The sequence below is a fragment of the Marmota flaviventris genome, chromosome 3 (assembly GCF_047511675.1).
Source record: "Marmota flaviventris isolate mMarFla1 chromosome 3, mMarFla1.hap1, whole genome shotgun sequence".
NCBI classification, from domain to species: domain Eukaryota; kingdom Metazoa; phylum Chordata; class Mammalia; order Rodentia; family Sciuridae; genus Marmota; species Marmota flaviventris.
In genome coordinates this window covers 15,256,034-15,379,592 of record NC_092500.1, presented here as the reverse complement: position 1 = coordinate 15,379,592, position 123,559 = coordinate 15,256,034, and the positions used below count along the sequence as shown (strand labels likewise).

General features: G+C 36.8%; 1 protein-coding gene and 1 long non-coding RNA gene across 7 annotated transcripts; one reads left to right on the top strand and one right to left on the bottom strand.

The window, feature by feature from the left end:
- Positions 1-4,330: 4,330 nt before the first annotated feature.
- LOC139705171 (uncharacterized) lies at positions 4,331-11,243 on the bottom strand. The gene is made up of 2 exons (XR_011707039.1): positions 10,951-11,243; positions 4,331-5,302 (listed from the first exon to the last, which is right to left on the bottom strand). It is a non-coding gene; the product is annotated as an uncharacterized lncRNA (long non-coding RNA).
- Positions 11,219-122,914, top strand: Ric8b (RIC8 guanine nucleotide exchange factor B). 6 transcript variants are annotated; one of them, XR_011707037.1, is made up of 13 exons: positions 11,219-11,524; positions 20,188-20,235; positions 54,581-55,189; positions 64,881-64,975; positions 76,750-76,978; positions 77,717-77,812; positions 87,903-88,047; positions 95,354-95,498; positions 106,911-107,030; positions 110,354-110,437; positions 114,530-114,668; positions 115,310-115,486; positions 121,507-121,593. XR_011707037.1 is itself a non-coding variant. In XM_071609566.1 (11 exons), exons 1-10 carry the CDS (start codon positions 11,441-11,443, stop codon positions 110,391-110,393), a joined length of 1,611 nt encoding a protein of 536 aa, XP_071465667.1. In that variant the 5' UTR covers positions 11,219-11,440; the 3' UTR covers positions 110,394-110,437; positions 114,530-114,673. The 6 variants fall into 6 exon arrangements, 4 of the variants coding, with proteins under 4 accessions (XP_071465667.1, XP_071465669.1, XP_027797809.1 ...); XR_011707038.1 differs by lacking the exon at positions 110,354-110,437 and having other exon boundaries at positions 11,311-11,524; XM_071609566.1 differs by lacking the exons at positions 115,310-115,486; positions 121,507-121,593 and having other exon boundaries at positions 114,530-114,673.
- Positions 122,915-123,559: the final 645 nt, after the last annotated feature.

The following is a 123,559-nucleotide window of genomic DNA, read 5'->3' as shown; positions in this document are numbered from 1 at the left end:
AGCTAAACTGGAAAGTTTTATCTGTACATTTGTGCAAGATATGAATGGTTTCACACTCAAATAAAAAGTATTGAAATGACCTGCTTCCTTTTCATTTTGCATTTGAAATGGCTTTGGTGTGTATATATTAATAGCATTCTTTTATTTTTTCTTTTTAAAATGCATTAGGGTGTAAGTAAGCACAACAAAACTAAGTGTCATGTGTGATTGGCTTAACCAGTTCCCTATCATCCTGTCATGCAGTAATCATTAAAGCCCGGGTAGGCCACGCATCCTGTCCTTGACTAAGTATAGTAAATATAGTACCTACAGCTTAATTGACCTGTTCTTCATACAGGAATTTGTCCTAACTTTGCATAATGGCTAATGTGAGCAAAAGGCTGCCTTTCAGCTCTTACAGAGAATATTCTTCTTCACTACCAGCATATTGAGAGTTCCCCTGGTACTTAGTTCATTATACTTTAATGATCACTGGGTGTAAAAGATATTCCAAGTGCAGTGCTTTAAATGCTAATAAATTTCGAGAACAGAACAGTAACATTACTGAATACTTGATAAGAATTAAATTCTTCTCCAGCACTGTAGTTTGATTCTGTGGCTTAGGGAAGTAGAATATAGAAATTTTAAAAGACTGCATTTTACCCAAATGTTAAGAATTTAGGAGCTCAGAGAAATTCTGAGCCACAGATTCCCAGAAATGGCAGTAGTAGAGGTCTTAGTTAAAGACTTGAGAATTTGACAATTTAATTTGCATTTTGAAAGATGTATTTAAAGCCAAGCTCTTACTTGCTATTATATAACATATTTATACCTGAAAATGATTTTAAGATGAAAATTATTTATATATTATACATAGCATCCTCTTAAATATATTTAGCTACATTGTTCTATGAAAAAAAAGTAATGTTGGGTTTCATTCTCTGATGGTAAATTAGTTTGATCTTTCATCTACAATCCATAGCAAGGGAGAGGAAAAATAGATTCTCAGATTTAATAACTAAAATAACATGAGGATGACCAGCCCTATTGCTCTCTTGCAATTCAAAGCTAGTGCTCTATAAATGTACAAGGTGTAGTCAAGTATAACTTTTTACTTACTAAGTACAAAAAAAATTAAGTAATTACCAAATTCTCTAGCCAGGTATCAGGAGCACATAACAAACAACACCCACTTACAAGCAACAGCCACAAGGTAATTAACTGTACAACAAAAATAATCATGATTAACAAGAGTCTGAGGCCCAAGGGTAGAGAGGTCACTCCAGGAACTTTCAAGAGAGAGAATGTGTGCCTCCTTGTACAGCACAACCAAGAGCTCAGAGCTGCCAGCACCGAGGAAAAGAAGGCAGCTTGAGATGAGGGCAAACAGTCACTGGGCGTCTTCTCCAAGAGTACAAGGTGCCCATCTCCTGGGAACTGAGAGCACTACCCAGGTTCCCAATTGTTCTAAAATCTTCAACTTCAGAACTGGGAAGGATCTGATCAGGGAAAGTGAACAGCTGCGTGAGCACATGACTCAAAGCACCTTCTCTCCCTCTGATGGTTCTTAGCCAGTCACCAGAATGGGAATGGGCAAGGTTGGCAACTGGGAGAGGGGCCAGTCACTTGTCAGAGGAATAACAGGAGTTTTGGCAATAAAGGAGCGCTCCCCTCTTAGGACTTTTTCTGAAAAGAATTCTGCCAGCTTGAAGCTGGCTGAAGTCACGAACAGCAGCCAGGATGGCTCACCCACGTTGCAGGCCTGTGGTGTCCTCGCATCCATCCTGCTGTGCCTTTGTCAGACCCTGGTATACTCCTGGTCTGGACAAAAAGGGAGTTTGTGGCTCCTTGGAGACTGCAATCCAGGCACAGTCCAATACAAAAATTTTTGCTGTTGATTTAGCCTAATCTAATGGGGTAAGAGGGATGAAATCTTGTGACATACCATGGCTTCCCCTTCGTGTGATGCTGGAAGGGCTGCCTCCCTGCTCTGGACCTCAACAAGCATGTTATATGTCTCTGACATTCCAAATTACAGTCTGTACGCTGATGGACTGGGGCTGGCAGGGCTGGGTAAGGAGGGCGGAGAGCTAGAGAAAGGAATGGGTTGGACTGGCAGCTGGACAGCGATTCGGGGAAGCAGCCACAGGAGTAGGTGCCTGCTCCAGGAACTGATGCCAAGATGGACTAAGGTTCATGCCCATGAGTGCAGCCCATACACCTGCACCATCACCAAGAAAGCCCCACCCTGCCTCGTGTCTGACCCCACCCTCTCTCCTGCCACTCTGGAGAGTGTTCTTTGGAAAGTTTCCTTTTAGCATTGCCATTAATTTTTGCCTTGAAGTCCTTCAAAATGGTAGGGGTAAATCTGTTGAAGGAAAGAGTTTTAGCTCTCTATGGGACAATATTTGTCCCAATTTCTTGCACCTCTTAAAGGTAGATTTTTGAAATAGGAAACCCTAGGGAGGGAGGTAGTATAAATACACTCCTTATTACAGGGTCAGGGGATATGGGAAAAGGAGTTACTATAAGTCTTCTGGAGCCTAGGAGGAAAACAGTCTGAAATTTTGACAAAAGTGAAGGCTTTGAATTCATACCTAGGGAAGAACCTTAAGAAACCGTCCCCACGGAAAGCTTTAAAATATATATTGGATATACTTACTGTCTTTAAAGGGAGGTCAAATCCTGGTTCTACCAAACATAGGTTGTTTGAAGGGTCATTTCTACTCTAAGAAGGATAATTGACCCAGAATGTGACCTGGGCATCAGTATTTAAGCTCCCCAGGTGATTCCAAGATGTGGTCAAGGTTGAAAACCACAAACCCTTCCATCTTGAAGCTCTAACATTGAGCACCACTATTGCCTGAATCTGTTCGCCAGTTTGTTTTTTTTACAGGGCTCCAGTCTGTCGCGAGTGGTGAACGGTGCCCTGTGCAGGTAGGGGCGCTCACAGCAGCCTGCACTGTGCAGTTTTCCCTTAGCTGCAAACCTGGCCCTACCACACAGTTTTGCCGGCCCTCCAGTCACACCAGCTCCCTGCCACTTTGCCGCCTGCCCTTCTAACCTGCAACTTCTCTGTTTCCTTGGCAGCCTCCTGAGCTCAGCCAGTGTGGATGCAGGCCTTGGGGCAGAACCTTTTGTGCCTTATCTGTCTCCTCCCTGATGCTCTTCCCCCCTTCTTTCTTCTGCACCTCAGCCCCCCTCCCAACCCTCTCACCCCCATGTTTTGCTGCTGCTGGTGTAGGTGGGGAGGAAGACGTGGGCCAGAGTTGAAGAAAAAGCTGTTGCTAGGAAAGGAGTGTGGGTGACAAGAGCTAGTGGGTGGGAGAAATAGGACTCCCCAACTTTACGCCTCCCTTTCTCATCATAAATGCCTCAAGAGCTAAAACCAGTCGTTTAGGATCTATTATGAAAAAGAATGAGGTCTGACCGTGACAGCAGGGGAGAGAGAATCAGCCTCAGAAACAGCTGCAGCGCTGCTATTTGGTATTTATAATAGTCTCCAAATAGAAAAGAAGAGCCTGAGAAAAGTTTAAAAAAGTGAACTCTCAAGGAACTGTCAAACTGTGCCCCTAGGAGGGAGGGATGATATCCAAAAATGTCCTGGCCTGGGCTACACCCCTCAGAAACAATAAACTGCAAAATGTCTTTTCCAGGATTGAAATGTAGTCAAGGCAGAAGGACAACTGTCAAAAGAGGAGTCTGCGACCCTCTTTTCTCACCTCATACCAAGAGGTTTGTAGCACACTGCTGAAACCAATCTGCCCTAATCCACGCAGTCCTCATTTCTTGGGATCTACAGTGCATCAGTCGCAATCAATACACCATCTCCACTTCTCACAACCTGTCTGCCGTGTCAGTGGTAAAATCACTCATGTTCAATTGAGTGCTTTGTCCAAGGTCACCCAGTTTAAGGGGCAGAACTGTGATTTGAAAACTACTCCCCAGTCCCTCTGTGCCCTCTCTACTATGGCACATTGTCTTTTTCCTCCTCACTACTTTTGTTCCCACAGCACCGCCTCCCCTCCCCCATATTCCCCTGTCCTAAGCAGCTTTGCAGTTTTTAAATCAACCTTGACCGTGGTAAAAGAATCCAATGGGATCCCAGAGAGTTTCAGAAGTTCTGGGAAATTTTTATGCTCACTAAATGAAGGCAGTTTCTAAGCTGGGCATCAGATCATCTTCTGCACCCAAGGTGGCATTCCACCCACTATACATGAACAACAGACTAGCTTCCTCTCTATCGTTTCCCAAGGTACATACAATCTAATACATTATCAAGGTCCAAGACTTGGTCATTCTATAGAAAAAAGAACAAAGAAAATAATAATGTAAAAAAAAAAATACCAGGTCACAGGAGGATTTTTTATTACCAGGTTGAAAAAAGCTCTGCAGGGGAGGAGCAATGAGCCAAGCACTGGCTGGAATGAAGTCATTGGGGTGGGGTGGGGTGCGGTGGGGGAGAAAGAGGAGGCCTGACTACCTCTTGCTGTTAAGGTCACTACCCTTTGACAGAGGTGGCCTCTGACCTCAACAACCCTACAATTCTGTTTTGACTGACCCTGAAACCCATGAAATTCAGATGTAGGCCCTGCCCAAAAGTTGAGATAAAGCTGACTAATATGGGAAAAGCTCCCGGTATGTGCCCCCAGCTGAAAGGAGTTGGCAGTTCTTTGGCCGTAGATGCAATTTATTCTGTCCTCCTCCTTTCAGGAAAATGCTAATCCTTCATAGGCAACTGGAGGGGAAGTCTAAAATGTGTTGATGATGAATGACAATAATTCTTTGTCCACTGCCACCTCCTCTAGGGTTGAACCTTAAGAGTTTAATCAAATGTTGGTAAGTAAATTAATGCTTTACTGCAAAAGGTGGTGGGAAGAAGAGTTGTGAGAATGTATTTCCTCTGACGTATGAATCAATAAAGTTAACTGCAAAGGCATTGATATGGGGAGGGGGCTGAAGGAGCATTTTAGACTCCTTATCTCAGCCCCCCCCCCCAAAACCAGTCATTATCTCAAAATTTTATACCATATCAGTGTTAAAGATGTTATTTCAAAGGCTTAAATACCAAAGCAGTTGGAATTACTTTTTGTTGTTTTTTTTTGTTGTTAAAAACAACCACAGCCACAGCACCAACAACTGAAAATTCATGCATTTGGGCTCCCATAGGAATAACAGCCTTGAGTCCTGAATCTTCACAGCATTCCTTGTGAGGAATGTTCAGTTTTTCAATCCAGTTCAGTTAACACTTGAGTGGTCACTCCTTGCCAGGTCTCCTGTGCCAGCTACTTCGACAGCCATCTCTTTTAACTCTTTCAACATCCTGTGGAGGAGATGAAATTATGCTCATTACAGTTGAGAAATTCATGCTCAAAGAGGGCAAATGCCTTAACTCCAAACACAGAGACAAAGTTAAAATTCAAACAAGAGTCTCTCTGCTTTCATATTTTTACATACCAAAAAAAAAAAAAAATTGCCAGAAGGGTTTCAAGCCTATTTGACAACCATAGGCTTCTGAGACTCCTCTAGTAGTGAGGTGGGAGTAAATACCAGGTTTTCCAATTCCCAGTCCAGGTTCTTTCAACACATTATTACACTGCCACCCAAAGCGCTGGGTTTTACCAAGAGGTGTTTGGATGAGATTCCAAGTGAGTGAGATGCAAATAGGTCTGACCCACATTCCAACTCTTGGATTAAAAAAAACCAAAAAACTACCAAAGGGCAGGGCCCATTTCATGTGAGAGCCCCACTGTAAACAGTCACTATTGAACAACTATAGGTAAATCTGCCAAGGACTAATGGAACAGGCTCAACGAGAATACTGAAAACATTACTAAGGAATCTCATAAAGGTACTGAAAGGCTGGGATCAAGTGATCATAAATGTTTAAGTGTTAAAAAAATTTTGAAGTCATCTACATCCTATTTAATTTTCTAAATGGGATCCAGAGACAAAATGTGCATAAAGATCTGAAGCCAGCCAGCAACAGACCCTCCCTCCTTTCCTGTCTCCCCATTTTACTTAATTTTATGTCATTTGGCATTGTAGGGTTGTTTTCAGGAATGTAACACATTATAAACTGAAGCTGGACTGGCTGGTAATAAAGCCATCAATGATTATGAAATATCTCTCAGGTTTATCCCACTGACCAAACTGATCTCTAAGAAATCCGTGGCTGGCTTTCAAGTTTAACCAAGTCAGTATCATCTGTCAATAAACATCTTAATTTTGGCCTCCTGACCTGTTCACACAGCATTTTCCCAGTCTGGGAGCTCTCTTAAACTCTCTTCATCATTCTCTATAGCTCAACTCCTCCAAGAAGGCTTCTCTGATTCTCCCCTTCCAATTAAGTTTATCTTGCTTTGATCTGTATAGTAACTATGTACAATTTCCTTATCAGTAAAATCAATTTATTGTATCTTACATCCACAAAAGAGGATCAATTATTTCTACTTTTTAATTTTCATGATGTCTAAGACAATGCTGTGCTCCAAAGAGCACTAAGTATTTCTTTTAAAAAAATTATATTGATCAGCTTTGCTGAAAGGTTGACTTCATTCTTTTTTCTTTTTTATGGTGCTGGGGATTAAACACTCAGGGCCTTGCACATGCTAGGCAAGCGTTTTACCACTACATGCCAAGCCTGAGTCTTCATTCTTGGTAGAAAAAGAAAAGAGTAACTTACATTTTGCCAGGTTATTCTAATTTCTCAAAGACTAAGTTATAAGCACATGAGTTTAAAATCTAGTCCAGTGGTTGATCCTTTACCAAAATATTGGTTAAGTGGTTTTCAATCCTACTGGCTTATTTCAACTGAAGTAGAATCTTTGTGGGTATGCTCAAGCAATAATTTGCATATATCATAGTATTGGTAGTTGATGTATGCAAACCCTCTTATTAATACATTTTTCTTAAGATTGAACATATCTAATCAATGTTTTTTGTTTTAAAATCACAAAATTTTAGAACTAAGAGAAAAATAATACTTGGATCAATTCTTTTGTTTTATAGCTGAGGATACTGAATGAGTGGCCTCACATAGGTGGTGTCTTTGTCACCATTAGGGTGATTGAGGAGGCGAAGAAACCTCTACTTGGGGGGGAGGGACACACACTTGTAATCCCAGTGGCTCCAGAGGCTGAGGCAGGATAATTGTGAGTTCAAAGCCAGCCTCAGCAACTTACTGAGGCTCTAAGCAACTCAGTGAAACCCTGTCTCTAAATAAAATACAAAAAAGGGCTGGGGATGTGGCTTAGTGGATAAGCGCCTCTGGGTTCAATCTCTGGTATTAAAAAAAAAAAAGTGAAAGGTGATTATTCATATTTTTAGGGAAGAATGCCAGTTATCTTGAGAGTGAGAAGAGTGCTTTGGAATCTCAGACTTCTAAAGAAAGCTTTATGAAGGATGGGCATGGAATGGTATGTGGGTATGACATCAGCCTGGTGATCACAATACAGTTTATGGTGGTCTGGCCATTCTCAGGGTCTTTAGGTTGACATTGTCTCTTCTATCTGATCAGCAGATAACCTTGGCAATGTACCCTATATTACAGATTCCTTAAAATATGATATCTCCCTTTGTTTGATCTAATCTAAAAATACATGTGTTAGTACATTGCGTAGGCAAATTCACAGTGCACCAGGCAATTTTCGTAAGTGAGTGAATGTTCAGTAACTTTAACATTGTGAGTGAATTTACAGTAACTTTAACATTTACAGATTTCTCAAGAATTTGGGAGTGACAGGACTAGGAGAGAAAACTGGTCTGGGGAGAAAAGGAATGAGGAATTTTAGCCCAAGGTTTTCAGATTAAAGCTACAATTTCCTTTTTCATCCTTTGTCTCCTTTCTACCTATCATTTGTTTTGGGTTTTTTCTTTGTTTGTTTGTTTTTGTTTTTTATACTACCTCACCTTAAATGAATATAATGCTCTGAACTCCAATTCTGGAGTTGCAATCACTAGACTGATTTGTTTAATTTCTAAATTTCTGCTTTATTCTAAAGAAAACATACAGAAGTATTGCAAGTGGAAGTGTGGATTTTAAAAGCTGTTAGCACCAGGTACTCCTTAAAGACCTTGAATTTGGCACATTCCAACTAGTCCATTGTCATGGCAAGAGGAAATGCCACAGCAGGATATATCAAAGTCCAAAATAAATGACTAGTATCTATTTGCAGGCTTTTTCATTGGCACTAACTTGAAAGTCCATAACATTTTGTTATCAGAGCCCAAAGCACTTACCCCTTAATGATACCACTTATTAGCAGACTTATTTGCTCATGAGTAAGCTAATAGACACCCTGAACTTCCCCTTTCTCTGTAAGAAAGAAGATAGTGCCTGTCCTATTGACCTTACATTTTCAGTTATTATAAGGGTTAAATCAGATATTCATGTGAATATATTTTGACCATAGTGAGGCACTATTCATCTATGTTATTACATTCTCTCAGAGCACTGACTTGAGAATAAGTGACTTATTGCTTTGATCACGAAGGCTCTAAATCCTAATTCCTTGGTACCATGCCACCTAAAAATCCATACGTACTGGAGTGAGTGCTGGACAAAAGTCTCTGGTCACTGAAAGTCTCACATAACTAATACTTACGGAGGTACAGTGATGAAGTGGCTAGTCTAGGCTTTGTCCCAGTGTCTGCTTTTCACTATTGACTTTGGACAAACCATTTAATTTTTCAGGGACCAGAGTCTCATCAGTGGTTAAAGGATGACTTGAATTACAATCAAAGATCCTTTCATTATGAAATCAGAATATTAACAATTAAAATTACTAAAATACAATTTCCCAAGCCATTAATTCATGTGATTTCACATTTTTTCCATCTCTTTTTAGAAGTATAGGATTGAAAGCATAAAAACATAGCTTATTTCTAGCAGACAGACACTTCCAAGACATGTGTAAGACCCTTTTTAAAGGAAACATCTTTACTGGGATAATTGTTTGTTAATATCCTCTTCAGGAGAACCTTATTCCAAAAATAAATATAAGGTTACCCAAAAAGCACTTAGTACATCACTGGACACAGAGTAGGTATCCAAATATTTGTCAACAGCTAAAAGTTTCAGTCCCATTGATGTTAATTAATTCACATGACCCTGTTTTCTTATCTATGAAGTGAGGACAATACCTTCTTCAATGATCCATTGAGATACTGTATATTAAAATGTTTTATAAACTGTTAATAATTGCAAGATATTATTATCATCTTAGGATTGTGGCTTACGGTTTCATGACCTAAGAGTGCTTTTTCAAGAGATGGATTAAATCTTTCCTACAATTCATTACAGATGCAGCACTTATCCTGCTCATAATTTAGATCTGAAATGTCCCTCAAAGTACCATGTGGTAACGCTTGGTCTCCAGCCCATGGCACTACTGATAGTTAATGAGACCTAGTTGAAGGAAGTTAAGTCATTGGGGAATGGTGTACAGAGGACATTGGGACTCCTGCCCCTTAATCTACTTCTTTGCTTCCTAGTTGCTATGAGTGAGCAGTTTCTTCCACCTCAACTTCCCACCACAGGCCCAAAGGCAGTGGGGGCCAATCAACCATTCATTAAAATTATGAGCCAAAATAAATCTTTTCCCTTATTAGGTTATTTCAGGTATTCTGTAATAGTAATGGAAAGCTGACTAACACACCATGATGCCTGGGGCTCAACAATATGCTCAATAAATGTTTGCTCCATGAAAAGTATAATCCTCAGAAAAACCAAAAGTCCCACAGGCTTAGTGTTTTTTTTTTTTTTTTTTTTACCTCCAAATTCCCAAAGTCTAGCAGAATACTTAGCACAATATAGAAAAAAAAATTATTAGATGAATAAACTGTACTCCATTTCCTTTTCAACACAGCTCAAGAAGGACAGGCTGGAGGGGGTGGCATCAAAGACAATTGCTTAGAGTGCAGAACTTGGACTCCGCTTGGAGAATTTATCCACTCTCACCAAAAAGCCTGGGAGAGCAGAAAAAGCACGGGCTCTAAATTCACAGTTTCCAAAATCTGCAATTTTGATAAGTTAATTAACCTAAGGCTGTTTCCTCATGATTGTAACAGTTGTTCAAAGAGTTAGTTGCTCACTAGCACCGAAGCTCCGCGAAGACGGGGACTTTCTTTGGGGCCCACTGTACCCACGCTGCACTGAACAGTGCCTGCCACAGCACAGGTTCTCAATATTTGTGAATGAATTTGTGAGAAACTGAGCGAACACAGGAAGTATGTGACAGTGCGTGGTTGGCAGCTGGTCAACATTTCGCCAATGCGAGCCTCTTCCATCGCTACCTCCTCTCCTACTGCCTCGGTACTTTGACATCTACCTTCAGGGAAAGACCCGCACTCAAATCTCGACTTCTCTTAGGCCGAATTGCTGAACCTCTTCGGGTTCCTTTTAGTTCCACAAAAAAATCTGTGCTGTGAAATCAGAGGCTCCATGGAAGCCACCTAACACGGTGTGGGACTCCGTGGGCACGAGACGCGCGGCGGCATTTACCATAAAGGCAAAAAACTCGCCGAGTTCCCTTTCATCCCGAGATAACTGCCTTTCATTCCCCGCGTAACTGACTGCAGGACACGACCGCAAGCAAGGGAGGAAGGAAGGCAGGAATCTCAGAGACCGAAACCGCTAAACCAGAACAGAGGGAAGTAACCGGCGCTTGACAGCTCCCCGCAAGGAGTGGCAGTTTCCGCGACCGCCAGTCAGTCCAACCAGCCAAGTCTGGAGCAGGACGGTCAGCGGCGTAGAGAACAAAAACCCAGGCTCGGCAGAAACTTAGACCCTCCCCCTAACGGTCTCGCCGCAGCTGGCCTCAGGCGGTCTTCGGACTCCAGTTTCCGGCCCTCGCAGGACCACAGTTCCCAGCATGCCCTTAGGGGGGGGAAGGTCTGTCCTTCTGGATGACTACCAATCCCGGCATGCCATTCGGTACCCCAGTAAATCAGAAGGCAGAGTGGGATGACCTCATTGCATATAGGGAATTGTAGTGCACTTAGCCGCAGGCCCGCAGATGGGCGGGGAAAAGCCGGGTCGTTCTCGTCCGCTGAGAATGATTCATAGAGGAGCGTCTGGAGAGAACAGTTCTGTCCGTGAAAGCCCGCTCAAAAGACTGGGCTCTTCTCTAAGGCTGAGAGACCGAGTAGAGCAAGCAGGGTCTCGGGCCTGACCCCGCCTCAGGCCGCTCTCCGGGCCTCGACCGAGTGCTGGGCCTTGTCGGGGACGGCGGCGAGGCGCCGGTTGCTTGGGGAGCGGTGACGTCGCGGGGTGAAAGTTGAGGGGCGGTGACGTCGGGCCTGCCCGGGCGGAGGCTGGCGGGTTGGAGACTGGAGGGAGGGAGGGAAGGAGGGAAGGAAGGAAGCTGAGAAGGAGCGAGCGAGCGGGGGCGCGAGGCGTTTACCTGGAGGCAGCGGCTTGGGAGCGCAGAGCGGCCGCGGCTCCCCCGCACCTGCGGCCATGGATGAGGAGCGCGCCCTCTACATCGTCCGGGCCGGCGAAGCGGGGGCTATCGAGCGGGTCCTAAGGGATTACAGCGACAAGGTAAAGAGCTCTGGCCCCGGGCGTGCGCTCACGCACCCCCGGGCCGCCCTCGGGGCTTGCACATAGCATCCCTCCCCACCCCCCTCATTCCGGGGATTCGCGTTGCTTTCCCCCCCGAAAAGGTTTCCGGCTTGGGCATGCGTGTTTGTGCCCCCAGCCTTTCCCATCCGTGCATCCTCATCCCCCCCTACCCCAACTCCGGTGCCCACCCCTCTGATTCCTGGTTCGTCAGCCCGTCGTAGGGACCTCTTCTTAAGCGTGCCAGTCACACCCCCAGAATCCATACCTGTTCGTTTTTTTGCCCGGTGCGGCACTCTTGGATGCATAAATGTATGCGAGGCTTCCTCACCTGTATAGCATAAAAATACGCGCTTCTCTGTATAAACCCAGCCTTTGACATGCATAAAACATGTCAGCAACCATAGCTGTTCTTTATATACCTACACCACTGTGCAGTTTTCAAGGTGTTGATATCTCATATATGATCTCATTTGATTCCTCAAAGTGTTTATAGGGTAGATGTTATCATCCTTCCCATTTTATAGATGAGGAAACCGAGGTGCAAAGAACTGAAATCGCCCCCAAGGTCATGGACATATTATGTTGTAAGTGGGTGGAGAATCTAACTCCTAATAACACCTATTATTTGTATGGCATTAACAGCTTTGCTATTCATTATATCCTTTAATCTTGACAGCGATCCTGTGAGGTATTATCAGTGTTTTGCAGTTAAGACTCAAGATGGATTAAGTAACTTGCCCAAGGTCATACTTGGGAGCCAAAATTTCAGCCTAGGTCTTCAAACTGTCCATTTATTGTTCTTTCCACTTTACAACTTTGCAGTGAAATAGTATCTTGTTCTAAATCCCAGTCTCTTCTTTGAATCTGGGACCCGTTAGCTCTCCATTACTTTTCCTTCCAGGAATTTTACATGTTCATTTCAAAAGGTAGCATACCACACCTTTACTAGGTTAGAAGACTATTGTATAGGAATGACTGATTACTCCCTTCTGTGAAAGTACACCCAACACCAAGTCACACCCTAGATGTAACATCTTTCTTCCTTCTCTTAGCCTCAGTGCATGGTTTCCCCCTTTGTGTTTGCTCTTTGCCTACTATTGCACTTGCATATGGTCTGTATTACTGAGCTGCCAGTATGCCATTTCTGCCCTGTGTGAAAAAGATCCAAAAATAAGGCATGGTCCTTTTTATGAAAAACTTTCATTTTTATGTTTCTGATAACCCTGTGAGTAGAGTGATGGTATTCCTACTTTCAAAAATGGTAAAATTGAGGATGACAATGTAATCCTAGGTCCACACAGCTAATAAAATATGGAGCAGAGATTTGAGTGGAGGTTGTCCAGGTCCATATTCAGTGCTCTCTCTACAATGCCACTTTCTTTGGAAGGATGCATTGGTTATGTTTTATTCATATCTTAGCCCCTTCACTTTCTTTTTCATTAATGAAGATTGAACCCAGGGTCCTCTACCGCTGAGCTACATCCTCAACTCTTTTTAATTCTTATTTTGTGACAGGATCTCAGGTAAGTTCCCAGGCTGACCTTGAACTTGGGATCCTCCTGCCTCAGCCTCCCAAATAGCTGGGATTACAGACATCAGCCATTGTGCCCAGCAGTCCCTTCACTTTCTGATGTTTTAGTATCTGATTTAGGAGAAATTCACTTGATGTGTAGGAGTTCATGCTTTGTAGATTATATTCTTTTATCTTGATTTGTTACTGCTTTCCAGAAAAGATAGGAGGCAGCTATAGATTGATTTTCAAAAGATAGAAATAGAATAGAGAACTTGGCCATTGTGTTGAAACGACTAATGTTTATTTAGCATTTACTGTCTACCAGATACCCAGCAATAAATCAGAACTTTCTTCCATAGAGGAGGGAGGAAGAACAACCTCCAACTGGATCTTATCACGTCATTCAATATTTCTCTTTCCCTTCATGACTAAACTAATTAGACCTCAGATTTGCTTCCTCCAATTTATCTCTTCCTCTCCTTGATCTCTCTCCAGGTTGGTCTCCATTTACCATTCCTGGCCAAGCATTGTCAAAGCTTACGTCCTGGACATCTCCAGCTCCCCCTTTTCACATTGGCAATGTTTTTAAAGTTGTTATTCCCATTGTGTATTATTTAATATGATATTCTGAAGTGCTTCAGAGGATTCCCAGATACTTGTGCTTTTTGGCCAAGCCAACCCTGAGAATGTTCTGACTTGATGTAAAGGGGGTCGGTTAGCTCTTTCAGAAGAAAACTGTCATGTTTAATGCTGATTCTAGTAGGATCAGTATAGTAGGGCTGATTATAGTACGAAGAAAATAGCTGAGCTTCATATTGCAGTGAGGCTTTGCTCTCCTCTAAGGAAGAGACTTTGGGAGCAGATGAAATGGAAGGGGAAATATGATAACAGTGGTCAGGCAATAAGAATGGGGGGGGTGGAGTGAAACTGCCCAGCTTATGGTGTATGGAGACTGAAACTCTAAGATAGAAGCTGGATACCATGTGCTTCAGTTTCTTTGTCTGGAAAATGGATTTGAGAAATGTTTGGAATAAGAGATGATAATGGAACATTGAGGAATTTAAACAAAAGAGGAATGAATGATGGAAGAAAAGAATGATTAGTTCATTGATTGGAAGAGGAGAGGGGAAATTCTTTGTTACTTAATTTCTCTAATAAAACCAGACTTTTCAAGTGTAGTGGAAGAAAGGTGGGATATGGCATCAGATAAACCTTCTAATTCTGACTTTATCATTAATTAGCTTCATGACTATGAAGAAGTTATTTACTTTTTGGTACTGGAGATTGAACCCAGGATGCCTTATCACTGAGCTACATATCCCCAGCACTTTTAATTTTTTATTTTGACACACAGTCTGGCTAAGTTGCTGACATTGGCCATGGACTTACAATCCTCCTTCCAAATCATTGGGATCACAGGTGTGTACTACTGTACCTGGTGTGGATTAAGTTATTTTAGGTCTCCTGTGTCTCAGTTGCCTTATTTGTAAAATAGAGATAATAACATAATTTTCTTACTTTATTGTGAGGATTAAATTAAGTGAAATATAATACCCAAAGACTGAGCACACTACATCGAGGGGGTGTGCACTCAGGATTGTAAGCATAACAATCAAGGTACTCAAGAGATTATGGAGCCAGAGCATAGGCTCTTGAGCCAGACTGCCTGGATGCTGATCATCATTTTATAATAGGTGTAGTCTGGGACAGGTTATTTAGCTTAGCTATGCCTTAGTTTCCTCATCTTTCCAATGAGGATAATGATAGTATCTGTATCACAGGGTTGTTGATAGGCTTAAATGAGTTATATGTATAAAGCATTTTAGAACAGGGCCTGCCATTGAGGAAGTAACCCTTAATTGTTAGCTTTGAACAGCAAAGGCAAAAACCAAACTTGTGGCACCAAGTTAACAACAATAAGAAATTTAGGGATATATTCCATTTTTTCCCTTTTGCCATGACCCTTGCACTTTATAGTGGGTATCATTAGTATGGCGTATCTTGTACCATGTTTAGCACAGCAGTTACCTGTTTGACTTCAGGAATCTCTTATTTTCTACTGTGTTACAGAGACACTGATATCTAACTGCTCTTGTTTTATTCACTAGCCCTTGTTATCTTAGGGAAAGGGAAAAATCTCTCTCTCCCAGAAAGAACTTGCTTATTCATCAAGAGCATAATACACGTTGATTCAGAATAGGAAAATTGGTGGGTTTTTTGTTTGTTTTTTAAGTAGGAGCAATTTTTTTTATTACTCTTCTCAGTCCACCTGTTAACATCTATTGAGTACCTGCAATGTATTATGTGTCATTCTAAGAACTTTCACATATTGTATATTATCTCTTATACTAAAAGTTATAAGGGAGATGGCAGTATTCTGTCTCTTTCAATAGAAAACCGAGGTTCAGAGAGACAGCGCAGCTCTACAGGCTCAAGAGGACATAACTAGAAAGTGACAGACTTAGTCTACACATTCCATATCCAGGACTTTCTTTGTAGGGCCATGTTACCTCTTCCCTGTCCCGTGTTTGTTTGTTTGTTCAGGTACCAGGGATTGAACTCAGAGACAGTCAACCCCTGAGCCAATCCGCAGCCCTGTTTTCTATTTTATTTAGAGACAGGATGTCACTGAGTTGCTTAGCATCTTTCTGTTGCTGAGGCTGGCTTTGAACTCACAATCCTCCTGCCTCGCCTCCAAGCTGCTGGGATTACAGGCATGCACCACTGTGCCCAGCTGTGTTTTTGAACAAAGAAGAAAAAGCCTTTTTTTTTTTTTTTTTTCCAGGAGCAGTATACTGCTTCCTTTGGCTACCTTTGAGCCCTAATCACTTCTACTTTAATTATAGAAAGAGCTGTTCATTTGGATATGTATTGCTGTAGTCTAAACTATTCAAGCTTCAGTTCCTCCTGTAGGGCATATTCTGATAACAGGTTTAGCAGAGAGATTTGGTTGCTATCATTATCATCATTATCAACAAAAAACAGCAATCAAGGGCCCTGAGGTACACAGTAAATTAGGATTCCTTGAATCACAGGATTTTATTTATTTATTTATTTATTTATTTATTTATTTAGGTACTAGGGACTAAACCCAGGGTCTCACAAATGCCAAGAATGTGCTCTACCACTGAGATATACCCCAAGCTAGAATTATGATATTTTGATTAAAAGGAATCTCAAAGATAATTAGGTTCAAACTCCTCATTTAATACGTAAAGAAACTGACTTAGAGTCATCAACTATGATGGGAACTGGAAAGCCATCTGGGTATATAGACTATCCTGTAGCAAGCTTCCAGCAGAATTTGGACATAGGGTAAGTTTATGGCCAAATGAAGAGTAACAGTTAATGAAGGTACTATCAGTAGATGGGTCTCCAAGAGTAGTCCTTATAGAGACGAAAACTGCACTAATAGCTATGAAGTCTTCATTTATATGCTCAAATAATCTGAGTCCTAGAGACCTAATATTGGGACATTTCTAGAAATATAGCCTCTACATTTCATTCGGATATGTAAATGTTCTGGACCGTGTAGGGACTTTTTGGTGCTACTTCTAAGGGTGAGCTGATTCTTTGAGTTATTCTTGAGTCTTTGCAGAGGAGTATGTTTAATGGGCTGTTCTTTGTTATACCTTGTTCTTATTTCCAGATTTGGTTATGTAATCTATTACTTAGTTTTAGTTCAAGAAGTAGTCTCTATTCATGAAACACAGCACAACACACACCACCCCAGTTAGATTTATTCCCTTGTATTTGTGCTGTTTGAATATGCCTTCAGAACTTTTTGAAATAATTCCTAGTTCTCTAATAAGTCAATATTCGATTAGACACCGTATCAAGCCATGTAGTAAAAACAGTAGGGCCATTTGATAAACATCTGCCATGTGCAAGGTGCCATACATAAAAATAAGGAAAATCTGGTGGTGGTAAAGTGGAATAAATTGTCCAAGGTCACACTTAGTGGCAGGCCTGAACTCAAACTCAAGGCTGTCTGATGCCTGAGCTTTGTAGAGCCTACTCATACAGTATAAAACCTAACAGGAGTCCTCATAACAAGTGTTTTGTGTCACAGAGCTGTTCTAGCTTGCTTGATCTCTTGAATGAACAGTGATTTTACTCTTTCATTTATATTTGACTTATTGCTCCTGTTCCTCTGGAAATTAAGTGTTTAGAGAAGGTGAGGTGATTGACTATTGGATAACAGTTCTAGAAAGGTGCTTATAGGTAGGAATACTAGCTCCTTTTCCCCTCATTTTAGCTTTAGAAAGGGGAGAGAATAGGGTTAGAGGTACTGAATATGTTAGGTGTGATCCAAATTGGATAAAAGAAACTAGCCTTATAGAAGCCAACATCTGTTGGATCCAGATAATCTTAGAGGGTTGAGCTTCTGAATTGATTAGTACATTGAGTTCAATTTGTAATGCCTCACATACCAATATATTTTCTAATTAAATTAGCCCTCATGCTGGTTAGAGGAAGCTTTTTAAAGCTTTTTTTCCCTTTTTAAAAATGTTGAGGTTTTATGATAGGATTAGCCTTGCATTTGAAATGCAACGGAAAAATCAGCCCTTGAGTATTATTCTAAATTATCACCTAAAAAGATTAATTCTACATAGGAACTATTTAAAAGATACTTTTATAACTTAATGGGTATCTTTCCAAAAGTCAATTTCTTTTTTATTGTCCCCTCCATATAAATCCCAAAACAGTATATGAGAACCATAATATATTAACTAGGTACATTTATTTCAGATAATTTACAAAATTAATATTTTATGTAGAATGGCAAAAAAATAAGCCTTCTTGGTTTCTAAGTAGGATTATTTGTTTTGAACCTTTACTGAGCTTCTGTTTACAACTTAAGCCTGATGTCTGCTGCTTCCTTATCTTTAATATTAGTTTTTAACTAAACCTCAGGTCTATAAATTCCTAAGTATAGTCCTCAGATTTACAACATGTTCTTTCTCCCTTCCATTTTTTTCTTCCTTGTTTATTCATTCATTCTTCATCCTTCATTTATTTATTTACTTATTTATTTTGTGGTACTGGGAATTAATTGAATCTAGGGGTGCTTTACCACTAAGCCTCATCCCTGACCTTTTTTATTTTTATTTTGAGATAGGGTCTTGCTAAGTTACCCAAACTAGCCTCAGACTGCTTCAGTCCCCCAAGTAGCTGGGATTGCAGGAGTGCACCACCACGCCTGACATTTATCCTTTATTTAAAAAATTTCTCTTTTTTATTACAAAAAGAATTTTCCAACGATGAGTCTTTTTAAAATTTGCTATGTAATATTTTATTAGTTTGAAATGATATTTCAATAGAACATTGTTATACAACATTTTATTAGTCTCTTGTGGTTGTTCAGGTTGACTGTTTTCTTTCACAGTATTAAAAAACATTGCAGTGAATATGCCTACATACAAAATTTTTCTCTCCTGGATGATTTCATTACGATGAATTCTTGGGAGTAGGAGTTCTGGGTCAAAGGGAATAAATATTTTTATGGTTTCTAATATGTGTTGCCAAATCACTTGCCCTTTTAGGGTTTGTAAAGGGTTTGTGTCAGTTTATACTGCCATCGGCAATGCCTGGATGGTGTCCATTCTGATGCCCATTCTGATGCCCGTTCTCCACATGGCTTTATGTCCTCAGTCTTCAGTCTAGCCTGTGAGCTACTGCCTGAAATACTCTTCCAGAATTCTACTTCCCCTAATTCTCTGTTACCTATCTGCTGTTTCAGGTGATGAAATTTTTAAATCCGTGCCCTTACTAACTGACTTCATCTGTTTTAATTATTTTGCATCCATATTTGAGGCAGCCTCCTTGAGCTTTCTTCAAATGGTCCATATCTTTTTACCTCTTGGCTTCCCTCTAACCATTTCTTATATTCAGAACTGCTTCTCTGCCAACATTTCTCCATCTCATTTGATTTCAAAGTTGCTTCTTCTACAAAACTGTCAACACAGAAACACCTGTGGTGATTCTATCTTTATTACTTAATATGCTTATCTCTTGGTGGGTTGCCAGTATGTATATGTCAATGTGGCCAAGGAGAGAAATACAAAGGAAAAGTAGAGGGATGTTTAGAGTTGTTTTTTGTTTGTTTGTTTTATTTAAAGGAGGGCTTAGGATTCATAAGTGCACATATTTATTTATATATATAATGACTGAAACTTGAGAGGAAAATGAGGAATTCTGTACTCTATTTCTTTGATACCCACTTTTCTGTGGTTAAGTCAGTTTATTCTATCCTCCATTCTCTCCTACTTAGTTCCAAAGTGGAAAATAAGAGCGTTGCCAGTTATTTCAGGAGAATCTTAGCATTCTCTTCCCTTTCAGTTATTTTTACTCAATATCATTGGCATCATCATCATTATGACCCTAATATTTACTGGAAATTTACTGTATGCCAGGCACTGAGAAAGTATTTTATATGCCTTAGCTCTTTGAACTCTCACACTTAACCTGTGAACCTACCCTCTGTTTCCAGATGAGAAACCTAGTCAGTTTACTTGCTCAGGGTCACAACTTGTAAGTGGTGGAGCCATGATCCATGATTTAAACTCTTATTCTTACAGAATTACTTTTCTAAAATATTGTGTCCTTAAAATTTTCTGAAGATTTATTGCATATGAGAAAGGAAATACAATTTCCTCTGCAACACTGTCAATCTCTGTTCAACCTACTTTTTCATTCTCATCTTCTTCATCCCCTAACGTGTGTCCTGTGTTCTGGCCTCAGAGCTGCTTGTTTCATGAATATATCATAGTGTTTCACACATCTGAGTCTTTGTATTTGTCCCTAGGATGCTCTCCACTTGCCCCCTGGCAAATTCCCATTTATCCTTCCAGAAACAGTTCACATGCTCTATGCTTTGTCTGAGTATTTCAATTTTCCTGGGCAATTAGTAACTTGGTTCTCTGTACTCCTTTGTGTATATTTCTGCTACAGTCTTTCACACTGCTTTATAATTATTTGCTTACATGCCTGTCTCTTCCTTAATAAGATATTGAGATAGGGGAAAGCAACTTTTTAGAGGGATATTATTTCCTGTATTTTTAAACATAGCCTAAGTTTAAAATCTGTGTATTTAAAATAATTTTGTTTCCCTTTTTTCCCTCCTCAGCATAGGGCTACTTTCAAATTTGAATCAACAGATGAAGATAAGAGAAAGGTAAGCCTTGATGTTACTCTGTGTGTGTGAGTGAGTGTGTGTGTGTGTGTGTGTGTGTGTGTGTGTGTTATTCCTGGACATTTTAAGCAGTGGAATTATTTTCAGTTGATTATTAGTACTTAGTTTCTTTGGTTTGTTTTGTAGGAACCCTGCAGGTGAAGAAAGACGCCTAATTTAGTTAACACACAACTTCCTTCTGCTTCATCCCTACAGGACCATTAGACTTGCAAAAATCAGGGGCATGGGAATGTTATGGTAGGGAGCCTTTTGGGGGGATCCTTTCCCTAGATTTCCTCACTGCCAAAGGTTGCCTTTGTTTGGTGGCAGTACTTCAGGTTTCCCAAATTTCTTACTAATGTAAAGCTTGGCTGGGATGGGTTAGGTTTTAGTAACGCAGCACCAGAAGCTCAACCACATATCCTTCCCCTTACTGGCAGTTATGTATGTTGTTAGCAATTTTCTGGGTCACTGGCTTCATGGGCATAGAGGAAGATGAAGTCAAGAAACTCTAGGAGTTATTCCAAGAAAGGGTGCATCAGAGATATGACCATGCAGGATATGCCTACCTTTTGGGGTTGCCTGTTGTTGCTTTACTTTGTTGGTTAAAGCATGATGCTGATGAGGATAAACTCACTAGTTTTGCTGGGCTCCATACATCTGTCCTGGTTTCAAAAATACCAGAATCAGATAAAATAGATTAAATCTTTTTTTTTTTTTTTCCTGAGCCATATCCCTAGCCCTTTTTATTTTGAGACAGGGTCTCAATAAATTGCTTAGGGCTTGGCTAAGTTGCTGAGGCTGGCTTTGAACTTGTGATTCTCTTGCCTCAGCTTTCTGAGCCACTGGGATAACAGGTGTGCACCACTGTGCCTGGCCAAAAAAAAAAAAAGGCTTAAATTTAGTACTTCGCTGATAGACAAATTCAGGGGAATGGAGCAGGTGTCATAGTCTAGAAGTCTGGACAGGGGATTTGGATATGGGGAGGAAGGCCAGGTGCCAAACACTTCCCTATGAGCTGTAGGAACTGTGCTTAGTGCTTAGTGCTTCCCAGGCTTCTGCGCACATTTTCCATGAGCTCTTCTAGTCACTCTGATTTGCTTGCACCAGGACAGTGAATACCTGACAGCCTGAGTGTGAGAATAAAGGTCAACAAAGTGTCATGCTTAACACCCTGAACCTCACTGTGGAAGCAAATTTCTGATGCTATTAAGAGAAAACAAGAAGATGGAATTATTTTCTGATAGAGGACAGTCCTCTCTTTCCCTCACGCCTGACACATGAAGAGTTCTTTAACATGGAGGGCAATCTTGGGGTGTTTTCCTGAAAGACATTTTAGAAATAGAATGTGTCACTCCATGGGCCCGCTGTCTCATGTCAGTGGAAAATTCTGCTACCTGTAGATATGAGACTCTTATTAGAGGAACAAGGTATTACAGGCATTGTCTCCCGATAGAAAAATTATTACATCAATACATATTTATGTTATAAAAACAATCTAGTTCTTCCCTGGTACCAGATTGATACCACCTTGAAATTATCTTTTCATTCACCTCTATCCCCACATCTAACATGTGTATCTATCTAATTTTACCTCCTAAGATTTCTTCAGTCCATTTTCCCTTAATCCTTACCCTGATACTGTCATCTGGATTACTGCATCAGTTTTCTAACTGTTCTTTCATTTTCCAATTACTTGCTTTTCCAGCTGATTGTCAATAAGTCTAAAATAGCAATTTGACCATGTCATTCTCAGCCTTAAAACCCTTTAGTTAACTTTTGCCTATAGAATAAAATTCCATCTTCTTAATGTGACATAGTAGATGCTCAGTGATCTGATCTTTGTTTCTGCAGCCTGTATTTTCTCACTTTCTTGTATTTTATGTTTTAGCCATATAAGATATTTGCAGTGACATACACATACATATCTCATCCATTTTTTCCTTCCTACTTTTGCATGTGTTGTTTTCAACTTAGAGTGCCCTCTTCTTTGTGTTTACCTCTTTTCCTTTTGACTAACTAGTTAATTCCTCCTCATCTTAGAGGCACCTCCTTCAGCAGTCCTCCTCCAGCATTTCAGTTAGGATAAAGTTCCCCCCTTCAATGTTATAACAGTTTATGTACGTCTCTTATGCTTAATATTTATACCTTATCATTATATTTCTGTGCCTTTCGTTGTTAGATCATGAGGATACCTGATGATGGATACTGTTATTTACCATTATATCCTTGGCATCTGGAGTACCCAGCATATTATAAGCACTCAAAAAGTATTGAATGAGTGATCATGGAGTGTAAATTTTAGAGACTAAAGGAGACTTTCTTTTGGATTTGAACAACGTAAATAAGACAAAGAATACCTTTAAAAATGGGGATTTCTCAATTAGAAATGTGCTTTTGGGTAGTTTTTCAAGATAGTCCTACTCTGTCCAACCCTTTTATCTACTGAATCAGAATTTAGGGAGTGGTCTATGGTATGTGTATTTTTATAGTCACATATTAATATTTTATAGTATTTTATTTTATTTTATAGAAAATAAATACTCATACATTTGATGTGAGTGCAAAGTGGCATGGTGTCTGTGGAAGACGAACTGGCAGTATCTATCAAAATTACAGATGCCTTTTACCCTTTGACCATAGAGTGTCACTCAGTATTCTGTGTACAGATTGAACCCAAAGTTATTCATTGAAATAGTGTACATAAAAGCAAAAGATTGGAAACAACTAAGCATCCAGCAATTAGAGAATATTTGAAGAAACTGGCAAATTTACATAATGAAATACTGTAATATAGTAAAGAGGGGAAAATCCTGTTATGTGCTAATGGAAGAGTTAATGGGGGAAAAAAGAAGGTATTAGAATGTATTGTTTGGGCTGGGGATGTGGCTCAAGCGGTAGCGCGCTCGCCTGGCATGCGTGCAGCCCGGGTTCGATCCTCAGCACCACATACAAACAAGATGTTGTGTCCTCTGAAAACTAAAAAAATAAAATAAATATTAAAATTCTCCCTCTCTTTATCTCTCTCTCTCTTAAAAAAAAAAAAAGAATGTATTGTTCGACAAATTCATGATGGGAATTCAGCCTAGGAAGGAGGCTGTGACATGTTTACTTGGGAAAATCTATACTACCCATACAGATTCATAGTGCTATAGGAATCTGACTTTCGAATCTTCAGTATTACTTTCACTGGTCAAAATCAGCACATTCAGACAGAGTTTCCCTCACCTTATGTAAATTTTAGTTGAGGGAGAGAAATTTCCCACACAGTTGTTAATAAAGCATGTTGTTTATTTCCTGTAGGGTAGTAGAAAAACCTTACATTTTTCCAAGCACTCTTATTCCTCAGTATCTACGTGGGTTTGTTCCTGGCTACCAAAATCTCCAGGTGCTCAAGTCCTTTATATAAAAGGGTGTAGCATTTGCATATGATGTATGTACATCCTTCCTTAAGCTTTTACTAGTACAATGTAAATGCATGTAAATACTTGTTATATATTACTGTTTAGGGAACAATGAAAAAAAAAGTCTACATGTTCTGTACAGATGCAATTATTTTCCTAATGTATTTGATTTGGATGTTGGTTGAATCTGCAGGTATAGAGATCTTTATTAACTTTTAGATATCTGGAGAGAGTAATTTCTGTAGTAGTGCTAACTTTGGTTATAGTGTGTAGATTTCTGCTTCCTGGGAGATCTGTTATAAACAAGTGTCATTAGGGACTTCACTAGGTAATCTTCATTAATGGAAAAACATTGGCAAACAAATCTGTTTAAGTCTCTAAGGGTTAAAACCATTATTGACTCCTTCATGCCTAAAGCTCTTTTTAGATTTTTACATCAAAACTATTGGGCAGTTGGAAAAGATTACACCCAACAGCACTGTAAGTTATTAATGCAGAGACTCATAGAGTATTGCCATTTATCTACATTAAACCCAATTGAAAATAAAATTCGGATTACTGCGCAATTTATTTTGCTGTTTTGTTCTCCTTTTCTCTTTCCTAAATGTGTTTCTGGAGTCTTTTGCCAGAAACCACTTGGTAACAGCACCATCCCTCTCAAAAGTATGGTGCTGTCTCTGAAAAATATTTAAAAGAAAAAAAGAAGTAGTAGTGTAAGGGAACAGTGCTCTTCAGAAAAATAAAACCTGATTATATGAGCTTTTCAGGATATGGTTATAAATGAATGGTCCTTAGACTCAGTTCTGATTCTTAGTAGTGTTCTGCATTTTAAGAAAGTTTTGCTTCTCAGCACTAGTACCTGTAAGATGAGAATATTCCTATTTTATGGATAAGAAAACTGAGGTTCACATGATGACAACTTGCTAATTAATGCTCACACCACTAGGAAGTGGCAGAGCCTCAAACAGAAAACAGATTTTTCTCACTGTTCTGTGCTTTCTTTTCACAACTTACCACTGTATAGCTTCCTCTTATTATCATTTGAGATATATTTCAGAAGATTTAAAATTATGATCCATTACCTTGTTTTATCTTTTATTTCACAACTTGAGACACTACTTGGGCAACTAGATAGAATGGAAGTTAGCAAAGGAAATTAGAAACTGAGAGTACTCAAATTTTTCACAAGCAGTAAAGGCAGATACAACTTCTAATGTTTGAGCATATTATGCAAATAGTTTCCAGTGCATATGGATCGTTGTATATTTAGATATAAGCACCTAAGCACCTGTGTTTATTGAAGCATTTGCTTTACATTTTCTACCTAAATTGGTAGACTGTGATTACCTGCTAGCACATAAACAAATGTATCATGCAAATATGTAGGATGGAGGAGGAAAATAATGAATAATCTGAAAATGCACCTCTTGAGGAAATGAAAGCCCAAGACCTCAAAACCAATAAAAAGTACTAATTGCAAAAGTTGAAAAAGATGTCATAAAATAAGTAAAAGCTTGCAGCTCTTTAACCTGTAAGATAAGAATGAAGCCTTATCAAATGTGGAAATACTTGTTGTCTGAGATAAATCTTGGTGAATATAGTAAGTTTCCTCTGAAGAGTAAAGTTTAAAATTGCTAGGTTTTGTGCATATTTCATTACTTCACACTCACACAGGTAAGCCCATATTTCTGCTAAGACATGAGGTAATTGCCAAATTGATTGTGAGCTCATTGAGGACAAGAATTCTGGATTACTTATCTTTATATCTTCACCCCTACCACTACACGTGACATAGAATAGTCACATACAGTAGATGCCTACTAAATGATTGTAAGGAACTTGGAGATTGAAGGAGGCCAGAATTCTTGTGATTGTTACAAGTTGTTTGGTTTTGTGTTTTTGATTCTCTTTTAACTGTACAGCAGAATCTTAAAGCACACCTTTACAATGTTGCTTACTGAGAAAGTAGGATTCAAAAGTATGCATATATTATGATCATAACCGTGTAAAACTAATGAAAACTATACAAAGAAATGATATGGGGCTGTGGCTCAGTGGCAGAGTACCTGCCTCCTACAGGTGAGGCACTGGGTTCGATCCTCAGCATCACATAAAAATAAACAAACAAAATAAAGATATTAAAAAAAATAAATGACTACAAGGAAATTCACTAAGTGGTACTACTAGAATACTGTTACAGTGGGTTATTTTTTTTTTGTTCCCTTTTCTGTATTTTAAACTTTTTTGTTATAACAGACTATAACAATTTAAGAAGAATAATTTTATAAGAACCTAATATTGCTATATATTATTTTATAATAGTGTTATTTGAGATGTAAGACAAGAACAATATTTTCTTTTCTTAAAATTATATATTTTCCTCTAAAATTGAACCTTCTTGATTACTGTACATATTTCTTTTGGGGTATATAAAAATGCTGTTAGGTTTAGGATATTATTAGTTACAGAGCCAGTTTATGACATGAAATGAATGTATATGAATATAAATGTCCATTTTGCCATTTTTTTTCTTTTCATTCCCCACCCCCAGACTTGGATATATTTGGCATATTAGAGATTTCTGTAGTCCATAATTTTTAAAAAAATAATTCCTGTATGCCAGGTCCTGTGTTGGGCCTAGGTTCCTAAACTGGCTATTTGCATATAATGTTTGATTTGGCACTTTCTCTTACAGATACATGAGAATTGCCATTGTAGATGATAGAAAATGAATGGGCTGTATTAAATTCTTCTGAGAAAAATGTGCCAATATAGAACCATATATCCTTGACTGTGAATCTGTGCTTGGGAATAGCTTGAGGCATGGATGCTTTTTCTGAAGGTCCTTTATACTTATTTCTGTCATCTGAAATTGCCAAACTGTGATTTTTACTAAAACAAAATAAGCTTTCTCTCTTGCAGATATGGCTCAAATTTTATTTGATGTCTTTACCTAAGGGGGTGTTTTGATACATGATATATATATAGTTCTTACTTTGGAACCAACAGCTTCAAAGATAATTTATCTTGATTTCTTTAAAGAGTATACTATACCAAAAGAACATCTAAACTTTTTAATTTTTAAAAGTTTCTGTCTAGCTGGAATCTGTCACAAAACTTAACTTGGAAAGGCTGAGTTATATCTTAGGATAGGATGAATGCCTCACGGTAGTTCAAATAAAATAATTTTAAATTTCATTTCAAACTCCACTTCTCATTTTAGATGTTATGCCAAGGCATTGAAAGACACTAAATCTAGGGGGAAATGACAGAATAGCTCTTTTGATGTCGTAGGCCATAGGTGTGGCAGTCTGTACATGATTTGTAGATCACTTTTTGGGTTTTCTGTCTGGGGCAATAAGAATACTATCTTTAATGTGTACTTTAGAGCCCCAGATGCATTGTGTCATATAAAAATTTCATTAATAAGTTCATCTTCCAGCCATAACAATGTATGGAGTTCTGCATGCCTGCTTTCCAATAATGAAATTATTATTTCATTTTTTTAGTTGTCAGTGGATCTTTATTTTATTTATTTATATGCAGTGCTGAGAATTGAACCCAGTGCTTTACACATGCTAGGCAAGCACTCTATCACTGAGCTACATTTCCAGACCTGGCAAAAATTATTTTTAAAAACAATTATTTTAAGTCTTTGGAAATAATCCCAATGGTATATAGTCAGTTAAATAAACATTTATTCAAGAAAATCTAAAACTTAGTAAGAAAAGTGAAAGACTGGTATTTGAAATGCCACCTGCCCCCTCATTTTCCTCTTTCAGTTAAGATGGAAACTCTTCTCCAGACTGGAGCAGTGAAGAACATAGAGTTCCCTCTTCCCCCGTTGCTCAGCTGGAGAACTGTCTTCCTGGGAGGGACAATTCTCATTCTGTTTCCAGCTACCTGTTTCAGAGACCTCTTAGCTTCCATCTAATCACTGCCCATGGAGTAGAGGCTGTACCTTAAGTGTGACACTGCTGAGAAGAGTAAGGCCACAGTTGTGCTTATCCTGGCTGGTGGGACATGGTTCTACCCCAGGAAAGCAAACCAAGAGACCTGGGGCTACTGCACACCTACCTCAACTGAACTCTCAACTTTTAAAGTAGGTGTGTCACTCAGAAGCATGCCATTGTCTTTACCTCCAGCATCAAAGGCAGGGCTCAGAAATTTTGCTCAGTGGGAGAAGCAGGCTTTGCAACAGAGAGGCATGAATGCTGTCAGTTGCACTGACTTGTGTAGTGGAGTGTGGAGAAGTCATGCCTAAGGGTTGTGAAAGGCTGTTGGGGGTAGATTGACAGATTCATTAGAAATACAGGTTAATCTAAAGGCCAGCTAGTTTGTTAGAGAGAAAGGAGGGGAAGGACAGCTGGAAGGAACTTTTGTGGTGGAAACAAATTTCAAGTAACTTTAGGAATTGTCTATTCAAAAGAGCTCCAATGGGTTAGTTCAGTTTGTGGAGTAGTTTTTGTCCCAGGACAGTGTAGAAAACAATAGGTCAATCAACCAGCAATTAGAACAGCACCTGAGTGTGGTCAAGAAAAGAGAAAGTCGAAGGGATACTTGCCAAAGACACTGTCATACCAAAGTTCCTGGGCATATCCAAGGGTGTACCCCCTAAAGTGCACCATCAGGGCTTCACACTGAGAGGAGAGATGGGAGAGAATAAACTTCACTGAAATTATTCAGCCAGTCATTAAACAAATAAGCAAATAACTGTAGCAAGACCTAGACCAGGGGAAAAGGAGAGTTGACCAGAAATTGGAGTTGCCATAATATATAACGTGTCATCACCCCCAAATTATGAGATGGAAAGGAACAGAAAAGAATGACCCATAGATGGAAAAAAGCAGGTAAAAGAAACTGCCTGTGAGAGTGACCAGATGTAGGACTCAACAAAAACTTCAGCAATAGAAGATGTGATAACAATGCCAGATCAAGTGAAGAAAAACAATACAGAGAAAGGAGAGTTTTTTTTTTTTTTTAAAGTCAAATGGACATTCTGTAGTTGAAAAAGAAGAGTTAACTACAATAACAAATAAAAATTCACTAAAGGAACTGAACGGTAAATAGGAACTGGGAAAAGGAAAAATAAAGAGACTTGAAGTTAGCTCAGTAGAGAGTAGGCAAAATGAAAAACAGGAAAAAAGAATAAAGTGAAGAAAGCCTCAAGAGAAATGTGGGACAATATTTTTTCACAGCAGTATATGCACAATGTGAGTTCCAGGAGGAGAAAGAGAAATGAAAAGAAAACATTTGAAGAAATCATGGCTGAAAACTCCCTAAATTTATTGGAAATCTACTTCAGGAAGTTTGTTGAACTCATAGAGATTCACAGAAGGATACATCAGTTAAAATACTAGAAGACAAAGACAAGGAGAAAATCTTGAAAACAGCAAGAGAAAAATGACTCATCATTTACAAGGGAACCTCAGTAATACGTGGACCAGAAAAGTGCCCAAAGTAAAAACCTGATCCAAGAATCCTGCATCCAACAAAACTGTTTTAGCAATTCAGGGAGAATAAAGACATTTCTAGATTTCAAAAAGACAAAACAAAACAAAAATGGAGTTTGTTGCTAGCTGACCCATCTTACCAGAAGTACTAAAACAAGTTCTTGAGATTGAAAGCAAGTGACTCCAAAGGCAATTTGAATCCATAGGGAAAAAAAAAAAAAAGAGCATGAGTAAAGGTAATTAAACAAAGTGACTCCAGAAGGAAACTAGAATTCACAAGTACAAATCAATAGAACCAGAAATGATAAACACGAAGGCTAATACAACAAAAGCTCTTAAGTATATTCTTCTTCTCTTCCCTTAGATTCTTTCATAGAATTATATAAAGTAATAATTATAGTAATATACTATTGTGTTTGCAACGTATATGTACATACATATATGTATATATAAAATATGAGTAACAATAATACTACGAAAAGAGGAGAAAAGGAAGAGTGCTGTATAGAAACAACATTTCTATATCCCAAAGGAATTAACAGTATAAATCTGGAGCAAATTATGATAAGATGTATATACTAAGCCCTAAGGACATAATTTGGACTCAAACCTTGAAATCTATTAAACATTGTTGAAAGCAATTAAAATCTAAGTGAGAAAACATACCATGTGCATGGATTGGAAGACTTACTATTGCTAAATTGTTGGTATTCTTCACAGTGATCCACAGATTCAGTACAATCCCTTTTGGAATCCCAAGTAGCTTCTTTGTAGAAATCAATAAGCCAGTTCTAAATTCATGTGAAATTGCAACAGGCACAGAATATCCAAAACACAGTTGGAAAAAACAAAACTTAAATAACTCAAGTTTTCAGTTCCAAAACATAGAGCAATGTTAAGCAAGACAGAACTGGCATGAGGATGAATATATAGCTGTTAACAAATGTGATATGACACCTAAGTAGCCATATGTAGAAGAACACATATGAATCCTTACCTCATACCATATTAAAAAAAAAAAAAAAAGGTGGACCAAAGATCCAAATATAAGAGGTAAAGTCATAAAACTTTCAGGAGAAAACAGAAGTAATCTTCATATCCCCAGATTTTTTGACACGAATTTTTATAGATAATACCAAAAGCATGAACAAAAGGAAAAATAGATAAATTGGACTTTCCAAAGCTAAAAAAATCCGTGCCTCAAAGGATGATTTATATATATATATATATATATATATATATATATATATATATGCACATATCTCCCACAGAATGGGATGAAATATTTGCAAATCATGTATTTGATGAGATTTATATCTAGAGTATATAAAGAACTCAAAAAAAAAAAAAAAAAAACTGAACTTAAAAATGGGCAAAAAATCTGAATAAACATGTTTCCAAAGAAAATATTCAGATATCTTGACATTAGTTATCAGGGAAAGGCAAATCAAAAGATACTTGACATTAGTTATCAGGGAAAGGCAAATCAAAACCACCATTAAATAGGAGTTCACACACATGAGAATGGCTAAAATAAAAGAGTAAGATAGTAAGAAATGATGATAACAAGCGTTAACAAAGAGTATGGAAAAAGCAAAATCTTCATATACTGCTGGTGAGGGTAAAATTGTGTAGCCACCTTAGAAAATAATCTGGCAGTTAAAAGGTTAAACAGTTAACATAATTTAACAGTTGTACTCTGGGTATCAATTTGCTACAATAGATTTATTGTAAAAGAAAATGGGACTATATGTCTATACAAAAACTTGTACACAAATGTTCACCACAGCATTATTCATAATAGCCAAAAGGTAGAAACAACCAAAATGTTCATCAGCTGGTAAACAGATAAAATATGTTATATATTCATATAGTGAAATATTATTTGATTATAAAAGGAAATAAAATAACTTATAAGAGGCAGATGGGGGCTGGGGATGTGGCTCAAGTGGTAGCGCGCTCGCCTGGCATGCGTGCGGCCCGGGTTCGATCCTCAGCACCACATACAAACAAAGATGAAAAAGAAAAATAAATATTAAAAAAAAATTCTCTCTCTCTCTCTCTTAAAAAAAAAAAAGAGGCAGATGGACCTTGAAAACATTATTGTTAATGAAGGAAGCCAGTCATAAAAAGCCACGTATTTTATGATTCCATTAATGTGAAATGTCTAGAATAGCAGATCAGTGATAAAAAGTAGATTAGTGATTGCCAGGGGTTAGTGGAAGAGGGGAATCGGGACTTACTGCCGGTTGGTATTGGGTTTCTTTGGGGAGTGATGAGACTCATCTAAAATTAGATGCCAATGATATTTGCATACGTGTGAATATGTATACTAAATATAGATGGATATGTACTTCAGTAGGGTGAACTTTTTGGTATGTGAATTATATTTTGATGAAGCTCTTTTAGAAATAAATTCTAATAGATAACATACACTATATGCTCATCACTATTCCAAGCACTGCATAAATATGAACACATTTAGTTCTCACAGCAAAGCTATAAAGTAGATATTGTTGTTTTGCTTATTTTACTGGTGAGGAAACAGGCACACAGAGAAATAACTTGCCTAAACTAGTGAAGTAGGAGACCATGATTCAAGTCTTGGCAGTCTGGCTTCATAGCCCATGTGTTTCACCACATTGCCACTCATTAATAATTGGATTGACCCATTGGGTAGTTTATGAATTGATTCTATTCATTTTCTAATTTTAGTCCAAAATTTGAGATTTGATGAAGAGCATAGACAAAGCTTTGACAATGAACTAATTATCAGCATTGACAGGAAACAGAAACATGCTTTCCAGTGTAAGTGACTGAACAGGGTAACTAGTAAAGATGTCTATGTCAACTCTTCCCATAGACAGTATAGTATTTGACCTGTAGAACTTAGCTGTGTTACAGATGTTGTTTAGATGCCTCAGACTTATTTTTATTTTTTGCCAAGGTTTCTTTTTCTCTAGTTAGCTTTTTTCCTGCCTTAAAAATGTTGATCACACATGCTAAGAAAAATGGAAATTTCACACATTTTCAATTAGTGGAAAATTCAGAGTTATGATAGACTGACCAGCCATTACCAGTGTTTCCAACTTTTCCATTTATAGGTGAAAACTTGAGAGATTAACTTACCCAAGTTCCCAATGAGTTGGAGAGCTGGGACTCAAACCAGGTCTTAGGTCTCCTTTCTTTCTTTCTTTCAGTGATCATCTTTGCAGGGCTGATCCTCAGGGAGCTCACAGCTCAGCAAGGGAATCAGAATATCTCCAGTACAGCGATTCCTTCTCAGAAATGCTAGTGTTAAGGATCATCACACTCTGACTGAATACTTTGAGTAATGAGAAGCTCACAGCAGCCACTCTGCTTTGGATAGCTTCATTTAGAAAGCTGTACTTAACATGAACTTTAAATCTACTTTGATTAATTCTCCTGGTTTACCCATATTTTTCTCTACTTCTGTTCTTATTGTTCACCATTTGACTTACCTTTATATCTCCTTCCTGCCAATCAGTTTCTCAGTTTTTTCTGAGATTGTCTAATACATTCCTCAAGAAGCTTTTTTTTCTGGCTAAATTTCCTTGTAGTTTATTCCTCCAACCATTTAATACACAACTTAAATTGCTGTATATTGAAAAATACTTGGCATTCCTTATTCATTTACATGAGTCCACTCTACTATTATGAATTATTTGAGCCACATTCTTTTATAGCTCATTAACCCAAAATAGATGTCACTTAGTTAGAATATATTTCTCTTAAGTAATTTGTTTGCACTGAATTTTTAAATTGGGAACATTTTTAGTTGTATGCTTATATTAGGGCTCTGTACTTAGTATTGTATACTATAAAATCTAAATAGTATAGAATCTGTAGAATATTAAATGGCCTTGCCATTAAAAGAAAAATACATGTTAAAATCTTTCCAGCTGTTTTTTGGCAGTATAGAATATGCCTGGCAGTATTTCTTGATTTATTTCTTCATCTGACTGTCCTTATGATATAATGTGCCTTCTACTAGCCAGAAAAAAACTTCTAGACTAGAAGTTTTAAAATGTCATCTCATTTTATATTTATAAGATGTAGTTATTATCCCTAATTTTAGAGATAAGGAAATGACTCTCAAGTGACTTCCAGAAATTTGCCCAAGATCACATAACCACAAGGGGCAGAGCTAGAGTTTGAATGCAGGTGTTTCCTTTATTTCAATTGTACTGTTTCCCATTAAATAAATATAAGATGCCTATACCTTAATGTTCTCTCAGCAGCTGCTATATTAAATAATTTCATTAAGCCTGTGACATAGATTGACTTCTGTCTTACAGATGAGAAAATCCAGCTTCAGAACAATTAAGTAAATTGCTGTAGATCCAAGTTCAGAAAATAGTAGAAATATGAACTCGAAAGAACCCAAATATTCTTTCTGCTTTTTCTGCTATACAGTTGGCTTTCCATATCTGGATTTTACATCCAGCTTCAGAACAATTAAGTAAATTGCTGTAGATCTAAGTTCAGAAAATAGTAGAAATATGAACTCGAAAGAACCCAAATATTCTTTCTGCTTTTTCTGCTATACAATTGGCTTTCCATATCTGGATTTTACATCTACCACTTCAATCATCTACAGATAAATATATTAGAAGAAAAATTATACTAATTATTTGTGGATTCTTTTCCTTATTATTCTCTAAACCATATATTATAACAACTATGTAGCACATAATAAGGGCCCCACCCTTATTAGGTCCCCTATAACCCTAATCACCTCCCGAAAGCCCCATCTCCAGATATCATCACAATGGGGGTAGACCTTCAACAGGTAGGAGGTGAACAGGACACATTCAGTCCATAGATCAATTTACCATCAGAATCCCTATCATCTGTACATTCCACAGCATATATATCACATCAGGCGTTATAAGTAATCTAGAGATGGTTTAAAGTATGTAGAAAGATATACATAGGTTATACACAAATACTGTAGCATTTTAATGTAAGGAACTTGAGTATCCCTGGATTTGGGTATCTCTGAAGTAGTCTTGGTACCAATCCCCTGCAGATACCAAGGAATGACTGTACTACTAATGGGTTCCTATACCTTGGAGACCTCTAATATCACAACACTATCGCATTGAGACAACTTAGCTTCCCTTTTGTCCCTGTTCTTAGCTGCCTTGATCTTCTTCATAACAAAATATGTGTGGCTTAAACAACAGAAACTTATTTCTCACTGGCTGGGAATTCTTAGATCAAGGAGCCCCCAAGGGTAGGTATCATTCCAAGGTGGTTTCTCTTAACTTGTATGCATCTACCTTCTCCATGTGCTCACATGACCTCTTCTCTGAATTATATGCAGAGAAAGTAAGTTCTTGGGTGTCTCTTCCTTATAAGGGCACTCATCCCACCAGTTCTGGGCCCCACCCTTATTATGGTCCCCTATAACCCTAATCACCTCCCGAAAGCCCCATCTCCAGATATCATCACAATGGGGGTAGACCTTCAACAGGTAGGAGGTAAACAGGACACATTCAGTCCATAGATCAATTTACCATCAGAATCCCTATCATCTGTACATTCCTAGGCTACTAGAGCAGAGAAGCAGGGAATCAAAGAGACAGGAACTAGTTCAGAAGAAGTCGTTGATTATTGTGGGGTAGATGACAGTGGAGATAAAATAAGAGAACTCCAAAGAAATGTTTATAGGAAAGATCTTAGTACATTGAAAAAGACTACAAAGATCCATGGGAAGGCTGGGGTTGTGGCTCAGCGGTAGAGCGCTTGCCCAGAACGTGCAAGTCCCAGGGTTCAATCCTCAGCACCACATAAAAATAAATAAACAAAATGGAGATATTGTGCCCAACTACAACTAAAAAAATATTTAAAAAAAAAAAAAAGATCCATGGGATCAGGATCTATATAAGCCATCAACATGAGGTCAATGTTGTGATAGTGCTCTTTTCCAAACTTGTTAATATACTACATAGTCAAACTACTTACGCTAAGAACTTTCTAATGACTAAATGGGCTCATATGGTAAATTCTAATATCCAACAAATGAACATACTTCTGTATCTAATGTATTAACTTAAAAGACCAAAGTCTCATAAGCAATGTGGAGAAAAAGACTTTCTGGAAAACAAAGATGCTTAAGTAGTAGGAGAAGCAGAGGTATCTGGTACAGAGTTGAAGATAAATAAAAAGTTTTTACATACCCATTTCTGCCACTAGACAAGAAAGGAAGGCCAACTGATTGGTTTTGTAAGCTTTCATTTACACCTAAGTTGTCTCTCTCAACTGCTAATGAATTCTTGATGATGCAACATGTCTTTCTCAGGATTGCTAATGAGTAAAGAAAGTTGAGCCAAACTCATTTAATTATCGTTACTTGGAACTCTTGTGTTTTTGGCAGGATCACCACAATATAAAACATAGCCAGAAGGATTTTGTTACTGAAAAATGTACATGTATAAGAAAGAAAGTTAGAGAAGAAATATAAGAAGTGAGATAAAACCTCATCCACAGACCTTTTTATTCATTAAATAAAAGAGGGAATTTTCATTTCCTCCTCTACTATAAGTAGGAAAAATCCTCAAAGTATTTAGATATAATATTAAGCTAAATATATGTGAACCGAGTTGCATAAGTATTTATTTTTAAAAATCTCTCTTTAGCTTTTTACAAAGAAATTCCAAATTGGACCTCCAAAATCCTTTCTCTGACTTTTTTTTTTATTGGTTGTTCAAAACATTACAAAGCTCATGACATATCATCTTTCATACATTTGATTCAAGTGGGTTATGAACTCCCATTTTTACCCCAAATACAAGTTGCCGAATCACATCGGTTACATATCCACATTTTTACATAATGCTATATTAGTGACTGTTGTATTCTGCTACCTTTCCTATCCCCTGCTATCCCCCCTCCCCTTCCCTCTCATCTTCCCTCTCTACCCCATCTGCTGTTATTCAATTCTCTCCCTTGTTTTTTCCCCCCTTTCCCCTCACAAACTCTTATATGTAATTTTGTGTAACAATGAGGGTCTCCTTCCATTTCCATACAGTTTCCCTTCTCTCTCCCTTTCTCTCCCCCCACTCGTCTCTGTTTAATGTTAATCTTTTCCTCATGCTCTTCCTCCCTGTTCTGTTCTTAGTTGCTCTCTTTATATCAAAGAAGACATTTGGCATTTGTTTTTTAAGGATTGGCTAGCTTCACTTAGCATAATCTGCTCTAATGCCATCCATTTCCCTGCAAATTCCATGATTTTGTCATTTTTCAGTGCTGCGTAATACTCCATTGTGTATAAATGCCACATTTTTTTTATCCATTCATCTATTGAAGGGCATCTAGGTTGATTCCAGAGTCTAGCTATTGTGAATTGTGCTGCTATGATCATTGATGTGGCAGTATCCCTATAGTATGCTCTTTTAAGGTCCTCAGGGAATAGACCGAGAAGGGCGATAGCTGGGTCAAATGGTGGTTCCATTCCCAGCTTTCCCAGGAATCTCTATACTGCTTTCCATATTGGCTGCACCAATTTGCAGTCCCACCAGCAATGTACAAGTGTACCCTTTTCCCCACATCCTCGCCAGCACTTGTTGTTGTTTGACTTCATAATGTCTGCCAATCTTACTGGAGTGAGATGGTATATTAGGGTGGTTTTGATTTGCATTTCTCTGACTGCTAGAGATGGTGAGCATTTTTTCATGTACTTATTGATTGATTGCATGTCCTCCTCTGAGAAGTGTCTGTTCAGGTCCTTGGCCCATTTGTTGATAGGGTTATTTGTTATCTTATTGTTTAATTTTTTGAGTTCTTTGTATATTCTGGATATTAGGGCTCTATCTGAAGTGTGAGGAGTAAAAATTTGTTCCCAGGATGTAAGTTCCCTATTTACCTCTCTTATTGTTTCTTTTGCTGAGAAAAAACTTTTTAGTTTAAGTAAGTCCCATTTGTTTATTCTTGTATTTAACTCTTGGGCTATGGGTGTCCTATTAAGGAATTTGGAGCCCGACCCCACAATATGTAGATCGGAGCCAACTTTTTCTTCTATCAGGCGCAGAGTCTCTGATTTGATATCAAGCTCCTTGATCCATTTTGAATTAACTTTTGTGCATGGCGAGAGAAAGGGGTTCAGCTTCATTTTGTTGCATATGGATTTCCAGTTTTCCCAGCACCATTTGTTGAAGATGCTATCCTTTCTCCATTGCATGCTTTTAGCCCCTTTATCAAATATAAGAAAGTTGTAATTTTGTGGATTGGTCTCTGTGTCCTCTATTCTGTACCATTGGTCCACCTGCCTGTTTTGGTACCAGTACCATGCTGTTTTTGTTACTATTGCTCTGTAGTACAGTTTGAAATCTGGTATCGCTATACCTCCAGATTCACACTTCCTGCTTAGAATTGCTTTAGCTATTCTGGGTCTTTTGTTTTTCCATATGAATTTCATGATAGCTTTATCTATTTCTACAAGAAATGCCATTGGGATTTTGATTGGCATTGCATTGAACCTGTAGAGAACTTTGGGTAATATCGCCATTTTGATGATGTTGGTTCTGCCTGTCCATGAACAGGGTACATTTTTCCATCTTCTAAGATCTTCTTCTATCTCTCTATTTACGATTCTGTAGTTTTCATTGTATAAATCTTTCACCTCTTTTGTTAGGTTGATTCCCAGGTATTTTATTTTTTTTGAGGATATTGTGAATGGGGTGGTTTTCCTCATTTCCATTTCAGAAGTTTTGTTGCTGATATACAGGAATGCCTTTGATTTATGCGTGTTGATTTTATATCCTGCCACTTTGCTGAATTCATTTATTAGTTCTAGTAGTTTCTTTATAGACCCTTTTGGGTCTTCTAGGTATAAGATCATGTCATCCGCAAATAGTGATATTTTAAGTTCTTCTTTTCCTATTTTTATGCCTTTAATTTATTTTGTCTGTCTAATTGCTCTGGCTAGTATTTCAAGGACTAAATTAAATAGAAGTGGTGAGAGAGGGCATCCCTGTCTTGTTCCAGATTTTAGCGGGAATGCCTTCAGTTTTTCTCCATTTAGAATGATGCTAGCCTGAGGCTTAGCATATATAGCTTTTACAATGTTGAGGTAAGTTCCTGTTATGCCTAGTTTTTCTAGTGTTTTGAACATAAAGGGATGCTGTACTTTGTCGAATGCTTTTTCTGCATCTATCGAGACGATCATATGGTTCTTATCTTTAAGTCTATTGATGTGGTGAATAACATTTATTGATTTCCGTATATTGAACCAACCTTGCATCCCAGGGATGAATCCTACTTGATCATGGTGCACAATTTTTTTGATATGCTTTTGTATTCGATTTGCCAGGATTTTATTGAGGATTTTTGCATCTATGTTCATTAGAGATATTGGTCTGTAGCTTTCTTTCTTTGAAGTGTCTTTGTCTGGTTTTGGGATCAGGGTGATGTTGGCCTCATAGAATGAATTTGGAAGAGCTCCTTCTTTTTCTATTTCTTGAAATAGCTTGAAAAGTATTGGTATTAATTCTTCTTTGAAGGTTTTGTAAAACTCCGCTGTATACCCATCCGGTCCAGGGCTTTTCTTGGTTGGTAGTCTTTTGATGGCTTCTTCTATTTCTTCCTTTGTTATTGGTCTGTTTAAATTGTGTATGTCTTCCTGACTCAATCTGGGCAGATCATATGACTTAAGAAATTTATCGATATCTTCACTGTCTTCTATTTTATTAGAATATAGGGTTTCAAAATACTTTCTAATTATCTTCTGTATTTCTGTAGTGTCTGTTGTGATATTGCCTTTTTCATCCCGTATGTTAGTAATTTGAGTTTTCTCTCTTCTTCTTTTCGTTAGCATGGCTAAGGGTCTGTCGATCTTATTTATTTTTTCAAAGAACCAACTTTTAGTTTTATCAATTTTTCCAATGTTTTTTTTTTTTTGTTTCAATTTCGTCGATTTCCGCTCTGATTTTAATGATTTCTTGTCTTCTGCTATATTTGCTGTTGTTTTGCTCTTCCTTTTCTAGGGTTTTGAGATGTAGTGTGAGTTCATTTATTTGTTGGTTTTTTTCTTTTTTTGAGGAATGAACTCCAGGAAATGAATTTCCCTCTTAAAACTGCTTTCATTGTGTCCCATAGATTCCGGTATGTTGTGTCTGAATTGTCGTTTATCTCTAAGAATTTTTTGATTTCCTCCTTTATGTCTTCTGTAACCCATTGATCATTCAGTAACATATTGTTTATTTTCCATGTGATGCAGGATTTTTCCTTCCTTCTTTTATCATTGATTTCCAGTTTCATTCCATTATGATCAGATATGGTGCATGATATTATCTCCACACCTTTATATTTACTAAGAGTTGCCCTATGGCATAATATATGATCTGTCTTTGAGTAAGATACATGTGCTGCTGAGAAGAACGTGTATCCACTTGATGATGGTTGATATATTCTATATATGTCGGTTAAGTCTAGGTTATTGATTTTGTTATTGAGTTCTATAGTTTCTTTATTCAGCTTTTGTCTGGAGGATCTGTCTAATGGCGAGAGCAGTGTGTTGAAGTCACCCATAATTATTGTGTTGTGGTCTATTTGACTCTTGAACTTGAGGAGAGTTTGTTTTATGAACGTTGCCGCACCATTGTTTGGTGCATACAAATTGATAATTGTTATGTCTTGTTGGTGGATGGTTCCTTTTAACAGGATATAGTGTCCTTCTTTATCCCTTTTGATTAACTTAGGTTTGAAGTTGATTTTATTCCATATGAGTATGGCCACTCCTGCTTGCTTCCGAGGGCCATGTGAGTGGTATGATTTTTCCCAACCTTTCACCTTCAGCCTGTGTATGTCTTTTCCTATCATATGAGTCTCCTGAAGGCAGCATATTGTTGGATTTGTTTTTTTGATCCAGGTTACTAGCTTGTGTCTCTTGATTGGTGAGTTTAGTCCATTAACATTTAAGGTTACAATTGAAATATGATTTGTACTTCCAGTCATGTTTATTTATTTATTTATTTTAGTTTGGCTAGTTTTTACTTTTTGGTTATTTTCCTCCCCCTTTACTGAGATACCTCCCGCTGTTAGTTTTGGGCACTATTTTTCCATTCCTCTTCTTGTAGAATTTTGCCCAAAATGCTTTGCAGTGCTGGTTTTCTGGCTGCGAATTCTTTTAGCTTTTGTTTATCGTGAAAGATTTTAATTTCATTGTCAAATCTGAAGCTTAATTTTGCTGGATACAGTATTCTTGGTTGGAATCCATTATTTTTCAGCGTTTGAAATACATTGTTCCAGGATCTTCTCACTTTCAAAGTCTGTGATGAAAAATCAGTCGTTAACCTAATTGGTTTACCCCTGAATGTAATCTGCCTCTTTTCTCTTGTAGCTTTTAATATTCTCTCCTTGTTCTGTATGTTGGCTATCTTCATAATTATATGTCTTGGAGTTGGTCTATTACGGTTCTGGATGTTTGGGGTCCTGTAGGCTTCCAGGATTTGGCAATCCATTCCATCTTTCATCTCTGGGAAGTTTTCTAGGATTATTTCCTTTAATAAGTTGTCCATTCCTTTGGTTTGAACCTCTGTGCCTTCTTCTATCCCAATGACTCTCAAATTTGGTTTTTTGATGAGATCCCATATCTCTTGGATAGACTGCTCATGAGATTTAAGCATCTTTTCTGTGTTGACTATATTCTTTTCAAGTTGATAGACTTTGTCTTCATTATCTGATGTTCTGACTTCTACTTGATCTAGTCTATTTGTAATATTCTCGTTAGAGTTTTTAATCTGGTTTATGGTTTCTTGCATTTCTAGGATTACTGTTTGGGTTTTTTTTAAGATCTCTATCTCCTGGTAAAGCTCGTTCTTTGCATTTTGAATTTGTTTGTTTAGTTCGTTTTCAAAATATACTTTCAATGCTTGGACTTGCTGTCTCATGTCTTCTCTAATATTCCGTTCCATCTGAGTTAGGTATGCCTTGATTTCTTTCCCTGTCCATGTTTCTGATGCTTCTAGGTCCTCCTGTAGATTTAAGTTGTCCTGCATTATCTGTAATCCTTTTTTCCCTTGTTTTTTCATGTTGTTCACGTTACTTTCCAGCTCTGTTTGACTGCTTTGTAACTGCTTTCTCCTATACATTTGTTTTGGCTTTGTATATCTCTGTTGTCTCTCCTTTGTGGTGGGAGATTATGCCTAGAGATGTTGGGCTTTATTGTACTTTAGAGCGGATTCATTCAATTTATAAAGGGCTTCCGGATTCTGTATGCATATAGTGATTTGTTGTTTGTTCTTAGGACTTTAGGTTAGGTGCTATGAAGGTATAAGGGTTAGTATCTCTTGGCTACTTTAGAAGGTTGCTCTACTGAAGGGGGATACTAACCCTTTCTCTGACTTTTATAAAAAGCATATTTTAACATTTTGGCAATAAGTCACTGTTAGTATTTTTGTTAAATACAGTTTTTGCATAGGTCTGTCTTATGGAACTGACAATATCATTGCAAGGATTAATTATAGTAAGCTTATTTCTATTAATTATAGTAAGATCCTTCCCCTCTTCCTTTCTTATTTCCTCTTCCCACCCTTTGCTTACTCACTCACTCTATACCAAGGGCAAAAGTTTAGAACTATCAGATTTAGGTGGCTGACCTTCAGTTCCAGTTAAGAACTAAAATTAGATCCCTGTGGAATATATATCCACTGACATCCATCAGAGGAAAGAGTTTAGGCATAACCTTGAGAGGCCAGGAAGACATCTTCCAAGGGAGTCTGCGTTAACTACTAAAATTTCTTTGACATTTCACTTTTTATTCTTAAAAATTTATGTGGCTTTTATATTGTGATTTGCTTAACGTGTTTGTTTATTCTCAGTTAGAAATTCATTCCCTCTAATAAATCTCTTAGTAAAATAGTGGTTCTAGAAGATATACTGGGATTATCCTGTGACTTTAAGTATCTCTGGCACTGGGCCACATCTCCCAGAGAATGTGCATAGCCTATTTTAAGAGCAGAATGCTATCCCATCACTATAAGAGTACTGGTTGATTAAGGAAGAGTACAGATCAAGCGTGTGCCTACCACTGTAGCCAGGGGCAGGGGGGTGGGGGTGGGAATGCAGAGGAAAAGTCCATGCTTATTAACGAGAAAATGGCAAATTATAAGGATAGGTATTTTACTACCACTACAGTAGAAGAACAGAAACATTAAACAAATGAAAAAAGCAGAACTGTGTTTAAGGACTTAAGTCTGTTTAATTAAGAAGAAAAAAATCTGTCCTCATTTCCCTTCACAGGCCTAGGTGAACCCTGAATTACTTTTAATGTTAAGAACACCTATTTTTTGCTTTTTCTTCTTTATATCATTAGATAGAAAAGAAACTAGAACTGAGTCAAATAGAAATCTATGAGTCTCCTGTGTAGTGTAGCTTTCTGTGCTACTTTAATTAAATCATTTATCTCTTTGAGAGTCAGTTTTCATGTCTATAAAATGAGAAAAGTATCCCCTTGTTCTGAGTCTATTAGTGTTATTTTTTAAAAAAGAGTTCTGTGGACAAATAAATTAAGGAAATATCAGTTGAAAAAATTAAACAGGTTTATTTTCCATAGTGCATAAGTTTCCCAAACTTATTTGCCCAGAAAAACCTACTTTTTGAAGACCTTTTGCATTGCTAATGTTCATTGATATAAGACAGTCACTATAGCCCCTTTTAACTCTTAACATTTCTGATTCAGGAAATTGTACTCATGTCTTTTGACTATTTGGCTCTTTTCTGGCCTTGTAGTAACTTATTCTAGGGCTAGATTATTGAGTTGAGTGCCTGTGCTGTGTATGTACACTGCCCTTCTTTCCAGTTTGAACTGGAAAGCTATTGCGTTTTCCTGTTTCTTGTAAATAAAGCAAACATTAATCCTTTTCTTTTGCAGTGTTCACTTTCTTTTTTTCACTGTGTCAGTTTTTAATCATTGGCCCATTTTTTATTCTAATCTATTAATTATTACCCAACTATCACCAAGAATTCTGAAGTCTCAGGTCATTAAATCCTTTTGATAAGCAGTAATGTCAAAGAGAAAACTGTAAAGTCTGCCCATAAGGCTTATTGTTTCAATCAGGAAAATAAGTAAAGATACTGTTACTGGTTTGGGTCTTATAAGTCTTGTTCTTGGTGGTATAAAATTTTAGCTTTTACTGTGTATTATCATCTCATTCAGTAAATAACATTGTAATGCAGGGAGTTATCCCCATCTTATAGGTAATAAAACTAAAAGTCAGAGATATCAAATACTTGCCCAGATCTTACAGGTAATAAATAGCAAAGTTATATCTGTCTGATAGCAATTCATAATACCTGGTAGCTTCTGAATGTAATGTTAGTAATGATATGTGTGTTGTAGTTATAATGATAAGTAAAATTTACTGTTTAATTTGGGGAAGACATATACATCATCTTTAAATTCCTCAACAACCCTATGAAGTAGATACTATTATACTCATTTTACAAATAAGGAAATTAAAGAAGCCAATCAATTTATTCAAAGTCATACATCTAAAGTAAGTGGCAGCATATATCTAAAAAGAACAAATATAAAGAGTAAAGTCAGTGGCAGCTAGGAATTAAATGCAGAACTTTAATGACTTATGAATATTGGACATAATGTTCTGTAATACACAGTGCTTTCAAGATGTCACACTTGGTATATACATGTATGATTTTCAGCATGTTTGACAGTATCTTTATACCAAATATATTAGACAAATTCCCATCCCGAAAAGTTGGTAAGAGATAAGTCTCCAAAAATATAATTCAAGGTCAGAAGTGTTAAGTTCTATAACAGTAGTAGAGATTAAGTACTCTGGATTTAGAACTGGAAGAGATTACTTCCTGCTGGGGGATGGTGAAAAAGATGGCATTTCTTTTGAAGATAGAAATAACTTAAGAAAGTCAGGGGTAGGAAAGATTTCTGAGTAAAGGAAATAACATTAAAAAAAAGGCCTAGAAGTTCACACAATTATTAGAATAAATTGTTGTGCCTGGATCAAGGATATTATGACAAGTAGTTGAGTATGAATTTTAGAAAGGTAAGTTACAGGGACTCTGACCTCTTCCTAGTTAATGAGTTTGGATATGTTTTATCTGAGGTATCTACTGGGGGACTATCAAAGAGACATGTCTACAAGGCAACTTTTTTTTTTTTTTCCAGCCAGTTTTTAGAATTAAGTCCTCTTATCTCAGAAGTGAATGACATTACCATTAACCAATTATCCAGGCTAGGGACCTGAGAGGTTCCTTGTCTCTTTCTTCTTCACTCTCGGCCAATCATTCAGTCATTTCTACTCCCTTAAAATCTCTTTCTTTCTCCACTTTCCTAATTCTATTACCACTACCTTAGTTTAAACAGCCATTATTTCATTGGGACTACTGCAATATCCTCTTAATTGGTCTCCCTGCTTCTGGTCCTTCCTCCTTTGCTTATTCATTTTCCACATTAATATCAGAGTAATGATTCCCAAAGTACAAATCTAATGTCATTCCCCTACTTAATACACTGTAAGAAGTTCCTCATTTTCTTCAGGATTAAATACAAACTCTTCATTCCTCTTATATAGACATGGACTAACATATCCTTTCTTTAAAAAAAAAAAAAAAAAGCTTCTCTTGACTTTATAGTCCCTCTTTTTTTTTTTTTTAATATATCCTCTGGGCTTAACCTCCTGAGTAGCTGGGGTTACAGGCATGTACCACTGTATCCAGCTTTTTTTGTTTCTTATTACCATTCTTTTTCTCTGCTTCCTTTATGTTTGAAAGGGATCTGTTTCTTTCTTCACTTTCTCACCTCCCAAGTATCTTCAGAAACTTCTTTTATCAAGGTTGTTGTAATCTAGTATTGCCAAATTCTTATGCCTTTTGATCTTTCATCTGCATTTGAAACAATTGATTACTACATTCATAAAATACTTTGTCCTATCTTGTCTTCCAGAACCCCACACTCCTAAATTTTCTGTTGCTGATATCTCCTAATCTCCTTTGTCTATCTTGGCATTTTTCAGGGCTTCTCTTCTGTCTGTATTTTTCTCTAGGCAATCTAATCCATTCTTAAATGAAATGCCCTTACTCATTCTAGAAAGCATGGCCCCAGTGCTTATAGCTCACATACATTCAGTATCGTACATGATACTTCTTATAAACATTTCAAATTTTATATTATCTTGCAGAATTTTCCCCAAACTTGTTCTTCCCCTAGGCTTTCCTTCTTAATAAGCCATAAATTTCCTTCTCACTCATAAACAGCAATTCTTATTGATCTTTCCTCTGAAATTGGAGCAAGTGCCCCTATGTCGCTTCCTCTTCACTGATAGCATACTTAAAGCTGTGTTTGCTTCCCTTTATCCTTTTTTTCACATAGCCTGGGTGATTTATTTGTTTGTTTGTTTTGACTTTTTATTATAATTGAGTTACATCTCTTCTTTGCATAAACTCCTTTGTTGACTTTTTATAGCAGTTGAAGTAAAGTCTGATTTCCTTACCCTATAAAACTAAAACTCCACATAATCTGGTTCCTGCTTTCCTCTTAATTTCATCTCACAGTAGTCTACGTCTACTCTAACATCATCCACCTAGCTTTCAGAACCTTAAACACACCAGACTCAGCCCATTTTGCTCTTTTCTTTGCACACTTGGCAGCTATCAGAACTTTGCACACTATCAGAACTTTGCACACTATCAGAACTTGGCTTAAATATCACTCTATCTAAAGTTGATTCTTTCTCCAGTTATTTTCTATTAAAACGTCCTGTTCATTTCTCTTGTAATATTTAGTAACATTTTAATTATATTCTTTTCATTCATTTATTACCTATTTTCTCAATTAGACTAAACCCCAGATTATGTCTTTGTTTACCACTCTACAGCCATCACCTAGCACAGTACCTTGAATACTAAAAATACTTGTTGGATGGCTGAATGGAAATTGAACCTGTGTGTTTTGGGTATCCTTTTAGATATTGCTTCCTTAGGCAGCTTTTGCCTGGATTGGTCTGGTTTCCTCACATAAGATTTAATTAAGGTGTCTCAGATTTGTATTATAGTATTTTATGTTTAGTTCAATGTTTCTCAATAAGATAATTTGATTTTGCCCCTCCAGAAATATTTGGCAATTTCTGTAGACGTGTTTTTGATTGTCATTACTTGATGGTAGTGGTGGAATGTTACTGGCAACTAATGGGAAGAGGCTAAAGGTAGCTATTAAAAGCCACACGATACACAGAATATCCTCCCCAAACAAATGTTTTCCAATTCAGAGACAGTAATGTTAGGGCTGAGAAACTTCTCATTTAGACTTATCCGAGGCTTGAGTTTCTTTGTAATTCTTCACTTGACTTTAAATTTCTTAGAAGTTTACTGTTGTCTCTCCACACTGCCTTGGATTTATAAAATAGACATTGGATAATTCTTGCTTGATGGATGACTGAATGAATAAATGAATATAGAAACCAGCCATGATACATCAGCCTGAGTTGACCTACCTTCTGGTATTAATAGAGAGAGCAGTTGCTTAGTCTTTGAGTAAAATATAACATTTGTTATTTATGGAATGATACTATAAGAGCTTCTGTATGGGGCACTGATAAGCTGTCATATTTCAAACTTGCATTCTATTTAGGTTAAAGCTAAGCTTTTTTTTGACAAAGGGGTCAACAACTTGAACATTAAGAAGGAACAAAATAGAGATGAGTATGGTGGCACACACCTGTAATCCCAGTGGCTCAGGAGGCTGAAAGATTTCAGCTTTGAAATCAGCAACTTAGTGAGACTTAAGCAACCTAATGAGACTGTGCCTCAAAATAAAAAAATAAAAAGGGCTGAAAATGTGGCTCAGTGGTTAAGTGCCCTTGGGGAAAAAGAAGGAACAAAATAGAAGTGGTTTTAAGGAATATAGGTGTTTGTTGCCTTTGAGGTAACAGTTCTGAGGTAGTTATCCAGGTAGATGGATGGCTCTATTTCATTAATTTATTCAAGAGAGCTTAGTTTCCTTCCAAATTTGGGGACAAGAAAGTAGAGAAGTCACATCCACTGTCTTAGAGACCCAGACTTGGAAATGGTATTGAGCTAGTCCATATATATTCTGTTGGCAAGAGCTTAGTCCTGTGTCCATAAAGAACATCTGGGGAATGTGGTATAGCTAGGCAGCCATGGACATGACACAGTTCTGTTACTACATACATATGAAGGGGAGAGTAGATTTTGTTGGTGAACAACTTCAGTTTCTACCACAATGCCTAACAAATTCTTAGATAAGCACATTTATGAAGATTTATATTATTTTTTCATTATTCCAGGAACTAAGTTTTACTATTTTTTCTGTACAGTTTAAGAAAAAAGGATTAAATAAATCATCTAGAACAGTGCTTCTTAAGTGATTTATGACCACAATTTTTTGTTTGCTCATTTTCCCTAATTTGCAGTAGAGCAGTACTTTTATACTGTAAGTTAATCACTTTAAAAAAAAAATCACTTTCTTAGATGTTAGAGTCTAATTTGAAAGATTTCAAAATGCATAGTCTGAATATTTTATATGTATCCAAACTTACATACCTATCACAACATGTCTAGTAATTGTTTGTGAACTGGCACTAATCTCACTTGTCTCAAAAGTGTTTTCTGGGGATGGGGCTCAGCGATAGTGTGCTTGCCTAGCATGTGCGAGCCGCTGGGTTCGATCCTCAGCACCACATAAAAATAAATAAATAAAATAAAGATACTGTGTCCAACCATATTTTTAAAAAAGTGTTTTCTAACAACCTTTTAGGTTATTTAAGTGTAGTTGACTATGATGTCAGTCTTTTAAGTAAAGTCATTTTTTAGGTATAAAATTTGACTTCTAACTTTTTATTATTTTTAAAAATCACCTCTTAAGACAGTTTATAAACCATGGTAGGTCTTTTGAGTGTTCACATATCCTTCAGAGCCTGTTTTGCTTGTTTCTTAGCTAAAATCAAAGCTGACTGTAGTTTTACAGATTCATGATGAAAACCTGCCATTATGAAGCTGGAAGAAGTTTGTTTTAAAGGACATTTTGCTTTAATGCATGATACAGAGGAAAAAAGATGCCTAATAAAGTGACATGCTCAAGATTATACTAAGTGAGAGACAGCTATGGTACTATCACTGATTTACATTGGAAATTACTTTGTAATCAGATGATCTGGATTGAGTCGTGTCCTCCTTCTTGGTTAAATGTCTTTAGGTACTTACTTATTATTTGTAAGAATTATGTAGTGTTCAATAAGCATTTCTTAGATTGAATAAGAATATATAATAAACATATATAAAAGTTACTTGTAAACTACAAAGTACATAAACAAAAAATAAAATTGAGAAGCTGTGCCTTCTAATGCCAAATCCATTGTTCTTTCTGGACTCTGCTGCATTTCATGCTAAAGACTCATTGAAAACAGGAATTATATTTAATACTGCATCCAGTTAAAATTAGGTTTATGAGAAATCTGTAGTAATGTGGAAACATGCTTATGTTGAGTTAAAAAAATAAATCAGGAAACAAAATTATATGCACATGGGCTGGGGTTGTAGCTCAGTGGTAGAGCACTTGCCTGGCATGTGTGAGGCACTGGGTTCAATTCTCAGCACCGTGTATAAATAAATAAATAAGGTCCATTGACAGCTCAAATATTTTTTTAAAAAATTATATGCACAGGGGCTGGGGTTATGGCTCAGTGGTATAGCTTTTACCTCGCACGTGCAAGGCCCTGAGTTTGACCCTCAGTACCACATAAAAATAAAAAATAAAATAAAGTTAAAAAAATAGAGAGTGTAGTATTTTTTAAAAAATTAGTATATGTATTACTGAAAACCAACTAGATTGAGAAAGAATAAGGCCTTCTGTCACTCATAAAATATAACAGCTAGAATAATTGTGGACATTGTTTCTATTTTCTCTAAGGGTTTTATTAATTTTACATTTATAACATTTATAAAGAACATATGTATTTAAGTAATTTAAGCTCTTCAGGAAAAAAAAAAAAAACTTTAAATGAAGGCAGATAACTTCTATTGCCTATTTGTAAAGGCTTTTTTACCCAGTGGGGCAAGTCACCCTACCAATACAATCACAAGAACAGTCTGTGCTACTTTCTTTCCTTCTTATAAAGAAGCATCAAGACAATATTAATAGATCTCTACTAATGTTTGAGATTTGAAGAACTTCTTAAAATTTATTTTTGGCAGTGCTAGTTGCTCTGCTAAGGACTATAAAGATTATGAAGTAATAAAACATAATAAAAGTCACTATTAAAAATTACTTATGGGGGTATAGGTAGGAAGGACAGTAGAATGAATAGGACATTATTACCCTATGTGCATATATGACTGTGTGACCAGTGTGATTGTACATCATGTACAACCAGAAGGATGAGAAGTTACACTCCATTTACGTATGATGTTTCAAAATGCATTCTACTGTCATGTATAATGAATTAGAACAAATAAAAAATAATTATATTAGATGTGGATGATATTACTCTTATATAACAAAGGGAAAACTGAGGATCAGAGAAGTTAATAACATATCTAAATTGTATAACTTGCAAAAAACAAAACAGGTATTAAACCCAGGTCTTTCTGACTCAAAAGCCACTGCAGTGCATTTATTTCATAAAAAGAGATGTCATTTCTACTTTCAGAGAGCTTTTAGTAGTTGAAGCAAACTCAGAAGGAAAATCACCAGGACAGATGTGCTGAGCCCAAAATGATTGCTGCAAATTGTGGTTTGGATATTGCTTGTAAAGGAAGAATGTTGAGGTCTGAAGTGGTTATGAAAAACTTTATATTGAAAGTGTATTAAATATTTGAAACCTATATAACCAGAGAAGAAAAAGGACTGATGCATGTAGAGGCAAGTGATAAGAAAGCAGACGGGTTCAATGTGAGTAGTTTGGACAGGTAAGTACCTAGAAGATGGTTTGATAGAAATAGTATGAATGAATAAAGACTGGAAAAAGAGCTCATTAGGGAATATTAAATGCCAAGCTGAGGACTTTGAGAATTTATCTTAGATAACCTGTACTGAACATTCTTTGCATGCTTGGCACTGTCCTAAATGCTGTAAATGTGTGATCTCATTTGATTCTTACAGTTAATGAGGTCCAGAGAAACTAAGTAACTTGCCATGCGTATACTATTAATAAGTAGAAGAGCCAAGATTGAATGTAAGCAGTTTGAACCCACTACCTCTTCTCTTAATTACCACATTGTTTTGGCTCTAGGGGCCATGGTAGGATGAATATGTTTTAAGCCCAGGACCAACCTTTAACAAATAATGTGCTTCATGTCTCTGGTAGTTTTTAATATTTGAAAAAGGCATTGTGACCAGATGATGACATCCCATTCCCATCCCTGCCACCCTTGTACATCTTCAGCACAGGGTAGTGAAGAAGTTAAGGTGTTTGTGCTAATGGCCTTCAACTTTGCCTATCGTTCTAATATACTTCTGGTCAGTTACCCTCAGCTAACCCTTACCCCTGACATCCAAGTTATGTCAGTCTGTTGCTAACCATAATACAGTAGTTCTCAGTGTGGCTTCTGGATCACTACCAGCAGCAGCGTCAACTGAAAACTTGTTTAAAGTTCCATTTCTGGAGCCTCACCCCATACCTATTGAATCAGAACTTCGGGGTAGGTGGAATAGTCTGTGTGATGAGCCCTTTAGGTAAGTATGATGCATACTGAAATTTGAGAATTACCATAGTCTACTCTAGGGTCTCAGTTCAGGCACAGACTGCTGAAAATGTTTTTTGCAACCCTAGGTACTGGCACTGGGAAACTGCTTGGGATTTTTTATTTAAGTTTCTGCTGTAGGTCTTGTAGTATGACTTTATAGAAATAACCATACCTTACTAAGCTAACAGACATGTAAAAAGAGCTTTTTCTTATTTTTTATTAATTTTATTGGTATATTATAATTATACGTAATAGTGGTTTTGTGACACATTTGTACATGCATATAACATAATTTGGTCAATCCTATTCCCTAGTACCTCCCATTTTCCTCCCCTCCTTCCTCCCCCTGGTTCCCTTCTTCTACTCCACTGGTCTTCCTTATATTTTTATGAAGTCTCACCTTGATTTTTTTATTTTTCTCTAACTTTTCCATATGAAAGAAAACATAATTCTTGACTTTTTGAGTCTGGTTTATTTCACTTGACATAATGCTCTCAACTTCTATCTATTTTCCTGCAAATAACATAATTTCATTTTTCTTTATGGCTATAGAAAACTCATCGTATCACATTTTCTTTATTTAGTCAGTTATTGATGGTTATCTAGGCTGGTTCCATAACATGGCTATTGTGAGTTGCACTGCTGTAAGCATGGGAATGCATAGATTGCTTTTAGCAGGCTGACTTAAATTCTTTTAGATAAATACTGAGGAGTAGTGTAGCTGGGTTATACGGTAGTTCCTTTTGAGGAACCTCCTTATTAATTTTCATAATGGTTGTACTAATTTACAATCCCACCAACAGTGTATTATTAAGTGTTTCTTTCCCCCCCAAATCCTTACTAGCATTTATGGATATTTGTATTCTTGATGATTTTCATTCTAACAGGGTGAGATGAAGTCATTCATATATATATATAGTGTGTGTGTGTGTGTTTATTAGAGCTTTACAGTTATACATAGTAGTTGGGTTCATCCAAACAAAATCATACATGTGTAGAATTTGATTTCAGTTCACAATTCTCCCCATTTCCCCCTAACTAACCCTTTTTCTAACCCTTTGTATCTTTGTTGTGAGTTTTGTTCTGTTTTTCATCCTATATTCTCACCGTGTGGTTTTGATTTACATTTCTCTGATTACTAAAGATATTGAACTTTTTTTTAGTGTACTTTTTAATCATTTGTATTTCTTCTTTTGATAAATATCTGTTTCATTTGCCTGTTGATTGAATTTTATTTATTTATTTATTTGGTGGTAAGTTTTTTGAGTCTTTATTCTGGATATTAATTTTATGTCAGAAGAGTAGCTGACAAAGATGTTTTCCCCTTCTGTAGGCTCTCTGTTCATGCTCTTGTTTCCTTTGCTGTTCTTGAGAATTATTTCTTGAGTTTTAGGAATCCTGTTGAGGAAGTAATTGCCTTTGCTTTTATGTTAGATATTAACCCTGTGTTTTCTTCTAGCTGTTGGAAAATTTCTAGGCTAATTCCTAGGTCTTTGATCCATTTTGAGTTGACTTTTATGCAGGGCAAGAGATAGGGATCTAGTTTTATTCTTCTACATACGGATATCCAGTTTGCTAGCACCATTTGTTAAAAAGGCTGCCTTTTTTCCATTGAATGTTTTTGGCATCTTTATCAAGGATCACATGATTGTATCTTTGTTGTGAGTTTGTTTCCGTGACTTTTGTTCTATTCCATTGGTCTGTGTGTCCATTTTTATGCCAGTTCTATGCTGTTTTTGTTACTGTAGTTCTGTAGTATAATTTAAAATTTGGTATTGCGATGCCTCCAGCCTTTTGCTTATAGTTGCTTTGACTATTCTGGGTCTTTTATTTTTCCATATGGATTTTGTAACTGTTTGTTCTAGTTCTGTGAAGAATATCTTTGGTATTTTCACGGGAATTGATTGACTCTTTAGATTCATTTTGGTAATATGGCCATTTTAACAATATTAAGTCTGCCTATCCATGAACAGGGGTGGTCTTTTCATCTTCTAATATCTTCTTCAATTTCTTTTTTCAGTGTTTTATAATTTTCATTGTAGAGGTCTTTTATTTTCTTGGTTAGATTTATTCTTAGGTGATTCTTTTGTTTGTTCTATGTTGATTTAGTATATTGCTGCTAGGCTGAATTAATTAGCTCTGCAGTTTTCTGGTCAGATTTTTTGGATTTTCTAAATACATTATCAAATGATTTGCAAACGGTGATTATTTGACTTCTTTCCTTCTATTTGTATCCCTAAAAGGGATGATACAGGGGATCATGATACAGGGGATTGAAACCAGTGGTGCTCTACTACTGAGTTACATCCCCAACCCTTATTTTTAATTTTGAGACAAGGCCTTGCTAAATTGCCTAGACTGGCCTTAAACTTGATGTGGCTAGTGTCATTATTGCATGCTGATTTTAATTTCTGTGGGTATTCTTGCCAGGCATAGTGGTGCACATTTGTAATCCTAGCAACTCAGGAGGCTGAGATAGGAGGATCTCAAGTTCAAGGCCAGTCTCAGCAACTTGGCAAGATCCTATCTCAACGTCAAAAAGTAAAAAGAATTGGGGATGCAGTTCAGTGGTAATGCACCCGGGGTTCAATCCCAGTACAAAAGCAAAAAAAAATAAATAAGTAAAAAAAAAATTCCTGCTGTAACATTGACATTAAAACACTAAAAGAAAGTCACTTTTAGTTATCAGATATGACAGGATAAAGTTGTCATTTTATGAATTTTTTTTTAGCTTGTCAGGTAAGGGTCCTTTCCATCTCTATTTAGAGAACATATTTTCATTTAAAGTTAGTATTTCCATAGCTGTATGACCAGGATATACTGAAAAGTTGCACATAGTCTGGGATTCTTGCCAAGATCATGTTTGACCCCAGGTAGCCTCTTTTTCAAGGATTTAAGTCTGTCAGTAAGTTAATATCTTATATTGGTAATTGTTTTTGTTTTTATAAAATGTAAGGGTGTATAGTATCCAGCAATGAAATGAGTATACTTGTTTGATCCACATATAAGGGTAAGAGAAAGCTTACATTGAATTTGGAGGGAATGATCTGTGATTTTTAAATCTGACAATAGTATAAATAATTTTCACACAAATAAGATTGAGTATACTTTGGGTTCATCCTAAAAGAATTGTTTCTGAGATGATGTTAGCAAAATTTGGATCCACCACTGCTATGTATTACTGTTACTGTTACAGTTACAATCTGCACCCTACACCAAGGCAACAAAGGAGAGTTAAGATTCTATCTTCTCAGAGCTTCCCAAACAATATGTCTTAGCACAGGGCTGCCCAGAGGAAGAGAGACTTTTTCCTAGTTTGCCCATCTAGAGGGAACCTTTTTAGCATCTAGTCTGCCTAGAGGGGTCACCTTTTTTTTTGCAATTGGTTCAAAACATAATATATGCTAGCTGAACCCTCTTTGGAACCCCATATTTGGAATAACTTTTATCAGTTTTTGTCAGCAAAAGTACTTCTCTGGGTCATTTGATGAGTAAGTATTATTAGATTTTAGCTAAAGAAGAGGGACACTTGGGATGACTGCCATGGAAGAAATATTAAGAAATATTTAGAAGAAAGAGCACAACTAAACATTAGCAGAAATGCTTATCTCCTTCAGTTATTTTACAAAAAAGAGCATGTAGTATGGGCAATTGTGAACTAGTTCTTAATCTTTATTTCTGAGGAGGGAATAGCTATGATTCAGACTGATTGCCTTCAAACCTGATACTGTTTAGTCTGATGTTGAAAATCAAATAATAGTTTTTGCATACTCTCTTGTTTTTCAGAAACTCTGTGAAGGCATATTTAAAGTCCTTGTAAAGGACGTCCCAACAACATGTCAAGTGTCCTGCCTGGAAGTACTCCGCATTCTCTCCAGAGACAAAAAGATTTTAGTTCCTGTAACAACTAAGGAAAACATGCAGATATTGCTGAGACTAGCCAAGCTAACTGAGTCGGATGATTCTTTGGAGAAGGTGTCAGAGTTCCCAGTTATTGTGGAATCATTAAAGTGTCTATGTAACATAGTGTTCAACAGTCAGATGGCACAGCAGCTCAGCCTGGAACTTAATCTTGCTGCAAAGCTCTGTAACCTCCTGAGAAAGTGCAAGGACCGAAAATTTATCAATGACATTAAGTGCTTTGACTTGCGCTTGCTCTTTCTCCTGTCACTTTTGCACACTGACATCAGGTCACAATTGCGCTATGAGCTCCAGGGACTACCGCTGCTAACCCAGATCTTGGAAAGTGCCTTTAGCATCAAGTGGACCGATGAGTATGAGTCGGCCATAGATCATAATGGACCTCCTCTCTCACCTCAGGAGACAGACTGTGCCATTGAGGCCCTCAAAGCTCTCTTCAATGTGACAGTAGACAGTTGGAAGGTGCATAAAGAGGTAAGGTTGAGAATGGTATTCTTATCTACCTGGAGTTTAATTGTCTGGTATGTTCTTAAAGCTGTCTGCAAGGGAAGCATGCTAAATTGGAAAATGGAAAAAGTTACCAGTTCCTCCATGAATCAGTTGTATGAACTGTGATATTTCTTAACCATTACTAAATCTTATTCTTTCCATTTGTGTAATACCTGTTGGAAGACTGGGGTGGAGATGAACTACTGTTTTGTAAGATGCCAAATATAGTTTTCTGACTTGTACTATCACTGTCTTTTTCAGAGTCTTTTTCATGAACAAGATAAGATTTAAAGGGAAATAAAACAAGGCAGTTAATAAAGGTATAGGTATTTTTGATGGCTGCCACCTTAAAAGCTCAGATAATGCCAGTCAATTAAAACTGATAAGTCTTTGATGTCAGCTCAGAAGAAGAAAAAAATCCTATGTGTATGTATTCCTATTAGCCTATTCTCCTAGGTGTTCCTATGTAGTGTAAGATAACTGTCAAAAATATAGGACTACAAACTAGAGATATCCATGCTTATACATAATTCTAGAAAACAAACATAATTACTCAAGGGGATGAGAAAGGTTATTTCAAACCATTTAACTTATTTCTAGTCTAAGAGTCTTCTGAGGCTTGGACCTTCCAGCAAACCAAAATGAGGCAGATTTGGTAGTTTATATTTGAATACCCACAAGAACAATATGCTAACAATGAAACTTGGCTTAAGGAAATCAACAATTTTAAGTAAAATGAACATAAACTGTTCCTTTCTTCTAAAATCCAGACATTTCACATTTTCTCTCTCTTTAACCATAAATGACTAGTGAAATTTAGACTGTGCCTTTTAAAAAAAAAAAAAAGACATCTGACTTTAGGATTTAGGTTAATATTTTGATGTGTCCATTTGAAATAATTCTCACCCATGAATAAAGATCTGTATTTGCCAGAAAACTACTTTAAAAGGATTATCTCAATGCAGTGCTATAGTGAGAATATGCAGGCATGAGTTTTAAAGTGCAGATAGGTCTGTATTTTGAAACCAAATATTTGAAGATCAGTCCTAACAGCTGTTTTAGATGACTGTAGCATGGTCAGTTTTTTCCTGAGAGTTGGCAGGAAAAGATGTGGAAAGCCCACATGCTCCATTTATGCTTTGAAACCAAATATTTGGAAGTATTTGAAATGTTATGTCTCTATTCTTATTTGGTACCTTCTATGGTTATTTTTCTTACACTGTTTGTTTTGGTGTTTTTTAAGTTCTTCATTTAGTTGTAAGAGGTACTCTAAGACTGTTGGTTTGCCATTGTTGGAGTCCCTATTATTTTAAGTTATACCTAAAATAGTAGCTCATAGTGTTCAGATTCCTAACAAAAACACTTTATAATTTAGTGGCTGCACATCAGTAGATATGTGGGATGACATGTAATGAAAATTAGTAAATTAAGATTAGCCCTTATTAGTGTGCTTTAGTTATAAGTAACAGAGGGACTGGAAGGAGCTTTAGAAAATGTTGAAGTAGCATATACTTATTCTGTGTTATAGAATGGTTTTTCTCCAAAACAAAAGTATCTACTGATAAAGGGCCAGTATTCCAAGATTAGGTATCTCAGACCTCCTACTACCTGTTTGAGTCTGGATCAATTGATACAGCCATTACAAAATGTGCAAAATCAGCATGACTCTTGGCTATGGTTGAAGTTTTCAGAAATATAAATAGTATTGAAAATAGGATCTTTGCCAACCATTTAGAAAAGAATGTCTTCATGAGTCTCCAAATTCAGCTCTTAGCAAACATTTATCATTTATCATTGTCCAAATATTTATGGACAATTACTAGACATTACACTGGGCATTATATAATGTATTGGCAAATAACAGGCATTGTTTATGAAACCTCCATTTTGTGGGTGAAATAGGTGATAAATCAGTAAAAATTACATAATTGAAATTGTGTTATTTGCTATGAGAGAACAATGCAATGATTGACAATATATAATATAGTTACAGAAGACTCTGAAAGTCTTTTCTGAGATCTGAAGATTCAGAATGATTCAGCCATCTGAAGAATAGAGGGATGAATGGTTCCTAGAAATTGTGTAGCATGTGAAAAGACCACAGAAACCAAAACAGGAGTTTTTAGGAAGATAGTCACAACTTAGTTCAAAGAAACCTCATATCAGGGCAGAGAGACTTACTACTAAGAATCTGTTTACTGGGTTTCAAGATCTCCTTAGTTTGTCAACTGAAGTGTTTTACTTTGAGCAAGCACCCAAAGACTAGTTAACAAATATGAAAAACTTATTAATCAAAAGAATCTAACTTTAAAAATAACTAGAGGCTCATTGTAGAGGATCTAGGAAAAAAAAACATAGAAGCAAGAAAATACAAACTACCTGAAAACTCACCCCTGAGAAGATAAGCACTGTTTGCCTTTTGATGTGTATCTTTCTAACCATTCTCCGTTATGTAATATATAAATAGAAATATATATTTCTGTCTATATATTTCTCTCTATATATATTCACATACACACAAAATGTAATCATTTTATTATTTTCATCTTTGTTGCACAACCAATGTTCTTGAAGTCTAGTTACTAGTTTTCAACTCTGGGGATGTTAACTCTGTGGAGAGCGCTTACTGGGCATGGGTGAGGCCATGGGTTTGATCCCCAGTAACTCCCCACACACTTACACAGAGTATTAGTTTTCAAAAATGCGTTTCTTGAAGCTGGGAGGTTCCTAGGAGTATCCTCTAGGTGTGGGTGAGTGGTATCCCAGGTTCCCCACTTCCACTTTATAAAACAGCACCTTTGATTGTTGTTGCTATTGTTGTTGCTATTGCTGTTGTTTTAATTTAGGTTTGTAATTAAGATTTCATTTGGAGGATAAAAAAGAGTTCTGCAAAAAAACCCAAAACTTTGACAACTACTCTGTAACTCCTATTTGTTGAAGATGATAAATCCTTATGAAAGAATGCATACAAATACTTGTGAGCATGTAGAATACTTCACCCTGGCACGGTGGCACACGCCTGTAATCCCAGCAGCTCAGGAGGCTGAGGCAGGAGGATCCCAAGTTCAAAAGTAAGCCTCAGCAAAAGTGAGGTGCTAAGCAACTCAGTGAGACCCTGTCTCTAAAAAAAATACAAAATAGAGCTGGGAATGTGGTTCAGTGTTTAAGTGCTCCTGAGTTCAATCCCCAGTAAACCCTCCCCCCCCCCCACAAAGAATACTATTAAGTATAAATATAAAAATATTTATGAATATTCCTTCATAAGGATTCTCAACCTTTGACAAATCCTGTTTGGAGGCACTTAAATCATAATTGCTTGCTGTTTTAAATATCAATATAGTAAATTCTCTGGTTGTAAAAGTTTTAGTAAATAACCTGAAATTGATGGGCCAGAGCATTTCAAAATTTTCAGGTTTTTTTGATTGATAGCTATTGCCCAACTGACTTCAAAAGAAGGGTGCTGAATATACCTTTCCAAATGCTAGGCATTTATTTCACTTCTGTAGTTTTTTGCCTGTTTCACAATTACTTAGCCTAACAGTTACAGAAAAATACAGACATTTGGTTTTGGTTTTAACTGTTTTAGCAAGTATTTTTATGACTTCCTTCATTTGTAGTTCACAAAAAACAGAAAATGAAGGACTAGATGTTTCATGAGGTTTAGCAAATTAGTGCCATTTGTGCATTTCAGATTTAGGCCTCAGTGTTGAATTCCTGCCTGCCTGTTGATACCATCAGCAGATTAATTTGGAGATTTCCTTTTCGTGGGAAATGTAGCTGGCTTTATTTCCATGTGTAGAGACAGAGTCTCCCTCCCTCCCTACTCCTTGTCTCCTCTTTCTCTCCCTTTCCTAGAGATAGTATATTTGAAAAGGTTGAATGATTCCTTTAGCAGGACATAAAGTTAGCTGTAGAAAAGTTAATTGAAATGGCCTTGTCTTCTTCCTGCTTCAACATTTTCCTAAATCTCTGTTGATGGAGGAGAGCATGTTAATCTATGGGTCCTTTATGTAGTACACATTTCCCTGTCTGGTGCTTCCTAAGTATCAATGCAGGGTAATAAGGAAGTACAAGGACCAGTAGACTTGATAGAGCCAGAAAACTAAGTGCAAACAAAAATACTTGTTTTTAAGGAGTCAAAAGATGCTGTTTGAATGAGATAAAACAGTGAGTGCTCACAGAAGTTATTGAGAATGTCACACTGTAACAGAAGAGGTTAGTTCCCTCATTATTTAGAGACTTTGAAGGAAATGTAGAAAAGGATAGGATATTACTTAAAAATAAAGCTTCAGGCTGTGCAGTTTTTTCTTGTTGAATAAATTTTTCAACAAACATTAAGTATCCAGTTCGTGCCACCTTTTATGTTAGATACACAGAATGCAAGGTAAACATCACTGTCTTCAAGGCAGTAAAAACCTAGTAGAGAAATTAGTCATGTAAACACAGGTGGAGCCGGACATGGTAGCACACACCTATAATCCTTGCAATTCTGTAGGCTGAGGCAGGAGGATCACAAATTGAAGGTCAGCCTCAGCAACTTAGTGAAACCCCCATCTCAAAATAAAAAAATAGAAAGAGCTGGAGATATAGCTCAGTGGCAAAGCACTCCTGGGTTCCATTTCCAATTGCTGCTTCCCCTCCCCCAAAAAACTCTACACAAGCGGTTGTGTGGTTCTGTCTTGGTACATTTTCTGTTGCTATCACAGAATACCAGTCTGATAATTTATAAATAATAGAGGTTTATTTTGCTCATGGCTTTGGAGTCTATATGAAGTCCAAAATCCAGGGATCATAACTGGTGAGGTCTTTTTGCTAAGGCATCATATGGTGAAAGAGCATGCATGTGTGTGCATGAGAGAACCTGTGAACATATAAGGGTGCTAGGACTCACCAGAATTTATCCTAACCCACTCCCATTATAATAGCATGAATCCATTCATACATGACCTAAACATTTCTTAAATATCCTACCCACCCAGTACAGTTAAATGAAAACTAGATTTCAATATGAAGTTTGGAGGGAACATTCAAAATAAAGCAAGCTGTTTGTAATATTATATATTATTATTTTCTATATTTTCTGTATGCTTAAAAACAATAATCACTTCAGCAGTGCACAGCAGCTTCAGGTGCTGTATATTCTGGATCTTTGGGCTTTTTCTCTGGCATTGATTAGAAAGGTTAAAATTTGAATAAAAAGATAGGAAAATGGATATTTTTTTTCTAAATAAAATTAAATCTTCCACAGTTTGCAAAGGAGGGGGAAAAGGATTTCATATAATAACGGAATCTGTAATTAAGAAGCAAAGCCTTTGTAAAGAAATTCCAAAGAATTTGATAATTTTTATCTTGCTTTTAATGTTATCTGATTTTAATTTCCACTGTTACAACCAAACCTACTTTCTCACTTTTTCTTCCTCTGCTCTTTGTTCTGAGGGATTTTTCCCCCTCAACCTTTGGAAGTGATATCATTTTAGAGTAGCAAATGTTGATATCCTAAAGATACAAAAACTAAATCATGAAGCAAGTAAATAACAGTTGTAAAAGCTGTGATTATATACTGTTTTGTAAGAGCAATCACATTCAGTCCTTCTGGTATTCTTGTGAGCAGCATTATTAACCCCACTTAAGAGATGAGGACATCAGAGATTGGAACATTGAGAAAAGTCACACAGCAGAGTAACCAACAGTGGGAAGTAGTGGCCACAATAACCTTTGTTAAGTAAGATTTCTTAAATGATAGCATTGCTTTAACAGTTATTTATTGAGACATTGACTGATGGAATAGAATAAAAATCTAGAAATAAACCTGCATATCTGTAGTCAACTGGTTTATGATACAGGTGACATGGAAGTACAGTGGGGTTTTTCACAAATAGTTCTGGATCATTTGTATGGAAAAAAAACCAGTTTTGAATCCTTACCTTATATTGTATACCCCAAAAGAGAAGTTGAGTTATGTAAGAGATCTAAATAAAACAGGATAAAATAATAAGGCTTCTAAAAGTTTACTGCTGTGACTTTATCTCAAATAAGTTAAACCTTTCTTTTTTTGTGTAGTACTGGAGATTGAACCTAGGGGCGTTCTACCACAAAGCTGCATCCCCAGCCCTCTTTACTTTATTATTTTTAAAAATTTGAGACAGGGTCCTGCTAAGTTACTGAGGTTGGCCTTGAACTTTCGATCTTCCTGCCTCAGTCTTCTGAGTTGCTGGGGTTATAGGCATGTACCATCATGCCTAGCCAAACATTTCTTAAATAAGAAAATATTTCCAAATAAAATGGAATACAATATGGATCATATCTAAAGGAAAAAATTGTCCTTCATTAAAATGAGTACCTTAGAAGAAGAAAGGAAAATGGCAGCCCACTAAGTGGGACAAGATATTTGCAGCACATATGTACAATAAAATATTCAGAACTCATTAGAAAGTCTTACAAATCCATAAGGATAAATAAGTCAACACAATAGAAAAATAGACAAAAGGTTTAAATAGGAACTTTCAAAACAAGCTTTCCAAATGACCAAATAAACATAAGACATACAATAAAAATAGGTGTTCAGTTTTATTAGTCATCATGAAAATGCAAATTAAAACAAAAAATAACCTACATATCCATGAGAATGACTAATGTTTAAAAAGCTGACAATATTCAGTATCAATGAAATTATAAAGAAACTATTATAAGTATAGGTTAAAACACTGACAGTACCTTATAAAGCTTGATGTATGTGTGTTCCCTGTGACTCAGTATCCCCTCTCCTGGATGTATACACATGCATTCCAGATGACATGTAAAAAGCATGTTTATTGCAGCACTTGTTAGAATACCCCCCAAACATTCAACAATTCAAGTGTCATCAAGAGTAGGATGGAGCTGGGGCTGTGGCTCAGTAGTAGAACTCTTGCCTAGCATGCATGAGGCACTGGGTTCAATCCCCAGCACCACATTAAAAACACACACACACACTAAATAAACAAAATAAAGGTATTGTTGTCAATCTACAACTAAAAATATTTTTTTAAAGAGTAGGATAGATAAGTTAATGATAATACATTTATACACTAGAACACCGTATAACAGTGCTTTCTTAACCCATCTGTGGTGGAGGGACAAGATTTTTTTCCCTAGCTGTCAGAATGAAAGTCTTGTACGATCCAGTATTACACACAATGTCCAAATGCTCAAAAAGTTTATAAATGTTCCCTCGATACCTTCTGTACTCATGACTTTGAAGATGAGTGACAAACAGGGTGTGGACCAGCACCACACTTTGTATAGCGCTGCTCCCAAGCAGTGGAAAAGAAAAAACTAACTACATACAACAACATGGGTGAATCTCACAGTCACTGGCAAGAGGGCCTATACTTTATGGGTCCATTCATGTAAAGTTCAGTGACAACACTAACCTGTGATATTAGAAGTTAGGATTACTTTTCAGGAGCAGAAGGCTGTCATTGGAGGGAGTGTGAGGAGAATTCTGGGGCTCTTAATCTTGGCCTTGCATGATTTTTTAATTGATGTGCTCATTTTGTGAGAAGTTATCTAGCTACACACTTATAATTTGGGCATTTTTCTGCTTATTCATATTATACAACATTTACATTAAAACCTGTTGATCATGGGCTGGGGCTGGGGCTCAGTGATAGAGCACTTGCCTCACATGTATGAGGCACTGGGTTTGATTCTCAGCACCGCATATACATAAATGAATAAAATAAAGGTCCATCAACAACTAAAAAAATATTTATAAAAAAACAAAACAAAACTGTTGATCACCTATTAAAGCAGTGCCCTCATCTTCATGAGGGTAATAGATTAGTGGAGAAAACAAAGATATATGAGTAAGTAAACAAATGTGAAGTTACAAATTATGGTTTCATGAAAAGAAATCTTTAAGATAGAGAATCATGAAGGAATATACTTAGATCAGTGATCAGAGAAGGGGCTTCTCTAAGAAGATGTTTTAGCTGAGATCTGGAGGATGAAAAACAATCAGCAATGTAAAGAGCAGAGGCAAATAATCCAGTCATTTCAGAAGTTGTTTTGAGTAGAGAATGGAGAGAACTTAGTAAATGTTGGGTAAAAGAGAGCATTGCAGTCAGAAAGTATAACTTGGGAATAGGTGTTATTAAAAACTAGAAAAGGAGGAGATGCAATGGAAAGTAGGATTTGGGTTTACAGTTACAAATAACAGACCATAATGGATACTTTTGCAGGAGGCTTGTCACCATCAGCATGAGAAGAGAAAGAGTGTTATATATAGAACAAAAGGAAATAGATCCCCCAGTTAATTTTCAAAACCCAGGAAAATGTGACCTTATCAAGAGTTAAGTAATAGTTGAGTTTGGCATGGGTTTTAGTATACCTCATGTAATTTGTGGTAAGTGAAAGTATATTTACATATGAGAGAATTTTCACCCAAGCATTTGGGGATGGATGATGAACCCTGCAGTCTCAGTGCCTCTGGCATTCCACTGGTCCCTCTTTCTCTTTTCCCTCTCTTCCTACCCACACAGTTGTTTATCACTTCACAGTCTCACTCTTTGACTTCTTCCCCCACACCCTCACATATTTTATTGAAAGTTTTAAAGCATTTTTATGCATGACATTTTCTTTAACTTAATCCTAAGAGCCTTGTGTTTGTGGAGATGCATGTGGGGAAACCAAGGTTCAGGAAGCTGTATGAATTGTTTTAGGTCATAAGGTAGGCTTCTGACTCCATATCCAGTACTTTTTCCATTAATACCTTCATCTCTTGTAAATGTACATGTTTTTAAAATATTATCACCCACATAAGTAATGAAAGTTTACCCTGTATGCTAGATGAGAGACATCTCCCTTAAAGGGCCTGTGTGTATGTGTTTGTATATGTATGTGTGTGTGTGTGTGTGTATATATATATATAGTGTGTGTGTGAGTGAGATGTACTTCACTTTACATGGACTTGAAATCAGGTATATGCTAAGAAATTTTTGAAAATTTTAATAGTATTTCAAGTGTTTAGAGCTTTCTGAAGTATGGCATATCCAGGATCTCTATCTTAATTATCTCTGATTTCCTGTGTCATATTAATTTCTTAAGAGATAGGACCTTGATGCAGATCTTTAATACCATTGCCAACGGTTGTTTTTGGCAAAGTAGGAGGAGATAAACTCAGATCACTTTTTTTTGACTCACTTTCTGGTAGTTTTGTAGGAACTGGGAGATTAAGAGGATTGATCAAAATGAAATTGATGAACTATTTTTGAAAGTTGAGAGCAGACATTTTTTATTAAGGATGAACAACCAACTCAAAATAACTATTCCAATTTGAACTTTGATAATGATTAGTGAATTGGAGCAGTTTACCAGAGGAAGAAAGAATCTTGACTTTCTGAAAATGGAAAAATAAAACAAAATGAGTAGAATTGAATCTTCATCAAAGATAAAACAGAGTGGCTAGATCAGAAAGTCACTGGTGTCAGCCATTACTGGAAGTGGTTGGAGTTGTTGAAATAAGATAGTGACTATTTACTTAGTAGTGCCTTGGGAATTCTTTCTAGAGTATCCTGCTATCTCCCTGTATAGTGTAAGAAGGTTTGGAGGAACAGGTGTTATAGTAATGTGCTGGACTTTTTCCTTAAGGCATTCATCTCCCAATTTTTCCTCTCCTTTTCTTTTTTGACCATAGAGTGACTCTCATCAGTTCCGTGTCATGGCAGCTGTCCTTCGCCACTGTTTACTAATCGTAGGTCCAACTGAAGACAAAACAGAAGAGTTGCACAGGTGGGTAATCTTTGTATTGATATCTCAGTGAAGGGTATCATTAGATCTTGGTTTTTTTAATGCATTTAATTTCAATCATTATAAGCACAACAAAATGGAAATGTTATAGTAAATCAGGTTACTGGTAGGTCAGAAATTGTAACAACTTCCTGATGAGAAATTTTCATTCTGTCTTCTTTGACTTCATTATGTTAAAATCCAACAAGAGAAGAGAATTTGAAATTTTGTTGTATTCCATCATAAGCCCCAGAACAACCAATAATAATCATATCATACAAGTTATTGAATACTTTTTTGTATGGCATTGTTCTGAGTGCTGTTTAAGATCAACTTCTAGGATCGTGATGTAGATCAGTGGTAGAGCACTTACCTAGCATGTGTCAGATCCTAGGTTTGGTCCCCATCACCGAGTATGTGCCCGTGCACACACACAAGATTAACTGCTTTTTTTTTTTTTGAGAGAGAGAGAGAGAATTTTTTAATATTTATTTTTTAGTTTTCAGTGGACAGAACATCTTTATGTTATTTTTATGTGGTGCTGAGGATCGAACCCAGCACCCCACACATGCCAGGCGAGTGCGCTACTGCTTGAGCCACATCCCCAGCCTAATTAACTACTTTTAATCATCATACCAACCTTATGAGTAAGGAACTACTATCTTCATGTTTCAATAAATGAGGAAACTGAAGCATAGAGAGATCAAGCAATTAATTTCTCCAAGATGGCAGTCCTAATAAGTGAAAGAGCTAGGATTTAACCCTGGCTTTTAATTACAACACTCGAGTAATAATACTTGTATTAATTTCATTTCAAGAACATTTCTCTTAAAATGACATATACTTAAGCATTGATAATTTTTAAAATAATTTATAAAAATAGGGTCACAATGTCTAGTATTAAAATAGTTAAAAATTTTGTGGCTTGTCTGTTAGAAAATTAATAGGCTGATGTTAAAATTTATTGTTCTCTGGGGCTGGTGATATAGCTCAGAGATAAAGTAATTTCCTAGCATGTATAAGGCCTGTGTACCATCTCTAGCACTGGGAAAAAATACATATATATGCGTGTATTTTCTCTGAGAAAAACTAAGTTAGAATTAATGCATTTTCTAGTTTTCTTACTTTCTATTCGAGATCAAATTTGTAGCAACAGGACTTCCTACTTTATCATAAGACTATTTGTACTTTATAAGAATATGAATGGTATTCATTTTATATATATATATATATATATTTTTTTTTTACAAATAGTAATTTAAGCAATAAAGATATATTCAGGTTTTCAAAGAAACAACTTTGGCATTAACTGATTCATGAAGAAATTAACATGGGTTCCTCTTTTGAGCACTTAAAATTTTATTTTCTACTTTTTAAGCACTTAAAGTTCCATTTTTCAAAATATGGCTCAATTAAAAACTGCATAGAAACAACCAGAGTACAAATAAAACATACCCTTGTTATTTTTCAGTCAAATCTATATTATTTTAGTTACTTTTGGCAGGTATATTATTTAACATTGAACTGAGTTTGTAGGTATGTTATCTTTAGTCTCTGCTCTGTGAGTTTTCAAAATATAATTTTCTTCATATTCTTGGACTAAGGTTTTGGCTCAGCTGTAGAGTGCTTGCCTTGTACTTACGGGACTCTGGGTTCGATCCTCAGCACCACATAAAAATAAATAATAATTTATTGTAGTTGGAAATAAAGGTATTGTGCCCAACTACAACTAAAAAATAAATATTTGGAAAAAAAAAGCATATTCTTTTTTCTGCAGCTATAGATCATTCTTTCAACTTTCTTAAAATTGTGCCCTTAAAAATTAATCAGGTTGTTGGGTGTGGTGGCACACATCTGTAATCCCAGTGACTCAGGAGGCTGAGGTAGAGAATCTTAAATTTGAGGTCAGCCTCAGAAACTTATAGAGACCCTAAGTAACTTAAGTGAGACCCTGTCTCAAAAAAAAAATAAAATAAAATAAAAAATAAGGCTGGGAATGTGGCTCAGTGGTAAAAGCACCCCTTGGTTCAATCCCCAGTACCAGAAAAATTAAACAAATAAATAATCAGGTTAACTGCAATAAATCATATCCTAAAAAGATTTTTATAAACCATTTTCACCCACTGTAATTTTTTCATACTTCAGAGACACTAGAAATCTAAACTGTAAACACTAATATTAAAAGAAAATTGACATAAACTCAAGTAAATGGACTTCCTTTTTTGGGGGGGTGGGAATCAGATATAAGTTAAGGATGTGAGGGAAAAGAACTTTGATACTAATTGTTATGCTAGTTAAAATATTTGGTAAGGATTTCTCTGTAGAATGAATTTAATATCTAATAACAGCACAATATTTGTCAAAAGAGAACATAATTTCATAGTTTTTTTTTAATCAAATATTTTGGTTTTTACAGTTCTGGGGATCAAACCCAGGGCCTTGTACATGTTAGGTAAGCACTTCAGCCCTCAGCTACACCCCCAGCCACTAAAATCAAATTTTTTAAAAAGACTACTTTTTTTTCTTTGTGACGTTTCCTTTTTTCTTTAAACATGCCTTTATTTTAAAAGTTGCTTTGATAAAAAATCTAGACTTCACTGTAAAATAAGAGCCACAGACAAGATTATGAATATTTCTCAAAGGCTTTCCTGGAAAATTGAGGTTGCTGCTGACTTAGCTCTTTGTCTATAATGGTTCTACATGTCCCTTTAATTGGAATTAAAGTGATTAGTATCATTTTGAGCAGTAATGACTTTAGGCTAATCCACTTAAATACAGAGAAAACTGCATCAACCACAAGAGCTATTTTAGGAACTTACTAGAATTATAAATCTATTAAAATCTGCTCTCTGTAGCAACTCTGAAAATAATTTCTGTGTGTGTTTATATGCACATGCATGCGAAGTATACATATGTAATGCTTAATTTTTAAAGAATAAGGATATTTCAAAGTCATCTCCCATTCTCCTCCCCCCATTCGTTAGTTATTTTTCTAAGTGTGTGTGTGTGTGTGTGTATGTGTAAAATACTTTGTTTCAAAGAAAAATGTAATGTATGAGTAATCCTAGATAGACTCGTTTATGGTTGTGCATTATCAAACCTGTAGGATTATGATGATGATTAAATGAGAAGTTCATAAAGCACCCTGTCCCCAGTGCTGAATAAGCTCTTAGTAAACAGGAGCTGCTGCCACTGCCACCACATTACTTTTTTTACTGTTATTAAAGTAAGATTATTGGTTCTTAGATCTAATACTTAGTTCTAATTTTTTTAAAGTTGTTTCTTTGAAAAGTGATAAAAATAAAATAGTTTTTGGATCTTGACCTTTTATTTAGAACATATTTGTATGTTTATCCTGTAATCGTAAAGAAATTCATTTTCCATTATTTTGAGTATTTTTCTGAAGTCAGATATATTCAGTGACACAGCATGTCCAAAGCCTATAAAGGTGATGCAGAAGAGTGACTGAAAAGCCCGGCAACTTTTTCTGGCAGGTTGTCTCTTTATAAGACAGTGGCTGGGTTTTTGTTGTTGTTTTTGTTTTTTCAGATTAATCAAAAGGACATGAGCATAGAGATAAAATGAGAGCTCACAAAAACAGCAGACCTTTACCTTCATTTCCACTAATCAACATTTTAGTTAGATTTTCTGTTTGTTCTATTTCATTCCCTTTTGTCTATGCTTATGGTAACAAGAATGTTGGTGATATTATCCACCTTTTTTGATACATAAAAAGACATCCTAATTCTGTTTCATCTCTACTGTTTGTCTGAAAATATTTTCAGCACTCCTGTCCATAATCAATAAGCTTATGCATAAACTTAGCCCCCAAAAGTTGCGTGGGATGTGGATTTGTTTTATTTTGGAGACGAGGGAAGCAGGGAATGTCCTATACGTTGATAAGGAGAGAGGACCAGATCTGATTTAATTTTAATTTATTTTGGGCTTTCAATTTAGTTTCTTTTAGTCACTTGAGTACATCTACAAAGCTTTTTGGTGTTTTTTTTTCCTTGTTCTTTGTTTAAATTAATTCATTTTGTCTCACATACCAATGGGACAGTTCAGCTCCTGACTTCTTATTGCAATGCTAAACATTATGTCTTACACATGACACACTTTCCCCCTCCAATTTTTAATATTGTGCTTGACACTTATAAAATTTGCCATCTTTAACAATGATTAAGCATATAGTTCAGCAATGTTAAATACAGTGTTGTGCAACCATCACCACCATTCACTTCTACAGCTCTTTTCATCTTGTAAAACTGAAACTGTACCCATTCTCATTCCTCCCTCTCCTTAGCCCCTCATAACCACCATTCTACTTTTGGTCTTTGTGGCTTTGGCTGCTCAAGTGTAAACTTATACAAGATTTGTCTTTTGGTGGCTATCTTTTTTCACTTAGAATAATGCCCTCAAGGTTCATTAATGTTGTAACAAAAGGCTGCATTTTCTTTCTTTTTAAGGCTGGATAACATTATAAATATATACCACATTGTAGGTATATATGCTTGGGTTGCTTCTACATTTTAGCTGTTGTTACTAATGCTGCTATGAACATGGGTATACACATATTCCTTCAAGATCCTGTGTTCATTTCTTTTTGTGTGTGTGTGCTGAACAGAGCTTTGTGCATGCTAGGAGCATTGAGCTACATCCCCAGTCTGTGTTAATTTCTTTTGTGTGGTTTATACCTAGAAGTGGAATTGCTAGATTGTATGGTAATTAACACTATTTTTAATTTAGGGAGTTTTGTTTGTTTTTCGTTTCTTTCTTTCTTTCTTTTTTTTTTTTTTTTTAATGTGGTGTTAGGGATCAAACCCAGGGCCTTATGCATCCTAGTGAGTGTTCTACTACTGAACTACATCTCCAAAGCCTGTTTTTAGTTTTTTGAGGAACCTCCATACTATTTTTTCACAGATGCTTTCCCATTTTGCAATCCCTCAACAGTGTGCAAGGATTCCAGTTTCTCCACATCCTTGCCAACAATTTTATTTATTTTGTTTTGTTACAGTAGCTAAACTAATGGGTGTGAGGTGGTGTCTCATTATGGTTTTGATTTTCATTTTCCTAATGATTGGTGATGTTGAGCATCTTTTTGTGTGCTTATTAGCCATTTATGTCTCTTCTTTGGAGAAATGTCTATTCAAAAACTTTGCTCATTTTTGAATTTTTTGTGGTGCAGGGGATTTATACCAGGTTTGCTCTACCACTGAGTTGTACTCCCAGCCCCTTTTTATTTTTGAGACAGGTTTCGTAAAATTTCTCAGGCTGGCATTGAACTTGTGATCTTCCTGCTTCAGCCTCCTGAGTTGCTGGGATTAAAGGTGTGCCCCACTGAGCCTGATTTAAATCACATTGTTCATTTTATTATGTTGAGTTTAGGAGTTCTCTGTATATTGTCTTATATATAATATGCAAACATTTCCTCTCATTGGGTCTATTGCCTTGTTACTCTGTTGTTATTGTCTTTTTTTGTGGTACTGGGAATTGAACCCAGGGTGCTCTGCCACTGAGTTACACCTCCTTCCTTCCCCTGTTTCGCCCCCTCCAGTTTTGACACCAGATCTCACCACTTAAGTTGCTGAGGCTAGTTTTGGAACTTGTGATCCTCCTGCTTCAGGCTCCCCAATAGCGGGAATAATAGGCATGTGCCACTGTTCCTTTTGTTGCCTGTGTATTTGGTGTCATGTCTAAGAAATTATTGCCTAATCCAGTAGGTGAGAATTCAGCTTCATTCTTTTTTGTTGTTGTTGTTTTTTGTTTTGTTTTTTTTGGTTGTCATTGGACTTTATTTTATTTATTTATTTGTGGTGCTGATAATTGAACCCAGTGCCTCACACATCTAGGCGAGCACTCTGACCACTGAGCTACTACAGTCCCAGCTCCCAGCTTCATTCTTTTGCATGTGGATATCTAGTTTTCCTAGCCACCATTTGTTGAAAAGACTGTGCTTTCCCTGTTGAATGGTCTTGGCACCATTGACAAAAATCATTTGACTATATATGTAAGGGTTTATTTCTGGGATCTGTTCTGTTCCATTGGTCTGTCTGCCTTTGGGCCAGTACCACATTGTTCTAATTACTATAGCTTTGTTTTTTTGTTTTGTTTTGTTTTTTAAAGTTAGTTTTTATAATTTTGTTTAATTTTTTTATGTGGTGTGGAGGATCAAACCCAGTACCTAACATGTGCTACTCAAGTGCTCTACCCATCCCTAGCTTTATTAAGTTTTAAATCAGCTTTTTTCTTTTCCTTTTTCTTTTTTTCCTTCAAATCAGTTTTGGCTATTTGGAGACCCTTAGATTCCATATAAATTTAAAGATGAGTTTTCTATTTCTGCAAAGAAATAGCATTTGGATATTGATAAGGATTGTATTCAATTTGATACCTCGGAGTATTGACATCTTAATGGTATTGTCTTCTAATCATCATGAATGATACACTTTTAATAAATGTTTTTAATGGAATAATTTTATTTCTGTTTGTATTTATTAATTGAGCACTTAACATTGTTAGGCACCATTTTGAGATTTAGGGCAACAAAGATGAATTCAGTGCAGTGTCTGCTCTCTAGTGATCACTGATTATTTACTTACTTATTTGTAAGTAAATAAGTACATTTTTTTGGTGAGTGTTGTTTCAGATATGAACAAGCTTATATAGGTGTTTAGAAAAAAGGGAGTTTACTTTTTCTGGAGAGATCAAGGAGAAGGGGTTTTATTTTGTTTTGTTGTTTTTATTAAAGTTCTCAGCTCTTTAACCTGATTTTCTGTAGATAACAGTTATCTAAAGAGCTCCACAATGCATGCCCTGCAGGAACATAGTCACTAAGTGAGGAAATAAGACATAAATATTATGAAAAGTGGAATAACAATTCAGGACAACAATAGAAATATATTACAAGGTAGTTTTTGAGTAGTTTCCCGGTGAATTTTATTCAAATAATAATTGCTAACTAAAGTAATGGACAAGCCCACTGTAGTCCGAAGTTCATCATTCCAGAGGAAATCTTCCTCACTCATACTCTTCCTATTCTCCATCCTCTTCCACACCTCTGCTGATTACTTTTTATTCTATCTAGAAGCTCCTTGTAAGGGGTTTACTTTTCCCCCCTCCTGTCCCTAAACATTGGTTCATCATTTCAACCTCTTTCTTTTCCCTCATTACCATGTCCTGCCAGTCTCAACATACCCATTCTAGATCTGACAGACCACCTCCATTACAGTTGCATACTCAAGCTAATGAGCCCTATGGGTAAATTTTATGTAATCTGACAGATCAAAGCAAATGTCTGCTTAAAATTTTCTTATGGCTCCTCTCTGTCTTAAGGAATAAAAGAAGCCTTTTTAAGGGGGTGGGGAAATCACTGTGCATTTATTTTTGATCTGCAGCCTCTTCTGGGAAATCTCTTCTTCCTGGTCAGTCCTCTTGCATCCTCTATTCATGATTTTATCAAATCTTTGATGTGAAATTTCAGCTCTTACCTCAAGATACTATGCATATGTTTACAAATGGGGAGCACCTGATACAAGATTCAGGTTGGGTACCATTGTCAGAGTATTTATTAAATGTTAGTAAAACTTCTTTTCACCTTTTTAGATAAAAGTTAAAAAACAGAATCTGCACTCCAGTGGATCATTTTATGTGCCAATATGGTTGCATATGCCCCACACCACTTTGCAGTTTAGACTTATTATTTCCATGGATTTACCCTATATTCATTCTTTATCTTACCATAACCAGGCTTCTTCATCTAATACTTGCCAGCACAACTCTGGTTTAAGGTCATCAATAAACTATCTTACCATAGGAAGAGAAGGGCAGAGTAGTTTGAATACAGAGTCATCTTCTGCCTACTTGCTGGCCTGCCTTCCAGCCTTTCTTCCTTCTTTTCCATTCTTCCTTGAGGAGAAGGAAGAGGATCACAAAAGACCCTGAATAACCAAAGCAGCTTTGAGCAAGAACAATGTGAGAGGCATTTGATTTCATAATATATTGCAAAGCTGCAATAATCAAAACACTTTTTTGCATAAAAACAGACATACAGATTAGTGAAACAGAATAGAAAGCCTGGAAATAAACCCACACATATACAGTCAACTGTACTTTAGCAGGGATGCCAGGAATACACTAGACCCTTACCTCACACCATATACATTCAAAATTGATTAATTACTTAAATGTAAAATCTGAAACAATAACTCTTAGAAGAATATTTAGGGGAAAAGCCTAGGACCTAAATAGGCATTTCTCCAAAGAAGAGAGATAAATGGCCAATAGATGAATGAAAAGTGTTCAGCATCACTAATCTTTAGAAAAATGTAAATCAAAAGCACAGTAAGCACCTCACATGTGTTATAATGGCTATTATAAAAAAAAAAAATAACAAGGGCTACTGAGGTTGTGTAGAATGGGGAATTTTTGTATGCTGTTAGGAACAATGTAAACTACTATTGTGTAGACATTATAGAAAACAGTAGAGAGGTTCCTCAATAAATTAGAAATAGAATAGAATTACCATTTTTGATCTAGCAATCCCATTTTGGGGTATATAGCTAAAGGAAATAAGATCACTATCTCGAAGAGACATCTGTACTCCCATGTTCATTATCACCATTCACAATAGCCAGGATATAGAAACAAATATCTATCAGCAGATAATTGAACAAAGAAAATGGGGCATGTACATATAATAGAATATTATTCAGCCTTAAAAAAAAATCCTGTCATTTACAACAATAAAGGTGGCTATAGAAGACAGTATAATAAGTTAAATCAGACACAAAAGGACAAACACTTCATGATCCCATGTTTATGAGGAATCTAAAATAGTGACACTTATAGAAGCAATTAAGACAGTAGTGGGGGTGTGGGTGTGAGTTGGGGGAGGTATCTTCCAAGGAACACAGAATTTCAGTTATAAGTTCTGGAGATCTACTGTACACATAGAGCCTGTAGTTAACAATACTGTTTTGTATAATTAAAATTTGCTGAGGGGGTAGATCTTATGTGCTTTTACCACAAAAGAAAAAATTATTTTTAAAAACTTCTTTTTAATAAAGTAGAAGGGAAGTCATTTGGAGATCTTAAGATTTGTTTTAATAGACTTTCCAACCTTGAAAAAAAAGATGTGAACCCCAAATATAAAGAGCATTTGACCAGAAAGATTTATTAATATCTGTAGACATACATGGGCTATTAGCATGCTCATCATTGTTATTTGGTGTTAAATTTTGTTTAGTTCAGCGATTGATAGAGGACTAGATTTTAGATTGTCTTCCCTTTGCCACAAAGCTTTAATTGGGCTTTACAGAGCTCTTAAATAGACCTTGCTTTTGAATCTGCATATCAGGAGGGGGCTGGGAGCCAGAGCCGAGGATGTCATGTCCCAGTGATTAATGATCTCTAGGAAGCTGAAAAGGAGAGAGTAATATACACAGTATTTCTACCCCCTGGAGTAGGAATGCAAACACCATTGTGCAAATCTGTGCATAGTCACTGACTTCCTGGTAGCTGGAGAATTTCATACACTCTTCTACCACAAATAAAACTGTCAGAGAAGTGACAGAGCTCAAAAAGCTGGCCTTCCTTACTTAAAAAGAATAGCTCAAACACAGTGAGCCAGAAAATTAATTTTGTAGTTGTTTGGGAACCCAGTTGTTTAATAAGAAATGAGAATATGGGAACTTTTCTTGAAAAGCCTAAAACCTCCAAATATTTGTTGATTCCAGCCCTACATGTGGTTTCTTAAATTTCCTGAATTCCTGGAAACTGTTCAAATTTAAACAAATTTAAAGGGGAAACATTTTTTTGTAATGAAATACCCTATCTTAAACTTTTCAGTCTGGTCTTTAATAGATTTAGAGAATCAAATTTAGGGGAAAAAAAAATTCTAACATTTCAGAATGGTTTGTATAGTTTTAGAAAGTCACTCTTAGGTAGTCTTTTTTTTTTTTTTTTTTTTTTCCTACACTTTTTTTTTTCCCAGTGAATTTATTGTATTTAATAGCAATTTCCAGATGCTTATTAAATCAGAAATGAACCATTTTAAACTATAAATAAGGTACTACAGAAGCCTGCAAAAAATTTTTAAAAGAAGGTTTGTGGGGAAAGCATTATATTTCAACTACCTTAGATTATTTACAAATAACCAAAATTAGACTTTGTGTAATAGAAATAGGGGTAGATTTTAGTGAGAACACCCAAATAACTTGTATTTTATCAAGAACTGTTTATTTATAGACTGGATAAATTATTTTTTGCTCATATTTCATATTTTAATGCTCTATACATTATTCCTCATTATTCTGCATTGATTGTTTAATTTTCAAACAGATTTCTTACCAATTTTTATTTTTCTATAACATAAAGAGAAAGGAAGTATTTATTCTTGGAGGAATAGAACCACAATTCATGGCAAAGGAAATAAAAACCTTGGTGTTTTTATTTTCCTATTTTTTAATAGTGTCACTATAATTTAAATTTTAGACTACGATGATCTAAATTAAGACAGTATCAGATGGTTTAAGCCCTGAACTTGGTTTCCAAGTGGTTAGACTTTTAAATTGCATTTGCAAGAGTTTATTTTTAGTCAGGATGTGGTTATTTTTAGATCTGCTTCTCTGTCACTAGGAAATGTAATGCCTGTCTTTCCATTGTTGTTTATCAGGAAGTTCTGAGGCTCAGGCATTTAAGATCCAGTTAGCATATAATACTACCTCTTCTTTTAGATGAAAATATGAAATAATACCCGAAGGGAAATATGCTCATTGAGAACATGTCTAAGTTTTAAACGGTTAGTGTCATTTCTCTTGTACACTGAGTAACAGAACAAGGTTTTCAGGGAATGCCAAAAATACAAGGTTTGAGTTCCCCCTACTGGTGCATTTCAAGCTCATGTATAACCAAAAGGCCTAGGAGATGGAGATTAGAAATGAGGCTATTTCTAATCTTATCATTTCTGATGAGAGAGAAAAGAAACACCATTTTCCTTTTTTCTGTAAATGTCTTACACAAAATGGGATGACTTAAAAATTGTATTTGTACATCTAGAAAGAACAAAATTTAGTACTACAGTGTTGTCAGTCTATTGTGATAAGCTGCTTATATGCATTTCTTCTTGAATGCTTTATGGTGTAAGCTAAGGAATAATAAAACACCAGTGGAAGTCGGGTGTGGTGGCACACACCTGTAATCCCAATAGTTCAGGAGGCTGAGGCAGGAGGATCTTGAGTTCAAAGCCAGCCTCAACAACTTAGCGAGGTGCTAAAGCAACTCAGTGAGGCCCTGTTTCTAAATAAAATGTATAAAAGAGCTGGGGGTGTGGCTCAGCGGTTAAGCACGCCTGAGTTCAATTCCTGGTACCAAAAAAATAAATTAATTAAATTAAAAAGAAATAAACACCAGTAGATGCACAAAAGGATTTAAAACTGCCCCCTCCCCAAGAAAATGCAAAGCTAACATTGTTGTCATAATAAAATTAAAGGGCTGGCATTAAAGCTCACTTAATCCTATTGTAGCATTTCAGAAAGTGACCTGACATCATTTGATTTTTGTCTATCCATTTTACGTCTGTTCTTCCTAATTTTGTCAAATGTGTATTTCATACAGTTTTTATTTTCTTTTAGTAAGGTCCAAGTAATATTAATGGCTTATTTTGAAAAAGAAAAATTTTAACTGACTTCTAAAAGTCACCTCTGAACTTATTATTATTATGTTTGCATTGTAAAGGAGTGTTCAATCAAGTTAAAATATTGTATTTTTAAATTGCTTTTCAGCAATGCAGTCAACCTTTTAAGCAATGTTCCGGTCTCTTGTTTGGATGTTCTCATTTGTCCATTAACCCATGAAGAAACAGCCCAAGAGGCAACAACTTTAGATGAACTGCCCAGTGATAAAACAGCTGAGAAAGAAACAGTTTTGAAAAACAATACCATGGAATACAATGGTATGAATATGGAAGCCATTCATGTTTTACTCAATTTTATGGAGAAGAGAATAGACAAGGTAAGGCTGATAGAGTGGAAGCCTTTGAGAAGATGCTTCTAAAGTATGTAAATGTGCCCTACATACAAACAGACCACAGAACATGATTTTTAAATCTAAGCTTTTTTTATATAGCTGACATGTTGCTTAATTTTACTTTAGAAAGCATTTTATTGTAATATAGGATGAATTACTGAAAAGTAATGAATTTATTTGTTTAATGCTGAATATTTGTTTTTGCAACATGTTTATCAAATTTGTAACTATTGCCTGAAAATAAAGGTAAAATTAATTACTCCTTCATGTAGGTACTTTGAAAGTCTCAAAAGTAAAAATCATCCCATCAAAAACTTGATGATATTTTCTGTAATGCCTTTAAAAGACATTTAAAAAAACTTTTTTTTTCCAATTTTCTACTTGTGAACTGTTTATTTTCTCTGATCTGCCATTCAGTTTATCAAGTAATTATTTAGTTAAAAGGCAGCAGGGGAGCATAGGTAGGTCACCATAACGTTTGTTTCATTTAAGCACATAGCTTGAGCTGGGGGAACCCTAGAAAATATAGGAAAATCAAGGAAGGATAAAACCAGTCAATAAACATGAAGATAACTGGGGGAAAAAATGGAAATATTGTTAGGAAAAAACTAATGTATCCTGCTCCCCACCACCAAAGAAAGTGATTCATATGCTCATGTTACATGGAGGAAAGGAATACTTTCAGAAACTAAACTAATAGAGCATGTATGGTTTTCTTTATAGGGAAGCAGCTATAGAGAGGGTCTAACTCCAGTTCTCAGCTTATTAACAGAATGTTCCCGAGCCCATCGAAACATCAGAAAATTTCTCAAAGATCAGGTAACTGCTTAATGCATAATACATCTTAAAGTTAATCTTACTGTATAAGTTTTTCTTCTTTTTTTTTTTAAACACAAAACTAATGAATTCTCGCATAATGATTTTCAGAAAATCAGAAAAGTTGGTTTTAATCTTTGGAATCTTCCAATCAGGAAATAAGTGATCTTGCTGGGGATATAGCTCAGTGGTAGAGCACTTGCCTAGTACGTGCAGAACCATGGGTTTGAGCCCCAGTACTGCCAAAAAAGTTAAAAACAAGCGATCTTGTATAATTTTTTGAGTCATTCATTCATTTATCCAACAAATGTTTATTGAGATCTATGTGTTGTTTTATAAGCATTGTTCTGAGTAATGGACAACAGATGAAATCTGTCTAACCCTAACCTTTGTAGAGTTTACCTTACTGTGGGGGATAAAAAGTAGATAAATATATAATGTACTGACAGGAAATGATAAGTGTTCTGCAGAAAGTTTTATAGCAGGGGAAGAGAAAGGGAATATTTAAGGGGAGAAGGGAGAGCCTCTGTGAAGAGATAACTTTTGAGCAGAAAGTTGAATAAGTAAGAAAAATGTCTCTGAGAATGTCTGGAAAAGGAATCTACTAGAGAGAACAAATTCCAAGTCCTGAGATAAGAGGATGCTTTGGGGGGCTGGGGTTGTAGCTCAGTGGTTGAGCGCTTGCCTCACATGCATGAGGCACTGGGTTCGATCCTTAGCACCACATACATACAAACATACGTAAAATAAAGATATTGTGTCCATCTACAACTAAAAAAATATTTTAAAAGGAAAAAAAGAGGATACTTTGGTATGCTTAAGGAAAAACAAGGCAGCCTGTATGATTAAGCAAAAATACACAAAGGAGAGAGTGGTACATCAAGTAAGAGATAAGCAAGTGCCAGATAACACAGGTTATAAGGACTTTTGATTCTAAGTGAGATGAGATAACATGAGTATTTTGAGAGGAGAAGTGAAGTGATCTCATTTATATTTTAAGATTGCTCTGGCTAGGGTAGACTGTAGAGTAGACCTTATTAGAACCAGGAGACCAGCCCAGAAGAGAACTGATGGTGACAGGTTGGCATGGGATGAAAGCAGTGAGTTCATATGTTGGGATATGTTTTGAAAGTAGAACTCGTATAATGTGCTGATAGATCAGGATATGTGTTGAGAAAGAAAGAAAAAATAATCAAAGATGACTTTTAAACTTTTTGATTATAGTTTAAATTCTAAGTCTTTGCTTCTAACAGTAACTAAAACTGACCTCTAAAATCCCAGTTTCCAGCACCTCCTCTTGGTGCTTCAATTCAGCTTTCTGTTAACCCCAAGAGGACTGGCAGTCTATTATTCGTTTTACTCCATCACTTAGGCTAGATCTCACCTGTAGCTCTTTACTACAATCTCTGTTTTCCATACATTTTTTAAAAATTATTATTTAGTTGTAGTTATGTACAATACCTTTATTTTATTTATTTTTATGTGGTGCTGAGGATTGAACCCAGGGCCTCGCACGTGCTAGGCGAGCCACTGAGCCACAACCTTAGCCCCTTTCCATACATCTTTAACTAGTATTTCTCATTTCTCTTCAAGTCATACTTACCTGCAAAAATCCAACAAACAGGTTAAATGCAGTCTTCTATTTACTGTGGGCTTCCACTGAGCACTTAAATAGGGTAAAGCAATGTAACCATATGGATTAGTCTGGCCCTAAGTGGCTCACCAGAACATTCCAGGATAATTATTTTATAACTCCTTTTCTTAAATCTCCACCATCTATTCTCTCCACACTCTCATTTGTTGACCTTACTTTCTGTTTCCATAAGAAATTGGCAAAACTTCATTTTTCACCACTGCATCTACTGTCTGTCGTATTTTTAGCATTAATACTTTGTCTCTTCCTCTCTCAGTCTTTGAATTATCCCCACTACTGTCTGTGGCCAGCATCTGTTCTGGATCCATTTCCCTTTTACCTGATGAGCTTTGTTCTATACTTATTCTTTTTCTCCCTTCTTATATTCAACTTTTTTTTAAAATTTTTATTGTTGGTTGTTCAAAACATTACATAGTTCTTGATATATCATATTTCACACTTTGATTCAAGTGGGTTATGAACTTCAACTTTTTTTTTAATGTACTAGATTATTTCTGCCAGCATCCAAACACATCTTCCCTCTTAAAACAACAACAAAAAAAACCTTTATATTAATCCTACTTCTCTATGCCTTCCCATTTCTCTGCTTGTCTTTATGCAGTGTTCCTAAAGAGTTTCTATATTCCTCATTTATATTCTTTGTAGTTAACCTTTGATTCTCTCCTGGACCCTCTTTAATTAGGCTTTCATGCTTTCTACTCCAATACAAAGGTGTTTATCAAAGTCAGCAACCCAATATTGCCAAACTAATAGTTCTCAAGTCTTTTCTTTTTATTATCCAATAGCATTTGGTCTAAGTATTCCCTCTTCCTTGTAATTCTTTCTTTATGTGGTTTCTAGACACAGTATAGAACCTCTTCTTTGATGCTTCTCATTCCAACTGTAAATGTTTGAGTGCCCCAAGGCAATACTGCCTTGTCTCATCTCTACTTTCCTGGTGATCTTATTCAGGAGTTTTGATTGGGAGTGTGCTGATGACTCCCAAGTTTTTCTCTCTAGCTGTGATCTATTTCCTAAGCCCCAGACTTACATATTGAACTGAACTGCCCACTCATCTCCTCCCATTGAATATGTAGCAGTTAACTTAAGTTTAACATGTCCCAAACTTTATATGATTTCCTATGTCCCTAACCTAGTCTTCCCCTTCGTTCCACAGTTCAATATATGGTGCTACCATTCACCTCATTATTCATTTATTCATAGAATTTCCCCTAATAAATGAACCAGGTTTATTTTGTCTGTCTGTATTTATGATAAGATTTAGTAAATACTAATACATAGTGCTGATGAAGAGAAATTAGAAAGTTGGGACTGTATGTTTAAGGAATTCACATTCCATTGAAAGAAAAGAAAGCTATAAACACATAAATAATCATCTAAGCAAGATAAACTAATCATTTGTGGTAGTTTCTAAGTTTTATTATTTTAAGACATTCTACCTTGACTAAGAGGGCTTGGTGAAGAATAATACATGAAAATGCTGTATTTTCTCTATTTTATGTTTTTACAAAGATAATCTTGAGATCATCATTCAGGCAAACTGTTTAGATTTTGTTGTCTCTAACTTGAACAACCAAAACCAGCTTCTTTATAGGAAGTCTTGAGCCATGTATAATGTAGATACAAAAGCTCATGAGGCCTACTTTCTGTCCTCAAGAAACACTACAATATAGGAAAGCAGGTGAAATATAACAGGTAAAAAGATAAAGATACAAAGTGTATTAATCTGTTTTTCATTACTATAACAAAATATCTAAGGCAGACAACTATATAAAGAAAATTGCTTTACTGTTTTGGCTCATGGTTCTGCAGGTCCAAGGTTGAGGGACTACATCTGGCAATGGCCTTCTTGCTAGCAGAATAAGGAGATGTAGGGCATCACTTGGAGAAGATAGAGCACTTGTGTTTGTCTCTTCTCATGTCTCTCCCCCACATCTTCTTGTAAAGCCACCAATATTCAGTTGTGGAGGCTCTACCCTCATGATCTTGTCTAATCCTAATCACTTCTCAAAGGTGCCAACACTAATCACCATATTGGGATTAAGTTTCCACCCTCTTAATGACTCATATGAAAACTTGGAGGATATACTCAAACCATATCAAGACCATTGCATTCTACCCCTGTATCTCAATGTTTAATGCAAAATACAACTTTTCCTTCCGCAATAGTCCCAGAGTTTTAACTTATTCTAGCATTAATTCAAAAGAACAGAGTTTTATCTAAGACTCAAAGTGAGCTTATTTTCCAGCTGTGAGCCTAGAATATCAAAATAAGTTATCTCCTTTCAGCATACAATGGTGGGAGGCCATTGTATACAATGGGATATACCTTCCCATTCCAAAAGGAAAGAATAGGCTAATACAAAGGGTGAATTGCCCCAAAACAAGACCAGAAACCAGCAGGGCAGACCCAAGGGGTTGGTCCCCAAGACCTGAACATTCCCACCCCTACAACTTTGCTGGTCACAGCCTTACAGGACTGCATACTAATGTGGGTGGCTTTCCTGGATGGGTATGACATGTTGCTAGTCACTCTTGTCTGTCTAGGATCCTTACCATGGTTCTACTCCCACATATCTACTATGTATCACTCCATTAGGTGCTCCTTGAAAGGGCTCTGACCCTGTAGCATATTTCTGCTTGGCTTCCCTGGCCTTCCTTTGAAATCTCAGTGAAAGCCACCTTGATTCTGTAATTCCTGCATTCTTCATGTCTGCAGAGCCAGTACTATGTAGAAGCCAAAAATCTGTGCCTGGCCTGGGACAGGAGAGGTGGCCTAGAAGATTTGTGAAATGCCCTCAAAGCCTTTTTCAGTTGTCCTGATAGTTAACATTCCTCCTGCTAAACTTTTTAGCAAACATTCCCTTTGCCTGGTCCTCCTTGGCTATACCTTTACATTCTTTTTCTTTGCTCCTTCCTTTGCCAGAGTGTGAATTCTCTAAATCTTTCTACTCTGTTTCCTTTTGCTCCCAGCTCTTGCTGTGAATCTGACTAAAAGCAGCCAGTAATTCCCATGTCACAGCCTGAATGCTTTGTTGTTTTGAAATTTCTAGTCCATCATTGTTAATTTCAGCTTTCCCTAAGTCTTGGGGCATGGATGCAATACAAATTCTTTGCAGTGGTGTAACAATAATGACCCTATTTCCAGTTTCTATTCAGATCCTCATTTTTCACCCAAAACTAGTTTCATAGTCTTCTGAGCCCTTATTAGAATAGAATCTCCCATAACTATATGCTTAGAGCGTGCTAGGCATTTTTTTTTTCCATTCCAGCTGTCTTAACTACTGAGCTACATCCCCAGCCCTTTTTATGTTTTATTTTGAGAAAGGGTCTCACTAAGTTGCTTAGGGTCTCCTAAAATTGCTGAGGCTGGTGATGCCCCTGCCTCAGCCTCCTGAGCCACTGGGATTACGGGCATATGCCACCACGCCCAGCTTGAGGCTTTTTTAAAAAACTGCTCCTCCAAACTCTTCCATTCTCTACTCATCTCCCAATTCTAAAGCTGCCTCCACATTTTCAGGTATAGTTATAGTAGCAATGCCACTTTGGTACCAGTTTTCTGTATTAGTCTGTTTTTCATTACTGTAATGAAATACCTGAGGCAGGCTAACATTATGAAGAAAACTGGTTTATTCAGCACTAGAGATTTAAGGACAAACCACTGGCATTGGTTCAACTCTGATGAGAGCCACAAGGCACTGTGGCAGACGCATATGCAGGAAGAATAAATCACATCTTAAAACAGAAAGCCAAAGAATAAATAAGTCAAGTTTGTTCTTAACAATAGCTTGCTCTCACAAGAGCTTCAGAGTCCCACAGAACTTACCTTAATCCTTTCTAAGCGCAGTTCCCCAGTGGCCTAAGGACCTCTCTGTAGGCCCTGCCACTTAGAGGTCTCACCATTCTCAGCACCTACCACACTAGGGACTAAGATGGACCTTGGGGTTTGCATTCAAATCATGCCCAAACCATAGCACAAAGCATATACAGAACTCATCTTGCTTCTGAGGAGGGTGCCTACTGACTATGATGATCAAGAAAGCAAAACTTAAAAGTACCAAATGATTGGATGTGGTAGCTCAATAGCAGAGCTACACACCAAGATCAAGAGAAAAAAATATATATAATAGCTGATTACCCTTGATAATAGTATAAATGAAACTCTAGTTATTATGGCCAGTCATTACTGAATACCTAATTAAATCCAACTCACATATACCCAAAGAAAATTGGTTTTGATTATTCCATATATGGACAGTTAGAAAACAGATGGTAGAAATTACTTATTCAGGTTGAATTAGTCTTGAGAGGCTTATAGAAGAGGTGTGTATTTAGTAGATTTGAAAGAAAAACTAGACACAATTTATCAAAGTAAAACTTGTTGGAGGGTAGTACTAAGGGGGAAATACATATGTAGTTGGGGAGTGGTAGAAAACAACAGCAACAATAAAATTACATTTAAAAAAAGGAACCAAAATAAATAGCTAACAACTTTTACATGGTAATATAGATTTTGCAATGTGGGACTATGGACACATGCTATATTTATTACATCTCATTCTTCTAGAAATGAGAGATAAATGGGAGTACAGTTGGCACAATCAAATAATAATTTTTTGCATAATTACTTTGTGCCTTGTATTGTGCTCTACCCTCCCAGATATATTGAAATATGAATTTTATAACATTTGGGTAAAGTATTCAATTTTCTGAGATTTAGTTTTCATTTTTTATTTATAGCCTTATCTCCAATGCTTCCAGTACTTTCTGATACATGGTAGGCACTCAGCTATAGAAAAAGAGAGAGGCAAGGAAGAAGGTTAGTTGACTGAATAAATTAATATTTTTCACAAAAGGTCTGGCATATAGTGGGTGCATAGTAAATTATTACTTGATTTTGTGTCTACCCTCATTTCCTAGCACAAGTCCTCACTATATAGCAGCCACCTGCTACAGTTTGGGTATGGTTTGTCCTCCAAGGGTTCATGTGTTAGAAGCTTGATTCCCACAGTGGTGATGTTGGGAGTTGAGCAGTTCTTCAGTCATTGGAGGAGCTGCCCTCCTGAGGGATTAAGATAACCTTTGGGAGACCCTTGAGATTTTCTGAGAGCAAGTTCTTAAAGAGTGAGCCCCCCCTGAATTGCAGCTTCCTGTTTTAAGGTGTGATTTTTTTCTCTCTCACACATGCCCCTGCCATTGTGATGTTGTTCTCCACCTTACCAAAGCTGTCTTTGATGGATATAGCCACACAGTCTTGGAATTTGAACCTTCAGAACTATGAACTAAATAAACCTCTTTTTTTTCATGAAATTAACCAACTCAGGTATTTCCTTATAGTAATAAAACAGACTAATATATCACTTAATAGAAGTTACTGGAATTAATTCATTTTCCCTTCATTCAATAAATATTTATTGAGAACCATAATATTCCAGGCACTATAAAGACAGCAATAAGCCAAAGAAAGAAATCCCTGCCCTGTAAGTTCTGTAGAAGGGGGCAGACAGTAAACCAAAAGCATATACTATGCCAGATGGTGGTCAATGCTGTAAGCAAAATTAGAGTAGAGGCAGGGGTAGGGTGGCAAAGGAGAGAATGCTAAGGTTAGCGAAGGGGTGGTCATGGAATTCTTTTGTAAGTGATATTTGAACAGAGACCTTGAAGGAAGTTAAGCGAGAAAGCCATGGAAGTTTGTAGAAAAATCGTTTCTGGGCTGAAAGAACAGTAAATGCAAGGACCTGAGATAAGAAAACACTTGGCATGTTTAAGAAATTCCACGGAAGTCTGTGTAGCTGAAGTAGTATAAGCCAGGAGAATAGTAAAAACAAAGTCAAAGAAGTAGCAGGAAATGAGTGTATGTCACCTCATAAGGGAGTTATGGGGACCTTACCTTCTACTATGAGAGAGATGGGAAGTCATGGAAACTGGAGCACTCTGAGGAGTGACATGACCTGACTTTGAAAAGATGATCCTAGTAGAAGTAGCAGGATAGAAGCAGGGACCACTTAGAGGCTATGATATTCGTCCAGGTGAGAAGTGTTGGTAGCTTGGACTTACTTGGTAGTGAAAAGTGGTTGGATTATGGGTGTGTTTCAGAAATAGAGCCAACATAATTTGCTAGTAGATGGATATGGGGAATGAAAAAGGAGTGAAGGATATTTTCAAGGTTTTCGTACTTAGCAATTGGAAGAATGAATTTTAATTAACAGTTAATGAGACGGAAAACTGTATGAGGAGCTTTGGTGGGAGCATCAAGAGTCCCATTTAGGACATGCTAAATTTGAGGAGTCTATAAAAATCTGGAGGTCATAGCAGAGTGGAATTAGTGTTTACCAAGGGCTTGGGGATAGTATGGATTTTACACAATATAACATCTACCCATGATTGACTGTGACATATTACATGAGGTCAATATTCCTGTCATATGTGGAATTTTCCATTTGTGGCTTCTCTTAATGCTCAACAAGTTTTGGATTTGGGAGCACGTCAGATTCTCTGGTTAGGGATTTTATATCTATTCAATGGGTATAATAAAATTTCAGTTACATAAAATGAGTAAGTTCTAGAAACCTGTTGTACAATATTGTACGGATAGTTAACAATACTGGATTATTTGCACACAAATTTGCCACCAGTGTTTAAAAAAAAAAAAAGAAAGAAAGAAATGCAGAATTATAGGTCCCACCAAGATTTACTGAATCAGAATCTGCATTTTAACAACATCCATAGTTATTTGGAATGTACATTGCAGACTGAAATGCACTAGCATAAAGGTTAGAGGGATGTCTTCATGACACCGATTTGCTCTGTAATCAGTCTGTAAAGAAGGTGGTTGCAGCATATTAAATATTGTATTATGTTGAATATTCTCTGTCATTGTAGATGTAATCTTAAAAATGAAAGTTAATTTTAATATAATTTGTCCTTACATTTATCTATTACTTTCCATAGCACTTTGTAAAATCCTATAATACATTTCTATTCAGTGATTTTAAAAAACCTTGAAGTCAGGAAGAAATCAACATGCCAACATAAATTCAAGAGTCATGAGGAGGTAGAGATTGTGTAAAACTATTAAATTGGATGAGACCACCAACAGTGTGAGCGAATATAACAATGAAGAGTTGCTCAAGAACTCAACCCTTGAATATTCCAAGATTTACAAGACAGGAAGAGAGAAGAGAATTGACAGAAAAGGGCTCAGACAAAGTAGCTTCTCTCATAGGTCAGCCAGAGAGAAGTATTTGGGTGGACGTTTGGGTGAGTGAGCAAACAAAGGAACAGACAAAGTAGGCAAGTGACACTAACCCTTTGAGGATAGATCTATAAAATAGGGATGAGGGTCCTGTTGTTACTTCTTTGCAGAGTTACTGCAAGGATTATAAATAATGTGCGTATACCTCTATTACCACAACTAACACATAGAAAGTGCCCAGATTATCTCTCACCAAAAATGTTTGAAATTAGGTTGATTTTGAAATATTTGCATATAAACATAATGAGATATTTTGGCAGTGGGACCCAAGTCCAAACAGGAAATTTATTTATATTTTTTATGTACCTTATACTCATAGTCTGAAGGATTATTTATTTTGTTACATTTGTTTTTTGCTTTTGTTATGGGGGATTGAACCCAGGAGTGCTCTACCACTGGGCTACATCCCCATCCCTTTTTAAAAGTTTTTTTATTTTGAGACAGGGTCTCACTAAGTTGCCCAGGCTGGCCTCAAACTTGCAATCCCACTGCCTCAGCCTCCCGAGTAGCTAGGATTACAGGTGTGCCCTATCACACCCAGCCTGAAGGTAATTTTATACAATGTTTTATCTACCCATGATTGACTATGATCTGTCACATGAAGTCAATTTTCCTGTCATATGTGGAATTTTCCATTTGTGGCATCCTCTTAGTGCTCAACAAGTTTTGGATTTAGAAGCACTTCAGATTTTCTTATTAGGGAAGCTTAACCCATAATAGCCAGTTTTTTATTATAAACATCAAGAAAGCATAAGTGTAGTTTTTTAGTGAATGCTTCAGACTTAAAATAATGAAGAAATCAATATGACTCTGGATATTAAGGAAATTTCTGTGGACAAAGGAGAAACTTGAATCGGACTTTGAAATGGATTTTGATAGGGGCAAGAAACAGCATTCCAGGTGCTGAGATGAGTAAAAGTTTGGAAATGCTTTTAGGAGACCCTGGTGATATAGCAGAGATGCTGCTGTTCAAATGAAGCCTCATTACAGGCGTCAAATTATTTGAAGTTTGTTTTATTTTTGTTGTTTAATTTTATTTGGAAGCTAACATATATTTGTTTATTTTTTCACTCTTATAAAATTAAGCCCAGTAAATATTGCAAGACCGACCAATTGCAAGACCAACCATCCTCAAAGACTCAGGTACCCTCAGTTGATGATGGTTTTTTCATTTGTGCCATCAGGTTTTACCACCATTGAGGGATGTGACAAATCGACCTGAAGTTGGCTCAACTGTGAGAAATAAGCTGGTGCGCCTCATGACACATGTTGACCTTGGAGTCAAGCAAATTGCTGCTGAATTCCTTTTTGTCCTTTGCAAAGAGAGAGGTAGGTTAAACTCTCTTTGCCTCCTGCTTTTTATCTTTTGGAGGGAACTTGAGAAATTTTCCTGTTGGTAGTAGCCATCTTTTTCTACCCTGACCAGAGCTTACTATCTAACATATTAGAGGGGCCGAGAAGATTATATAAATAAACAATTTAAAAACATTTTATAAACTGGGCATGGTAGCACACACCCGTAATCCCAGTTACTTGAGATGCTGAGGCAGGAGAATAACAAGTTAGTGAGACCCTATCTCAAAATAAAAAGGGCTTGGGTGTAGCTCAGTAATAAAGTGAATCTGGGTTTAATCCCCAGTACCAAAAAACAAAAAATTAAAAAGCATTTTATATGCTTCTGAATTCATTAAGACACACCCAGACAGATACATTGCCAAGCACATATGTTTATACTTTCTGTATCTTTAACGCAAACTTCTTAATCTTGATGGGGCAGGACCTGGAGCCATTATGAAAAGTCTGTATAATAATTCAGGTGCTACATCATGTTCAACCACAAGAATGGGATCCTAGTTAGAATAAGTTATACTCTATGTATGCATAATATGTCAAAATATACTCTATAGTCCTGTATATCTAAAAAGAACAATTAAAAAAAAAAAAAAGAGGTTTAGGGAGGAGAAAATTGGAGTTCCCAGAAAATTTCAATATTCTGTATTAATTTGGGTTCTTTAAATAAAGGATCTCAGATACTCACATGTATTTCTTTCTTCTAGTTTATAAATATCCTAATATAAAATCCCACATAAGCATATTTTTTATTCCATTTTTTTGAAAGACTCAAGTTTTATGAGATAGATAATTTGAAGATGAAAAAGTTTACTTCTCGGGGCTAGGGTTGTGGCTCAGTGGTAGAGTGCTTGCCTGGCACACGTGAGGCACTGGGTTCGATCCTCAGCACCACATAAAAATAAAATAAAGATATCGTGTCCACCTACAACTAAAAAATATATATTTTAAAAAAGTGCACTTCTCTAAAACTCTTAAGTCAACTGCATTTCTCAACTTTATTTCTAACATTGATCTGAATACTTAAGTTCCTGTTCAGATATGTACTAGCAACATGATTTGATCGTTATCCTAATGGTAATAAGCATAGCTCTTATGAAGTAGAGGTATCATGTGCCTGACATTCTATGCATAAGTCATGTTATTTTCAAAAGAACCCTCTAAGGTTAATATTATTTCAGTTTCTTCTGCTCTTTTGAACAATTTTCTTCCTTGATGGCTTTGAAAAAAGATTGAATTATTATCTTGGAACAAAGTGGTTATCATAATGTCTTGTATATACAAGTTGTCTATAAGTATTGACTAAATTGAATCAATTTTTGTGTATGTACCTGTTAATTGAAAAAGGTTTGTCAAAGTCAGACCTGGTGGTGCATGCCTATAATCAATATGATTGAGGAACCTGAGGCAGGGAACACAAGTTCGAAGCCAGCCTGGGCAAAATAGTGAGACCCTGTCTCAAAATAAAAAAGGGCTGGGGAATGTAGCTCAGGGGTAGAGTGTCCCTAGTTCCAATCCCCAGTGCCACAATAAAAATAAATAATAAGGTTTGTCAAGATATTATAATTAATATGATGTGATAATATTTTATTATTGATATTGTTACCTCTGAGTAGTAAGATTACTGGTGGGTTTTTTTCTTTTTTAGTTCTCTGTATTATAATTTTTCTACAAGGAACATGTATCCCTTATATACTTTATAAAAAAAATTTTTTAAAGGCTAAAATGAAGTGTGTTTCTCCTACAATTATTATGTCTAAATATTGCATTAACTAAATGCATAACTAAATATATATATAACTATAATCACCTTACTGATGAGTTAGTGTTGTAGCACATGTGGTATATTCATTTATTATAAATTTTTCTTCCATTTGAAATGGTTGGCTTTATTCCCTTATGGACCCAGTATTTTGTAGTTGTGACTTTGAGCCCAAAAGCAAATCCACATTAGCACAGGTGTATAGATGTATTATTTTGGAATAAAAATCCAGTCATTCAAAAATATTTTTTGAGCTAAACCATGGGATTTTTGAGATACATAAGATAAATGGGTCTCTGCCCTAAGGAGTCACAGACTCAAATGCCTATAGCAGCTAGGCTAGTGATAAAAGTAAACCAGTTGGGAGCTGGGGCTGTAGCTCAGTGACAGAGCGCTTGCCTCTCATGTGTGAGGCATTGAGTGCAAACCTTAGCACCACATAAAAATAAACAAATAAAATAAAGGCATTCTGTCCATCTGTCTATCTACAATTACAAAAAAAAATTAAAAAAGAAAAAAGTTAACCAGGTAGACTAATAGATATAAGATGATGAATAAAAACTGATACTTTCCAGCAACTCACTATTGGAGAGACAGTGGGGACACTAGGGGGTTGGAAAAGGGATGTTGCAGTTCAACTTCAACTTAACTGTTACCATGAACAATCAGATGTGTTACCAGATCTTCCAAGTTTTTCAAGAGAAACTAGAACACTGGATTGTTACATAAAATCTGTTTCTAAATGTCAGCTAATTCAAATGTAAAACTTTGGGCCAAAAAAAAAGAAAAGAAAAAAAGAAAGAGTCTACCTTCAATTTAAATCATCAGATTTTTGGAAGTTGGGTTTGGAGAGACTATCAAAATGAAATAGATTTCAAATAATTTGTCAGAGTAACTGAGCTTTCCTCTTTAGGATAGGCATAGCTAAGTTTGAAAGTGAAGGAAGGTACTTTGATCAATGCTCAAAGCTCAGACGGCAAGGTAGAGACTGTAAGCAGTAAGCAAATTGGGTTAGGAACACAGAGAATAGAAGTAAAGAAGGAAATTAAAATAAGATGAGATACAGCATGCAAAATCTTATGGAAGATTAGGCACAAAAGGAACCTTCCAGGTGTCTTAAATACTCATCTGTGCCAGGCAAAGTGGCATCTCCAGCTGATAGTGGCCAAAAGGCTAACTTTGTGCTTGTGCCACCAATTTGTTCTGTTAACCCTGCCATAACTAAACTTTTAGGATCACTCTGCAAATTGGGTTCTTTCTACAGGGAACCTAAAGATAGACTTTATGTAGTTTAATCAAAAGAAAATAATTTGTGAAAATAGTCTCCTACTTTGGTGGGGTTCTCCCCCCGTCCCTTTAACGTATTTGCTCAGAGATTAGACTTCAACTCCCTCAGCATGTAGCCCCCCACACTTACAAATTTACTTTAATCTCCACTTAAGTCTCAGAGGAATAGGTGTCTAGCTTGGAGCTAAACATTCTCTCTTCCTGTTGATCTTTTCTCTTCCTGTCTTTGCAGAAGCTTTGCTTCATCAGTTTTTACTCTATATTTTTTTTCTTTATTCTCCCCATGTGCTTTCCTCAAACTATATACATACATATCATTGTCCTTCAGATTTTGGCATCTTGTAAGACTTATCTGTTTTTCTTTTCAGTTTCCTTACTCAGTCTTCAACTTGGTAAAAGCCAGCAATTTCTAAGGTCATCTTTATATCTGCCTATAACTCTTCAACAGTTGACAGTGCTGACAACTTGTATTGTTTCTGTGCTACCACACACTTCTAGATTATCTATTGACCCCCCGCCATTTCTTTTCTTTTTTTCAGTCTCTCTTGCTGATTCCTGTCTTTTCCATATTTAATTCCCAGTGCTCTCTACAGTCATCTTCTGGTCTCATTCTCACTTTATTTTGCTCCCTGAGTAATCTCATTCTCTCCTTGGCTTTTGCTTCAGCCTTTTTGCTGAGTAGCTTCCCAAATCTCTATCTCTAGCCCCAATCTTTTTCTTGAACCTGTCATATTTATCTACCTGCTCATTGATATCTGCACTTGAGTTTCTCACAGGTGACTTCAACTAATGTCTAAAGTTGAGTTCATTATCTCCATTACCATTCTCCCCAACATTTTCTTTATCCTTTGGTCAATTTTTCTGGGAAAGTCACATTTTCTATTTAATCGCTAAAGGCAAAAGGCCAGGATTACCCCAAATTTCTTCTTTACCTGCAGATTAATAATCACATCATATATATTTTACCTCCTAAATACCTCTTTTATTTATTCCCCTTCTTTCTGTTCCCACACCGTTACCTTGGTACAGGCCCTTAAAATTATTTTCTTAAACTATTTAAGTAAATCTGTTTCTAGTCAGGTTTTCTTCATTTTATCTTTTACATAGCTAACAGAGGGACTGATATAATCAACAGATATAATCTTGTCATTCCCTCATGTAAATGATTTCCTCATGTAAATGATTTCCTGTCACCGGCATAGTAAAATCCAAATCATGGTTTACCTATATAGTGTATTTTACAGCTGTTTCTGCTTAATCATACTAAATGCCTTATTTATTCATGGGATGCCTTCCCATTTTTGTTATCATGAGGTGAACTTTATCATGGGGTGTCCTTGAAGATCAGCTTGAGCCTCATCTCTGAAGACTTCTCTGACCATCACAAGCAAAGTAAAACATTCTTTCCTTTATGGCAGTTTTATTTATTTCTGTTTTTAAAACTTTTGACATTTGCCATGTTGTCACTCTTTATTGGTTGAGCTTGAATTCTAGACATTAAGTCTCTTTAAGCTAGAGATCATGTTGTACTCATCTCTGGATCCCCCCATGCTTAACAAAGAACCTTACAGAAAGTGAATGCCCCATAAATGTTTAATAAAAGAGCAGTATTTGTGCTCTCTATAAATCCAGTCTAGAACGTATGCCATCTTGTGTATTTCTCCATATAAAAAAAATAATAATTTCATTATACTGTAGTAAGTTCCCTAAGAGAGAAATGTGCCAGGTAACATGGTAGCCTGACTGAAGGAATGATTAGGGAGTGTGAAAGTCAGAGAGTGTCTTTGCAAAAGAATACAAAGAAATGGAAAATAACTAGTAGATTCCGGGAGGTGGGGGACTAGTTCAAGATGTGAGAAGTCTACAGTATACGAGATTAATTTGGAAAAGAGGCAAAGGCCACCAAATGAAGAGCCCTTTAGACCCTGTTTTGGAATTTGAGTTTAGCCCGTAATGGAAGGAATCATGTTTTACAAAGATGTCTTGAGCAGTTATGTGGAATAAGGAATAGAGAAATGCGATTCTGGAATAAGGACACTAGGTAGAGAAAACTACTAGTATGGATATCTAAAAGTTGCAGTATTTGACCAGAAAGAAAAAGATCTATACAGAGAAAGGAGAATGGTATCTGGGGAGATTGGTTTTGCCACTCTTTTCTTCTTGACTACCTATGTAAGCTCTCACTGTGCTGCCCTGGTTGCTCGCCTCTGTTCGTAAAGTACCCTCTAGCATCCTGGTAAAAGAGTAGTGAAATGCTACTTGAAATTTTCTGCCAAAATGCTGAATTATTTCATTTCGGTAACATTTTTATATAACTATATGGATAATTATTATGACAAAGAATAAATTGTGTGTGTGTGTGTGTAAGAGAGTACATTTAGGACCACCAGAAAATCTTTTCTTTGTCTTAGCAGCTTACCTTAATATCCAAGGTCAGTCATTTTTCCTTTTCTACTTTCCCAATATCAAATAGGATATTTTATAGTTTATTCAAAAATAGACTAAAAAATAACGTCAAACATTCCATCAGTGCTTCTCATTGAGAATTTTGCATTCCATTTTTCTCCCTCTCACCCCCACTTTCAAATATTTTATCTCTTTAATAAAAGTTCATTTGCCTTTTAAACTATTGGCTGCGGCCTTAACTGTTTTGAAGGCAAAGTGTGTCTTAAATCATCTTTGTAACCCACACTGCCTGTCACAGAGTTGGCACATGTTTGCTCCAGTGAAAGAACAATAAATATTTTCACTAAAATATCAGGCATTTTTACTATTAACTGGCTTTCAGAAGGATTTTCTGTATAAAAAAGCAGTTATTTGGAATTATATTTACTTTTGTTTAGTCTATTTGGACTTTCATCATGTTTGTGTTCTTAAACTATTTTAATCTTTAGTTAAATGCTTTGTGTCATTTTAAATTGCTGTTAGTTTTTAAGTATTTCATTTAAACCATTTATTCGTGTTGCCACAATTTAGACTTTAATGATTTCAGTGAATATTATTTTTATGGAAGCATTAAATATCCTTATTTATTTAAATAATAATAAGCCTGCGGGAAAAAAATAGTAAGATTGTGGCTGGAGTGTAGCTCAGTGATAGAGCATGTGTTTAACATACACACAGCCTTGGGATCAGCACAAAAAAGTAAAAATGAAAATAAGCCTTATCAGCAATGCTTGCAGTGAGAGCATCAGTGCTATGTTGGTTTAAATCTGTGATCTACATCATCAATGGCTTTGTATCTGAACATGCATTAAGTTCATGTCTGACCTCCAAGAATATTAAAAATACCTATATACACTGAATTTTGATTTCTTCCCCTAGTTTACTGATTCACTAATTTATCTAAATCACTTTATCTTGGGGACCCACTGGTCACAAGATGGGGCATATCAGATTTATTCAGAGGGCTTTCAGGTTACATGATGCCTCTTTAAATTCCAATGTAATCCTATCCAGCATCCTCTGAGAGTCATTGGGTGTTTTTTTGTTTGGGTTTTTTTTTGGGGGGCGGGGGGTGTTCCTGAAATAATTCTTTTACCCAGTATTACTAGAGAAAAAGAATGAATTTAACCAGATGCTTTTCTAAATTCCTTGCAGGTATTAACTTGTAGAGTAGATGGTTATTATTTCATTCCTACAGATTTGAAAAGTGGGTTGGTTGCAGGATCTCTTACCCAAGATCAACTAAGTGGTAGAGTCCTAATTGGAACCTTGTCTATCTAGCTCTGGACCTATCTTCTCATTGGGCTTCTTGTGTTTACATATTGTTGCTTTTTTTTTTTAGAGTAGTATATTAGACTAACTTCTTTACTAATATCCTTAATTTTCTTATTTCTTACACCTTTTACCTCCTATTCTTACAAAGAATACATTACATACCATATTGGTAAAATCCAAATTTGACCTTTATTATTTCTAGTTTCTTATGATTTCTCTTAAACTGAATTTTAGAAATGTAAGATTTAAGATCAGAAACTTTATTATTGCAGCATGATCCTTACCAGTGACCTAGCAGTCACAGAGGCCCCACTTCTGCCAAAAGTATGTTTGGATCAGCTGTTAAGTTTCTTTTTCTGAAAAAAAAGGCTCTTAGTCCTCAAAACATATAAAACAATTTGTTGAAAGTTCGGCATAACCACTTCCACACACCCCCTCCCTACATTGGGTGTGAGTGGTTGATGATGATGGTAAGCACCCATAAACTCCTGTCTAAAACCCTGTTCTGTTTTGCAGTGGATAGCCTGCTGAAATATACTGGCTATGGGAATGCTGCAGGACTGTTGGCGGCCAGGGGCCTCTTGGCTGGAGGAAGAGGAGATAATTGGTACTCAGAGGACGAGGATACAGACACTGAAGAATACAAAAATGCAAAACCAAAGTATAGTATCAAGTTTCTTTTCACCTAACTATTGCTGTGCCTATCAGTTGGTTATTTGCCTTTCACTTCCTTTGTCTTTCATTTTCCAGTGTTTCTTTTCTCTTGTGGATTTGGAAGCTTTCCTTTTAATGGTGTTTTTTGAGGCAGTTTTATAGCGAGTGCCTTAGAGAATGACTTTAAGTGATTGAGGAAGGATAATATTGCAAGAAATGTTCAGTTGCATGATGTTTTCAACATGTTCATTATCTTCTCTCAAGTACTAAGAAAGCTGGTGATTTTAGAAGTCTATCATCTACTAAAAACATTACTGCTTACTATTTTCCTTCTTTTCCATAAGAGATTTTGTATGTTCTAACCAAGACCAAATTTAACTTGGTTATTTGATATTTCGGTCTTTCTTAGAACTCTAAATGTTAAGTTTCATACATTATGATCAACTCCCTTACATAAAAACTCTTACAAGTCAAAAAATAATGCAACAAAGGAAGAAGTCTGGCTCCACATTGAATTCTAATCAAACATACACTTATGGATCATTTTTTAACAAGTTAAGTCAGTGCACTAAAAAGGCAAATCTGAGACTATGAAGTCAGAGTCAGTGCTTACAAATTAAAATCACTAATTCTCTGCCCTGCCAAACTCCAAGACAAACCACCTATCATTCCTTCTGCTCTCTCCCCATCCTTTTCATTCCCTGTCAACCTCCATCTCAAGTAAATTTCTTAGTTTCTATTCATTAGTAATTATTTGAACAGTTTTTGCTGGATTCCATTACAAAACATTAAAAAGGTATTCCCTTCCTTTTTGGCATTATCAGTAATGTTGAGGTGCTCTGTTTTCTATTGATAGTCTTCTGTAGTATGAAGTGATCAAGGATAGACAATCATAATCTGAAAATTTGGTTTTAGGGGAGTTGTTTTGGTTTTGGGTTTTTTTTTTTTAATGTACAAATTATGCCCTGTTGACATAAAAGTAACATAGTTTCAGAAGAGGAAAGAAATGACTGGTCCCCAATAAGATAAATGGCCTATTTCTTGGCAAAATAGGTCTGAGTAGGTAGTGTTGGTTTCAGCATTCCTAGTGCTATCTATTAGACTCTTTAGGATCTTATAGAATGTGTCTTAGGAAAAAAAAGCTTTTTGGACAAGGGAAGCTAGCAGTGACTGTAAACAGTACGTTCTTAAGACTACCACTATTTAGATGTTATAGATTGGGCATTTCTGTCAAGTATTACAAATTCAAATAGAGAAATCATATTCTTTCTTTCTCTAAGTCATCATGCTAAGTTAGTCTTATTAGCTCTTGGTTTTCCCATTCCATTAATTGTTTTTCCATATTAATTTATATCTCTTCATTTGACATGTAAAAATACCCTACTTGAAAAGTCTCACTTTCATGACCCCCACTGCCATTTTTTTTTCTGAGATGGGGGTCTCACTGTAAGAACAAACTCAAACCCATGAGTCCCAGCAATCCTTTTGCCTCAGCCTCCTGAGTATCTGAGATTATAGGTGTATGCCACCACATCCATCTAAACATCTCATTTTAAAATGAAGGTGGAGATTACATTAGGCATTCATTGATTCCCAGGGAATATGGACAGTCAATTAATGCAGAAAACTCAAGAGGTACTCATGGATGGCTCATATTTTTGCATCTCAGTATATATTATCCATTTTATTTGGTGGATGTCTTTTATAATGCTCATGGTCATATGCTTAGCAATACCAGAATGCTACTGTAATAAGAAGGAGCTCAGAGAGAATACAGGAACACTGGGGTCTCTCCTAAGAGTATAGGAAATAGAATTGTTACATAGAGGATTTCATTAGAGCACCTTTTGTTTAAATCAGTAACTGTGGTGTTTGATATTGTTAATGTTTTGGCTGTGTCACAAGAAGACTCTATACTTGAGCTTTACATCTTAACTGAAATCATTTTTAGCCTTTGAACTTGGCTTATGCGGTTCACAGGAGTAGTGTAATAGTATGATCAGAATGATCACCATTGTCAAATATTGTGTCTCTTAAATATTGATTATTACAAATATAAATGTTTTCCAAGTGGCATCATATCTTCTCCCTTCAGATAGATTTGCATCTGTTTTTCTCTTAAATCATTCTTCTTTAAGATGAAAAGTGTGGTGGGACCTTTAATGTGTTAATTCTTCAAATGGTCCTTGTAAAAGCGGTGGCAAACAGAGTACTTTGTAAGCAAGATGACTTTTGTACTCTAGGGAGCTGTCTACAGAGCTCAAAGAACTTGTTACAAAAACTTTTACTCATCTAGTCAAGCTTAAAAAGTCGGCATCTGAAAGGATTACTTATTCTCCTACCCCCTGATTACCCTTCACCAGTCAGAGTTCCCAAGATCTAGTTTGCTTTTCTTATGATGCATTTATTCACAACAGTTGCTAGTATTGGCAGAAGCAGAGAAATTATTCTTCATCCAGTTGGCCCTAGTCCTGTGGTCAAAAATGTAAGTGGATTCTGATTAATGCACCAAGGTAACCTGTAATCCTTTATTGGAATCTGAAACCCAGAATTGCATGGAGCTTACATTCAGGCTATGGGAGACAGCTAATATCACAGCAATTCTTTTTGTGTCAAAATAAATGTATTTAATGGACTGGAAATGACTTTCTGCAATTTGCACATTTAGACAAAATATACTCATAGAATTAAATTACGAGCCATGTAGGTTTTTGGTGTATGTCTATCCAGGTTTGTTAACACTTTCCAATGAAGTTTGATCCTTTATCAGAGGGCAACCAAATGTCCAAATTCTAACTTTTATACCTATTTCTTCTATGTCTCTGCGCATGGAGACCCCTTAGCTGTATAGAAAAAATAAAAGCATGACATAACATTACCTTCTGGCTGACATGGTTTTACATCATTCTAAACATTAATTGAATGTGTGTTTAATGACATTTGGCTCATTTTAGAACAGTGGCTTTCAGACTAGGTACACAGGTGTCTGAGGTGTAAAGAGTCTTTATGGAAGACATACAGGCAAGAGGGTACATATCTCTGAACTGTAAAGAGATGTGTTTATTGAAGGAAAAGTGGGCAGACTCTTTAGGATACCTCAGATATTCAAACTCCACATTAGATCATACTTATATCCAAAGCTTAAAATCTTTTTACTGAGCAAATTCAGGGGCACTTCTTAACTATATTTATCACAGCTGTAGCTATGGAAGTAGCTATACAGATGGTTTCTTAAGCATAAGGCAAGATACTTTTTTTCCTTTTAATTGTCAAGATTTTGTTATGCTGCTTAAGTCAAGTTCTAATATAGTTGTCTCATTATATTTGGGCTACATAAATAATTTCTTTGTTTTTAGTTTTCTTGAAGTAAGTAAATCAAAAACCATGATTTTTCTCTTTGTCCAGTTTGGGTTGTGATGGTATAATTGATATATAATGGGATTTAATTAGCATCTCTAGGAACTGGGATTTATTACTGCAAGCATTCATGAAGCACATCTAAATTCAGATCACTGAAAGACCAGAGTTGAAAATGAAATTATGACTATTTCTGCCATGCACACCAGTTCTAAAAGTTTACCAGCCTTTGTGATTATTACAATAATATCAATTTTGTAATTTCAAATTTGAGCTGTTTTCTTTTGTATTATAATTTGGGTTAATGACCATCATTAACCAGATGTGTTAGCTGAACTACAATGCTGAATTTTGCTCCAGTTTTCATTTTCTGTAGATTCACAACCATCAGTTTTCTGCCCTTTATGGCAAGGATAGCACTCTTAATCAAATAGCCTAATAGAAAACATTTTTGAAGTACTATAATTTAAAAAAAAAATTAAGTTGTAGATGGACACGATACCTTTATTTTATTTATTTGTATTGGTACTGAGGATCAAAACCAATACCTCACTTGCACTAGGGTGACGCTTTATCCTGAGCCACAACCCCAGCCTCATAAAGTACTATAATTTAAAAAGACATTTTGGAGCTTTTCTTTCTTGCATACATGCATTTAATATTCGTGTAAATGTATTCAGTATTTATGTTTGTGTGGCAGATACATGGTAAACATTTAATAAATATCTGATAATAAATATCTGACACCCATATTACCTAATTCTTTCCATTGCTAATCTAATGCAAAGACTTGGATTAGGATGTGGTTTCATAATTTATCCTACTTCTTTAATGTGGAATTAATGTGAACATTTATACACTAGTGCTCAAATTACTTGAGACATTTTGAAGAACTGGTTTATCTTCACAGTATCTTATATGTGAATTTAATTATATCAGACTCCACAAGAGCCCTAGTTGTTGTGTGTCGGGGTTTTTAGCCCCCCCCCCGCCCCCCCCCGCCCCCGTCCCCCCCCCGCCCCCCCCCGCCCCCCCCCCCCCCCCGTCTCCTCCTGACCAGCAGGAGAAGCCGGGAAAGCACACCCCGAACAGGACTGGCAGCCCGCACCTGGCCCTCCCTTGCCAGAGGACAATCAGGCACGAGGGAGACGGATCTCATTTATAGAGGAAGTACACACAGCTTATATTACTGCACAGAAGCCAATCAGAATAAAGGTCAGAAGGGTGGAGCAAGTTCACGTGTACACCCATCCCATACTCCCTAAGGGAAGGCACAAGCTGTCCACGAGGGCAGCGGAAGAGTCCTGGACCTATCCTGTAGGTGGTCTGCCTTTTCTGTCACCACCCACAGCACCGCCTCCTGGCTGATCACTAGGAGCCGTCCCAGCCACATGTGCGGCCCCAAGACCGGGAAGCGGGCAGCCATGCCCTACAGTTGTGTAGTTTCTTTAGTGAATAAAGGTTATACGTATGTCTCCATAATGATAACTAAATAGAATAAATTACTTCCTGGATCATCTGAGGTCTTTGTTTCTTATTTCTCAGAAAGTGCCTCAGCTATGCAAATAATAATAGCTGGTATTTATTGAGTGTTTAACTTGTGCCAAGCACTGTTCTAAGAACTTCACAAATATTATCTCATTTTAACAACTCTTTGCGGTAGGGTTATTCCCATTTTACAGGTGAGATCAGTGAAGTCAAGTAACTTGTCCAAGGCAGAGAGTCCATACATGTCCGTTAGCCTGACTCCAGAGCTTGTTGTGTTTGAGGGATTCTGCTGTTTTTTGAGGTAGCCAGAGTATATTTTACTATTCTCTTTACTTTGCCTTTTTATTTTGGGGTAAAGTACACATGACATAAGATTTTCTAACCATCACCACTGTCCATCTCCAGAACTTTTTCATCTTCCCCAGTGAAGTTCTGTACCCATTCTCCCACCTTCTAGCCTCTGGTAGCCACCATCTCTCTCTGTCTCTCTGAAATCTAGAGACCTAATGTACATGGAATCATATTTTTGTCCTTCTGTGACTAGCTAACTTAGAATAATGTCTTTAGGATTCACTCATATTGTAATATGTGTCAAATTTTCCTTTCATTTTAAGACTGAATAGTATTCTATTCTATGTGTATACCACATTGTGTTTATCCATTCATCCATCAGCAGACACTTGGGTTGCTTTCAACTTTTGACTGTGGTGAATAATGCTGCTAAACATGAGTGTACCATTATCCATTCAGGTCCCTGCTTTCACTTCTTTTGGATCAGTACCCAAAAGAGGAATGGCTGGATCACATGGTAGTTGTATGCTTAATTTCTTAAGAAACAGCCATACCGTTTTACATTCCCTCCAAGAGTTCAGGGCTTCTCTTTTTTCTGCTTCCTCACAGTATTTGCTGTTTTCTGGAGGGAAGTAAGTTTGTGTTCTCAGTAATAATCATCCTAGTGGGTGTGAAGTCAGAACTGTGGTTTAACTGCTACTGAATTCTGCCTCCAAGCCCTTCAAAGGGAGATGAGTTTTACCTTCATTATAGCTTCCCTATACTTTGATGTAATCAAAACAGAAAATAAGAGAAAGTACATGGGTCTTTATACACCCTGATATCCCTGAAAACACAAAGTTCTATTTGATTCATTTAAATTCTGTAAATATACACATACATCTGTCAGTTAGTTCTGGCTGTACGTTCATCATAGTCAGAATTTAGTCACCCCTTATTGCCAGCACTGCTACCAAACTAAAATTTTGTCACTCTCCAGGGTCTTCTTAATAACCTTCTAATTGGTCTTAGGTTTTTGTATGGTTTAGTTTGGTACTAGGTATAAAACCCAGGGGCTCTCTACCACTGTGCTAAATCCCTGGACCTTCTTATTTTATTTTATTTTATTTTTAAGTTTTGAGACAGGATCTTACTATATTGCTGAGGCTGGCCTCTAACTTGTGGTCCTGTTGCTTCAGCCTTCCCAGTGTGCACCACTGCTGGCTTGTTTTTTGATTGCAGTGCTAGGAATTGAACCCAAGGCTTCACACATATCTAGGCAAGCGCTCTACCACTTGAGCTACACCCCAGCTCCCGCTGGTCTTGTTGATTCTATCTGTGACATTGTTTTCAACACAGTAGTCCTTTGTGGTCCTTAGAAAATGTATGTCAGACTGTACCTACTGTGACTAAGAACCAAAGTTCTGGCTGTAGTCTGCTTATACTTGTGCTTTCTCTTGCTGTGCCCTCGCCACTTTGAGCTCTTCACTATTTGTTAAACACCCCACACATGCTCCTGCCCAAGGCCTTTGCCTTGAGGATCCTTCCTCCTGGAATGTCACTGGGTGTCATTGCCTTCCCTCCTTCAAGTCTGTGCTCAGGTATCAGCTTCTTATTCAGGGTAGTAGTGCTCCAAGCCTCTGTTGCTCCTTCTCTCACAGCACTTATCACCTCCTGCCATAAGCTTCCTTATTCTTTAGATCTATTGTTTCCTCCATTAGAAGATAAACTCCATAGATTTTGTTTGCATCTGTTTTTGTTCCTCAGAATAATGCCTGGCAAACAGTAGCAAATTTTTGTTGAATTAATTCATTTTTCTGAGTTATTTTTTTAGCTGGTCAGCCCCTCCTCAGCATTAGGATTCTGTGACAATCCAGTTTCCTACCTTCATCAAGCCCCACGTCTAGTTAAGGAGTGGTAGCCAGGGAATGGAATTCAAGAAAAACAAGAAATGGTTAAATGTTTGTTGTGTTGTTATTCTGAGGGGGAATAGGCTGTGGAGTGTCCTGGATGGGCATTTTTAGTATCATTCCCATACACTGTCTCCTTTCCGACCCCACCTATTCCCTTCTTCCCTGGTCTGGGCTTACAAAATGCCACTTACCAAAAGCTCTGATCTGTTTGCTAAAAGTTGTAAATTATTGGCACCTAGGCTGGATTTAGCTTATGTAAACATGTTTTGTTTGGCTTACTCATGTAGTGTTGATTGTGTGGTTTTTGTTTTTGCTTTTTATTTTACGTAGTGCTTCTTAGGATAATTTATTTATTTGCCAACATTTAGAATTCAGATATTTCATATGAAAATGTGGATGTCAAGCCTTGTTGGAAAAAATGGCAGTTCTGATAGGGCCTGCATTCTCATGTCGCAGCCAGCTGCTGGAATTGAGTAGCTGCAGCCCGCTTCATCCCAGCCACAGCTTCCTTTATCTTGACAGCCTCCCCTTTCACTTTCATCTTACCTGCCTTGCCCCTGTAGGGATTTGACTTTAAAGCTGCTGCTTTTACTAGAATGCTCTGAGTAAAATTTAAGCCACACTTTAGAAATTGAAGTTAACTTTCATGTAGCTAAGGGGATTTTTCCCCCAATGCTGGGAATGGAACCCGGGGCCTCAAGTTTGCTAGGCAAAGTGCTTTATCACTGAGGCTCAACACAATCCCTTTGAGGGAACATTTAATGGCTTTTTTATTGTTAAATGACCTAGTACTGTTGCTGTTGACCAAAAATGGAAACAATTTGAAAAAGAGTGAAAGACTTGAAATCTATTTCAGCTTTTACACATGTATTCATCTGCTCATACCTTTTTAGTTTGTCTTAATCCTTTTGTCTCTAGGCCCATAGCTGCTGTCAGTTCATCCAGTGGTTTAATATAATAATTTTAAAAATGCATGATGAAGTGTCCAAAGATAGGAGTTTAGATGCTTCCTGTCACCTGATTGGAAGACATTAATAATCATAGGATTGGAATGCTAGGAGGATGGAGAGGGGAGTAAAGACAAGGTGGGAGAAATTATGATAAATATAAACTCAATAAAATGTTCACCACAGTTAGTGTCCTTAAAGCATTAATTGTCTGTGTCCAAGACTCAGACTTAGGATAAAATAAAAGTAACCCCAGGATTTAGTAGAGAAACCTGCAAAGTTAAATTCCAGACTGCTATGGGAAGTTGTTAAGGTGCCAGGTATTTGTTCAACTGAAATAATCTATTTTATGAAACCGCGCATCATGGTTGTCACGGTGACCTTTGTATATTTTTTCTTCCTTTTCTTGGTGGGGAAACTACCAGAGACTCTGGCTTGAAGGAGGGAGGGACAGGAGGATAGACAGAACCATCTGCCTTCAGCTACAGGACAGTGGTGTTTCCCTATAATAGAGTGGCTGTGGCTTTGTTTATATTCTTCTATTAAGGGGGTAAAATGTCTTTTTAAAGGAAAAAGTGAAACTTGGATCCCTGGAGTGACTTTGGAGGGCTTGGAATGTTTTACTGCATAGATAGAGGATGCGATTTTACTCTGTAAGAATGAATTTAAGCTCCGATACAATGTGTTTAAGCTGCAATTACAAAGGATTTCAGAGCAAGCCATGAAGTCGTTTTAGCAGCTGGGAGACTTAAAGTCAGCTTATAGAAAACAGTCATCATTTCCACTAAACTAAGAAACCAACAAAAGAATCAGCATGTTCTCATCCAAGAATTCATATCTGACTGTGTGTTATGGTGCCCACAATACCACAGGGCTCAACAGTGCATCCTTCAGATAAGTTTTTCCTGATTCTTTGTGCTGATATCATATTTGAAACTGTAAATAGTCAACAAATCTGATTTTTCAAATCATACCTCCATTAAATTTGAGAAGTCTTTTCTCAAGTGGCAAAAGAGCACGATCTCCATAGTTAATACATTTACCTTCCCTTGTACTTTATTCCAAGACCTGCTTTTCTTCATCTGCTTGGGATGATCTGTATATGTAATAAGTACATTTATTTATTTATAAGACAAGAAAGTTTTGTTTTATTTTTCTAATGTATTAGGTAGCAAGGGAGAAACCAGTGAAAACAGATGACTTCTTGTCATTTGCCTGAGGAAATAATGGATAGGGGGTGGTATTGTATTTTCAGTGTAGCATTTGGATATATCTCCATAGTTCTCGAAAATCTTGCCTGAGTTTTTGGGAAATAGGATGATCCAAACAGCATTTTTGTTGATAGCTTTTAACTAGAGGCCTTTTCCTCTTTTATGGGCACCCGAAAAAAGAACTAGTAGCACACCATGAGGCTGTACACAGACAATGTAGCCCAGTGGTTCCTAATCTCATTGTATATCGGAATTACCTAGAAAACTTTGATATATACACATGCACACACAGATTAAGGTGAAGCTCAAACTTGTTCTTTGAAGTTCCCAAGTGATTCTAATGTATATCTGGCAAAGCTAAGAATTAGTAACTAGCCGAGGGGATTTCAGGTTTCCCCAAAGCCCCAGCATTCCTAAAAGTGCCCTGGGGGTACCTTAAAAGGAAGCAAGCAGGTGGAGGACAAACTAGGGCCCCTAGGCTTCACTCTCCTCCGCTGCCCCATTCCCCCTTTTGCCTGAACAATTCTGGTTTTTTCTATATTAAATATTGAGGTTCTAAAAGGAACATGTTTTTTAACCACAACTCTAGACATATATGTCCTATGCAAGAATGGCAACACAGATTTTAACTCTGGTTTTCAAAAATGGTGAGCACTGAGTTTTCCAACAAAATTCGTGTATTATGTAGCATCTGAGGAATGTAGAAAAAGAAAGGAAATCCAAGGTAATAGATAACAAGTGTCCCTTGAGCTAGGCTTACTTCAGGTGAGGAAGGGAGGTGACTTGTCCAAGCAGAAATCTCAAACAGGGGCTTTATGCTGGCTACCACAGGATCCAGTTGATTGCAATGTCTTTGTTTTGGCCACATGATATCTTTTAAAATTTAGACAGGCACTGTTCTCGAGTTTACCCCAGTCTACAACATTCCACATGGTTATACTTGACTTGCTCATTCGTTTGCTTATCATGAAGGCTCTGAAAACTGGTGTTTCTAGACCCTAGAAAATAATTTGTTTATCAGTTTGCTACTTGCAGCGATATTTCATTTGATCAACTTTGGAGGCTGAGGTAGGAAGGATCACAAGTTCAAAACCAGCCTGATGGGATTGGGGTTGTGGCTTAGCGGTAGAGCACTCGCCTAGCATATGCAAGCTCAATCCTCAGCACCACATTAAATAAATAAACAAACAAGCAAATAAATAAATGGTATTTAAAAAAAAAACAGCCTCATCAATGTAGTGAGACCCTGTATCAAAATAAAAATTAGAAGGACTGAGGATGTAGCTCAGTGGTGAAGTACCCCTGGGTTCAGTCCCCAGTCAGAACAACAGCAATTGTCTGCACTTGGCTGTACTATAAGATCTTGTAACCTCTTGTCTGCTTCTCTAGAAAAATGTTTTAAGTTACAGATCTTTAGCACCCCTTGGAAGTCTATCTTTTATTTCCCAACCTCAGAAAAAAATAAAAAGAAAGAAGAAGTATGGCTTTTATTTAAGAGAATAATTTATTTGGTATTAAAATGTCATACAAAGTTTTTGCCAAGTATTCATTATAAGAACTGTATTAAATCTGTTTCTAGAAAGCCAAGATGGTACTTTGTCTCTAGGTTGGCTAGATTTTATTCCTTTTTTTTTTATCTAGGTCAGATCAAATCTAATTAAAATTGTTCTTCTGCTTTATCTTTTATTATTTAAACACTCATTGCCCTCTGTGGTCTCACTAATGGACTAATTTCCTGAGATTATAAATTGGCATGCTTTCATTTCCAGATTGCAGCCTCTCTGTCATCATTTTTCCAGTTTTTTTTTTTTTGACATGTTTGTTTTATGCTGTATCACAAATGGATTTCCTCATTTCACCTTCTATGAAGTCATATGTCCCCTTATAATTAATGAATAAACTGTGCATCCAAGGATATTTATCCAACGGCACCAATCAAATTTTATATTTTTCAAAAGCAACCATGTCTTTAAAATAAGAGTTGGCAAGTCAAGTTTGGTTGTTTTTTTTTTTTTTTTTAAACAATGACTGTAGCCCATTTCCCAAATTAGTTGAAGTCAGTTTTTTTTTTTAATTACTACAGCAATTCTGTACCATAAAGTTACTACCAATATTATTGCCAATTTTTTTGGCTATTATACTCTTTCTTATTATAACTTAAAACTTGGACCAGAAAAGTATAGAAAGAGCATAGTTTTAAAACATACAGCATAACTTTTTTTTCTTTTTGTAGCATTAATCTTATCACTGGTCATTTAGAGGAACCAATGCCAAACCCCATAGATGAAATGACAGAAGAACAAAAAGAATATGAAGCCATGAAACTTGTCAACATGCTTGATAAACTTTCCAGGTATTGTATTCCCATCCATTTTTTGCTTGGTTTCTAAAAATGTTCTATTTCTTTGTCTCTCTCACTGAGAGTTACCATAGAACAGCAACTCTGGAAATCCATGCTGATTGAAACAGGGTGGCCCACGCAGCAGTAGTTCAGACACCTCTTGGCTACCATAGTTTTTCTACATGTGCCGCTTCTGGATGTGCATTCTTAAAACATAAGCTAAGATAGTAACTATTAGGTCACTGTAATATTTAACCAACTAACCTCCCTATCTTCAAAAAGATGCTATGAGTTAGGTTCAATGATTTTGCTGCTTCTTGTATTTTTGTTTTAGCCTGTTTTTGTTTTTGTTCCAAATCATTATGCGCTTTTCTTTCCTTTCATTTTTGATGTGCGAGTTTGCAATTCTGCTTTTTTTGGGTTGCTGCTAAAACCAAGAATTCTGAAATGTAATGCATCCAATAGGAAAAAGTGAAAAGAAATAGCTCAAATGAAGGATTTTCTGAAAGCAGGCACTTGTATTAATTAGAGGTTCTAAAAACAATCTGCCCTTCCCCTCTTGCTTCATGTCTCCTTGCCTTCCAAAAAATAACCAGTTTTGAAAATAATTAAACCACATATATACTAATCAGCAACAAGTCATCTTGGAGGAGTTATTTGAAAAAAAAAAATCCTTTCATACTTGGCTGAATTGCTCTAATTTTCCAGTCATACATTGAGTCACTGTCTCCTTAAGCCATCTTGAGTGAGTGCTTCTGTGTGTTGGTGGCATCTACCATTTTCAGGTGAATTTCTTCTGGTCATCTCCTCTTTCATAGTAGCTATGTGCAGGGGGCGGGGGATGTGAAAAAAAGAGCTAGTATCCCTCAATCAAGAGAAAAAGCAAGTTGGATGTGAAGCCAAACTGGGAAAAGGAAAGGTCTAACAAAGAAACAAATATAGGTGAAGGGTAGAACAGGAGGCTTAGAGTAGAAATAGGCAAGAACAAGAGACTGATGTGGGAAGGATGACAAGTATGGGTATTTTGACACTGCACTCTGAGCTTTTAAATGATGCCAATAATGTGGTAGAAGTTGTTTAGAAATAAGTAACTTCATTATCTACAAAGTGTAACTACAACTCAAAGACTGCCAGCTTACCGCTTTTAAATATCTGTCCATTCCTAAGAAGGTTAAAGCTTACAGGTAACTGTGCTCACAACCTTCAAAAGACATTTTTAACTGTTTGCAATTATATTCTCCATACCTTTGTATGGAATAGACATTTTCTTTTCCTGAAGGAATTAATAGTCACAGAGAAGATATTGATAGGGCAAACCTATTTAAGGCAGAATAAGAAGTTCTAAATGAATATATAAAAATAAGATACAGTTGCTGGGGATGTAGCTCAGGGGTAGAGCATATGCTTGGCATTGTACAAGGCCCTGGGTTTAATCCCCAGCACCATTTTTAAAAAATTTATTTATACAAAAATAAGATATGAATGCGCTTGGCTGCTTCCAGAAGAGTCTGATGTAACTAATGAAAAAAAAAAGTAGAAGTTGGGAGGAGACCCAACATAGCCCATGTAGTGGAAGCTAGAGGGGGAATTGTTAACAGAGACCTAAGTGGAGCATTATTAGTGTTTTAGGACAGTGAAGCAGTTAAATATTTCATATTCTGACCAACAATATGAATTTTTAGAAGTTAGCATAGGTGCTCTTCAACTGGCCCATCTACCTTGAATGAATAAAATCCAAGCTAGGAAAAGTAGACGATGGGGGAAAAACTGCCTAGGATAATGCAATATAATTTGGGAACTTGGCTTATCAGTAGATACACTACCAATTTCATAAGGCATCCTAATTACAGGCAAAGAAAACAAAGGTGCTAAGTCCTTCTTTTAATCTCAGTGGAATTACATATTCTAGAAGCTACCAATAAGTAAATACACCAACATTAAGTCTGATGTACTCAACATCCATCTAATTTAAACTATGCCTGAAAGAAGATGCACACTCACCAGCAGGCACCCAGGGATGCCCAACTCAATTTGAAGGTGGTACTGATTTTTGCATGAAAAAGCAAAGCAAATATGTCTTGTGTAGGCTTTGATGGTACTATTTTTGCCATTAAAGTTGAAGCAAACAGCAACCTTGAATAGTCCTAAATCATGTACACTTTTTGCATGATATGTGGTGGGTTTTTACATTGTCTGCCTTTGTGTGCTTTCTAACATTTGCTCCTACTAATAATAGTGAATGACAAAACTGTATGAAGATAAGTAGTGGGCATTCCAAAGCAGGAATGCAAAGAATGTAACCATTCTTTATGCGTCTTACACATTTGTTGTGCTGTATTCTTCATTAGTCTTAAGTTTCTTCTCTCTTTTCACCTTTTTTTTTTTTTTTTAGGTTTAAAAAAGTCATTAAGCCAAAATAGACTAAATTCAGTACAATTCAGGGAACATTTACTAAACAGATACTCTGTGCTACACTGTGCTAGGACCTAGCCAAGGGAGATGCAGAGGTAAATGGGACAGTCTCTGTCTTTAGAAAACTCACATCCTAACAGAGTGTGATCTATTCTAGAATAAAAAGTAGAAGAAAATAATGACAAAATGAGGTCTATGTTGAACTTAAGCACCCAGGAAAAGGAGCAGTTCATTCTGTTTGGATGATTTAGGTTGTGTTTCACAAGGAAGGTAGTAGCATTTGTGCTGATCATTGAAGTTTAAGAGAGATTTAATGGAAAAATGACTATTCATTGCAGGTAAAGAAAAATTTAATCTCATTAGTAAAATAAGTCTTTGGTATTTGTATTCTTTATCTTTCTTCCAAAGAGCTCAGGTTATTTTATCATGATTTGATTAATACAGAATATTACCAGATTTAACATTGGGGGAAGCAAGGACCAAAGAATTGACCAAAACATTTCCAAGCTATTGACTGATGATGATCCATTTCCTTTTGACGGTTTACAAAAACACTTTCACATACATCTTTCTAGCTTCATAATAAAGTGAGCCTAGGAACTTCATTTTCCAGAACTCAAGATCTGTCCACTGTGTTACTGTGTCTGTCTGTTACAGGAAGTGTTTGCCAGAATACTTCCTAATCACTCTCTCAGCATTGTACTATTGGTTAGTTCCCTCAACTGTCACTCTAGGAAGTTCTGCATTCAACCAAGCCTTTATTGTGCTAAAAGTGTACTTCACCTTTGTCTAATTAACTTCCTTTCTCAAAATGAAATCATTTTCTCCTGCACCTGAATTGAAAGGCATGTGAGTAAAGGATAGGGTTGGAGGTGACGTGGCCAAGGAATGGACACTACACACTTCCTTTTTTCCATCCATAGGAGAGCAGATGTGAAGGACCTGCACCAGGATGGTGGTTAGCAACAATGGCCCGTGCCAAAGCACTTACCAAAGTGATGACTAAGGTTGGTCATGCCAAGTACTGTTACTGAGCCTGGTGTAGGGTATAGATGTTATTCACTATTAAAAAGTGTAAAACCACCAATGTAAAGCTTAAAACTACATTTCAATTTTTCCCCCATGCTGGACTTAGCCACTGTCTCAAGGAGCTCACCACCTTAGCATCTTTATCTCAGCTAGACTTCCAAAGACAGTGGAGAGATTAGTGCTCATATATTTTCTTTCCATTGAATGCCAAATGATTTAGTAGTATTTTAAGTGATTTTGTATTTCTTTAGTATAAGGATTATCTCTGTAACAGATGTTTATATAAACCCTTGTATAGGAATTGGCAGTATACTTGGAGGTCTTCAGAGTTGGAGAATCACCTGAACCCTATAATTCCCTTCATATCTAGCTATAATATAGTGCCTTGAACCTTTGGTTTCTCCAGTGCATGATGATGAAATGATGAAACAGGTGGTCCCCAAATATGAAGGTCAGGTTTCTTGCTCTATAAAGTAGCCTACATGGTTTAAGACTTTGGAGCTTATTTTGTCAGGTCCATTTCTTATCCAGACTTGATAAAAGTCAAGGCAGAAAGAGAATTCTACAAAGCACTGTAGACCATGACTAGCCAGTTTAAATATTTAGTGCATAATTTCTTTACCATGGAATGATAATTAAAATATTTATCAAACATAAGAATTGAAGCCTAGGCTGGGCACGGTAGCATATGCCTGTAATCCCAGCAGCTTGGGAGGCTGATGCAGGAGGATCACATGTTCAAGGCCAGCCTCAGCAACTTGGCAAGACCCTGTCTCAAATTAAAAAATTAAAAAGAACTGGGGATGTAGCTCAATGGTAAAATCCCTACTAGAGATGAGAATGTTGATTGTGTGAAAACAAGCCCAGTGTGCCGGAGAGCATTGCGTCTGCTTGGATGCACCAGGCAGCTCACATGTGATGATGCCTGCTCCAGAAAAGGGCAGAGAACATCCATTAACATAAGTTTAAATTAACCAAGGGAATGATATTCCAAGTAACAGTTTTGTTTTGAATTTTTAAATCCTTAATTGATGCCAGAATTGATTAATCCTCCACTCCACCCTCCCTCTATCACTGTTTAACAAGGTACATTGCCTGTTTGCTTTTATGTTCTACCATTAAAGTCTGTTTTAAAATTTATATGTATATAAATAAATTATTGTCCTACCATTTCTTCTTTCTCCCATCCACTCACTTAGCCAAAAATTTGTAGTTTTTCAAAAAATTTTATTTTTTTGCCAGCCATAATGATATTTGGATGTGGCTTTCTTAATAAATGCAAGTGCCAAATATTTAAAAATTCCTTTATTTCAAAGGTCATTTTTAAAACTACTAAGGCTGAGAGTAATTTAGGACTGAAATGTAACAGCTATGTAGTTTTTCCTTAAAAATATTTTATTCTTCTTAACCAAATATCAACAACTATGATTACATCTATCTTGTGATGAGTTAGTCAAGAAAATGTTTTTCAGATACATTTCAGAAACATGATCCAATTCTTAAAGCACTGTAAAAACTGTTGTAGGTATTAATATATAAAGATCTAATTGGTTCCATCAGAATATCCTTCAGATCTGCACTCTCCAGTACGGTAACCATTAGCCTTACATACTGTTGAGCACTTGAAATGTGGTTAGTCCAAATTGGGATGACCTCTAAATGTAAAATATTCACTGGGTTTTGATCTACTGAGTTAAGTAAAATACATTAAACAGCAAATTTTAACTATTTTTTTCAATGTGGCTACTAGAATATCAATATTACATATATAGCTTACATTGTCTTGCATTTTATTTTTATTAGCATTGCTCTCCATCATTAAAATGTACTGTAAGGTTGCTTGGAAATTCAATTACCGGGACTTGGATCCAGTTAAATTAATAACATACAGGGGCAAGGGAGGGTTAATTTGAGAAACTCAGTAGTTCTATCATTAGGTTATAGAGGACCTTTCCAGTGGTAAGATACCTGAGTAGGGGGCCATATTCCCTGTGGTATGAGGTAGCCTCCATATTCCCTCTAGGTAGTCAGTGTCTTTTAGATCTGTAAGAGGAATGACTGCTTGGAGTTCTTGGTTAAAGCACTAGCTGAAATGGCTTTTGACCCTTAGAAAAGGATAAAATAAGAATAATCTCCACTAGCTGTTTATAAGTTAAAAGTTTTTTAACTTTTAAGCATTCCTAATTGGGAAGAGCATAAAAAGGACTTCTTTTTTTTCCAACAGTGTCAGTTAGCATGCTAATTGCTTCATGTTTATTTTGTCAATTTGGACTATAGGGTAAAAAAGTTCTGAGTAGATCACCAAGAAATAATAAAGAACACCATCACCTAAGGATAAAACTGAATTTTATTCTTCTAGCACTGTTCCTAAAATCTTTCTCTATATTTTCTTAACCATGCTGTTTAATATGAGGTGGGCAGCAAATTTTTAGAAGCTTTGCATGCAATCTTCTAACAGAAATGAGAGCAATAATAAAACACTAATATTTACATAGTGCTTAACTGTAAAAAGTGCTTCCATATATATTATCTCCATTGATCATTAAAATAGAGGTATTTTATTAAGAGGTATTTTATTAAGAAGTAAATGTATCAAAGATTAAATAAATGAACCCAGATCAGGTATCTAGTTAAGGATATCTACCAGGACTTGGTTCTCAGTCTTCAGACTCCAGATATTATACTGTTTTGCAAACTTACCAACAGCTCTCAAAAGATTGTCAGTCTGATTATTTTTAAATAAAACTTTTAAATTTTAAACAAATGTGGAGCACAAAAGACCAATAGTAAGCACAGATGTCTACCTTGAAAGAAAATTAAGATGTGGAAAACACAAGCATCATGCAAGCTGCTTTTCATCCCATAGCTGAGCTCTTATCAAAGATTAGATCACGTGCCCAAGAAATACTTTATATTATATGAGGGAAACCATAACATTTCTGATTCTGTTAATACAAGGTTTGGTTTTTTTATTATTTTAAAGAGAAAAACGAATAATGAGTATTCTAACATTCTTACATGTTATTACACTAATAAAACCTAACTTTTAGATATCCCAATTACCTTTACAAAGTCAAATGACATGGTAATATGAGCAGTATACCATATCTAGTTGTCTTGGGAGTAATATTTTACTTTCCCAGCAGTACCTAATCTCAAAGCACGATGGTGAGAGATAAGGAGAGACACTCAGAATCATTTATGAAAGATGCAGCCAGAAGACCTCATATTTGCTATGGAAGAGCCACCATACCCTCCTTCCTACTGTGTTAAAAACTTAGTGAAAGATCAATAGAACTGGTCAGCACTCAGAAGCCACTAGATGAAAGATGCAATGAAAGAGGGTCAGGGTCCAAGCCCAAAGGATACTTTCACAGTATCCAACTGAGCATGATAACCAGTCTCAAAGGTTATATAATTTCTGTGAGAAAAAGGGGTTAAAAACACCTATACTAAGTCACAGCTTATTGAAAAGTCCATTGCACTGCAGTGGATCATAAGCAGTGTCCTAGACTTGGAATTATAACTAAGACTATAGAGCTGCTTTCTCCAGACCATCACATGCTCCATTCTAGCAGACATTCTTGGAAGAGCTCTGTGTAATGAAAATGCTTATTTATATACTAGTTTTTCATCCCATCTTTCAAATGTGAAAAGGAATTAAATATGAAATGCCTAATTTAAAATGTCAGGGTCCTTTTTTCCAAGCCAACCTTACATTAAGAGCAGGAATCCCTGAGCCAAATAAATGGTTCCCAATTATCTTGTCTTGGGTTTTGTTATATATTGTTCAGAAGTCAACAAAACAAGTATGTAACAGAACCTGCCTAAATAGCAGCCACCCTCATTAAAAACGGAGAATTAATCAGGGGTGATTGAAGGAAGCAATGCCTCATAGATTCCCCCTACACACACACTTTTCTTCTTTTCTAATCATAGAACAAAATATGTTACATAAAAGGATCGGAACGATTATTCAGTACTCAATTAGAGGGAGGTGAATAGGTCTCTAACATGCTGTTTTATCAAAAGAGCAGACTGGTGTTTGCATGACTGTTGTTTCATTACAGACCCTGTCATTAATTCCATGTGTCAATACTGCCCTGTAGTACACAGAGCAGACAAGAAAGAAGAGCCCTTGAAAACAAGGGAATGATTTTTGAGTCGTTATCAAGCTAAGTGGCAAGCGGGAAGCTGAAACTCGTATAGGTAAATTCGAAGGGACTCTTGGGAGATCTGCAAGTGGGAAACAAGAATGCATTTTACCAACTGCTTAATTATGTCCTGTTTTTCAGCAAGTACACTTGAATTGAATGCTTTGTTTGTATTGCACAAAAACGTGCCGTGGGCAAGAGTATTCTCTTGCTTCCAGGTCAAGTAAGGTGTTCTATACACACACACATCTGACCTATTCTGTAATGTGCAATTGGGTTTGTTAGTATCTGAGCCCCAATTCTGCACTCTCATTTCTGGGGGAAAGAGTCACATAGGAACCAGAGCCCTAAAAAGTGGGACCTTCTCTAAGGTCCTGAGAAGTCATGTAAGCCCAGGCATTCCAGAGTGCCATACCTACAGGAAAATGGTGGCTCCGGAAACTGTTAACATATATCTGGGGAAAAAAAACAGCCAGAGAATTTTAAGTATGTATAAATCCCATCATCTCCCACCCCTAGATCATTAAGAAATTTTTTTTGGTTTCCATTAGCAGTTCCAAGGGTTAGGCTGGGGCAAAATAGGGTTTCCTTTTTTGGACGTGCTTTACCTGTGTCCTCTTGCCTGGCCAAGCCCTTATAGATTATGGTTCCTTATCGTTTAGTAAGATCAAATTTCTAAATGATGTTTCGTTCCAGTTGAACATTCTTGGAGGCTTATCTCTTCCCTGGCCAGATGCCTGATCAGATGAGAAGCCCGCCATGATACTGTCACAGTGCCTAGAATGGGCTCTTTATCCAGTAGACATCACTGTACTTTTTGATGATAACGAGGGCAGTCTTAACTTATGTTAAGGCCTGTGTATAGCATTGAAGGTAAGTATGAAGGAGTTGTTGCTATGTGAATATCTTAATCCTGATACACATTTCAATATACAGTATCTCCATTTTATAATGATAAAACGGAGATACTGTATATATATTTATACTGTGTGTATATATATATAGATATATCTATATATATCTATATATATACCTGACACCTAGCCATCCTTTTTAGATAGGACTTTCAGGACCAGTAACTCTTCATGAAATGGCCTGTTTATTGAGGGCCATGATGGAATTTGGATCCTTCTGTGTAACACATGCCATTGCTTTGATTTGCCTATATAATCATTTTAACCATCTGCTGGTAGATTGCAGAAAGGGTTTGTGGTCTTGGTGTATGCCAGTGACAGGTAGGTAGGATGTTGTGTTTCATTCTTAGGTCTAGACTCTCTTAACTAGAAACAAAGGCTTAGAGTAATGACTTGGAGTATCTTTAAATTTAGCAGTTTTTCAAATAGATCAAAATTACTTAGTAACCTTATCTTAGACTCTTGAACTTAGTATATAATTTTGGGGATCATCTTGTCCAACCCCTCATTTTATAGATAGGGAGACTCAAGCCTGGAAAGGCAAATGACATGCCCAAGGACACGGAAAAAGTTAGTAAAAGATCTGAGACTAGAATCTAGAGATCTCTCGACCCATACACAAGAAGCCGAATCTAACCCAGTTTATTGTTGGTAATTCTAGGCTGTATAGAAACGGGGTCTGACTTCTGGGCCATCAGAATGTCTGATGACCTTGACTCATCAAGGAAATAATTACAGTTAAAATAATATGAGAATGATTTCTGACAAATGGTTCTCTACTATTCTCCCTTTATGTCATGACCCATGTACTGTAGTCTCTCAGTAAACATTTACTGAGCACCTACTATGTCCTGTTTCTATACTAGGTACTGGCAGATTACAGCCAGATAAGACATGGACTCTGCCCTCAAGTTGCCCACAGTCTAGTGAGAACAAGAAATCCCTGGAAAGCATAATTCAGAATTTCATATGGAATATGAACACCTTTCCAAACTCTGTTACTCTTGATGAAAGTGAATCTTTTACCTACAAATTTAGCTTACCTCTTGTTCATGGTTTAGTTATTAGGAGTCCTATAAAACACATGCCTTTTCTTTTTGTGAAAATGCAAGATGATATCAAGTGCAAGAAAAGTGTAGTTCATAGACCTTATTGAAGCTCTACTCTCTGCAAGGCACTGTGCTAGACACGTAGGGATATGGGAAATGAATAATTAGAGCAAATATATTTTTAATATATTAGAACAGTATTGTTTCATAGCTTTCAAACTTTATAATGACAATTATTTTTTTTAATATTCTTAAATATTGGGGCTCTTGAAATAGAAGACAAAAATACCTTCATACTCAAATCCAGACTTGTCAGCCTAAGATTCAGGTCTCCATTCAGATCCTCTTTCATACCCCATATCTCTTGTGAGCTTTCTTTTTCCTTTTCCTCTGCTAAACCTGCCTGCTTGGCAATCCCTGCACACAACTAACTCTTGCTTCTGTGCCTCGCCCGACTAATCCTTCTGCTTTGGGGATGCTTTTCTTCCCATGAATCCATGTCCATCGCTGCCATTATAGCCTGACCCTGAGTCCACCTCCTGCAAGGAGCCTGTAGTCAGTGTCCCTGTCTCCTTCTATGTCCCTCAGACATGCATAGCCTATATGATTGGTGGAGGAACATTTCTGTGGTATGCATTAAAGCTTCCCATTCTCTGTCCACATCTTTCTGATTAGATACAACAGAAAATAATGAAAGCAGTCTAATATAAACATGTTTTTGCCAAGCCTTTTAGGAGCGATTCTATAACAAAGATTTCATTTTGGTGTTTGTGGGCTATAGTTATAGACTAGAAAGATCAGAAAATTAGGATGAGAGATTGAGAAACTTGGGTTCATGGAAAAGTCTCATGTCTATAAATGATCATTTCCTACTCCCACTCAGGACAAAAAAATTTCCTTTAAGCAAAGTACAAATACAATGAGGGTGGATCCATGACTGTCACACTCAGGGAAAGCAGGGCTCTGCTTGTCAATCATCTCAAGCTTATTGATCTGCTGTTCTGTAATTCTTTGAATATTGTTTAATGTGTATGTGTTTTATCTTCTGAACTGACTAAAAGCTTCTTGAGGACAGGGACCATGTCTTTTTTTTCTGGTTGTTTGTTTTTTGTTTTTTTTGTTTTGTTTTGTTTTTCTGTTTTTGCTTTTGCATATTCTTCCCCAACTTATTCCTGACTGGCATAGGGAAAACCTGGAAGCATATAGGAACAGGAATGCAACTTGTGAGTTCCAACTACATCTAGCCATTACACTTCCATACTTGATATGTATAATAGTCTTTGCCCTCATGACAACTTAAGGAGGTGGGTATTCCTATCCTAATTCTACAGATATGGAAATTGAAGTTCAGAAAGTTCAACGTCTTATGGTTAGTGAGTGTTGGATCCAGAATTAGAACTCAGATCTGACTCCAAAACCTGTATGAATTTTTTATTACATCACAATCATGGTAAATGTTTGAGTCCTTTACAGTTCACAGAACTCCTTAATTTACATTATTATTGCTATCGTTACTGCCACTATTATTACTAATATTATAATTATTCCTTACATCATTACTAGGAAGTAGGTAGTGCTAGTATTATCATGACCCCCCATTTCACAGATGGGGAAACAGACCCAGAGACATGCCCGAGATCACACAGCTGGTAAGTGGAAGAATCAGGACTTCATACAGACCTCCTGACTCCACAACCTGTTGTTCTTTCCACAAGGTCAAGTTGCTGCCTTAACTCATTTGCATGAATGCATGATGATGTGGCAGTGCTCACTGATGCCTTCCTGCAGAAAAGCCAGTACACCTGAGCCATGCAAAAGAAAAAAGAAAAATAACTCATACCTTCTGAGGAGCTTCCATTCCATGGAGGGCTGATACAAAGCACCAAAAATATAAACACTTAAATAGTTCACAAGTGAGAACTAGAATACAGGGCACTTTGTTCTATGAATGAATTCCCATAACTTGGCAAAAAAGCTATGTGATATTTTTCCATCGTAAAGTAGGATTAGGAAATAGGGATGAAGCTTACAGACATGATTTGAAATGTTCCCCCTGGGTTTAGATGAGAAAGTGCTAGACGCTTATACAAGTTGGTAGCTGTCCTCAGAATCTTCCTGTTATCAAAGAGGTGCAGTAGTATTCATCCAAGGGATGATGATATGTCTACCCAGCATATCATCCTTGGTAGATGATATCCTGTCCTTGGTAGAATCCCTCTAGTCCCATCTGCCAGGCCTACTTCTATCTCTCCCTACCCTGCTGCCCCTACCCCCACCTCCCTGCCCTCAGTTCACCAAGCCCTGTAGGCCTTTGAACTTCCTCATTCTTCAGTCTCCATTCCCAGCAAGTTGTCCCCCTTCTCCTTTTGCCTCAGTTGTTTGTATGTAGTGTACAGTACCACAGTTCTTCAGCACAATCACTTAGAACTAGGAAGATATATACTGTAAATTATAACTATATAATTTGTGCATGCTAGAGACAAGTTTTAAAGTAAACAGGTGGTTTCTAACTCTCCACCAGACATTTCTACCTGGTTGTCAAACGGGCAACTCAAGCTCTTTGCATACTGAAAGATAGCAGTGTCCCCCACCAAATCTGCTCTGTCTCCCTTCTTCTGCTTCAGTAGATAATATCACATCCACTTGGCCATCCACCCCACAGCTAAGGGACTCTACTCCTTGCCTTCACCGACCCTTTCCCCTCTGTGGGTCATTAGATCTCCCTCAGCAGTGTTGCCTTCTGTTCCCACAACCTCAGCCATACCCCAGCTCTGTCTCCTCTCCCACATAGCTGTTAGAGTAACCTCCTAAGGACTTGTCTCTCTGCCACCTCTTCCAGTGTGGTCTCCCACACTGCTGCCAGAGGAAGCAAAACTGATCAGATACTCTTTACAGGATGAAGTCTAAGCTCCTTACTTGGGCATTTAAGACATTTGACTATTGGGTGGCAGATGACCTTTGTATCTGCCCCTCCTGCTGCCCCTTCACTGAGCCCCTTCACTCTGCAAACACCAGGCCCTTTTCCAGCTTTGTTAGAGCACACTGATAGAAAAGATGAACTGGCACAATCAGAAGAGGTCTACAAAAGCACCACAAGGTGATGGGACCACATTCTGTGTGGTCCCATCACCTTGTGGTGCTTTTGTAGACCTTTTGTAGGCTCCTGACATGGTCTCCTTGTCCTGAAACGTGTACCCTTTGCCTAGCACAGGACCCCTTGGTGGCACCTTTCCCCCCCTCCCCCAGGCATTTGGTTGGTGCTTCATCTCAGGAGCTGCCACAGTTCTTGGTTCATAATTCTCTCATAGCATCTCCCCCATTACGTTCCAAGTTATTTTCCATATATTTATTTTACTTGCTCATCAAAGGCAGCAGCTGTCCTCAGTCTTCCTTTTCTTCCCCAGTATGTGACATAGTTCCTGTCACATAGTTATTGAACAGATGCTGAACAAATGCACTCAGGGTGTGCTCCGCCAGAGCAGTTAGGCACTTAGTCAGATGTGTTGTGCTGCAAAGAGCACTGGACTGGGATCCAGAAACCCATGTCCCAGTTCCAACTCTGCCACTAGATAAGTGACCTTGGGTAAGTCACTCAGTCTCCTCTATTAAAGAAAGGGGTTGGACTAAATGATCTCTGCGGCCCCTTCCAACTTTAATTGATTTAATTGATTTTCACTCCATTTCTTGGATCAGGAAACACCGCCTACTTTATAATATTCGAGAGCTTCACTGTAGCCAGCCAGCCGGCCACCACATTTCCCAAACAGATTTTTCAGATCTCAGAAATAGTCTTTCATGCAGGCCAGAGCTTCTCCAGGAGGCTGCTCTTGGCCTTACCGGCAATCACTGAGCTTTCTCACCCCTCCCCAGGTTTGGGGTGCCATCACTCAGTCGTGTGGCTACCCTTTCCCAGGAGGGAGCCCCTCTTTGTGCTGGCCTAAGGGAGGCAGGGGGAGAGGAAGTGTTTCCCTTCACTGCATGTCCCACCAGTATCACAGCTGCTGCCATCATGTTTTGGGGAAGCAATACCCATTTCTGTGAGAAACAAGTTTTAAGCAGCTCATGGCCCTCTTAAGTATACTGCTGACCTTTTGAGGATGGGAGGAGGACTGGAGTTAGCAACTCCACAGGTACATTTGCCATAATCTCTGTGTAATAAACAAGAGTCTATGAAAAGATGAAATGAATCTTTCCTGATGCTTTTTGATTGGTTTAATCAATAATTAATCATCTTCAGATGAGGCTGTAACTTGTGGAGTAGATATAATTGGATTAGCTGGAAAGAGGCAGTTGGGGAGCTTTGAAGAGATTAAAATGGCTGTCAGTCCCATAATTAAACTGCCACAAACAAAAGCAATGGTGTTTTAAACAAGAAGAAGGGAAAGAACAAGCAACAGACAGAAAAGGGAAGAAAAATGGGGAAGAAAATCAGGAAGACCAACTGATTTGAAATGAATCAACAAGTATTTATGTATCACTAAAGACTGAAGGCAAAATCTAATCTGACAGATTGATTCCATTGAATGAAATGCATACATACCAAATAAGCCATTTAATTATAGGCCTGGGGCAGGTGAAGTTTCACAGCTTTAGCTTCACTAAAACAAAACAAATCCACAAAAGGGGGAGGAAAAGTTACTTATTGAAAACAGAAGAGACCTGCTCCTTGTCCTGAGCCCATTTAGACCTTGACTTTTCATACTTTTAATTGGCTTAGTAGGTTTGGCCTGTGTGAATGAAGTCTTTTATCTCTTTTTCTTTCCATGCCCCTTTCATCTTTCCTATTACAAACACACAGAGAGAGCTTGAGAGAAAATACTTTGGTTTTTAAAGACTTTTCTTTTAAAAGGATGTGGATTTGGGTGGGGGGAGGGGCGTGTGTGTGATGCTGGTGAATACTTTTTTTTCTCTCTTTTATCTCTTTTTCCAGAGAGGAGTTGCTTAAACCAATGGGACTAAAACCTGATGGGACAATAACGCCTTTGGAGGAAGCACTCAACCAGTACTCTGTCCTGGAAGAGACCAGCTCCGACACAGACTGAAAGCATCACCTGCTCAGCTCCCAGTATTGCTTTTATCAGCATCTTTTCTCTGTAGCTCCAGGGGAATCTTTTCTCTAAAACATTTATGCCCTTGCTTTGGCTAGAAACACATTAACTGGTTTACTCATTGAGAATCCAGCGTATTTAAGAGGTGATCCTGTGTTTTTTGCGATATCGAGGCATTCATACAGAGCTGCAGTGAGGCAGAGTCACAGGGACTAGAAGCAGAAAAACAGTAATTCCATTTCATCAGATGGAACGAAGAACTTCATTCTGTAAAGCAGCCCTGGCCGAATCTGGCCATTCTGTTTGCCAAGATTCTTGACTGAAGATTTAGCCAGGTCCTTCCTCTCACTTGGGTGAGCAGCCCCTTCTGAGTCTCTCGAGCAGCCAGAGGCACATGAGAGCAGAATGAGCTAGTAAATAAGGACTGAGGCAAGTGACTCCTTAGGTCAGTACTGACTAAATGGAAGCCAAGCAGCTGCTCTGTAAACCTAGCCCCACTCTTCAATTTTATATACATATAGAAGCACACACACAAACACACACACACAGGCCCCAGACTTACAAAACTGACTACACTAGAAGTTTGTATGTCTTAGCTAAAATTTCAGAAGACATTTCTCCCTGTCAGGAGTTATGAATGATGGTTTAGTTCCCAGGCAGCTACAGATGCCTATTTATTCCCTAATATACTGAACACTAGTACTGCAGAACTGAACCAGGGTATGTACTGAGGTGGGGGAAGCGTGCATTCTGAGGTCTGACTTGGGGTGCCAGTCACATACACACCCTCCATCCCAGTGAGAGAGTGAGGACTCCCTGAGTAATGGGAACTATTTTGTGGCCTCTTCTAGTAGGACAGTCAAAGGCACCCATTTGTACATAAAGGTCATTCCTACATCATGTTTTAAATTGGGGTCAGTGTATATGCTTGTGTGTGTGTGTTCTATCTTTCTACCATATGTGATCGGCTTAATGGTAACTTTATTTATTTAAAAAAAAAAAAGGAAAGAAACACAAATAGTTACCATTAAACTGATTAAGGCTGTTTATTTTTACTGTTAGAATTGGTCATATGAAGATGTAGAGGCGCCGTCATGCCGTAGACAGTGGGCCTAGCTAATCAGTGGCTAAAGTTGGAAAGGGGTTGGTTTCCTTTGATATGTATGTATGTATGTATGTGTGTGGATGCACATGCATATATACATATGTATACACACACATAGATAATGTGCTTAACCACTGCCTTTTAAAACTTTAAATTAAATAAAACATTGGGGTTGATTGAATTTAGCCATCTGTGTGTGTTTCTTTATGGCTACACGGGCTAAGCAACACTATTTCATAGTTAATCCTTTTTAAAAATGCTTTTCCAACTATTATCTTAACTTCTCATCATAATAGCCTTTGTAAGGACAGGTAAAGTATTTGGGGTATTAGCAAAAATGTCATTTATCCAGAAGTTAACTTCTCTGGCAAAAAAAAAAAAAAAAGTCAGGAATTGAGTCTTAAAAGGCCTTGGAGCTGCCAGACAGATGTCACAGATTTCTTGCAACTACTCCTAAGGGATATCCACAAGATTTCACTCTTAGCCTTTTTACTAAAATTTGCATACATCTCTTAACATATTGAGATATCTGCCCCCACACACACTCAAAAAACAGAGGCAAACAAAGAGGCTGCTAGACTGAAGTCAGGCAGACTGAAAGCAGAAAAGACCACCGAAAACACTGTGTTAAGATGGGAAGAAACTAGTCAAGGTGAAGCAAATCAAGACTCTCAATTTTGCCATGGGATATTGACCCAGCAAATAAGTGTTTAATAGTATGGCCCATAAACTCATTCTCTGCCCATGAGTTTCTTTAAAGGAATAAATTAGCCAAAATATTTTATAAAAGACCAAGAAGAATAAAGACATTAAGGAATTTCATCCAAAAT

Coding starts and splice junctions, on each gene's coding strand:
- Ric8b (XM_071609568.1), top strand. CDS start 11,441: ATGGATGAGGAGCGCGCCCTCTACATCGTCCGGGCCGGCGAAGCGGGG. Junction 12,130..20,187: donor GGTCATGGACATATTATGTT/GTAAGTGGGTGG, acceptor TTCCCTCCTCAG/CATAGGGCTACTTTCAAATT. Junction 20,236..54,580: donor CAGATGAAGATAAGAGAAAG/GTAAGCCTTGAT, acceptor CTTGTTTTTCAG/AAACTCTGTGAAGGCATATT.